Source organism: Podarcis raffonei, chromosome 13, assembly GCF_027172205.1.
Source record: "Podarcis raffonei isolate rPodRaf1 chromosome 13, rPodRaf1.pri, whole genome shotgun sequence".
Classification (NCBI taxonomy): Eukaryota; Metazoa; Chordata; class Lepidosauria; order Squamata; family Lacertidae; genus Podarcis; species Podarcis raffonei.
In genome coordinates, this window is record NC_070614.1 from 2,249,538 (window position 1) to 2,393,716 (window position 144,179).

The 144,179-nt window shown below is 44.3% G+C and overlaps 3 protein-coding genes across 6 annotated transcripts; 2 read left to right on the forward strand and 1 right to left on the reverse strand.

The window, feature by feature from the left end:
• The first annotated feature begins 31,303 nt into the window (after positions 1-31,303).
• Positions 31,304-58,491, forward strand: VWC2 (von Willebrand factor C domain containing 2). Its single transcript, XM_053361504.1, has 4 exons — positions 31,304-31,419; positions 35,749-36,530; positions 49,942-50,071; positions 57,990-58,491. The coding sequence occupies exons 2-4, from the start codon at positions 35,814-35,816 to the stop codon at positions 58,139-58,141; spliced, it is 999 nt and encodes a 332-aa protein (XP_053217479.1). The 5' UTR covers positions 31,304-31,419; positions 35,749-35,813; the 3' UTR covers positions 58,142-58,491.
• A 6,640-nt stretch (positions 58,492-65,131) lies between these two features.
• Positions 65,132-101,986, reverse strand: ZPBP (zona pellucida binding protein). 4 transcript variants are annotated; one of them, XM_053361223.1, is made up of 8 exons: positions 101,741-101,986; positions 93,804-93,866; positions 92,603-92,728; positions 88,336-88,485; positions 86,417-86,599; positions 83,251-83,327; positions 74,058-74,235; positions 65,132-65,317 (listed from the first exon to the last, which is right to left on the reverse strand). In XM_053361223.1, exons 1-8 carry the CDS (start codon positions 101,841-101,843, stop codon positions 65,226-65,228), a joined length of 972 nt encoding a protein of 323 aa, XP_053217198.1. In that variant the 5' UTR covers positions 101,844-101,986; the 3' UTR covers positions 65,132-65,225. The 4 variants fall into 4 exon arrangements, with proteins under 4 accessions (XP_053217198.1, XP_053217197.1, XP_053217200.1 ...); XM_053361222.1 differs by having other exon boundaries at positions 86,417-86,635; positions 101,741-101,981; XM_053361225.1 differs by lacking the exon at positions 88,336-88,485.
• Positions 101,987-105,793: 3,807 nt separating this feature from the next.
• Positions 105,794-141,119, forward strand: SPATA48 (spermatogenesis associated 48). Its single transcript, XM_053361889.1, has 9 exons — positions 105,794-107,011; positions 113,168-113,265; positions 113,822-113,895; positions 116,884-117,022; positions 118,574-118,641; positions 121,013-121,054; positions 124,267-124,374; positions 134,268-134,375; positions 140,534-141,119. The coding sequence occupies exons 1-9, from the start codon at positions 106,528-106,530 to the stop codon at positions 140,655-140,657; spliced, it is 1,245 nt and encodes a 414-aa protein (XP_053217864.1). The 5' UTR covers positions 105,794-106,527; the 3' UTR covers positions 140,658-141,119.
• Positions 141,120-144,179: the final 3,060 nt, after the last annotated feature.

A 144,179-nucleotide genomic window follows, 5' to 3' on the forward strand; every position in this document is an offset into this window, starting at 1 on the left:
CAACACCATAGATTTAGTGGACAGTAGATGGCACAGGTAGCTGCAGAGACCCAGATGTCGTTTATATCATACATTGCGAAGGGGTCAGTAAGACTGGTCCCTCAATACACCCAAACCTACTTTGTTGCCTGATAATCAGTGCTCTTTGATCAACAAAATGGCTATACTGGCACAAGTTGTCAAATGGTTTAATTCTTTTGTACATTACAAATTATTTGTGATATGAATGGCTTGTGTATCACCTATATGCTAATTAATCGCCTAGGATCCTCGCCTAGGATTGCCAAATCAGGAGCATCGCAGAGCCTGAGATTTCAGGGCCCCAATCTGGGTCCTAGGGCAGACCCTCATGGCATCATCAAGCACAACACATGAAGCTTCCACCTGCCGCCTGGAAAGTGGACTGCCCTGGAAGCAGAAGGGGGGAGGTACTGGAATTGGATTAGGAACTTCCCAACCCAGCATTTTCTTTTCTTCGCCCCCCCCGCCTCACCCACTTCCTCCTGAAATGAGCCACCTAGTCTCCACTCCTAATGAAAGAAATATTTCCTCCAGTCCAGAGTCTCCAGTCACCACGCCTGTCTCTCAGCTCCCCAGTGTCAAAAGGCCATTGAGGAGAACTGGCGGAGGAAGGGGCAGGTGGGGGGAGTCCATCGCCCCCGGCAGCGTGATCCTGGTGGGGTGCCATTGCGGCTCCCCCCCCCCCCGCACTGGGTGCCATGCCCCTACAGGTGGCACACCATGCCCCTGGGATGCGTGCAGTCCCGCCCCCGCCTGCTCTCTGCCCTGCCCCCCCCCCGGTGCCGGAACATGAAGCTCTGCCACTGTTGAGGAGTTGCTGTGGGCAGAGGGGGCAGAAGGGTTTGGCTCCTGCTGCTCTTCACATGCTTCTCTCACTTTTGCAGCCCTACATGTCACACGCTCTTAACCCCCCCTCCTCCTCTTCAGCCCAGCCCAACTCCTGGAGTGTCTATGTACTAATCTGCAGCCAGTTCCTGCTGGGCTGAAGCTTGCAAGCTGCATGCACAGTTTTCTTAAGTGGTGGGGGTGAGTTTTAAAGTCCTCCACCTGGGAGTGGCTAGGCAAAACTGGAGGCTCCAAGGTCAGCCCTGGGGCTATTTCACTCGGTGTCAGTTACTTGGGCTCATAACCTGTTGAGCCCTATCCTGATTCCCCTTTTGTGTGTGATAGCCAGTGCTTTTTTCTGGGGGGACGCAGGGGTACACATACCCCTAAACATTTTGTGAATCTAAGTTTGGCCTCATTGAGGGGCAGTATTTCAATATGAGTAGGAAAATGTGAGTACCCCTAAACATTTTTTTAGGAAAAAAGCACTGGCGCTAGCTGTGTCCAAGTAGGAATGGATCACCTCTGAATTCTTTTAAAACTGATATAAGGGATCATGACAGCTTTTCTGTATGATGTCAAGAAGATGGGCAAATCTATACATTTCAGTGTCTCTTTTTTCCGATCTTCAGTTCTGGAATGTCCAAAGAGGAATCTCACAATTCTACCCTGATGTGATCTCTATACAGTGGTACCTTGATTCTCAAACTTAATCCATTCTGGAAGTCCATTCCAAAACCAAAGCGTTTCAAAACCAAGGCACACTTTCCCATAGAAAGTAATGCAAAATGGATTAATCCATTCCAGACTTTTAATAATAACCCCCCAAACAGCAATTTAACATGAATTTTACTATCTAACAAGACCACTGATCTATAAAATGAAAGCAATAAACAATGTACTGCAGTCACACAATCAGTCAGTATCTGAACTGGGTTCTACACAGTCACACACACAAAAAAAAGAGCCACAAAAACACATAACACTCCAAACGGAAGTATAACTCTCAAATTGTCAGTGTAACACTCCAAATGGCACTCAAAACAGAAGTGCGGCACTCAAATCAGAAGCATAACACTCAAAATGGAGCATGTTCAGCTTCCGAAAAAAGTTTGCAAACCTTCACACTTACTTCCGGGTTTGCAGTGTTTGGTTTTCAAGGCGTTTGGGAACCAAGGTACCATTGTACTTGGCTAAAGCCCAGGCAACTTGCCACATTCAACATGAGAAGGAAGCACAGAGTGAGTGTATATGGGACTTGTTAAGAGTGTTGTTGTTTTTAATTACATTTGAAGGGATGCGCAGAGTACATAAGCAGATGCACATCTATAACACATAGCATATTTAGTGAAGTATTAATAGAGGATAATAGGCTTAGAGCTTATGCACAGTTTTCCCCTGTGCTTTCCAGGCCCACACTTTAAAGCTCCATGTCAGAGCACTTTCTTTTCCACCCCAGAGATTTCCCCATGGAAAACCACTCTTTAAAGCTGAAGCACAACAAATGGCCATTTGGGATTTTTGCAGATTGCAATCTTTAAAGTGCAGGCCGTGCCTGGAAAACATGGAGGAAAAGTAAGTGTGGATCAGCCCTTATCCAGGCATAGGGGAACATTGGCATTCTGGCATGAGTTAGGCCTAAGCTGACATGCTACCGTAAAAGGAAGAGAGCAGTAAACATTTCTTTTAGTTGAAGTTACAAATTACAGCTGTGGTCAAAAGAGGGCGTAGCATAGATAGCAACTCCCTGGGACCCAGGGTGCTTGAGCACCCACAAAATTCCCCATGAAGAGGCCAGACACCCACAAATTTTGGTGCCAGGGCCATGCAGGCTGCATGGCACCCACAGCCCCGGGCACCCACGGTCGCAGGACAAAGCTGGCACTCCTGGGGCATAGAGATACTTTTGCTCAAACCACAGAAATCCCAGCTGTCTGATTCAGAACTGGGCAAAACATGCATGATAAAGAACTGTCATTGTCAGGAATTGATCAGAATTATGAAAGGAGGAGACAGAGTTCACCCAATCATTAATGTGGGGTGTTTCAAATTAATGGCTAATAATAGTGAGGGTAATATTGAGTCTGCAAAAAATGAAAACGCATGCCAATGGGGGCCACTCCTGAACCATCCAGGAAGATTCCCTAGCCACTCTTCAGGTATCAAAGCAACGGGGGGGGGGGGGAGCCTCGCATGCGGAAAGATGTCTTACTCTACCTTATTTAAACCTTGTAAGTTTTTAAAGCTCTTGCTGTATGAAAAGGGTGCAGAAGGTCTGTTTCTTTATCTCTTGCTAATTAATAAAAGCATTCAGTTAGCATTTATATTAGTAAAGAAAAAGTGTTTTATATTCATTAAACCACTGTGACACCAGATGGCGCTGTGGAGTTCCATCTTTTGCCAACATGATTTCCCACTTTCAGGTTTACAACTAGTTTTCCTGAAATGCATTTTTGATGTGTATGGATCCAGCCAGTGGCTCTGTATTAGTAGAATATGCATCAGATGTATTCTAGGCAAATTCAAAAGCTAGCCATGAGGTTGCTTTAAAAATAAAAGAAAGCTAAGATCCAGCGGATGTGAACATTGTACCAGTACCAGTTTCTGTGCTCTGCAGATTGAATGATCAAAACCATACAGATGAGAGTACGCCACTTCTTGATCTGTCTCCCTTTAAACCCAGCAGGTGTGTTTCCACTGTTCTTTAGGGAAGATGGGATCATATTCACAAAACTGGCATTTGGTAAGACCAGTGTACAATTTAAGTACGCCATTAAAGAATTTCTATGAACAGCATTCTAATATGGCCCTTGCTTTCTCCAGCTGCTGCCACAGCTGCACAGAACAGCACGTTTCAAATGAATGGTCTCCTTGGTATTCCTGATAACAGAAGGGGCTTCACCCTAATAAAATTCATTGTGCTGTTTTATTGCACTTAGCATCCGAAGTATCTGGTGCACCCTTTTTATTCACACATTATGCAAACAGAGGAGCCTGACATGCAATATGGAAACATTAAACCAATGGAAACCTGGAACAGGAAATACTCTTCAAAGCTCCTTGGTTTTAACCAATAGACAGTAAATTGCCCTGAGAGGAAGCTGCTCTCCAGCATTCAATTTCTTTTGTCATGTGGCAGACAAAACCCCCCTCCCTGCCAGGGTCGCGGTTGTAGTCGTCATACAAGCATGTAATTATGTGACAACACCCTAAGTGCAACCTTTTGCTGTCTTGACACACAGAGTATTGCCCCATCCCATTCACACATCCATACATTCAAAGCACTCTTATATAACTTTGCCCCATCAGCAGTGAACTCTAAATAGGAATAAGGTAAAAAAGATAATGGATTCCCTGCAATATCTTTTGCTAGGTTGTCTGCATGTGGAAGTGTTTGTGGCTTGTTTGTGCAACCTCACTGAAAAAAAGAGCAATAAAGTTTGATCTTGGTAGAGCAATCAATGCGTAATTAAAGACTTGAATAACAAAAGGAAATGGCAGCAGCACAAAGAAAAAATGGAACGGTGCCTTAAAGGAGGAGGGGAAGTTAAAGCAGCATTGCAAAGTCTGTGAGCCCAGTTTCAGCGCATCTTGTTGCGCTACAGCAGAGCAACATCCAAAGGACAGAGCAAATTGCCTCTCAGGAGAAGAGCTATAAACTGGGGCTGCTGCTGCTGCTGCTGAAGAAAGACACGCAGGGCCCCCCCTCACTTTCTTGAAAGTTGGAAAGAACAGAATCACAAAAGGAGGTGAGGAAATGAGGATGCCCAGAAGAAAAAGTGCATATAAAAATGAAACCAGCACAGCACAGCATCCCCTCAAAGGACCCAAATAAATGTCCAATGTATTGGAAATGGAAAATTTATGGTGGAGCTCTGCTCTCAAATAATAAAAAAAAAGTGACTGCAAATGGCAAAAGCATCTCAGCAGGAGGGGAAAACCCAAAAGACATTCATAAAGGGGAATGGAAAGAGGAACAAGGCAGTATAAAGGGAAGAACCTGCTGAACACTTTGATTTACATTGTGGGGGGAGAACAAGGAGTGTTAGGGGAGGCAACTGGAAGATACAGCTGCTAGGCAGAAGATGAAATGGGGAAATTACTGGTGATCCCCTCCCCCCCCCCAGCAAACATAAGAAGGGGATCAGGTGAAAGAATTCCTACACATGATATCCCCAATGTCATCTTGGATAAAATTTTGTAAGATATTTCTGGATTTTTGGCATATCCTTGAAATTGGGCAGGAGACAAAAAGTGCATGCCAGCTGTAGACATCATTAGTGCTAGGAATTGGTAAGAAGATATATTAATTATCTAGAGGCCCACATGTGAGGGTTAACAACAAAGAAAAATGGCTGCAAGCCTATATTCCAAAGTGTGGGGCAAGTGTAGTAGAAAACCCTCATCCTTAGGCAGATTAATGAAGCACAGAACTAGGATATTAAACCTTGTTTATTCAGTGCAACTGTGTGAAGCAGCTGACCCCTTTTTACCCCTCCTGCAATGAAATAGACTACACACTGCAATATGTTTAAAATGCTTTACTTATTTATTTGAGGTCACAGCCATGCATTGTCCTGTGCAGCAACTATAAGAAACTATAAGGTAAAAATGTTATTGGGTAGGATTGGCAGCAAGATATCTGAAGCTGAAATACGCATCTGATGTCAGGAGCTATCGAGAAGCAATAATGCATCACTAACTCCCGAACCAGGGGTGAGGGGCCATGACCTAACTGAGCCTACTCTAGCAATTAAAACCTTTAATAACCCTTTCATATACTGACTAGCAAAATAGGCATATTAGTTATGTTTGACTGCAAAAAAAAATCCCCCACAATTAGGATATTGGAAAAATAGCAATGGCACATCAAGCTCACATGGCAGATTTCAGGTACATGTGAATGGGCCTTCTAGCAGTCCTGGCTTCCCCCTAAGAATCCTGGGAACTGTTGGTTGTTAAGAGTGCTGACAGTTGTTAGGAGACCTGACACAGAGCTACAATTTCCAGCCATGGGCTCTGTGGGCTCTGTGAGGGAGCCTTCCCAGACCCACTGAAAGAGGCGGTCATTAAACTGCTTCTTTAAAAAAATATATTTTTTGGACCCAGCATATATGGCCAACTATCGCCCAGGCTTCCATTCTTGGGCAAGGTGATTGAGCAGGTGGTTGCTGAACAACGCCAGGCACACCTGGAGGATGCGGACCATTTGGATCCCTTCCAATCGGGATTCAGGCCTCACCATGGGACTGAAACTGCCTTGGTTGATGACCTCTGGCGGGCTAGGGACAAAGTTGAGAGCTGTTTCCTAGTTCTGCTGGATCTCTCAGCAGCCTTTGATGCCATCGACCACAACATCCTTCTGGACCATCTAGAGGGGCTTGGGGGCATTGTCATAAAGTGGTTCCGCTCCTTCCTCCTGGGCCATGTCCAGAAAGTGGTGGTGGGGGATGAGTCTTCAGACCCCTGGGCTCTCACTTGTGGGGTGCCTCATGGTTCTGTCCTCTCCCCCATGCTTTTTAATATCTACATGAAGCAGCTGGGAGTGATCATCAGGGGGTTTGGGCTGGGTGTCCATCAGTATGTGGATGATACCCAGCTCTACCTCTCCTTTAAATCAGAACCAGTGAAGGCAGTGAAGGTCCTGTGTGAGTGTCTGGAGGCGGTTGGAGGATGGATGGCGGCTAACAGATTGAGATTGAATCCTGACAAGGCAGAAGTACTATCTGGGGGGACAGGAGGCGGGCCGGTGTGGGGGACTCCCTGGTCCTGAATGGGGTAACTGTGCCCCTGAAGGACCAGGTGCGCAGCCTGGGAGTCATTTTGGACTCACAGCTGTCCATGGAGGCGCAGGTCAATTCTGTGTCTGGGGCAGCTGTTTACCAGCTCCATCTGGTACTCAGGCTGAGACCCTACCTGCCCACAGACTGTCTCGCCAGAGTCATGCCCTGGTTATCTCCCGCTTGGACTACTGCAATGCGCTCTACGTGGGGCTACCTTTGAAGGTGTCCTGGAAACCACTGGTGGACTAAGGTGGGGGTGGAGGGAGCAGCCCAGCCCAGATACCACCCCGTGGGATGACTTCATGGCTGCCCCCACCCCCCGGGACGCTTGGCGCTCACCACGCTCCTCCAGGACGCTTGGCGCTCACCGCGTACCCTGGGATGCTCGGTGCTCCCTGCACATACCCCAGGATGCTCGCCACCCACCCCCTGATGTGCGCCACGCCCCCTGGGATGCACGCCAGCCATGCCCCCAGATGTACGCCTGGTGCTGGAGCAGATAGCTTCGCCACTGCCGGAAACTACAACTAATCCAGAATGCAGCAGCTAGACTGGTGACTGGGTGCGGCCACCGAGACCACATAACACCGGTCTTGAAAGATCCACATTGGCTCCCAGTATGTTTCCGAGCACATTTCAAAGTGTTGGTGCTGACCTTGAAAGTCCTAAACGGCCTCGGCCCAATATACCTGAAGGAGCGTCTCCACCCCCATCGTTCTGCCTGGACACTGAGGTCCAATGCCGAGGGCCTTCTGGCGGTTCTTTCCCTGCGAGAAGTGAGGTTACACGGAACCAGGCAGAGGGCCTCCTTGGTAGTGGCACCTGCCTTGTGGAATGCCCTCCCATCAGATGTCAAGGAAATAAGCAACTATCTTACTTTTAGAAGACATCTGAAGGTGTTTTTAATGTTTTTAATGTTTAATGCTGTATCATGTTTTTAATATTCAGTTGGGAGCCGCCCAGAGTGGCTGGGGAAACCCAGCCAGATGGGCGGGGTATAAATAATATATGTTAATAATAATAATAATAAGAAGAAGAAGAAGAAGAAGAAGACACTGGTGATCTTTGCTTCTTCCAGTACACTGACACTAGTTTGCCTGTCTTCCCAAGTGATGTCTAAAATGTTTTGGAGACACAGTTGATGGGATCTTTCGAGGAGCTGGAGATGGTGTTTCTAAGTGGTCCATGTTTCACAAGCATACAGTAAGGTTGGTAATACAATGTGCCACACTAGTGCTGTGTAAGGGAGACCCCTGTTTAAACTCAGAATGAGACTATCTAGCTAATTGCTAGTAATTCCTGCCACCTCCTAAAGCATGAGCAGAAGAAAAAGTGAGATAATTCATTGCAAATGGAGAAGTCTTTCACTAGGGAATAGAGCCATTTTGAAAATGCAGGGTGGCATTTGCCAAGTTGTCATCTAATTATAGGGAATGGCCTAATAAAATTTAACACAGCATTTCACAGCATGGTCTTTAAAAATTAATAAAGGAACTTCCCTTCCACTCTGACTTACGCGGCTCGTGGCAGAGAACATCAGTCCATGAAAGACTGAGCCAGACCACTCACACTCCACAACTGCCATCTTGCTGGCCAATAGACACTTTCAATTTTCTCTAGAAACAACAGAAGTCTAACCAATCACCTTTTATTCTGGAGATTTTGCTGCAAACCTTTCTGGGGGAAGCCATGATCATTCAGGAGGTATCAGAGTGCTTTAATGATGTCTGTACAAATGTGCCTTTAGTGAGATTTGAACTGGGGTCTTGCCAGTTCTTTTCGCCTAACTGTGACCTGTACCCTGTTGAGTCTTTGGGACATTGGATGAGAGCTTTCCAGTTGTAAATATGGATCACTCATCTCCGTTTCCTGAATTCACTTGGTTGACATTTAGAAGACATTTTCTTAAGGTTTGCATAGCATAATTGAGTCATGAAAACATAATTCTTAGTACATTTTCATATACTAAAATCAAGCAGGATTCTAAAATGGGGCATTTCAACATTCTTGTGTGTGACACGGTGTGTAAATCAAGGATAGGTCACATGTGTGCACTAGACAGCTAGGAATATTTATCTTCTGGTGTAAAATCCAGGTATGATTTTAAAAGAATGTTTGTGGATTGATACTGTTTCTAGAGGACAATTCTGATCCAGGATAATCAAAACCCTTTTATTGTTTTAATATGCTCTTAATGCTTTTAATTCTGTAATCTGCTCTGGGATCTTACAATGAAGGGTGGGCAATAAGTAAACTAATTAATTAATTAATTAATCTTGAAAAACCTATTGACTGGTAAATGTTCCAATAACACTTTTGAGCCAGCTGCTTGAATATTTGAGGCAGGAAATTTGGGGGTGAAATGTTTAAACTAATTCCATCCCAATTAATGACTGTATATTTTAATTGTGCTTATTATTCCACATCTAATTTAGGTTTTTTCCTGCCCTAAAGAGATTTCATCGCTCACACTGTGTATGTCAAGTTGGAAGAAACATGTCTTGTTCAAGTTGTATTATTTTCAATTGCTTTCCCCTTCTCAAGTTGCAAATGAAATTTCCACAACAAAAATGGTGCTGAAATAACAAGGAATTATGAAGAGCAAAGGTTATTTATTATATTAAAAAAGCAGCCTCTGTTTTCTTTTTACAAGCATCTCATTTACATTTTTGATAAGCTCCAACACAAGCAAGCTTTTAATGACTTTGTTTCAAGTAATAAAAAAGTAGTGTAAGAAAACCAGAAATATTATCTGCATTTGATACAGTTTTTGCTTCATGTACATTGCAACACAAAAGACGAGACAAATTCATTGATAGCTCCAGTCCCCCCCTCATAGGAGGGGAGGATGCTCTTGTGCTTTTCCCATCAGGTGGGGGGCACTGTGAGAACAGGATCCTGGACCAGATAGATCAGGGGTCAACAAACTTTTTCAGCGGGGGGCTGGTCCACTGTCCCTCAGACCTTGTGGGGGGCCGGACTATTTTTTTGGGGGGAAATAAATGAATTCCCCCCACAAATAACCCAGAGATGCATTTTAAATAAAAGAACACATTCTACTCATATAAAAACACGCTGATTCCTGGACCATCCGCGGGCCAGATTTAGAAGGCAATTGGGCCGGATCCGGACCCCAGGCCTCAGTTTGCCTACACATGAGATAGACCATTGGCCTGATGCAACAAACACTTCTGATGTCCTCCCTCCACCTGTTGTAAAATGAGTTTGGCCTCCAAATGGAAAACTCTGTGATTCATGTTTCACTGTGCAAGCTCAGCCTCTGTGTCAGAGTTTGCCATGCGTTCACACCCTCACAGTGGTGGGGACATGGGTGCCAACTCCTAGGGACCGAGGTCCCTTCGGACTCCCCAATAAAATAGTTGAGGGGGCTTCCCCCCCAGTTGATGGGCATTGTCATTCAGGTGTGCGGTGTCTTGTGGTTGATAATGTGGGGCAGGGCTTATCTGTGCCCCCCAATATTTTATTCAACTTGGCACCCCGGGTGGGGACATTTCCCAGGCTTCACACATGAAGGGCACCATTCTGGCCTTGAGAAACTGTGTCTTTCCAGTCAGCTAATTTCCTATCCAGTGCACATGTCCATGTAAATCAGTCTTCAGCTTTACTGATAAGTTGAACACAACCTGAACAGTGAACAAATGCAGGTGATAAAACACTTGGCTGCAGAAGAAGGTTGAATCTAATGGAGATAAAAGAGATGATAAGGATGGGATGAAAGATTACATATTCTACACAAGAACAATCAATCAGTGCATGATGGTAGATACTAAGGTTTGATCAGTTGCTAATAGTTAAACAACAGGAAAATTAAAGCAGCTATAAATATGGAGACCATGAATAAACAGGACCAGTGATCAGGGATGATGGGAATTGTAGTCCAAAACATCTGGAGGGCCAAAGGTTGGGGTTGCTGGTCTTAACCCCTTTGTGTATTCCTTAGACTTAAGCATGTTGGTTATATGAGGCTGGTTATCCCACACTTGTCACCAACCAGTCAACCCAGGTGAGCAATCAAATAGCCTCTTCAGGGATGGCAAGGACCACTCCTTCTTGCAAGGGTGCATTGACCACACTGTGGGTGCACCTGGTCACACCCCTTCAAACCTTTCCTATGCTAACATTCTTTTTAAAAATCAACTTGTTATGAGAATTTACGTGAATTGATGGAAAGCAAACTCTAGTGGAGTGTTCAGATTCACTTTGCACCTGGGAAGCTGCACCTTGGCTGAGGTCTATATATTTCACAACTTTTATGAAATGATGTAAACATTAATCTGAATTGAGTAAAAAGATTGCCTGAGAGATAAAGGTGTCCTTTAATTTAAGCTATTTATAAATGCTTCATTAAGTGCCATGTTGGTTCACTGACACTATTAATGAACATCCTGCCTATCCTGTAGTTATTAATAATTTGTGTTTGGAAAGTAATCTTTTTGGCTGTGATGAATTTGTTGATGTGCTAAGTACATCACTGTTAAGTATAATTGTTTAATTGCACATTGAAATAAAAATGGGTGTGTATGTGTATTACTAAAAGGACCACTGGAGAAATTCCACTGAAGCGAATAAGGGCTCTCTAAATGCCACCAGGCTGATAATTAACTGTAGATGTATCTCTGCTCTGCTTCCACATGTGGTGTTTTAACTTTAGATCACATGAGTAAGGCATTTAGTTGCAAATCACCATTTTGAGGGAGTCCATTGTTCTCAAGCCACCAAAGACAGAAATGTACAAATGAGTCTCTCCTCCAGGAAAACAGCCTCCAGGCTAATGGAGTCTGTGGAAGAGACAGAGTTCTGCTTCTTAGCTCTGATTATAAATAGTATTTCATATTTGTTAGAAGCTGAACCTCTGCTTGGACAAGCCCATGATTTTATGCAACTATTTGGATGTATCACTACTGTTTTGTGTCTGTTATGAAGAAAGTTTCTGTTAGTAAAGCTTTCGAACCGTATTTTGGTCAGGACAACTTTTTATTCCAAGAGGAGTCAGCTGTACAATATTAATATCTGCAGTAGTCACTCCCAATTTGAGCTGGGTCTTTAATACAATAATACTGAAATAGTGTTTTGGTTTAAATCCAATTTTTATAGATCTGGGGTGAGGGGAGAAACAACTCTTGAGGATAAATTACTTAGATTTTATGATAATCACCTTAAAATTCCAATATAATTTTGGAAAAGGTCTAGCTTGATTGTCCTTTGTTTCCTTTGCCTATGAATATAGGTGAATTCTTTAAGGCTGCTACTGCTGCTACATTCCTGTGGAAGTCTGAGATGCACATAGAGATTTCCAATTATATTAATCCACTATTCAAAGGGGTAACCATATGTATTAAAACTCTTGAGAAAAACTGCAATGTTAGTAGACAATTTGAATCTTCAAGAAATACAGAACAATAAATATGGAGGTGTGGTAGCAATGTCTGAGACCAGTGATGATGGACCAGATGATGGCTAATTGAGTGGAAGCTCAATCCAGATATGATTGATCATGCCTTGGTAGTGATTTGGCTGACCATGGAGGTGGCGTTCTACCTATTTTAAGTAAGCGTGCACACCCCCTATTCTCTGTTTGGGGGAACATGGCACGTGATTACTTGTGCACACAAACGTGAAACCAGAATTAGACACTCTTTGTAAAAAATTGCTTCCATCGGTTAAGCCATGTGCTTTAAATTCTGCTGCAAGAGCATACTTTCAATTCTAGAAGAAATGGGCTGGGAATTATATCTTCTGAAAAGCAGAGCATGGGGGAAAAAACACCCTTAAATAACAGATGTTGCTGCTAATGAACTACCCACAGAACCTATAGGGCATACATTAGGTAATGGTGCTTTGCAATGATTGCAAAGTGAGCCAAAGCAAGTTCGCTGAAAGTATCTTTTGCAATAGGTCATTTGTGTGTTGCACTTCAGAATACCAATACAATTATACAAGTGTAGCTAATGATGTGTCAGAGCCAGACCCTAAAGAACATTGATTCATTGGCAAACAAAACAAATGCAGAGGCTTCACAACAGATGAGTATTCCTTGTGTAATTTTTAAACTTGTCAGCTGCAAATGTGCATCTTAAATCATCATGGTACCTAATAAATCCTGCCAAGCAAATCCCTATACTGTTGAGTCTTCACATAAAATTGAAGTAGGCTGGGTTGGTTGGCATCGCTGCTCACCTGGTTTTGTCAGCCCCTGCCCTGTAAATCCTTAAAGGAGCTTGTGACATGTTGCAAAAGCAATTGAATAAACTGGGCAAGTGAGCGTACAAAACCCAGGCAGCCTGGCCTGTCACTCAGCAGGGTGCAGTAGTCTACCCCGGTGGCAGGATTTGGAGTACCATTAAATGGCAGCAGTTTGTTTTTTACTTTCATTCCTACATTTTTACTGTCAGAGAGGAGGCATTGTAGGTGTTAATATAATGGGTTCTCTCTGATCACTAATGGGGGGGGGGGAGAGAGAATGGCCTGGGTGGCCATTGTTGTTTCTTGGCTAGTTGCCAATGTCCTTTCTACCCTGTCAGGAAATTTGGCCTTGTTGCCGGAGTATCTTAATTGAAAGAAAAGCTGGATTTTTTGTCTTAAAACAGCCATAGAGTTTTCACTGTCCAGCCTAAGCATGGGCATCAAGGTGTTAGGTCACTGAGCACAGTCAAAACACAACTTCTCATATCGAATGCATGAGAATAGTTTCTCTGTGTCTGCTCTCCATGGGCTCTGTAGAGCTGAAGGAGATGGGGCAGGGGAGAGAACACAAAATAGTGGTACAACAGTGAAACCTAGGCAAACTCTGCTTGCACCAGCTTCCACACATGGTACAACAAGCCACGAGAGAGAAATAGAAAACATTTGACATTAGCTCTTCACTTGACCATCCTCTGGGTACCAGCTAAGGTTGCCAGACCTGCAGGGCTGACATGAAGTCTCCGGGTTTGCCTGCCCTGCTCCAGGTAGCAGGTAGTGGGCTTGGCAACCTTGTTTTGAAGATGAAGGTTCTATTCTATTCTATTCCTTGAACCCCACTTTAAGCAATAGTTTTTACAATATCACTAGTTGCTAAACCCAGGTAAAGAATTCAATAGACAAGAGTATTTGGACAAACTGAGACTAATTGTGTTTTGATGAATCTTAGATCTTGTAGCCCACAAGTGCAAAAAATGTGAAGGAAAAAAAGCAGACAAGAGCCAGCAATGCAATTGGGCTGAGAGAATTAAAAAACCAACCAGTTGCTGAAAAATCTATTTAAACAAGAAAATTTACAAGCACTCATCGTGCTTCCTTGTTCCAAGAAGAAATAAGCAAGAAAGATCACAAACACCAAAGTGCTGTGCTACAAAACAGTTGATCTGCTTTTATGGTACTAAGGGAAAGAAAACAGCCTGGAGCAGACCCAGACATGAGATGGTGCATCAAGGTATTTGAAAGACAGATGGGATGGGATGGACGCGAAGAGACTACAGGAGTCAGATTAAAGACAACCGTGGAAAGAACAAAAAACGGGAGAGATGCCCAGAAATCAACTGGACAGATGGGGTGTCATTGGCAGGGAGAAATCTTTGCTGGAAATACCACATTGCCTTGTAGTAGAAAAAGAAGGCTAGAACTAACTTCAAGAACACCCTGAACAAAGTCCCCCATGATATTCTTGCAGAGCAGGTGGTAAAATGTGGACTGGTTCCTCATCATCCCGGGAAAAAGTGACCAGTGGGGTGCCTCAGGGTTCTGCCCTGGGCCCGCTGTTATTCAGCGTCTTTATAAATGACTTGGATGAAGAAATGGAAGGGATGCTCATCCAATCTTCAGGTGACGCCAAACTGGGAGGAGTAGCTAATGCTGCAGAAGACAGAATCAGAATTCAAAATGACCTTAACAGATTGGAGAACTGGGCACAGAAATGAATTTCATTAGGGCCAAATGTAAGATTCAGCACTTAAGAACCAGATGCACAAATATATGATGGGAAACACCTGGCTTACTAGCAGTACGTGTGAAAAGGATCTGGGGGTCTTCGCAGACCACAAGCTTAACATGAATCTACAGTGTGATGCAGAGGCAAAAAAACCTTTAAAATTCAAAAAGAATCTAGGCTACATCAACAGAAGTCTAGTGTCCCACTCTAGGGAAGTAATAGTCCCACTATATGCTGCCTTGACTATACCTGGAGTTCTGTGTCCAGTTCTGGGTTACACAATTGAAGAAGGATATTTACAAACAGAGGTGTGCAGAAGAGGGCAACCAAGGTGACCATGGTCTGGAAAGTAAGCCTTATGAGAAACAATTGAGGGAGTTGGGTATGTTTAGCCTGGAAAAGAGGAGATATGGACTGAGAGGAGATATGACAGCCATCTTCAAATATCCAAAGAGCTGACACATGGAACAAGCTTGTTTTCTTCTGCCGTGGATGGTAGGACCTGAACCAATGGCTTCAAGTTACAAGAAATTATATTCTGACTAATCAAGAAGAACTTTCTGACAGTAAGAGCTGTTTGAGAGTGTAACAGTCTCCCTCGGAGGTGATGGACTCTCCATCCTTGGAGGTTTCTAAGCAGAGGCTGGATGGCCGTCTGTCATGGATGCTTGAGCTGAGATTCCTGCATTGAAGGGGCTTGGACTAGATGATCCCTTCCAACTCTTCAATCCCTTCCAACTCTTCAATTGAAGACAGGAGTGCCTGGCATGCTCTGGTCCATGGGGTCACAAAGAGTTGGACACGACTAAACGACTAAACAACAACAAACTCTTCAATTCTATTATTCTACATCCAAATATAATTTCTGCCAGACCATTTTGTACTTTTGTGCAACCTTGCACAATCTTTTCTTCACAAATCACAATTTTTGTACAAATAATAAAATGTAGATATAATGTCTAAGTGCAATACAAAAAAAAGACAACAAATAATTTTGGCTCCTTAGATAAGCAGAATCATTTCTGATAACCGTCAGCTCTTGATTTGAAGCACTGGCAGTAGAAAAGGGCAGGGAGCCAAAGATGCCTACCTCATTGCAACCTGGATAGGGGTGCTAAAGGGAGGGCAATGCATTAGCAGCTATCTAAAATAACATTTGATTATGTAAAATTTTGTTTTCAAGCAGAGATAATTAAACATGGCAGATGAAAAGTCAGGTTTTAGTTTGCTCAGTGTGTCAATGAAGGCAGATTTTCATTGCGCCTGCAATACAATACAGCAAAGCCTTTAAATAAATCTATACCATCCTTCATCGAAACAGATTTCAGGGTGATTTACAACATAGTTAGATAAAAATACAATAGCTGGGGATAGAGGAGAGGAAATCACACATATTTAAGTCTCAGATTATAACGAAGTCCCTCACATTGTTCAGCCCTGAGAAACAGGCTTGCAGGGAGGAAAGTGTAAAACTGGCCATAGGAATGGCTGCCTGTGTTGGGGCTATTACTGGAGGGTGGAGAGGAAAAGGGCACAAACACCAGGAAGCAGTGGCGTAGCGTGGGGGGTGCAGGGGGGGCTGGCCGCACCGGGCGCAACATCTGGGGGGGCGCGCTCGCCGCCTCCGGAGTCGCCGAAGAGCCTCGGGCGCAGGCTATAGCAGAGCCCCATGTCTCGTGAAGGAGGAAGCCCCGGCCATGGGTGCTGCCCCCAGGTGGTGCAGCAGGAGCCAGGCGGCGAAGGGGAGCCCGGGGAGCGGAGGCGTCGCGGGGACGCGGCTCGGGAGCTGCCGCTGAGGAGCCAGACCATCGTCCCCGGGAGGAGAGGAGGAGCGGTGGCGGCGGCGGCTGCTACTGCAAAGCAGGGAGAGAAGGAGGAGGCGGCAGCGGGGAGCCGGGCAGGGAAGTTGCTGCTGGGGATGAAGAGGCGGCGGTGGCGGGAGGCGGACTTCTTTCCCTCTCTGGTGCTGCTGCTGTGAGGCGCTTGCCAGCCCACCGGCCCCTCCTGAGCAGGATATGGGTGGGCGGACGGGGTGGGTGGGGGAGAGGCGCTGGGCCCGCCTCGTGCCCTGACAGGAGCCGCCGCTGCGCCCGCGGGCGCCCTTGACGCGGCGCCCCTCATGCCGCCTCGAAAGGCGTTGGGGGGCAGCGAGACTCCGCCAGGCCCCGCCCCTCACTCCGCGCTCAGCTTCAGGGCTGTCTTGCGAGGGGGCGGCGGGAAAAAGCTCTGAGGAGAACCTCGCTCGCTGTCCCGCGTCGCTTTTCCTCACGTCGTTTTCCCTTTCCCTTGAGGGGACGGGGAGGTGAAGGGAGCCCGCCTTCCTCCTCGCACGTGGCGAGTCGTCGGTGGAGGTAGAGAAACCACGCACATTAGATATTCATAATAATAATAATAATAATAATAATAATGGTTTGAAATTTAAGACTCCCCCCCCCCAAGGAAAAGGCACTTTCTTGCCCTGCCCGTGGACCTGGAGGTCATGGCGGGCGAGGCCTTCAGCAGCGGGGCCCTTATTTGCGCTGCCAGCCTGACCTTCACCCTCTTACATATAGAGAGGAAAGGAAAGGAGACGCGGAGATGCAAAGGCTTGCAGAGCAGAAGTAAGGCCCGCTGAGTTCATCAGGGGTGCCAACGTGAATACAGTATGATATTGGGGGGGGGGAGGCAAGTAAACCCCGCCCTGCATAGTTGATCACATTGGCAATGCCCATCAACTGGGGGACTGGCCCCCTCAAATGTTTTATTGGGGGGCCTGAAGCAGTGGCGTAGCGTGGGGGTGCAGGGGGGCCAGGCACAACATCTTGGGGGGGGGCGCGCTCGCACTCGAGTGCTAAAATCCATGGGTTAGGGGGCGCAAATTACTTGCCTTGCCCCGGGTGCTGACAACCCACGCTACGCCACTGCCAGGAAGGTAATATTTTTCTTGTAGTCATGAGCAATTACTGGATAATAAGCTCCATTAAATGCAATGGATTACAATACAAACCACCTTCAACTGGCTCAGAAGGTAGCTAAGCAATGAGAGTCAAATTTGAAAAAAATCAAACTACACTTTATATCATTCTTTACCAACCAACCTCCCCCTCAGAAACACACAGACATGCTTTCATTACTCGAAGATGTCATTCTAGCTAAAGATCTCCCATAATTAAAGAGCAAACTTATGCAACTAATTAGAGGCTTTCTCTTGCCCCAAGCATTGCCTGTGGCATAAAAACACAGAGAACTGCACAGAAGTGTAAACATGTGGATTATTTTTTTAGAAAAATGTTATTCTCTCTTTTCATCTTCTGTGGCATGAAACTATCAGCAGATCACAAACAACAATGGGAAACAAGGTAAACAAATGGGTTAAGAAACCAACACAAACAACAGCGTTCGGATAGCGTATAACAATATCCCAGATGTTGCCTCAAGAAGTCACCAACAGGACATCTGCCATTCACCCTCAGTTCTGTATATGCATGATTTGTTGCCAATAGTGACTCAGAAGAAGATAAACAGGGGCAAAAAAGATGTACTGGAATGTTTAAAGAGCTGGTCTGAAGTGAGAATGCAGAAAGTTGCCAGAAGTGTTTTATACTTCCATGCTATCTCTAATTACTTGCAGCTTGGCAAGCACCTCCTTCCATTAGCTCACATGCAGGTTTCCAGTTTGAAAGTTTTCTTATTCTGCCACATCGTCTTCTCAGAGCTAGGGATGGGGAAGAAAGCTGTGTGCTTCACATTTTAATGCAAACCAACTGGTTTGACATTCGGCAGGACAACAGCTGCCATCAAGGACCACCAAGGAACCTGTGACTGTTCCCACTTCCCATCTGCTGTGAGTGACAGCTCTACTTGGACTGACAGTGACAAACTGTGGGTTTTACAATTTCAGCAGCAACCTGTGTGATGTGAAAATTCATTGTGTCCCCGCCTCTTGCCATGCATTGTTCATCATTGTTGCAGTGCTTCCTGTCTGGGTGCTGTCAGCAGCTCACGGCTGGTTGCCCAGGAAAGTATAAAGACAAGGCAAAGTTTCTTACAGTTCTTTTTTATTTCAATATTTACAGAGAGAGACTATAGAACCCAGCCTCTTGGATAAGGGCCTTGTCCTGAGTGAATCTCCACCCCCTTCTCTCCCACTTCCTCATTCGTCATTCTCATCCTCTCCTCTAGGGGTGCTGCTCCGTGCCCTCTGTCTTTGAGCTCTTTGCTCTCCTACTTTTAAGGCTTGCCCAGTTCCGGGAGATGGAGGGTCTGGAATGCTTTCTAACGACAACACATCAGCCAGGTGTTGCTCTGGCTCTCCCATGATTTCCCAACTTTCCCCCTCGTCTGCCTCTGAGCTGCAACCTCCCTCAAACCCCTGCTGTAAATCTATACTGTCTTCCTCTTCCTCCTCCCTGGAAGGTCAGGATGGGGAGGCAGTCTCCACCACTCCTCCTCCTCCTCTGCCCAGCCCTTGGCAGGTGCCCTCTCAGCTCACTACCTAGTGTGGGCAAACTCGATTCAAGAATGCTAGGGTTATCTGAGGCAGGTACCCTACAAACACTTTTCCATGAACCCTGCCCCCCTCACTAGGTAAAAAAAGAAGCAGAAGGGAGAAATAAGTCTACTCATTACATTGCTAGATTTCTACTGGAAGGGGACACACATGTAGAAAACACTTGAAAACATAACTTCTCACTGACAGGCTGGAGAGATATGACTCCTTCTGCTGTTTCCGCCAGTTCAAGACTCACCAGCCTCCTTCTGCTGCATGTGCCCACCATGGCGGAGCCAGAGAACTTTGCAGGCTGCTTGCAGTAGGGATGCTGTCCCTTCCCATCTGCATTAAAGAAAGGTATTTCTCCCAGTTTTGCTGCTCTTTGTTTTCTGCAAAACAAATCACAATATGATTCACTTTCCCCCCAATGGCAGGTCTTTACTTACTTAAAGTAATTAATGTTGTCATGTTTTCCTCTCCTATTGGCTCTAGAGGCAGATGCGCCTGATCCCCTCAGGGCCTCTATGGAGGGGAGCCTCCATCTGCCGGATGCTGAAGCAGGGAGCAAATTCTAGGCACTTTTGAAAAAACTGCATCTACAGTGCAAGTTGATATAAATGTCTACTCTGAATGGCACTTACTCCCAGGTACATAATTATAGGATTGTAGCAGTTATTTAACAGTTTTATTAATAAAGCCATAAGGTTTGAGGGTTTATTATTTTATTTTTTATAACCAAGCAATAGGTAAATTTTATTAAATAAGTAGGCTTCTTTGTAGCTGCCATAAACTGACAAACCTTCCCCCCAAATCTTCCATAAGTGTAGTAATTGGTAATTATAGAGTTAAATATTGTATCCAGTTGTTATGGGTTAGAGCTAAGACTCCACCCTTCAGCGTATTCTTGGGGTTCCTTTTGTGAATAAATGTGTGTCAATCTGAGCTTATTCCATGGCTTATTACTGTAGATCATGCATAAGTATAAAGGCTGATGAACTTTTCTGACCCTGGTACCCATCTGATCTCAAAAACGTATCTTGGAAGGCATTTAGAAACATCCCAAGCTCCTCACACCTTGTTTAAGGATCAGTACTTAACTCTAGCCCCCATTAAAATCTAAACACCCCCACCTGGGTGGGGAAGAGAGAGTCTTAAGACCACAGGCTCCTAAATGTGTCTGTTCCCTAGATGTTTTTAATTATTTTTACCTGCTTTTATAACTCGTGCAGAAGTGGTTTCATTGGAGTGTTGCTTTACTGTTCTGCTGCATTTTAGCCCACCCTGGGGTCATACAAAACCATGGGCCAAGTGGGGCCCTTCTAGCCCAGCATCCTCTTCTCACAGTGTCCAACCAGGTGCCTCTTCTGGGAAACCCGCAAGCGGGATCTGAGCACAAGAGCCCTGACTCCCCTCCTGCCGTTTCCAGCAGCTGGCATTCAGAAGCACCTCTCCCTCTGACTGTGGAGGCTGAGCACAGCCATCTTGCCTAGGAGCCCATCGACAGCCCTCTCCTCCTCCATGAATTGGGCTAATTCTTTTTTAAAGCCATCTATGTTAGTGGCCATCTCCTCCGGTGGAAAGCAAGTGGGATTGATGAACGGCAGATATATATATATGGGGGGGGGGGGTTAGATCAATATGGCCACCTCTCTCTTCCTTTAAACCTCTCCTCTTCAAAACTCACCTTATTGTGAAGCATATTTCTGAATTGTTGAATAAAACTTGTGGCTAACGAGTTACATTTTCAAGCACATCAGCTTTATTCCTTTACATCATTTCAGGGTCACTTGTATTCTAAAGCCTTTAAATAGTTCTGCTTTTATGTGGGATATGTGGCAAACCTAATCCCTCAGGCCTTTCCTCTTGTCAGAACATATTAGCTTTTATCATCCAAATTACCATGTCTGCTTTTCTGCAGAAGATTTTAGTACTGATTCACTCAAATTTAGCATGAAGGGAATGTTGTAACCATGATGGCAATGATTTTTAGAGCAATGGTAGCAACTGTAGTTTCTTTGATTTATCTCTATTTGTACTTGAAAATTAATGACATTTAATGACAAAAATGGCTGAGAACACTTGCAAATGAAGAAAGCTAAGTTTCAAAAAAACCCACACAGACACCAGATCTCACTCTTAGAATATAAATTAGAGATGGACAACTTCTGCTCCTCCCCAAGGCAACTTTTGTTATTGTCCCTTGAAATTCTGAGAATTGCAGCTTTTATTGTTAAAATCTAGTTCTAGACCCTGGGGGACCCGCATGGTCCCTTCCAGATGTTGCTTCACTACAGTTTTGAGCATCCCTGACCACTGGCTGTGCTGACTGGCACCGAAGGGGCTCAGAGCCCAATAACATGGAAGGGGTATGGCAGTAAAAGCCAGGACAGATATAAAACTGACAAGCTGGTATGAAATGTCAGTGAAGGCCTAGGGAAATAATACCAGGTCATGAAATGAGGAGAGGTAATTCCACAAAAAGAAGAACCTCCCCCTGGTTGCTACAAGATGAACCTCTACAGGTTGTGGCGCAAAAAGGTGGGCCTCATCCACAGAACTTAGTAGCCAAGCAGGTCCACAGGGCTGGGCGATATCTGGTTTTCAATATCGCAATATATCACCAGCTAAACATTGTGATTTATTGACATATCACAATGTCTGAAATACGGACAGTGATTTTGCAGCACTGAGGTCAATATCTCTGAGCTTTCAATGCACACACACAGTGCTCAGGGCCTTTATTTTTATTTATTTGAAAAAATGTTTAAACATCATTAGCATTACTGGCCACAGGTGGGTGGAGAAAAGCCTTGGTAGTATATTTTATAATTTTATCTGTCCTGATGGAAAAGTGTTGATAGTATCCTGTTCGTTGGCTGGTTTCCCAACTGCGTGTTGCTCTGGTTTTATTACGGAGTGCTGTCACTTTAATCTGATCCTTTCCTCGTGGTGCATGGCTCTCTCATTTCAAGTGTGCATTCATTTGGGCAGAGACATCTCACACTTCAAATGAATCTGCTGCTTTCAACATTACCCCAATTGTGTTTTGTTTACCTTTGGGTTAAAGGAAAGATAAAATTGATCTCCCTTAAAATAACAGTAGAGATTGCTTTAGGATGAAATGTTCCCAGCATTAAAAATGTAGCTTTCTGAAGTAACCCACGGATAAACTTTATTTATTTATTAACATATTGGTTTGGTTTTTTAAAAAATAAAATAGAAAAGCCTCTTTAGTTCCCACCATTACATTTTATTTTGGCATCGTATTGTGAATCATTGATCACATTTAGACACTGTGGTGCTGAGTCCGCTGGGAGAGGCGGCAGGTCTCTCTTCCCATCTAAGTATTCAGCTCCTCCTTCCCTCCACAGCCTTATTGCAGAGGACAGAGAAATACATTTTCAAACTCGACAAAGGTTCTAGCCACACAGTTTCTGATATTAGCTTACATGTCAGATGCAGTTCCTATACATTCATGTTGAGAAGTGAAAGGCTTGCTGTGCTTCTAGCTGCCAACTTTTCTAAACCAAGGAAATGCGGTCTGAGGTCAGAGGGGTCCCTGTCTGATGACTCATTACAGGGGTGGATCTGAGGGCAGAAGTGCTTCATCTTAGTCATCATCTCAATCAATCAATCAATCATTTTATCTGTATGCCACCTTTCCAAAGTTAAAACTGTGCTCAAGCTGGCTTATGTTCCACCCTCTGCTCTGAAACTGAAATATTTTCTGTGCCATTGGAACAGTCAGTCATTTCCAAAAAAACTACCTGATTGGGCTTTGTATCAAATGAAAAATAGAAATGGGGTTCATTCATTTCATGGCTGATGTTAAAGGAACTAATGCCAGGGTCATGAAAGTAGCATGTGTAGCATTTGAAATATTACAAATGATCCACAGAGACGGGATTAAACAGAAGCAGAATGCTGTTTCCAGGCTACAATATATACAAAAGTCAAACTAGTTTGAACTTCTTAGCTGCCTTTCTCTGCTAGTGTCACCCAGAACTTGATCCCAGCCCCTGCCCATTTCTGAATCACTTTAGTTCCTGCTCACATTACACAATAACTAAAACCCAACTGGCCATTTGTTACTGATTTGAAACTTGCTTATTTCCCTCTAGCAGCCAGTCAGAATAGGTTGTGTTACAGGGAAAGTAGAGAGAGAGAAGGAAAAGAGAGTTGGACAGATTGGTCTTTATCTTAAGCACATTCTAGCAAAGGTGCCTAACATCCTGAAGTTACATTCCTGCACAGAAAGTGTGTGCACCATAGCAGAGGAAAATGAAGATTCCCCCCACTCCGTGTAGGATGTTTTTCCTTCAAGACTGAACATTTGCACATTCCTCTGCTGACATGTTCTCTGTCTTCATGCAAAACAGCTCCCAATTGGAAACCTCTTAAGATTTCTTTAAGCCTTTTCAATCCATTGCATGCTGTGTTTCTCTACCTTTTGCATTCCCTTGTGCTTTGTTAATTGTAGCTGGTAATTTAGAGAGATGTTAGTTAATAGTCTGATCTTTGTCAGTTTGTGTGCCTGGCATATTCTTGATTCATTAATGTTTATAGTAAGTCTGGATGAATACCTGAAAATATTGTTAAGGGTTTGTCGGGTGCAAGACACCCTAAATTCCTGGGTCTAATAAAAGTTAGAATTAATCAAGGTTTGGGGAGTTAAACCGTGCCAAGCCAGTTAAAAATACAAGCCAGGCCTGCCTGGTGATCCCTCACTGAGTGTGGGTCTTCGGGAGAATAGAGCTTGAGAATGGCACAATCGTTACGCAAACCAAGGGGCAGTTTAGCGAAGCAGTTACTCTGCGCTGAACAGCAGAAGGGTATGAGCCCCTCCTTCCTTGAGAGACAAAGACAAAATGCCAGAGTTACTTTCTAGAATTTCAGTGGCCTGATGTAAGCTTATGACTTTTTTTTACTGATTAGCAAGTTTGCTATGTGTAGAACTTGTTCTTTTTCCATGTGGGAGCATTTCAAGCAAGAAAAATTTCTCCGCCTGGAGGCCACAGTGACAACACTTCCTAAGGAAAGCTGCATCTCGCAATTCTTCCACACTTGCAGCCTTACTTTTGAGAATTTGGCTGCACATTCCTCTCATCCAGATGTGAATGAGGATCTGATCTGAGAATTCTGAGGGCTCTTCGCATGGGCTGAAAAAGCTAGAGGGCATGGCAAAATTATTCTTTACTTCTGTTTATCTTATCTATCTTTAGCAGCTAATTAAGATCAGGTATTCAGAGAGGAGGGACACGGGTGGTGCTGTGGTCTAAACCACAGAGCCTCTTGGGCTTGCCGATCAGAAGGTCGGCAGTTTGAATCCCCGCGACGGGGTGAGCTCCCGTTATTCGGTCCCTGCTCCTGCCAACCTAGCAGTTTGAAAGCACATCAAAGTGCAAGTAGATAAATAGGTACCGCTCCAGGTGGGAAGGTCATCGGCGTTTCTGTGCACTGCTCTGGTTTCGCCAGAAGCGGCTTAGTCATGCTGGCCACATGACCCGGAAAAACTGTCTACGGACAAATGTCGGCTCCCTCAGCCAGTAAAGGGAGATGAGCGCCGCAACCCCAGAGTCGTCCGTGACTGGACCTAACGGTCAGGGGTACCTTTACATTTTATTCAGAGAGGATGGTGCAGGAACACAAAAATATCTGCCAGTGCTACTTAGTCAGCTGTTCTGAACCATGAACTGAATCGCAACTCCAGTGGCAGAGCTTCATGCTCTGGCACTGGGGGGGGGGGGACAGAGAGCAGGTTTGGGAGGGGCTGGTGTGCGTCCTGGGGGCGTGGCGTGCCGCCTGCGGGGGCGTGGTGCCCAGCGCGGGTGGGGAGCAGCCATGATGGCACCCCACCGGGATCGTGCTGCCGGGGGCAGTGCGCTCCCCCCGCACTCCTCTTCCTCCGCCAGTGCGCAACCCCTCATCCAATCGGCCCATTTCTAAAAGCCTATGTCACTGCATGCTCCGAGCCCCACAAAGCAAATGGCATTTGAACTTTGCCCTTGTTCAGTTGCTGAGGGCTGTATCAAGTTAGTCACTATTTGATTTTTTAAAAAATTACCTTAAGCGGTGACTTCCCCGAGCTGTCTTATAGGACAATAAAATTTCCAAATGTTGTATTTTTCCCCAAATGAGATTGCCAGATATGAAAGAGTAGGAAGTTGTTTAAAATGGATACTTCGCCATTTTAACTCTGCATTTCAAATTAGACTGAAAAGTGTGTGTGTGCATGTGTGTGTGTGCTCATGAACAGCTTTTGCCTTCTTCTTTGCCCAGTCAATTGTTGCTGGTAGCTTCGAGAACACTGTCCCACCATCTCGTCCTCCATCATCACCTTCTCCTTGTGTGCCCTCCATCTTTCCCAACATCAGGGTCTTTCCCAGGGAGTCTTCTCTTCTCCTGAGGTGGCCAAAGTATTGGAGCCTCAGCTTCAGGATCTGTCCTTCCAGTGAGCACTCAGGGCTGATTTCCTTAGGGCTCAGGATTTGGGCCATGCTTTCTGGCCAATGTGGAGAGAATGGCTCAGTTGCACAGCACATGCTCTGCCTGCTGAAGGATCCCAGGTTCAACTCTTGACATTTCCAGGTCAGCCTGTTTTTCTTTTTTCTATTCAGTTGCTCATTTCTTTCAACAGAAGGCCGGCACACTGCCGCTTGTAGCATTTCCCCATCTAATTAACATGATATTGTTACATGCCTCCACAATGTCCAAGTGGTGCAAAATTCCAGGGATACCAAGGGTCTGTTTCCTTTTGAACAATGAGGCACAGGGGAAACTGTGGTGTCTTTATGATAGATAGTTTAATTACACACATATACAACTTAGGATTGTAGAGTTGGAAGCGACCGTGAGGATCAAGTCCAGCTTCCTGCAATGCAAGAATTTATTGCACAACGTGGGGCTTGAACCCTCAACCCTGAGATTAAGATTCTCATGCTCTACCCACTGAGCTATCCTGAGTTCCTTGGATGGGAGGGAGATTCCAGCTTTGCACTCCAGGGAGGTCCCATCTCTCCCATGGCTGCCATGTTGGATTCAAACTGTCAGACCACATTCTGCCGTGACCCCCTGGACTGAAGTCTCTCCCCCCTTTTTTTAAACCCTGGACATAGAGAATTAGTATGCCAGGGAGAATGCTGATTGTTCCTGACATGCTAGTTTCCCATGTGCAGAAGCCCCATCTGCTGTCTGAAATGGTACAAGCAACAGGAATGAAGATGTTTCACTAATAAGGACCGAATCTTCAAAGTAGTTTGGCAGTGTGTCCTATTCTACAGCAGACAGTCCTCTGTTTGAAGGGCTGTGTAATCCAAGGCTGGTTTAAATGTAAATAACTCTAAGATGGAAGTGCAGGGACCTTGAAGTTGCCCAGTGGCATTTAGCACCCGGAGAGCAAACGGAACAGGCACACCGGTCACCTGGTTACAGTCTTCCCCACTATGAGTACTAGGCACTGTATTTTTATTTAAATTATAGTAATTATTTCTAAATTTACATATATCTACACATGTAAATTAAAATATTCAAATTGTATGCAAATCATTGTCCTCCTTTGACCTCTTTCTTGGTCATACACTAACTCTTTTTTGACAATTTATAAATGTTCACACTAGTCATAAAGCTGAAACAGAAGCTGCAAAACCGTTTCATGAACTCCAAGGATTTGCTGCCTAAATACCAGCCAGCTTGCACTTTGCTTGCCTCCAGGTAAAAGCAGTTTATTAGGCGCCTCCACACTCACTTAACATGCTGATCCATGTCAGCAGAGAAGCAAAGCAGCTTGCCCAGAGCTAGTACAGCACCTATTCACCAGTTTTCATGTTGAAATGGCCTAAGGAATAAATTTAAGAAGATGTATCCGTATCCCTCCTAGCTGAAAAATAATAATCTTTTAACTGTAATCAGTTCCAGTAATTAGAGATAAAAGAGAGAATACCAGGAGAATATGCAGAACATGACATTTTCAATAGCCTACAAATCACACTTTATGCTCTTTAAAAAAATGCAAATTATCTAATGCATGGGTACGAATTTAAATGCTTCACTTGATTTTAAATGGCAGGACACCTTAGAAGTATAGCCTTAAGGTTGAGATGGAGTTCTTGATGGGAGTCTAGGATGAAACACACACCAACCCCCAGCCCCATGTGTGTGTTAATATAGACACCAGGTTTTCAGGCCTGTGAACTGCCTCATTCATTTCAATGGAGGGAAAACATTCGCTCACAAAAGAACCTCCACTCAGAAAAAAATGTGAGCAGGCTTCCAAACGTGGAATGAATGAGCTCCTGCCTGCAGAGCTTTGCCTCTGCACTGGTGCTCCCATATACCCAGAAAGAAATACAGGGCTGGGGAAATGGTCTATATCTTTCCGATTCTACCTGTCCAGTATGGAAGTTCTTTCTTTCTTGCTATCTTTACAGATGCCTGATGAGCATTAACTGGAAGTGATTGATTTTACTGATAGCATTGTGTTTTGCTTAATTGTAATACTGTTTATTCTGATCTGTGGAAACTGGCGAGAGAACTTCAAATCCTGGATCCTGAAGAAGACATCCGTGAGGGTGGAGGGAGAGACAGTGGGGCAGTGGTGCTTTGTTTCAGCTGCTCAGCCTTCCCGACCACCAGCTGACGTGTGCAGTTGGGCAGCAGCTGTTTCCTGCATGTCCTCCAGTCTCCTGCCAACCCCAAAGCTTCAACTCCAGATGTTTTGGTCTGAATTGGTCTGGATTGTAACCAAGGGTCATAATGAAAGCCTCAGATGCATAACCCTTGCATCCAATCTATGCAGTTCAGCACATTATTTCTCTGACATTTCTTATATGGTTAAATGTCAAAAAGTACATGCTCGAGGATGAAATGTCCTGCATTTTAATGACTCATCAGGGAACTGCATTTGTTCCAACCCATTCTTCCTGGTTAGCTCATGATTTTCCCTAACAAAACACCTGCTTTGAACTGAAAGAAGCTATAATGTGCCGTTTCTATTTAACATTTAGAAATATAAAGTTCCCATTTTGCCCCCCTCCAAAATATGGACTATGAACTTATACTTTTTTCCAAACAATTTCAAAGTATTTTTACAATTTAAAATGCAACATTTAAAAGCAACTAACTGAATGAAAATACAGTTATGAACAGCAGTACAATATAGAAGCAATTGAGGAGCAGGATAAAAGTGATTCAAACAAATGATTGAAAAATATAACAGGCCCACTATTCCCCATTATTATCAAATCTTGTCTTAGGCAGATCAAGTTTAAATTTATTCACTCTCACCCAGTCCAAAACAGATTGCAGACACGCATTCAGGGACCCTCTCCGCAGGGGCATACGAAGTGGGGGGGCAGGGGGGCCGCCCTGGGTGGCACTCTGGGTTTTCCCCCCTCACAAGATGGCCCCGGCCTCCCTCCAGCTGTAGAGTGGCTGAGGGCACGCGCAGTCAGCACACGGCACCTGTACAGGCTGCTGCACGCGCCGTCCATACGGGCCACCTTGTGCACGGTGACCGTACGGGCTGCCGCCCGTGCGCACTCTGAATGGGATGCCGCTTGTGCGGCAGCCCGTACGGTCGCTGTGCAAGTGGCAGCCCATACGGAGGGTGAATGCATGGCAGCCCGTATGGTCGTCGCATGTGCACACTCCGTATGGGATGCCACCCATGCACAGTCCATACGGGATGCCACACATGCGCACTCTGTATGGGGATGCCGCATGTGTGGCAGCCCGTATGGTCGCCGTGTGTGCGCACTCTGTACGGGATGCCGCACATGCACAGTCCGTACGGACATTGCGCGTGCGTCATCAGGCGATTTGCCCCACCTCTCGGCATCCTGCCCCGGGTGCCGGAGGGGGTTCCTCCGCCACTGCCTCTCCCAGATTCTATGAAAATGAGAAACAGAGTTGGGTGTCATCAGTATATTATGACACAATACCACAGACAACTGCCTGCCCAGTGGTTTTGTGTAGATGTTAGACAGCACAGGGAGAAACACCCAACTTACCATTCAAAAAGAGCCAAGCCCCATATGAGGAGCAAACCACGAATATCGGCTCCAGTGTAAAGCACTGCCTTGCTCCACCCCCAATCCAGGAAAGAGAAAGAGGTGGTTAAAGGGATTTCAAGGGAATCGACAAGGTTCCACTCTTATCTCTCTTTCCTAGTGTAGGTTGTGATCAATGTGATATCAGTGACAAAACTAGGCCTGATATCAGGCTGAAATATTACCAGATAATCAGCTTCATGCAAGAGACTGGAGTTATCCAGCCACCATCTGCTAAAACATCTTGCTAAATAAATAAATATGAAACTGATTTGCAAGTGCCCAAGATGGGAGCACTCGAAGGCGGCTTCTTCAACAAGGGTGCATTTACCGCTCTGTTTACTTCTTCCATGACCCCCAGCTAGTTATTTAATGGGAGAGGCCCCCTGCAGCACCCATATCAACATCCTTGAAATTTCAGTGCTTTTGACATCTCTAAATGCACCAACATTTCAACAATCACAAGTTAAAATCACATGAACATCTGCCTTCACAAATCCCAAACTTCAAAACTAAGCTTCTCAAGATTTACCAAATTATTATCAGTCAATATGGCTATCAATACAAAGTTTCACATACCAATGAATTCAACTTATACATTCTGAAAATGTTTCAGGGTTTCTTTATTATACTGGAGATTTTTTGTGATTTTTTTTTAATTGGATTTTATAAACAAGAATGTTATACTAACAAGTATACCAAGTTTTCTCATGTCATTTGTATATGACCAAAATAGCATAATAAATTTGGAAAAATATCTACAACATGTTTCATTATTAGTGGTCAATGTATATGGTCTTGGCTTATGAATTGGTTTAAACAATTAGGAAGAAGAAGAAAAGAAAAGAAAGAGGGAAGGGGTGAGTGGCGTTGGGTTGGGTGGTTATGCTTCTGTTATTCCGCGTGTGTGAGAGGAGTTGTGTCAGCATTACTTGTATGGGTTCTCTTACTATTCACTTTCCACTGGAGATTGGAAATGATTTTCTTTTTTGTCAGCTTCCTCTCAAGCTTTATATGCTCCTTGAGGAGCATAAAGTTTTTTTGGTTTTTCATGTGGGGTTTTTCATTCAGAAGTGCTGACCAGTTGACCTCTTTGGGTTTTTATGGGATCGGCTTTGACTGCATGGCTAGACCAGGTGAGGGTGGCTGGTGGGTCTTAATGATCCCTTGGTGAGTTAAGGACTTCCTCTGCGTGCCAAGACAGGCGAAGGAGACCAAGAGCGGGTCCAGTGGTCAAGAAGGCAGTTTCTGCATGTGGGGGGGGGGGCAAGATGGGGCTCGTCCACCTGGGAAGGAAGCCCACCTAGAAGAAGGGGAACCCTGATCCTAAGTCTCTGCTGGCTTCCAGGATCTCTTCAGGAGAAGAAAAGGCTCAGGAGCAAACCCTCCACAAATCTGGAGTGAGTCCTAAGGCAGCTGGATGGCACCTTGTACGCCTCCTTCTGGCAACTCCTGCAGCCAAGCTGGTGCCAAACGCCTTGCCCTGCTTTCCTGTGGAACCCCTCGGCGAGGTTGTCATCTGGCAGCCCAGGACCTCCGTGCCCCCCGCCCAGGCTTCACCCCGGAGGCACACGCCATTATCTCGTGAGACGGACGGATGCCACCAAGCAACCGATATTAAGAACACTGTATGTTTGTAATAGATCTTCTAATATACAAAGAGTCTTTTTTTCTATTAATGTTGAATGGTTTTCAAATTCTTGGTTCCCCTCCTTCCCCTTGGGCGCTTTGAGCTGCTCTTCTTCCCTCTTCCCCCTTCCTTGAGCCCCGGCAGCAGAAACAAGCAGGGGCAAATGAAGGGAGAGCCAGAGGGATCCTGTGCGGCGTCGCGCTGTCTCTTCGAAGGGTGGTCCTCCTGCGGGGCGCGACCGAGCCGGAGCTGCTGCCCGCCCAGCCGCCGCTGCCGACTCGGGAGCCCGGCTCGGCGCGCCCCGCAGGAAGAGCCGCCCCCGGGATCCCGACGGGGCCCTTCCCTCGCCCTTCTGGGCGGGGAGCCGAGCGGGGCTTCGCCTCAGGCGCCCTCCCGCCTCACGACCCGCTCGCCGCCCCGCCGTCTCCCTCAGCCTCCCCGCGCGGGCGGCTCAGCTCGGCGCCCTCGGCCGCGGCTCGCCTTGCGCGACACCAGCGCCCCCGCCCCGCCCGCGTCAGCCGCTCGCTGCGCGTCTGAGGCGGAGGCAGCAGCGCCAAGGACGGCGGCTGAGGGAGCGGCCGGAGCCGGGCAAGCGAGGAGAGGCCAGGGCGGCGGCGGCGGCGGCGGCGGAGCCCAGGATGGCGGGCAGACCCCAGGAGAGCCGCCGCTGACGGGAGGCCGAGGGCAGCTGCTGGGCTCGGGCTATGCGCGCAAAGGTAACCGCCGGCGGGCGGGCGGGCGCGGGGCGGGCGGGCGAGGGGTCCTCCGCCTCCTCCTCGCGAAGGGGAACTTTTGCCTGTTTGGGGATCGGGAAGTTGCGGGTCGTGTGTCGCGGCGTCGGCAGCCCCGATCAGCCTCTGCAGCCGAGAGCCCCGCGGCCCCTTTCCAGGCAGCGCCACGGAGCCGCCAGCCTCTTGCGGCAGCCGCCGCCGCCGCCGCCGCCCCCGGAGCAGCCGGCTCCCGCCCGGGCTGGATCCTGCAGCTGCAGCCCCGCCGGGTCCCCGTCCCCCCGGCGCCGCCCGCCCGCCCGCCCGCTGCCCCTCGGCCGCTCTCCCCGCCCCGCCTCCCTCGCTGCCCGAATGCGGCTCCGGGAAGTCGCGGCTTGCTCGGCTCGTTCCCGACATGCCCACCTGGAATGGGCTCGAAGATGGAGATGCGAGCTGCATTTGCTTTCCCCGGAAGGAGCGGGGTTGTCTTCCAAGAAGGCCGTTACAGTCTCAGAGGGTTTGTCCGTCTGCCTGTCTGTGTGTTTCTCTTGCAAACCATCGCCTTTAGAGCACATATTTTCCTCCGAAGAATCTTGGGAACTGTAGTTCACCCTTCCAAGAGCTGCCACCCCAACCGGCCCCTGTGAGGCTTTTCCTCCAATGTGTGCTGGTGTGCAGCCTCCCTGAACCCTGAGGCGTTCTCTTCATTTTATTATTGTCACTGTGTTGTCATTTTCTTTGGGACTTTGTGAAACATGAAATGTTCCTTACAGTCTTCATTCTCCTGACATTCCCCAGGGGATTATTTCTCATTCTCAGAGAGCCCATTACTCTGGGGCTGCATTCACATCATATGTGTTACACCTGCCTGCCCCAAATCCTGGGAATTGTAGTGCACCCCTCACAGAGCTACAATTCCCAGCACTCTTCACAAACTACAGTTAAGGTGTATATGCAGTCTTTATTTCTGGGTTGTTTTTTTAATGTATTGGAATGTTTTGCCTTGTTTTTCAACTCAGAGGTTTTAGCAGTTCCCAAGTGTCTGAACCCTGAACTTTTGAAACATGAAACGTGCTTTACAGTCTTCATACTCCTCACCAACCTGGGGTATTATTTCTCAGATAGGGAAACTGAGGCTGAAGGTGAGTTGAGGTGTAAGATGCTAACTAAATTAAAGGCAGGAGACAACAGCAGTGCTAGAATTAGAAGTGGGTTGGGAGCAGTGCTGGTTTTCTAGGAAGAGAGGGACTCAGCAGGAGCATCTCCCTCGTTCTCTTACAAAAAAGCCCTGGTTGGGAGAGTGATCTCCATGGTCTACAGTTGCACATATTGTTTTTTTGCCATTCTTTAAGGGGCCTTTTGCACGCTTTGATCACCAGAAGAGAATGTGAAAAGATGGAGCAGACCCTTCATAATGGTGTCTGTTTCCAAGCATCTGAACAGATTAAGTAGGAGAGCTCAGGACACTCTAGTCTTTAAGGTAAGCAAATGTAACTGACTTGTTCAAGTGAACTTGAATGTAAAGGTAAAGGGACACCTGACCATTAGGTCCAGTTGCGGATGACTCTAGGGTTGCGGCGCTCATCTCACTCTATAGGCCGAGGGAGCCGGCGTACAGCTTCTGAGTCATGTGGCCAGCAGGACTAAGCCGCTTCTGGTAAAGCAGAGCAGCGCACGGAAATGCCGTTTACCTTCCCGCCGGAGCGGTACCTATTTATCTACTTGCACTTTGACGTGCTTTCGAACTGCTAGGTTGGCAGGAGCAGGGATTGAGCTCACCCCGTCGTGGGGATTCGAACCACCGACCTGATCGGCAAGTCCTAGGCTCTGTGGTTTAGACCACAGCGCCACTGGCGTCCCTTGAACTAAGGAGTCTCAAATCCAGCACTATCCATTACACCACGATGGTTCTTCATTTTATTTTTCATTCCTTTCCTTCTTCTCAACATCTGTGGATAGGGATATATGAGTTTGCATTCTCCCCAAGATCATTTTAGTCCTTGGACTTAATGATCTTGCAGGCCCTCCCCACAGTCATCTGTGAGGCACCTAGTAAACATTCCTCCCCACTCCATCCTTTACAATTGCTTCTGCATTCCTGATGTTGGGTGGGGGTTGATGAACAAAAAGCAGTATACAAACCCAGACAAAAATAAAACAAAGTTCTGAGCATGGTGATTTTCACATTTTATACTCTCTTAAATCATAGCACTATAATAATTACAGGAATAAAATGGAACTTGCCTCTGCTGCCCTGATGTGAATTTACTTGAATTATAAGCATTTTCTTGTGGAAAAGGATAATATGTTTAAAAATAATAAAACGAGCTTCTGTAGCCAGGTATACACTGTTTGTGTCTGCATATATGAGAATGAAGCGATGCTGTAGCAAGTGGCATCAGCCCTGGAGGGCCCTTGCATGCCCATGGAGACTCAGCTGCTGACACGAAACCTTTCTGCTGTGAGCTTGGAAGGTGAGATCAGGTGTATTTACATTTAAAAATAGAGGACCTGAGTGGAAATGGTGGGAGTATTAATTTATAACCAATCTTTAACCAATTGATTGATTGATTTATAGATAGGAACATACAGTCATACCTCGTGTTGTGTTAGCTTCATGTTGCGTCTTTTCAGCTTGCAAACGCAGCAAACCCGGAAGTGTACACTTCCGGGTTTTGCCACACGCGCAGAAACGTTCTGCGCACTTTGCACATGCGCAGAAGCACTCTATCATGCTCTGCACTTGTGTAGAAGCGCCACTTTAGTTGCAGACTTTTTGGGGTGCGAACGGCACCCCGGAACGGATCGTGTCCACAACTAGAGGTACCATTGTATGTATGAATCAAGCTAAAGACCCATCTAGTCCAACGTCCTGTTCTCATAGTGATCAGCCATGGGCCTGTGGAAAGCCTATATTGTAATTTTACCTTACAAACCGCCCTTAGATCTACAGATGAAGGGTGGTATACAGATTTAACAAATAATAAGAACAGTACATGGGGGACCTGAATGCAAGAGCGCTCTTCCCTCTGGTGATTCCCATCTGCTGGTACTCGGAGACATCAGAGAACAAAGCCATGTGACAAGTAGCCACCTTTTCCTCCTCCATGAATTTGCCTGATCCTCTTTTAAAGCCATACAGGTTGGTGGCCCCCACTATATTTTGTGGGAGCAAGTTCAGTTGTTTTACTATCAGTTGTGTGAAGAAGTATTTTCTTTTCATTGGCAAGCAGCAGAAGAGGTTGCATGTTTTACATGCTGATTAATGTGGAGGGTAATTGATGACACATCTAGATTCACCTTTCTTTAATCCAGGGAATTTATTATTCGAGACTGCTGTTTCTAACTTATTTTAAATTATACACCACAGTTCTCTAACGAGAAGCATTCTGTATATGAGAAAGAAAAGTTAGGAAATTTTGTTGGGCAGAATTCACATGGAAGTTTGGTTTTAGTTTGTTGAACTTAGCTTGTTGGACTGTGAGATTTTTCTCTGTGTAGGCTTTTTTCCTGTGTGTGTGTGTGTGTGTGTGTGTGTAGTCTTTTCCCCCATAAACCTAGATTATAATTTTATTCCCTGGTATGCAACTCTTCTACCCAGACTGAATGAAAAATTAGTGAAAATGCTGGCACATGAAGTCAGAATATGGAAATATTTTGACAGATGCTTGTTATGTAGTGTGTTGTGATTTGAGGAGGTTCATTTCCTTTCATGGACATCCAGTTTAAACAAAGCCATCTGTGAAGTTTGTTCCCTCTTCAGAGTGTAAAAAAGAAAGGAAGATGGTTTAAAGCTATGCAAAGCTTATCTTATTTGGAGCTCTTCGTTGTACTAAAATACAGTAATACTTCCCTCTCCAGTCTTCAGCATCTGCCCCTCTTAGTGTAATCTTTTTATAAATAGCATTTATTTTTGTATGACTATATATTTATCCAGATGTTTTGGATTCTCATACGCATTATATTGATTTATCCTTTCTAGTGATTAACGGTGAGCCCATGGCGCAATGGGTCAGTGCGTTATTCAGAAGGTGGTGGTTTGAGCCCACCCAGGGGTAGCTGTGGGCAGGATTCCTGCATTGCAGGGGGTAGACTAGATGACCCTCAGGGTTCCTTCCCTGATCCTATGATAGGATACCAAATCTCTGACCTATCTTTTAAAAATAAATAAATATGCTAACTGCGCAGGTCTTTTTTCAAGAACGCCAGACAAACCCATGGCTGTGTTGCAATTCAAAATCCTTGACTTTCTATACATGACAGATAAAGGTGTATATATTCTGTTTGCAATGAACAAAAAATGCATGCTGAAAACTGAGGCCTCTCCTCTCTTTCCAGGGACTGTGGCCTGATAGAGTGGATGTGAATGAAGCGTGCGCTGCCCTTCTGGGATGCCTTAGGTGATGCCACGCTCTTCTGCGATGGCAATTGGGGCTCTCTCTGGCTCTCTCCTTGTGACTTGCTGCTTGATGGCTGCTCTCTGCAGTTCCACTGCATCTTTCCCAAAACTGGCAAAAGTTCAAGACAAGCAGGAGATAAGACCAAGCCAAGAAAAGCGGGATCACACATCAGCCCGGGAGAGCCAGAATCAGACAAGACCTGGGAAAATGAACGAAATGGGCAGGAGTGGGAGGGAGGAGGGCACCAGAGACTGGAAAAGCAAGGGCAGCAGAAATTATTCCAATAAGGAATCTTGGACTAAGCAAAAGCAAGCTTTGAGTAGCCAGGCAACAAGTGGCAAGTTTGGGAGTCTCCAAGCCCAAGGGCAAATGGAAGTTGTTCAGGAGGAGTTTCCAGCTGCTGAAGAGTCTTCCTTTTTGGATGTTGCTGGTGGTACCCCTGAGCCTCCAGAGGAATATGCTTATCCAGATTACCGTGGGAAAGGCTGTGTGGACGAGAGCGGCTTTGTTTATGCGATTGGGGAGAAGTTTACTCCAGGTCCCTCTGCATGCCCGTGCCTTTGCACTGAAGAGGGCCCTCTGTGCATTCAGCCCGAGTGCCCTGGACTCCACCCTCGCTGTATTCATGTGGACACCAGCCAGTGTTGCCCGCAGTGCAAAGAGAGGAAAAATTACTGCGACTTCCGGGGCAAAACCTACCAAACACTGGAAGAATTCGCGGTAAGGAGAAAGGGGCGCTGGGGGTGAGCAGAAAGGTGCTTGTTCTCGTGACGTTGCCCTCCTGTTGGCTTTCGGGTTCACAGAATGGTTTCTTTGACATTTCTTTCCCATCCTTTCTTGCACTTTATAGTCCTCCAAAAATACAAGCTTTTACATTAGACAAAAGCACAATATTTTAACAAGGAGGTTTGGGTCATTCTTCAATTCTTTTGTTATATAATTTTCTAAAAACATCTGTAAAGCTCATAATCACAGTTAAGTAATTTAATAATAGCTGGGATGTCCTGTGGATGCCCATTGTATTTTAAGAATAATAATTTTATTGTTCCTGTCTTTCATTAGCATTAAGGGGTTTTGTGGGGGAAGGTGGAGGAATATTATTTGTGGTTAAGAACACAGTATTTCTGATTTGGCTTTGCACATTTTCTCCTGCTTTTGCCTCTTCAAATGAGGATGTCAGAGTTATATAATCTTTCTGTCAGGTCTGTTAGTCTGCAGTCTAACACTAAGAGCATATTTCAGGGAGCATGATATGGCTAGTTTAATCAGGGTTGGCATTTCTATCTGGTAAAACACTCTAATGAGGCAATATTTTCATTAACTTGGGAAATGTAATTAATGTTTGACAGAACACTGAAACAATTTGTACTTTAGGCTCAGTGACATGGTTGATTTCAGGGGAACTTTTTTTTTAAATACTGGGCGATGTGCTGCCTTCTTCTTGTTTGCAAGAGTTCTTATCTATCAGTATGTAGAGAACTGCACTTTATTGACATGCCACTTGGAAAGCATGTTTCTAGGGCTGGAATTATATGTGACATACATGGAGGCGGCGTTTCTCCCAATTTTTCCTTTTAAAAACAAACAAACCACAAGCTGCCATGGGAGAGTTCAGTCTTCAGCGGAGGACCAATGGGGGAGGAACTGCTTAACTCTTCTTCTTTTTAGCAGAAAACCTCTGAAGGTGGAAAGAGTTGAAGTAACCTTTTTGGTCAGCAGAACAAACCAGTTAACTATGCTTAAAGTTGACTTCTGAATTTTGACTTGCTTAGAAGCCGTTAACCATAGTTCTTGGTTCAAGCAAGGCTGGATTACCAGTGGTACAATTGCACCAGGGGGCAGGGCTGCAAGGGGCACAGATTCTGAGCTTCCTTTTCAAAAAGTAGAAGATGTGCCTCTTCTGCTCCGCTTCCTCCTCCACTGCTACTACTTGCTGTTCTGATTCCCCATGAACTTGCTCTCATTTCCTAACTCCTCAAAACCTCTCTCCTGGTTACTTCTTAACTTATTTGAAATATGTCTCATATAATTGGCAAGCATTAAACAATCCCCAAATAACTGAATTTTAAACGTTAGCAGTCCTTACAAAAAGTCATACACCTTACTTGATTGTTTTAGTGGCCTGTCAGATTTAAAACATTCATCTTCCCAAATGCACAAACACTTCACTGGGAGGCTTTCTAGAAATGTCACAGCTCCTTCTTTGCTAAGCAGCCTCTTGACAGCACATGTTGGTGTGGCAGTCGGTTGTTCTGGCAAGGTTTAAAGATTTTTCTGCAATCGTGAAAAAGTTTTACCTGTTGCTTATGTCACACACAGAATATGCTTTCTCCTTCTAAAACTGGCTTTTGTCCCAGGTGCAGTTGTGGTCAGGAGTTGTGTTCCAGGGCACTCTATGCAAGTGAGGCCACCCAAGCTTTCAAAGGCAGAAATAAACTATATTGAGACCCATGTTAATCTCACCTAATATATTTTAGAACTACATAAAATGTTCCAAAATACAATATGTATTGAAGAAAAAGATTGAGACACTCCTTTGTGTTCTTCTGTCTATGGTATTAAGTCTGGCCGATGGTCGATAAGTGTTTCCAAGGCAACTGCAGAAAGAAAATTACCTAAATTTTAATGGAACACGAACAATTAGGGATTCCACTGAGTCTTCCACAAAGACCCTAGACATTCGCAAAACCAGCCTCTGCCTTTTAAGTACAAACCCTCCCATGAGATGATTAACCTCAAAAGAAAGAATATTCAAAGTATTTGCATGGAAAGTGGGGATGGGTGCAGGTGTTACATAAATTTAGGGGTCCACAGATCAACAACTCTGACATTAAATTTTGTTGGTTTCAGCTTCAAAGCCCTCAACCTTTAAATCAATGTGGTTTGACTTGAAAGCCCTAAAACTTTAGACACATGACACTCTCTCTCTCTCTCTTTCTCTTTCGCACTTGGCAGTTAAGAGAAAGCTCACAGAAAGCTATAAACTAGAGCTAGAAGTTTTATACTGCCTGTCTCCACATTTTGCGAATAGCTTGCAAACACTCAGGTGTACTCAGAAAGGACCGGATTCTTTTGCAGAGAGTCAGTATATGCATCCACTACGAAAACGTGATTACCCTTCACCTTATGCTCAATAAAGGAATACACCAAAGGAATAGAGAAAGATTGGTTTATTACATGAAACTGAAAGAGACAGAGTATATAGATGTTGCTTCAGGGAGCAGAATTTGCGGGCAATAAATACAGTCACTAAGCATTTATACACCTTAATTATAGAGCGCAAAGAGAGTCTCTAAGTACCTAAGCCTGAAGAGTGAGTGCAACAATGTGCCACAGACTCACATTAAAAGAGAAGATAGGGAGGGATCCAGATCTAGAAGCAGGCCCAGCGGAAAGCCAAGGATCAGAGATCTGTACCTCCTGTGAGAGTTAGGCGCCCCCTTCAGAATCCTATGCCAGGAAAGCAACAGGTTTCTCACCTGTTCCTTTGCTTATGATCCATCAAAGCGTAAGGTTGGTCCTTGAGAATGTAGAGCAAAAAGAGGATACCAGTGGAGATTGTGAGCAACCCAAGCTTTGAAAATCTGGGGTTTAAGTACAGTTTGGGGCCAACTGTACTCTATGGAGAAGAAGGTTTCCTTAGTGAGTTCTTTCAACCATTGGTTATATGTGCTAGTTTACTATTCTGTTTACTAATGTATTTTGAAGCTGAGGGGACGTGGTCTTTAATTTGGGAATATCATATGACCATACAGTTCCTGAATAAGAATGGCATCTTGAAAGGAACTTCATTGTCTGTACAAAGTCTGTTTCCTACTTACATAAGGGTGTTAATTAAGTTTCCCAGTCAACACCAGATTATTATGCTGATCCTTTCTGTAAGCATTAAGGGTCAAGATGGTTGCTTGTACCTTCCAAGCTAGGTCTTAGATAGGCGCTTGTACCTGGGTCACAGATAACTGATGAAATGTATTTTTGTATTAAACTCATTCTAACTGCTCTGATGGGATGATTCATAGAAATAAACGGTGCCAAAAGCAGACAAGCACACATCATTACAAAAGCCAAAAGAGTAAGCAGTGCGTCGTGTTCTTTGGAAGGAAGTAGTATGCCATATGTTTTCATTTCAGGTGTTATCCAACAGACAGTTTCTGTGGGTGTTTGCAGTCCCCCAAAATAGATCTTTTCTGTCCTACCAAGTTATAGTGGCCAAATCTAATGTTACTGCTGTCCCTTACATAGGTATCTTACACAACTTCCAGTACAGCTGCTGTTTTCTCCATATGTTTCTATTCACAAATCAATGACCCATCTAATTGCCTGTTAGGTAGCCATCTGCCTTCAGGGTTGTGGGCTGTCTAGGACAGGGGTTTTCATTCAGTGTGCCGTGGCACCCAGGGTGCCTTGAATGATGGTCAGGCATGGGCGTAGCCAGGGAAGCAGAGGCCAGGTGCCCCCCATAAAAAAAAATCAATACAAATATGAGGTTCTGCTGCCCCAACGAAAGCTTGCCCCTGGCTATGCCCTTGTGGTCAGGGGAGCCATGGCCAACACTAGCCTGAATCCCTCTTTCCTTCCACCCCTCCTCTGATGCCCCCTCGTGTCTCTGCCTCCCCAAGACATGCATGGCTGTTTGTTGCAGCAGCCCTAGCTACAAGCTCCACATTCGAATGGTGCCTCTGGGTCTGGCCAGGAGGTGCCAGTTGGCAGGAACTGAGGCGGCCTTGGAGTAAGCAGGTAAGCAGGTGAGGGAGCCCAGATGGTCAGTCCACCAGCCCTTGCTGTTGGGAACGGACAGACAAGTGGGAGGCTGGGCAGGCAGGCAGGTGCTGCACTGGCCTTTTTTTTTTTTTTTTGCTTGCTGTGTGCAATGCCTGCCTGGGAGCTGAGTGCCCAGTACTGAAGGGGAGCCTTTCTGCCATGCAGGTCCAGTGGGTGCCCACTGCTGCCACTGGTGCCTCCCAAGGTGAGTAAGGTGCTGGCCTGACGTTCACCTTTGGCCAGTCTCTGTCGGGCCGTGCAGGCTGGGGCATCCTCTTCCCAGGCCCCTGGGGGGCAGTGTGAGGAGGTTCCTCTGTTTGGGGTGGGCAGGCGCAGCTCAGAGAGCAGGGGCAGCTGTGGTGGTTGCCTGGAGGACTCCCAAGGAGAGGGGAGAAGAGGCTGAGGGAACACTCCACAAGGGAGGGTGTTCGAAAAGGGGTGGGGGCTGCTGGCTCTGCATTCAAGGGCTGTGCTTCTGAGGCTCAGAGCACATTTCCCTGTAGGGGAGCCACAGAAAGAATGTAGTTGGTCAAGGAAGGCATGGGCTTAAAAAGGTTGAAAGCCTCAGGTGTAGGACGTGAATGATGAAAGAATACAAACATGGCTGTGCTCCTCACCCCACTCCCCCACGCCGTGATGATGGAGATATGTTGAGGCTTGCTCATCTGAACGGTATTATTTTTAAGTATATTGCAATGGTTGAACCTCATAAGTTTGAGGTGATGCCAAAAAGGGCACGTGGAAAATTTACTCCAGCTTTATTATTGTGCACAGCAGCACCCTGGTGAATGGTTTTGTACTGTTTTTGTGATTTTCCTAAATATATTGTTCAATGTTTGAATTGCAGCCACCAACACCTGGTTCACAAACAACCCTGGGAGGTTGTGTGGCAGGCTTCAGTTTTTAAACCATCACAAGGTCACACAGCGAGCTTCATGATTGCATGTTTTTTATGCTGATGTCAAAGGACATAGTCTTTACGAAAGACTGGTTATGGTTCCAAAGCATATCTTGTTTGGGAGTTTGTTAAATGAAGTAATTATACCTAGAGCTGTCCCCCCCCCCACAGGTTTTTGTATGTGTTGTGAACAGTAATAAAAGGGGTGGGTGGGTGGAATTGGACTGCAACCCTGTGTAGGCTCACCTGGGAGTAAATCCAGCTGAACACAATTACTTCTGAGTAAACATGTACATGATTGCATGCTCTTATAATTCTGGTTAGTAGGTCCTATGCACTTACCTCCTGTTTTATTTTGTATTTTAATTATGAATATTTGTATTTTAGTATTTGTATAGTTGGTTTTCATGCTGAACCACTAGAAGCCTATTTGGGCATTGAACAGTATATAAACAATAATAATGATTCCTAAAACCTCAAGAAATCTATACTGCAGCTGGATGCAGCACCGGTGAATCTTTCATTCACCTTAATGTTCCAGCTTCGCTCATTACAATTATGGTTGGAGCCCTGCACACATTCAGTGTGTTCTGAGTTTTTGCTTCAGGCATCAGACTTCTAACCAACATTATTCTTGTCATTCCATTGACTGAATTTGCCACAGTACCAGTGTGACAAACACCCAGAGAAGTTAGCATAAATGGAATAAAATAAAACCAATGTTGAAAGTGATCTTTTTCTGTTAATGATGTTGTAAAGGCACTTTGTGCTCACATGGCAGCAGAACTTCTGTTTGAGCTTTGGACTGGAACAGATTTCTCCCCCGTCCCTAGTCTTTGGTGCATACACACTCTCTTATTTGGATAATACTCATGGTGAACTAGTAACAAATTTGAATTGGGAAAGTTGCCCAGAGCATCTTAACGACACATAATTTCAGGAACATGAGTTAATTATGTAGCTTACTGGTGAAACAAATAGGTTGAGAAGCAATTAGTGCAACCCAAATGCAAAATCCACCAGGATTTCCCAGCTGAGTTGTGGCGATGCCGGCATAAATCCTTCACCCCAGTTCAGCCAGTGGAACCTGTGCCCACTTAAGTCCCTCCAAGGGGGGCTCTGGGGGAGTGGCAGGAGGAGGATGGGGCAAGGAGAGTCTTGCACCTATTCTGAATCCTGCTCAGCTGCTCAATCCTCTAAACTCAGGCCGACACTCACCTGCCCACTCAGCCAGCACTAGCCCCCTCCCAGGGGCTTCTCAACAGAGTTTAGGATAGGAGCAGCTTACCGTCAGGTAAGTTGCACCAGTTTCCTTTAGTCAGGATTTCTCTGTCTGAAATAGCAAGGATCATAGTGGGGTTTCATTAGTATTTGCAGTATTACTTTTAAAAAAGTATCCTCTTCATGCTAACATTAAATTGCTTTATACAATAGATAATTTCTATATACTGTATTGGCCTGAATATAAGCCTCACTTTTTTTCCAAATTCCAACCGTGAAAAGTTTAAGTGTGGCTTAAATTTGCGACCTGACAAAAATTGCTTTTTACGACATCACTGCTGAAACAGTAAAACAGAAAGGGGGTGAGTGCCTGCGGAATTTTAAGGGAGCAGCTTATATTTATGTATTGTCTTTTTTATATTTTCCCCTTGAATTTTAAAGGTGCAACTTATATTCAAGTGCAGCTTATATTTGGGCCGATATGGTATTATGTAGCTAAGGCAAGGCGAATCACAAGTAGCCTACTGCCATTTCCCTCCTTCTATTAGCTGATGTGGAGCAAGCAGAGAACTCTGTCATTTGCAACAGCTAAATTGGCATCCTATACAAGAAAGTGGAGCAAAGTTATAAAACCTGTCTAAACCCTTGTTATACTTTTTTTTTGCCAGCATTACATTGGGCTGCTGGACAGAAGTACTTGGACTGTCCTTAGGATGCTCCTGCATGTGTGTTTCCCCCTCACGTTACTACTAAAAGCCATTCTTAAAGGTGGGGCTGGCTCTGGGGACAGAGCAGTAACGCTTGAGTCCAGTGTTAGAAACTAGGATAGGAGAGCTTTCTGTCGCACGGCTCCTGGAACCTACATTATGGGCGCAAAAACAGAAAGTCTAGTTGCCATTTTGTCCTTTTCACAAGAGTTACTCCTGTTGCATTGGGGGAAGTGGCATTTCCCACAGAAGCCGCAGTGATCTCTCCTACTGTGGAGGTGGGTATGGGGGCATTTCTCCTCCCGTGCCGTCAGTGCCAGCAGCGGCAAATTTATTCTTGAGTCTCAGTTGCCATACATGGTGACAAGATTTCTCAAAATGCTCGCATTCTGACAGTCCCGTTGCAAAATGCGCCTGGTGCCTGACTAATTTCAAATGCTGCTTGACCCTGTGCAGTGTTGCTATTTCATTCCTAAGCATAGTTTAGAAATTATGTTCTATTCAGTTCTAGTCAGCAATACTTATTTTCAAGCCAAAGTGTCCATGACTGAGGTATAGAACTGTAGTCCTCAGCTTCTGTTCCTCACTAAATTGTTCTATTCTTAGTTGGAACACTTTGGATATGAACTCTTGAGAGATTATCTCCTAGACATCTCCTAGACACCTATTTTCAGCCTTCCTACAAGCAAAACTTGTTCAGAAGGCCATTAGAAAATGGTTATGATGACCAGAAGTGCTGAGCTTTTTGCAGTGTTGATAAAGCAGCAGGACAGCAGTGCCTTCACTTTTTGAAACCTGCCATTCTGTTCCCTGCAGGCGATACACATGTGCATAAAAGAGTTTGGTTCCTTTCCCTTTTTTAATTTCAATATTTTTTTTTTTTGGTTTTCCATAAAGCCAAGATACACAGAGTCAAGCACAAAACATTTTGTTTCATTTAACAAAACAGAACAGAAAATTTAAACTGGTTTCCGAGAGGACATGGTAATATTGACAATTTTGGCAATACAGAAAGGTAGGTTATACCGGTTAAACAGAGAAGTAATACTTGGTTGTTACCAATAACAATTACATTTGTGCATTTTTAGTTATATCCGTTAGTTACAGACCCCTTACATCTGTTTTCCAATATAAAATAAAGAACATATGGGAAAAACAAGAAAGCAGAGAAGAATTAACCACCTATAGACTCCACCATATTATAAACTGTAGGTATCTCTCTTCCATGTGCTTCAACATTTGTGTCATCAATAAAATCAAACGACATAAAAACATCTTCTATTATTTAGCATGAGAAAATGAACTGATTCTTTTTCCCTGTAGCTTTTAGGGGAAAGAAGAAATTCACTGGCATTTGGTCAAGGAACACTCATGTAAGATGGCCTTAGGTAGTCCTCAAGGGGCAGAGTTAATGTTGCTTTAGCATCGCTTTACCTTCAGTTACAAATTATTCCCCAAAAGTGTTACTGTCAAGAACTGTTTGAAAAGTGATGAAAATCTAGGCCACGTATGACTAGACTGTGTGGCGTATTTATGAACATTTATGCAAGAAGGCCTTTTTGTTCATGTAAAGCTGTAACCATGTCTTTATTAATTAGTGCCAGCATTCTGTTATCCTTCTAAGCCATGCTCCCTCACATGGGTCCTTTATGCATCGCAGTGCATTTGCTCTGCAGTTGTCAAGAGTGAACTGTGCAGGGGAAACTCCTGGCCATTGCACCTCCATATCAGGGTGTTTATTCACACAATTTGAGCTACTGCTAGCTCACTTTTCCTGCAGTTCTAATACAGAGCCACAAAGGATTTAAAATCAGGTTTAATGTGAGAAAGAGCTGGAAGATTATTGAGAGCAAATAATTCCGTTAACTCCCTAGGAGATACACAACTAGACACCATAAGACAACAGGGCAACCCTTAATATTCATTTTTCAACAAACACAAAGATAATCTTTAGAACCAATTTTCCAGATCATGGACTCCAGTTTATCATAGTTAATCCGCACCCCCATCCTGCCAGCCCCTTAAACTTCAATCTCTTGATGAAGGGCAGGCAGAGTGTGGAGAAAGAATGGGTCAAAATCCACTTCTACCAGTGTGGGGCTATATAATCTAGATATAACACATACCAAGGCCATCTCCAAAGTGGTATTTGTGAAGAAAAGTATAGAAAAAGGCCACTCGATGCAGTCAAAGGCCTTTAAGGGTACAAACCAGGGGATTTCTGTTTTGTCAGCTGTGGCGTATATTTAATACCCTCTGGATGGAGGAAACCATCTTTCTACTTGAAATAAACCCTACTTGGTCCAGATGAAATGCATGCCACAAGTACAGCTGTGAATATTTTCTCTTCCTGCTGAAGGAGGGAGATGGGGCCATAAGACTCCAGCAAGGGAGGGCTCTCCCAGGTTTAAGTATCAGAATCATCCACTTCCCCAACTAGGACTCAGGAATGGCATCTCCTTGCATAATGTTATTAACAAGAACAGACAACTGCAAGACAAAAGACATCCTTCAAACACTTGTTTGGATCACACAGAAGTCCCATCTGGGCCTTTTGACTTGCGACTTTTAAGCTTCTAATAATGGCCTGTTTTCTTCTTAGAAATTATTTGAGGAAGAGCTTCCCTGAAGAGATTGAAAGGTACAAAATAGGGACAGAGTGAGTCCAAAAAGATGTTGTAATTTGTGCAACATCTGGATTGGTGGGGAAGTATATATCTACATAATACTTCAGATTTGTTGGTGCTCACCTTTAAAGCACTAAATGGCCTTGGCCCTGTATACCTGATGGAGTATCTCCACCCCAATCGTCCAGCCCAGACACTGAGGTTTTGCTCTGAGGGCCTTGTAGCAGTTCCCTCAGAGGCTACAGGGAACCAGGCAGAGGGCCTTCTTGGTGGTGATGCCCACCCTGTAGAACGCCCTCCTATGTTAAGGAGATGTTAAGGAGATGAGTACCTATATAACTTATAGATGACATTTAAGGGAAGCTTAGATGGGGAAGCTTTTTAATGTGTGATGCTTTATTATATTTTTATATATATTGGAAGCTGCCACCCAGAGTGGCTGGGACAACCCAGTCAGATGGGCGGGGTACAAACAATAAAACAACAACAACAACAGCAACAATTCACAAATACTTTCCTAAACCTGAGATCCAGAAAGATCATTCATTGATAAGATCTTGCGTGTAGCTCTGCCTTTTAAACACATTAGTCAATAATTTGGAATTCTTGTTTCTAAAATTTGTAGTATTTTTTATTAACATAAATAAAATACTTAGCAATCATTGAATTCTAAAGCTTCAAGTATGCACTGCTTAGATTAACGATATTTGAGGTCCCTTGGAGAACCGGTGTGCTTGTGTTTCCATTCCAATCTCAGGACATCGGTGGTTAATTGGGTTTTGATACAGGATGAGTTTTTTTTATTTAATAGATTTGCCTGTAGGGGCTCCACAAAGGACCACCGTCATGGCATCCTAAACTATTGGGTATGCCAGACCAATGTCCACATTTAATTGAAAATATTGTGAGAGAGAATCGCTAATGGTTACAGAGTGGTATTTTAAGTGAGCAAGGTGGAATTAAAGTACCATGTTGGAGAACACACAGCAGAACTATTATAAGGTGCTTGTCTCCCAAAGTCCCTTTGAGAAAAAAGTATCAGTACTTTGATACTATGAATCATAGTATCCTTCTGGATATGTTGTCCAGGCTAAGTGGCTGAAATTCCCCTCCTACTTAGGATGGATGTTTCCAGAAAGTGGGCAGGAAGATTACTGCTTGACCATTGGCAGTAATTTTGGGGGAGCTCCACAGATATCTAATCTTTTTCTTGTGTTGTTGAACATTCACCCAGAAATTTGGCCCAGGGTTTAGCTAGTATTTACTGTAGTATATGACATCAGGCTTTAGCTCTATTTTTTCATTAGGCTGTGCTTGTCCTTGACCAGTGATGGCCTGGATGAGATGGAAACAGTGGAGGGAGTTGGGTACATTTAGCCTGGTAAAGAGGAGACTGACAGAAGACATGATAGGCCTGTCACATGGAGGATGGAGCAAGCTTCTTTTCTCCTGCTCCAGAGGGTGGGACCAATGGATACAAGTTACAAGAAAGGAGATTCTGACTAAACACCAGGGAGAACTTTCTGACAATAAGAACTGTTTGGCAGTGGAATGGACTCCCTCAGAAGGGACAGATTGATGACCACCTGTCAGGTGTGCTTTAGTTGAGATGATTCTGTTCTTGCATTGCAGGGGGTTGGACTAGATGACCCTTGGGGTCCCTTCCAACTCTGCCATTCTATGATTCTATGCATAAATGGAGTCTTAGCCCAGACAAGATGGAGGTACTGCTGATTGTTGATTCATCCACTCAGGTGAATATTCTGGACGGGACTGCACTTCCTCCAAACCAGGTCCCCAGTCTGGGCATGCTTATTGATCCAGCACTGTTTTTTGAGGCTCAGCTGACTCTGTGGTCAAAGCACCTTTATAGAGCTTCAGCTGGTTCACCAGCTTTGCCCTTCCTTGAATGGAGACAGCTGGACTTAGAAATGTATTTATTATTAGCCAAACATGCTCACAGGGCAGTTTACAGGAATATAAGGTGACCTAAAATGTAATATGCAAGAGCATCAAAAACAATGCTTATTAAATACACTTATTAGATAACTAGAAGCTTTATAAACATAGCAAAAAAGTGAGCATCTATAAAAAATACCAAAGCTGGTGCTAGACAGACACCCTTCAGTGGATTGGTCATTCCACAGACATGGAGCCACTACTGAAAAGGCCCTTCCATGGGACCCCACATCTTGTATCGCATCAGGGAGCCCTAATCTGCTGATCTTAATGCATGGGCAGGTTGGCATGGGAGAATGAGATCTTAACATATTGCAATGTGTTATGTGTGGTGTTTTCTTTAAAAAACAGTCTGGAAACTGCCACAAGATGATTAATTGCAATGAACAGCTTGACCATATTAAGTCTGCACTTTTTAATCTGCACTGGTTCCCAGTCTATTTCCAGGTCTTGCCCTCCTTCTTTGAAGTCTCACATACGAGAGCCAAAGCCAGTTGGTGAGTCTTAGTTTGCAACTTGTGAGTTTCTTAAATATGTGATTATTTTTAATTCTGGAAGTGCTGTTCCAATCACTGTTTTTATTTCTTACATAATTGTTCTGCTCAGGTTTCTGTTACTATATTAGGCTACTTATAGGGACTTCTCTGTTGAAATGCGTTTGTCTTATGTTGTCATATATGGTTATGATTTGGCCTCTTGCGGGTATTTTATTGTCATTGTTTATTCATTTGTGTAGCTGAAGCCAAAACAAGAAACACACAAACAAAATATGTTGTGCAGTTAAAATAACAATTTAAAATAGGCATTCTGCCAAATAGAAATTTGCACCACTGAAGAATTTAACTTAGCACCCTCACAAACGTTTCTCCTTAAAATTGCTGCTCTGAAGGCGAAACAACCTGCCTTTCAGAAATGTCAGAGAACGGGTCTCCTAATAGAAAGTTAACCAAGCACTCAATTGATCTGTCAGCTGAGATATTTAAGTCTTTGAACAAGACTGCTCTTAAGGCCTTATAAATGGGGCAAACAAGTAAGCACTGGGATCAATCGTCAGGCACATTGCCCCACCTGGATGCGCTCGCCTCCTGCAGAATCCACCAGTGGCGTCCTTCAGCTAGAGCAGAGAGCAGAGACTGGAATTGCAGAGCTGTAAACTCACTTTTCCTATTTAACATTTGTAATGCTGGTAAGGAGTCTGAAGGAGTAATTTTATTGTACTGTCATGCTTCCCCCCCTCCTTTTTTGCACATGTTTATCCTTAACTCTGTTTGTGGTTGTTCAAATTCATTTACAGCACAATCTGAACTGAGATGAGATGAGAGTTTGGATTTGGCAGATCTAAGGATTTTATGGCTGATCTAGGGATTTTTCAGGGGGGCACCTGGCACCAGCATGTTCACATGAGCTCATGCTATCTCCTTGTTCAAATTACTATGAAGAGGAATTTACAACATGAAATCAAATGCTTAGAGCCTAACCTGCTGAAATATACTGACTAAAACAAGGGTATGCGAAGATAGATGAGGATCTATTGGTGTATGTCGGATGGTCTGAAGTAGATTGGCCAGGACTTTACAGTTCAATACTGGTTAACAGCAACACCAAAAAGTTTCCCCTGCATGAAATTTGGCTGTTTGAACCCTGATCAATAGTAATCAGATGTCTTTTTTCTCTTTGTAATTCTTGTTTTGTATTTTGTGAATGTACCACCCTCCAATCCATATCTAACACCCATCTATAACATGGGCACATTCATAGAAGCTGGTAATAAGCCAAGTGGGGCTCTGTCCCCTGAGCTACCATTTTGCATGTAGCTCAATAGCATCCCTCCTTCCCCAAGGAACTGCTTTGTACCTGTCTCTGCTTGGTGGCAATTTGGATTCTAGTAAAAACAAAGTAGACCTCAAACTTGAAATCTGACAGCCCCCAAGCTAAAACATAGTTTGTTTTGTTTTCAGGTTTCGCCTTGTGAAAAATGCCGCTGTGAAGCCAATGGCGAAGTAGTGTGTACAGTGTCTGCATGTCCTCAGACGGACTGCGTGGATCCCGTATATGAGCCAGATCAGTGCTGTCCTATCTGCAAAAATGGTAAGCAACAAATTCAAGCGACAGTTGGCTTAAAGCTTCAGCTATTTAAAAAACTATCCCTACAACATTAACAAAAGTGCAGTTTCAACAAGTATGTGCCTTTCTTGCAGGGAATGGTATTTGTTACCTGATGGCCAAATAAAGAGCCCAGCACCCAGAGTTGTATGAACTAGGACTACTTTACTTAAGTTTAAATCAGTAAAAAACAGATGCAGAGGGTAACAACTATCGGCGCAGGAGCTAACTGTAACATAAGGCGAAACCGCAGCCGCTTGTGTGATGGAGCTCATGCCTTTGGCAAATGGAAGTAGAACTGCCTTTCCCCAGGCCACACCATGAAGGGAGAGTAGATAGGCCTTGCTGCATCCCCCCCCCCCGGGCAGATGAGGCAGGTGGGCCTCAAAGGGGGCTCATATCCCACTCCAAGGCCCCATAACCTAGAGAACAAGCCTCGAGGCCAGGCCATCACCAGGAAAGGTGCCTCAGGCTAAAACTTAACTCTTTTCCTTCTCGTACCTAACCCCCAGAAAAGAGACAGAAATCTTTTTAGTCACCCTTTTCTCCAGTCGAGAACAGTCTATCTTGTGCAGGCCCATCTGAAGGTTTGTCAAAAATTTGTTGTTGCCAACATCTGTGAGGCGAATTGCATCTGGCCTATGCAGTTCAGTGTTACTGGGCATGATATCGGGGGAGCGAATTAGTGACCCCCCCTGTTTATGCACTGCCAACCTCAGCTTCTGCATTAAGTTTTGAATGGGCCCTGTTAATCACACTAGGGTCCCCTTCACAATAGGCAGATAGTTGTACATGTGACAGACACTGGGAAGTCCCCACTCTCCGGCTGGCACACTATGTGCGTAATTGTCCATGTAGCTTACTGAGTTTCTGCATAGAGAGCTTGGGTTTCCTTTAGGACATGGAAAGGAGGGGCACAATGGTGTTCCCTGGCCTCTTTGCCCTGCTGCTGAACATGCCTCTCTGCTGAACTCGCTTTGATCTTTGTGAGCTGGGGCTTCCTGGAGCTCATGAAGCAGACTCCCTTCACTAGCTTGCTCTGGCCAGCATGTGTCTTATGAACACTGCAATTTCCATGTGGCACTGGTCTGTCACCTCTCCCTGAAATAGGACCCCATGGACTAGTCCCACAAGTGCTGGCTGCTCCTATCCCCACAGCTTCCACCAGTGCCCACTGGTAGGAATGGCTCTGTGCTACTGCCCTCTGTAGCTGCACCAACACACTTTCTCTGGCTGCCTGACATAGGAAGGACACCACCATCCTGCTGAGAGTGAGGTCTGATGGCAATGTGCCATAGGGAACCAAGAGCTCCATCAGACGCTGGCACCAGACAGATCTAAACAGAATGAAACTGTTTAATGCCCATGTGTCTGGTGACTTGTCTTGGTGCTTGTCAGGCTTCGGGGAAGCGGCTCCCTCCCTCCCTTCGGCTGTGCATAAGCAGAACAAAGCGAAAATAGTCTCTTACCAGTTAAAGAGTATTTAATGTTCACAGCGAAAGAACAAAGACTCCATCTCGGAGGAAAGGTGCTCCCAATTAAGGTTTCCACCCACTTCCCCCCCGAAACACCCTTGTCACTTACTTGTCTGGAAACCTGATCTCGCAACCATTTGGCCTTCTGTGTAGCTACCTTTTCTGCTCTCCTTGACCTTGGACTGAGCGCTTGGACACTTTCCAGTGAAAGGGAATCTGTTCATTCTCTCTCTCCCTGTTCTTCTTCTCCTAGCTGTTCCCCACTCAGTTCTGCCCAGCTGTTGTCTTCCAAACTATATCCATCTGTAAGCCGCTGCTCCAAATCTATACTGCTCCACTGCTCCTGGGCAGCTTCAGGATCCTGTTCAGGGGCAGGGGGCAGGGGAGGCCTCCACCATTCCTTGTCAGAATAGCTCTCCTCAGCCTGGTCTCTGACAGTGCTGCAAATGGCCGTCTCATGTTCCCATGGTGCCCCCACTGTTCTAATCAAGTATCTAAAAGAAAATCTGTTTCAGGCTAAAAACAGACATAACACATAAAAACATAAGACCATTAATTCCTTGTTTCTTTCTTTTTGAACCAATGTCAGTGCTTTCTGTTTTCAAAGATTATTAAGGCAAAAACTCATGGGAGGGCACCTCAAACTATACATTTCAATAGTTCTTGCCAAGCACAGATGTGTTAACCTCATTGACAAAAGCATAAAGAACCCACCCTTTTTCTTGGCATCCATGAGATATAGATCACCTCTTAGAAACCTCAAAACAGGACTGTTTCATGTGAAATCTACTTCCCTCTTTTTATATACTGAGTATAGTAGTGCTATATATTTTTTAGAGTGAAAGATTACCTCAGACATAGACATTAAAATATATTGCACTAGATACTGAGGTGCAAGGCTGAAGAAGTCTGGAATTCCATCAACAAACAGAGAGATTAAAGTGTAATAAATGCTTAGCGGCAGAAAGCCACTCCAGGATCATCTTCCATCTTCTGTGCAAATTTAGCTAATCTTTAGGTTATTGACACAAATAGAAGTTGATATATAGGTTTATGTTAACCTAGCTTTATGAAATAAATTCTTTTTATTAGCATTCACGATATTACCTTTCATTTGAGCTGAAATTTTTATTTGCTGAAATTCTGGCCTCCAGCAAAACTAGGTTCAGAATGTCAAATCCATCTTTGCCTCACTTGTAAAATATAATTTCAAAACAAATAGAGATAAATATAGGGCAGAATGGGAAATAGGGAGTGGAATGAAACAGGAAATTGAATGACCATTAAAATGGAAAGTCAATTTTAATAATAGTTCAGCATTTGATAACTTGGAAATTTACATCACACAGAATTTAAAATGATCTTAAAATTAAAATTAATTAAAATGATCTTAAAATGATCTTGTTATGGGTTTTGAATTAATGATTCCAGCTTTCAAACACAGTAAAACCTCATGGAAATTAACAAGGCCTCGCTCTGTAAGTTATATTGACAAAGAGTCCTTTAATCAATTTTCAGCCTGATTAATATTTATAAATTAGACTTTTGGATACCTGTGAGGTATTCCCCCCCCCCCTTCTTTGCATTTTAATGTGTCATATTACTGTATTCAGCTACCACCTTGAGGACAAAGCTTTGAAGTGTTCTAAATTACTAATACTTTAATTTCACTATTTTAAGAAGTCGAAAAGTTTGGTTAAAAAACAAACAAACATTGAGTGGTAGTTCTAAAGTAAAATAGTTTGAGGTCCAATTGATTTCAGATTTAACAAGACATTTTACTTTTGCACTGAAGAAAATGCTATTTTGGCTCAACTGGAAGGTTCTGTTGAATAGTGGGGTGCTATTTGTATTAACTTCTAAGTGCATTGACCATGACTTGCCCAAGACATATGGGCATCTGAGGCGAACCACAGTATGGTGCCCCCTCCCCACCAGGGAAGAAGGGGTGAGTGAAGTTCTGCATCAGGAGCGAGGGGAGAATAAAGATCTCCATTGGGATCTGCTGCCCCTATAGCTGCTGCCGCCTGAGGTGGTTGCCTCACCTTGCCTCACGGGTGGGCCAGCCCTGCATATTTAAGCTGTTGGGAGCTTTTTCTAGTGTTCCCTTCTGAAACAGGTAGCATGCAAGGTCTCCCATTCATATTGTGGATTTATTAGAAATACAAATGCTGTAGGATTCGACTTTATGGGAGATCTCTAGAAATAAATGGAAGTATCAGAGAGGAATAATCCTGGTGATTGTGGAGATGACTCTTGCCTCTGAAGAAATTACCCAATGCAATCTGGAGGGGAGTGCAGACTGGGGAATAATATGCAGCGAGCTATTGTTCCTTCCTATGCTAGGAACCTATGATGTAACTGCTGGTTAAATCTCTTCTTTGGAAGTGTCATTGAGCTTAAATTATTGCTGCAGTTTTTATCACATAGGCAACTCATATGCCATGAGCATGCATCACAGAGCTTTTTCCTGCAGAGGCGTAGGTAGGCAAGCAAGCAGTTTTCTGAAGACTCCGGACTCAGCTATACAGCTGCAAATAAAATGTTCTAAGTGTGCTTTAAGTGCAACATATAATGTGACACTAGACAGCGATAGTGAGCCTTAAGGAAAATTCAGTGTATTTTTAGAAATGCTTTTAAAAAAGCATTTTCAGAACTTTTTTTATATTGTGTGTAGATTTCACCTCCATGAGCTGGCAACAATAGTGGAAGAACGAGAGAGGCGTTGCCGTGCTAGGCCAGAAGAGGGTATCTCTTATAGATCGTTTGATTTCATAAAATTTATATACCACTTGACTGTAAAAAAAAAGAAAACCACCTCAAAGTGATTTATAAGAAGATAAAACTATAAAATCTGGAAAAACTTACAATGCATTAAAATATACAAGAAGTTAAAATGCTAAAATACTCCTGCCTTTGGGATTACTACCTACTCCCCTTCAAAAATCAGAAAATTTTCTCCTGTGAGTTTTGCCTTAATCATTCCAGAATTCTCTTATGGCCAATGTAACTTGATGCTTGCAGGTAAGACATTCTGCACTTAGGTTTTTGTTTTCCTTTCCCTCGCCTCTCTCTGTTCTGCCTGCTTTCTTCCAGTTTGTGGTTGCAGAGAGGTGTTGCAATATCATGGGCCCCTGCTCTTCCCAGTCCTTCTCTGTGGCCTTTTCTCCTTCTGCACAGTTATGTGAGAGCAGATCAGCTGCAGGGATGTCTTTCCAGGCTTGTATGTTATTTTTGAATTTGTTTCTTTCTTAACCTCTTCCACTGTGAGAGGCCCATGGGCCAATTCCACTGTCATTAGGATTTTTATTAGTTCAGTGACAATACTGGCTTTGAAGGAGCCCAAATGTTGGCACCTGTTCTTTTAGCAGAGAATGTTCCTCCTATGCTGAGTGATTGTCTGCCATAGTCCTTTGCTCCAGGTGGTATCAGTGTAAGATGGCGGGCTGGATGCTGTGCACTTACCCTCCTGTGATCAGTTTTAAATTTTACGGGTATACTTTCTGAACCTTTGAGGTTTCACCCTTAAAGCCTTGAATAGTAGCCCGAAACAGTGTTGAGCCACTACTGCCTGATTTCTTTTAGCATCTTCTAATATTAGTTTATTGTTATTATTTATTAAATTAATGCCTAAAGCTTAGCAGCAGAATGGGGCTATCAGAGATCAGTGGAAGGATTGTTCAGCCCCTTTCTCTCTCATGGGGCCAGCCTTCAATCCTTTCCAATATCTTACACATTTCGCCCCTCCCTTCTCCTCTTCCCAGCCCCTCTTGGGGCTAAATCAGCCAAACGCAAAATAGCACTTGCCTGTGAGGGGCTCCTGAGTGGCAGATGTCACACTAGAAAAGGTGGGATTCTGCTGTCTCTGTCAGCCAGAGCAAACATTCTGTTCTATTTTAAGGTTTTGCCTCTTTCCTGACAGTTGGTGTCTGTATTCAGTCACAATCTGCCAACACAGTTTTATTTAGTATGAATAAATAGGTCATAATTAGTCAAAAATGAGTCTTGTAATTACAGGTATAGGGTGGTTTTATTTTCTGAGGCTTGATGCCTCAGGGAAAATGCCTCACTACGCCACGGATGTTTAAAACCTGAAATCTACATTTATCAATATGATTATTTAGCTGATTAGAGCTTTCAGATTTTCATAGAATTGAAGAGTTGGAAGGGATCCCAAGGGTCATCTAGTCCAACCCCCTGCAATGCAGCAATCTCAACTGGATCCTCCCTGACAGATGCCCACCCATCCCCCGCTTGAAAACCTCTTAAGGAAGACGAGTCCATCACCTCCAGAGAGAGAACATTCCAAAGATGAACAGCTCTTACTGTCAGAAAGTTCTTCCTGATTCCATAGAATATTCTAGTGTTCATAACTTTTCCTGTCACCTCCCACCCAGTTACCCTGCCATCCTTCCAACCCCCCAGTCTCTGTTCACACCTCGGGGCAAGGGGGAGGACAGCTCTCTTGCATTGCATGGCCCTCTCTTGTTTCTTAATGGCCCTAGCTTGGCCAGGTTGTTTTGCCTAGGCTAACCCAGGAATTCCTTGCAGCTTGTATTTCTCCCTTCACATGACCAAATAATGAAATTCTTACCATTTATTAATTTCTAGGGTTTAGGGGGTCCCCCATCCAAATCTATAATACTGGGTGTTCTGGGAAGAAGGGAGACTGGCATCCATCTTGGGCAGGCTGGCTGCAGAGATGACTGGGAGAAATGCCTTGGACTGCAGGGTTGTGCTGCTGGGGGGACAAGCCTCTCTAAAAAAGACCATGCTGTAAGATCTGGACTCCCTCCATGCAGACCGAAGGTGTAAATAGGTGAATAAACTATATTTCTTAAAGCTAAGACAGTCTCTGCTGTGTCTCAATTCTCCAAAGGAACACAGATGCTGGCTGAGTGACTGGAACCCTCTGGGATCTTGCTCTCGCTTGACGGAGTGGGGTGTGGCACCCAACTTTTGTAATCCTGGTGTTAGAAGTGGGATCTGTGTTTCCTGGAGAGGCCTAGGAGCAGCGTTCTCCTGAAATTGAAAATGGAGGGAGGAATAGCAGGACTCCTTGATGGAGAAGAGGATGGTGGAGCAAGAGCAGCCTGTGGAGCAGCCCCACCAGCAGTAGATGCAGTGGCTCAGAGATAAGGATGCACAGGTCTCATTCTCTGAACGCACTGCGTCCTCAAAAAATCATTTGTTAGCTGGGTGCTCACATAACTAGTCAATGATTTCTATTAATTCCCATGGGGAAATTTCTAATGTGTTCCCGACCATGGAATTTTGACCCCCAAAGTGATGGGGAAAACCCAGGAAAATCCACGGAAACTTTGCAAAAAGGAAACAAGGAAGGGGAAAATGCTCATTTGTCTGATATCTCCCATTTTCTCCCCGCCTCCCACCATGGTTTCTGGTGAAATGGCTGCCGTGAACCAGCAAAACACAAAAAGGAATGGCTTGTTTAAGGCTGCTTATTTGTTTAAAGCACCACATGCAGGTCCAGCTGTTTGGGTATCTGAATCTGCAGTGTGTATAGTGAGGTTTGGGCACAGATTCCTCATGTTTGGATAAGTGAATTCTCAAACAATGGGTGTTTAGATAGCGGGATATGAGTGCACATCCTTACCTGTTGGTAAAGGGAGGGGAGGGCCTGCCCATTGGTTGCTGCTCAAGACCAGCACCCCCCTCACTTCTTAGGCCCTTAAAACTTTAATGTTGTTTTAGCAAGGATACTTAAGTCTCCACCGTCTTCATGTACTCTTGGTGAAGCATTTGATTGCGCCACAAAAGCTTGGGACCACTTTGATTGGCAGAATTGGCACTACTGCAGGTGCCACACAATACCTATTTCACATTTGTAAGAACACGATTGTTTAGTGTGGCAGCGCATGCACTTTGGAACTCCCTGTCTACTGACATCAGGCAGGAACCTTCACTGTACTCTTTTGAGCACCTGCTAAAAACAGTATTGTTTAGACAAGCCTACCCAGATGCTTAGAAAGATGAGGTAATTTTAATCTGCTTTAGTATTGTAACTTTTCTGTGTTTTAAAGTATGATTGTGATTTTTTTCTTGATATTTTTTCTTTCGTAAATCACTTTGAGGTTGTTTTTTTAAAACAATCAAGGGGAGTATACATTTTAGGAAAATAATAAATAAAATAAACTCTGCTTCAGAATGCATTTGGCGATTCCCTAAGAGTCATTACTAAAAATAACTGCAATAACACTTTGGAATACACTAAAAGCTTTGCCATTCTTACCATACTGACGTATGACGTGTTTGTGGGCTTTAAGGCTGTGATTTGCTTGAGTCCACATTGTGAGTCAGAGAGAGGATTTCAGGCTGTCTCCATTTCCAACCTGTGTTTTGTCCACCTGGCACAACCTGCACCATGTGAAACAGCTGCACTCAGTGCCCCCCTCCTTCTGTTCCAGGGCCCAACTGCTTTGCAGAGACCACAGTCATCCCTGCAGGTCGAGAGGTGAAGACTGACGACTGCACTATATGCCACTGTACCTATGAAGAAGTGACTTGGCGAATTGAACGACAGGCGATGTGTACCAGACATGACTGCAAGCAAATCTAGATCCACAAGCCCAATGCCTCGAGATGTTTTTATAAAAATACTTCCATGCTCCAAACAATATTTGAGTGAACCGAGAAACATCTTCAAAAGAACTATTGTTTTGCTTGAGGACAAAGGACCCTGCTGGTATTTTCTTTTTCCACAGAACAGTATTTGAGCAAAAGAAGGTTTGGACTTGATTGTTCACATCTTATTAAATGTGTTATATTTCCAAGGTGAGTACTGTAAATTACATTAAAAGATTATATTATTTCTATAGTTGAGAGATTAAATAAATGTTGGGAGAGATAAATGATTGTCTTCTTGCATACCTGGTCTCGACTAAAAGAAAACATGACTTTGCGATAGAAGCTGTTTTTGTGGGGGAAGTACAAAAAGGCAGGGAAATGATAAATCTGAAAATGATAAGAACTTGACGGAGGTCTACTCTGAAAAGTTTACAATAGGTTCGGTCCTAGCCTCTGGGGTTTTTGTTGCTGACTTCAGTGAGTTTATGAGTGTATGTGTGTGTAAAATGTGAGCCAGGTCTTCTTTTCTTGGATGTGGGACAATATTGATTACACTAACAGTAATATATTCTGGCTGGCCAAAATTGGGTTACTCTTGTGACCTGGCTCTTGACAAATTCTACCGATATTAGTCTTTACACACTTTCTTGAGAGTAAACCCACACGAAAATAGGACTTACTAGACATGTACAGAATTCTACTGTTAGCCTTTACCAAAAATGTTCATGGTAATATACAAATAATTACATCAGTGTAAAAAACTAATTAGAGGATTGTCTTTATATATTTCTAGACCTCCAGAAGGAATTTTAATACACAAAATTCCTTTTTGAAAAAACCATGCTCTGATAGTGAGCATAGGAAGCATATTATATTTTTGTAGCTATCACTGCCCAATTGTCCCCAGGGAATGTGTTACACCTCAAATCTCTTCATGGCCCCCCCATATCCAAGTAACAGAAATGTGAATAAATTTGTTGAAATGTGTAGCAATAGCAGTCTATGCCAACATTGTTTTACAATACTTTCGGAAAACATGCTAGATCTTCATGTAGGAATCTGCACTCTCGAGCGCAAATAATGAAGTATTTATTTGCCACAAATAAAACCGTATCACCAAAGCTAATGGGGGTAAGTTTGCTATTTGGAAGTATCATATATTATCCCTAACTTTAGACTATAGCATGTTTTTTTTTAAAAAAATACTCTCTTGCAATTATGTTTTTGAAAAAGAATTGGGGTGCAGAGCTGTAATATATTGTAAGATATTTGTTGTCAGCCATTTAAGCTGCCATCTTGTACCTGCTTATATGTATCTTATGTTGCAGTCCTATGCAGTTACCTGGGTCTAAGTTCCATTAAACTCAAAACTTAGTTTTGAGTAGGAATGCCTAGGGTGACACTACTGTCCCACTGACGTTAATGAAGCCTTTGAAATGCAACAGAGGTTTGCATTTTTAGACATCAATTTTAAAATGTGTAGTAGGCCAAAACAAGCATTTAATAGGTAAATAAAAATTTTATCCTTCAAATCATTGAGTGCAGAGTATAGCAAAAGCATCATAGTGGCACAAGATAAGCTTGCTATGTTGAGCACACAATTTGGGGCACACGAGAGCATTGTAGGGCAAGTCATGGTGTTCCATGGAAAAAATGTACATTCAATAGAACTTCATGTGGAAGTGTGAGAGTTCACTGGATTGAGCAGTCAGCTAGTCTTACATGCACGTGTTGCAGAATATCTGCTAAAACATGTTAATATGTGAACATACCCCCTTTTCCTAACACTGCTGTGGCAATGACCTCTGTAGGCTGTTCTTTTTAAAATTATAAATTAGAAAGCTTTTCACGTCACGGTGCTGAAGATAAAATGTTTTTATTGAACTCTAGCTTTTTATAGAGAATTTCCTCTTACCCACACTTAGATCTTTGCATGACCATCGCTGCAATGTGGAGCAAGGATGCCCTTCTGCTTTTTGATGTGGTTACATCACACTAGCAGCAATGACAAGATGTCTCAGGGGATTCATAATGGGCATTGAAGTCTTTCACATCTAGGTCACTGGACACAATTCTGGCCTCCATTGTAGCTAGCAAGAGACCATAACATTTGATGGCTGTTCAGTGTGAAATTAGCTGACAGACTAAAGAATATCCGTAGTAGGCAGACTTCAGCAAAACAAACAACTCCAGGCAGCAACTGAACTGGCAATGCCAACAGCAAGGCAAAAGCCTAGAAGGAACATAGAAACTGAAAATGCCCAAAGGTGATTTTGGTGTCAGAATGAAAAAAGTGAGTGCAACAAAAAACATTTTTATCCGCTCTCCATGAACAGCCATTTCCCAGTGGCCTTTTCAACATAAGGGAAAGCTTCTGAGCTAGGAATGGTTTAATGGGGCATTTGCTGTTTGAAGACAAGTTGGTGTGCTGTTTCTTTGTGTGAATCAGAAAATCAGACAATGTATAAGAGCACAAGGAAGCAGAATATTTTTTTCAAATGGCACAGAGAAGTTAAAGCCATAAGCTCATGAAATATATTTCAGATTTAGCCTAGAATTATTATTATTTTATAATACCAAAACATACCCATCAGTGAAGAACTTATCACTCAGAAATGTTCATTATATAAAACATTTGAATTACTTGGAGGTAAAAAACAGAAGAAATCGCACAGGTTTCATAATCAGAGAGGTTCCAAAAGGGGCAGCCATGCCTCTGTGCAGGGGACCAATGCCTCTGCGAAGAGATTGCTGCATTTGGGGCTTTTTAGTTTAGAAAAAAAGAAAGTACAGCACAACATAATAGAGAGCAATAAAATTATGCATTCAGATAGGCATGGTGCAGGTACATTTTTTCTCTCTGATTCTAGAGCCCAGGACTGTTCAATAAAGCAAAATGTTGGCAGATTCAGAAAGACAAAATGAAGTACTTCACACAGTGCAATTGAACTATGAAATTTCCTCCCCAAAGAAAATCATGGCAGCCAACTTCGATGGCTAGACAAATGTATAGAGGGTAAGCCTTTCAATGGCTGCCAGTCGTGGTAGTTACGTACTATCTCCGCTGGAAGGGACAGTCTGCCTCTGGGAATTGTAAGAGAAGACAGCGCTGTTGCACTCAGGTCCTGCTGGATTATGATGGACCAGGGACCTGACCCAGGAGGGCTCTTCTTATCTAGAAACTGATAACAGCTTGCAGTTGTTGCTGAAGGAACCAAGGAAGAAGATAAGGGGAGCATGTTTCCCAGACCGCACAGGAAATATTTACTTAACCTGAGAGATGGGAGTCCATCCATATGAGAAAGGTACAAACAGCAGCAAAATATGGATGATTTAAGATGGCTTTCAGATAGTTTCCCTTTTCAAGTGACATACCTGCCATGCAATGGCAAGTTCACTATGCTCTCATTCATCTCAAGAGCTCATGTTTCAGATGGTTTAGTACAAAGGTACCCAGTGAGATGCCCGTTTAGATGTTGCTGAGACTTCAGCTCCCACCATCCCTGATCATTGGCCATGCTGGGTGGGGCTTCTCATTTTCTCCACCCTTGCCTTTAAGTATTTTCTTCTTTCACTTTTTCAATTTCCTTTTTAAAATTTACTGGGAAATCTTCCATCATCACTACCAGAGTTCGTAGGGAATTTGCTGGTACCAGTTTTCCTTTATATTTTGCCCATATCTCAATGATGTTTCTTAATAAGGTATTTTCAATATTCTGTCACCATTGCCTATTTGGTTTGATAAAAAAATATCCTCAACTTAACCTTCATTTCTTGTGTACCACTCTCTAACCATTCTAACTCACCTTGTTCTGTTATCCCATCTATGATATATTTTAACTATATAACTGTGTGTGTGTGTGTGTGTGTGTGTATATATATATATATATATATATATATATATATATATATATATAAAACTATATATTTGCTATATAACTTGATGTTGTTGAACTACCAGTCCACTCCTTTTCTGGAGTTTAAACCATCTTCTAATTCTAGGTTTCTTAGCCCCATTACAAAATTTATTAATCATACTTTACCAACCCTTTATCTCTGTCTCCGATAGCTTAATTGGTAACAATCTAAAAAAAAAAATTGTTCAAGACAAAAAATTCATTTTAATTATAACTATTCTTCCAAACCATAAAAGCCTAATTTTCTTGTATTCCTCCAGCTTTTCCTTAATTTCCCTTTTTAAGATTCCCTTGGTCTAAATTTTCTGAATTTCTTGATACATTTATTCCCAATTAATTTATTACATTTCTTAATTGTATCTATTTTTATTTCCTTCAAAAATGTTCATTTTTCATCTTCATCAGTTAAATATCTTCTCTGATTTCAACCAATTAATTCACAACCCTGTTATTTCTCCAAAAATAATTCAAATGTGTCTCTTATTACCTGCATATTTTCCCATGGATTTTTGATAGTTAGCAAGGTGCCATCTGCAAATAAACTTATTTTCTATTTTCCATTACTGCTTATGCCTTTTATATTTCCATCTTCTCTAATTACATTGGCCAGAGTTTCAATGACCAATACAAATAAAATTGGGGAAAAGGGGCATCCTTGTTTTGTACCTCAGGCTAGAGTTATTTGTTGTGTTATCCCATCATTCACTACAACAAATGCCTTGTTCCTCAAATACAATTGATTTATTAATCCCTTAAATCGTTCTCCAAATCCTAAGCTTTCTATAATCATTTTTAATGCTGGCCATTCTACACAGTCAAAAGCCTTAAAAATATCCAATGCTACTATATCAGCTTTCAATTTATTTCTTCTTATATCTACTTTATTCAGCACTGTTCTTATTAAACTAGACATCTGTCTTCCTGCTACAAAGCCACATTGGTTTTTATTTATATATTTATACATAAAATTATTCATCCATTTTGAGAGCTTCAGTTCTCAGAGCAGGAGTGGCTAACCTTTTATTGGCCTGAGGTTCATATTCAAAGCTGACCAGCTCTCCAAGAGCCACATGCTAGTAATCAGCACAGCCAAAGGACCTACTTGCACACATGCATAGAGGGGGATGGAGATTCAAACTGCCCGGTCACAGCACAGATTTAAGCCTCTTCTCAGTCTTAGCACTGTGATGAGGAAGAGAACCCAGTGCTTACCTTGAAAAGGCACCTCTTGTCCCTCTTGCATGGTGCCATTGTTAGGAGATCTTGGTAGCCCTTCCTAGCTGCTAGCAACTCCTAGCAAGGTCATCTTGTCACAGGAAGTAGCAGCTTTTGAATGTGAAGAGACATTTGATTTTGCCTGGGGCTGGTGGATGACATGAAGTGGCTAGATGAGGGCTGGATTTGGCGCATAGGTCGCAGCTCCACCATCCCACCTTAGAATCATCACTGATTCACAAGCAGCACAGATCTTTGACCTCGCCAGCCGTAAAGGACTCTTCACATTGCTCAGCAAGATCAGAGGCCCATCAGCCTGATGAAGACCAACATCCTGGGTCAGGACATCATCAGCACTCCACACACCAGCATTGGTGACCACACACTTGAGGCAATAGATGATTTTGTCTACCTGGGCTCCACCATGACCAGCAAACCTCTCCCTCAAGGCTGAACTGCAGAGGTGTATTGGCAAAGCACCTATGGCAATCACTCACCTCTCCAAAAGGCATGGGAGAATGTGATGCTAACGTCCAATACCAAAATATAGGTCTACCAGGCTTGGGTGTTGAGCACGCTGCTTTATGGAGGTCATGGGCTACTTACAACCATCAGAAGTGATGGCTCAATGCCTTCCACATGTGCTGCATCAGGGTATCAGATGGCAGGACAGTGTTACAAACGAAGATGTGCTCTCCCAAGCCCACAATTCCAGCATGTTCGCATCCCTGTCTCAGTGACGTCTACGCTGGCTTGGTCATGTCCGCAGAATGGAGGGTGGCAGGAACCCCAAGGACGTGCACTAGGCTGTTGACAGACCAGGTCTGCGTTAACCACCCAAGTTTGACCTCACCCCCAAAGGCACACTCCTCCACTGTCTTCTATGCCAGCAACACAGATCAGTAACAATCTTTGGGTCTAACTAGCTTTCACAAAACTGCTTCCGATAGAGATCTCTGTGTTCACTGTTTTTTTGCATGTACAAGAATCTCTATTTCAATGGAAGGAGCCTATAATTTCCACATGAATTTATTTAGTGACCTTTAACAGAATTTGCAAAAGCCATTTCATATTATGACTTAAATAGCGGGATGAACCAGCTCACTTCAGAGCCCTATAGCCCAGAATACATTGATTGTGGCGAACAGATGAATTGTATTGTTCAACAATTACGTTAAGCTAATTTCAGGAGGGTTGCTAACTTTCTCTTTCATAATTTTAGTACATAGCAAGAGTTTCACAACATGAAAAATAGCCTTGGCTCCATATCCAAAAATATCACTTACTTGCCACATCTGCACCCTATTTATATCCCTCCAAAAGAACTTAGGGAACGTGCATTGCTAGCATATTTCCCCCTCATATTTATTTCTTTATGGACAGCATTTAGATCAGGTACAGGCAAACTCAGCCCTCCCGATGTTTTTGGCCTACAACTCCCATGATCCCTAGCTAACAGGACCAGTGGTCAGGGGTGATGGGAATTGTAGTCCCAAAAATATCTGGAGGGCCAAGTTTGCCTATGCCTGATTCAGATCCTGCCTTTTTGTAACTCTCAAGCTCATCAGGGTGAGTGCTAGTGAATGGCCCAAGGTAAGCATAAGGGTTGAGCAGATCCAGTTCTGTTCAGTCCATATGGATGCACTCAGTTGGATCATCTACTACATCAGACACAGGTCTGATAAAGGCCTTAAGATAAGAGAACTTGGTAAAAATAACATATCCCTTTGCCCTTAAGAATATGTGAAATATGTGAAACAACCAGAGGCATCAAAACAGGTTGTAGTTTTTCTGGCAGCAATCTCATACCATTCTTCATTCAACCAAATGCAAATTTAATACCAATTAAATTTTTAAAAATCATTTTATTTGCATTACAAAGATATTATAAATCAAGTACATCAGTGCTACTAAATATAGCACAAGGTCTATGCTGGTATTCTGTTAACAATGTGTTGCTCCATATTCCAAACTTTTGTTGCATGGAAGGCAGTGAGTTCCTTCACGAGGGTTATAGGATCCTGGACTGCAAACCACTGTAAACAAACACATTGAACAATCATTTTTAAAAAATCATTTATAGAGAATTTGTTAGGATTTTTAAACTCTGAAATTCATTCTGCTTTAATTCTTCATATAAATTTCAAATTCTGCCATGTCTAGAAATGATCTCCAGTAACAAGGCTGGGAAAGAGATGCTGCCAGTTGGAATAAATTATCCTGGTCAAAATGGTCACCAAGTTAACTCCTTGTATCGGGGGTGAGTGAGGAGGCTCCAGCTTGTGGCTCAATTGTGGCTTGGCAGGGGTCCCAACTGAGCCTTCCAGTTTGTTTTCCAAAAGCAGGCCCACTTGACATCATATGGGATAATCAGTGTGTGGCAGACAGACATATCTGGACCAACTGTGTGACTGAGCTCTTCATGAGGAAATCAACTGAGCACCCAATCCTTACAGAAAGCAAGTATAAAGTCATAGTCCAACAGCTGATGGGCCATGACTTCAAACCTGCTGATCAGCAGTGCTCCAAAGCGCTATGCAGGGATCTTTGCTTTAAGTCCTTACAATCATCACCTGATGCCATTGTGACATCAAGCAATTGACAACTGGATGGCCTCACCCACCCGCCAAATGTGGTGTATGAGAGCGGCCATGTCAGGCTCCCCATCCCTGCCTTATATTCTGAATTACTTTTAGGCAAACAATTTAATTTTTAAGAAGCTGCAGTGATAGCTTCATGACTGGAAAACTGAATTGATTTGTGTAAACCAGTTTCCATATACAGATTTTCTGAAGGCATGAACACATGCTATAGAGAGATAATGAAGGCCAAATTCCATGAATTACTCTTGGAACCATATAGCCCCAATGGATGCTATGAGTTCTCTTCATTCTGGTTTCTATTATTCTCATGGATTTCTCAATATGCTGAAACAGCAATGTCTATAAAAGACAAGCAAGAACCTGTGTGTTATGTATTCAATATTGTGGCATTTCCTCCTATTGATCAGTTGTCCCAAAAAGTGAACAGCAGGTCACAAAGATTTACTAGTTTCATTCATGCCAACAAAAACACATTACCTGTATGTGTTCCATATTCAGTGTATGTGATTTTTAGGACATGAGAACACAACCAGAGTTTGCAAACTAACACCTGTGCAGACATAATGCTGGATGCTGGTATGGAAATAACTCCTAGGAAATGGACAATGTTACATTACATACACTATCCATATTTACTTGTAGGTTCCACTGGACTTACTGAGATTTAAGAAAAGAGCATAAGAGCCTGGCTGGATCACAACAAAGGCCCATCTAAATGCAGTACCCTGTCCTCACAGGGACCAACCAGATACTAATGGGAAGCCTGCAAGCTGGAGCCGAGGGGAAAAGCACTCTCTCCACGAGATTCCCAGGCTGTTATTTGAAGTATTCAGAGGAATACACTGCCTTATCCTCTTGCTTTTCATATTGTAGATTTTTATTAAATAGCATTAGCTCCACCTAGTGATCAAAATATTGCAGGCCAGTTAGAACTAAGCATTGCCAAACAGTATTTGAATGGTATTTTAATGAAAATTTAATATTATATCAATCAATTGAATTGAACTATGGTATAAGCATTTGTTTTCATTAAGTAATAACTGCCCTGGAATCACCTGTCAGTGAAAGGGTGGGTAGATTAGAAATTAAGTAAATAAATATCACTACTACTATTTTTTTGCAAGAACATTTGCCTGTTAGCTTATTTGGCATAGAGTCAAATAAATAGGCATTCATCATGGGCTACTTCAGTTTTAAGAAGTATAACATTTGTGGGGTCCATGTCCTCCTTTAAGCATAATATAATCAACAGTTGCTCTAAATAAATTGGTCACCAGGGGATGGATTTGCTCAGCATCCACTATATGAATTTCTTCAAACAGCATCTGCATAATGAAGTATTTAGAGTATCCACAGCAGGGCTCCCCCAGCCATAATAGGAGGGGGGTTAGTTTCACCCTGTCTTGACCCTTGTAGCTCTTGTTTAAACCCTAGTTACACAATGTTTAATACCACTTTTAATTGCCAAGGCCCTTCCACCAGGAGACTGTTCAAGCAGTTTAACAGTCAAACTAGATGTGGCAACAGACCCCCTAGGCTGCTGTCTAAACTAACAATCCTTTAAATTGGTTTAACAGTTATAGCTCTATGAAGCTATACAGTATATTCAGAAGGGCAGGGTTTAAGATTAAAAAGAAGGGACAGGAAAGCAAGAAGCAGGTTCAGCTCCCGCACTGACACAACACCCCCATCAGCACCCAAGGCAGACTCGGGTTCAGGCAAACTAGTGTGCTTGTGGAATCTGTTGTGTGGCTTTAGTGAGTCATACGAGCTAACACACTAAACACGAACAAAGAATTCTCCGATTCTATGATTTACCGTATTTTTCGCTCTATAGGACGCACCGGACCATAGGAGGGGGAGAACAGGAAAAAAAATTCTCCCCCTCTCTGCTCAGCGCCCCTTCAGCGAAGCGGTAGGAGAAACAGAGCCCCTTCCATTTCTCCTCCCGCTTGGCTGAAGGGGCGCTGCGCAGCTCTCCCTCTCTGCGCAACGCCCCTTCAGTGAAGCGAAGCCTGGAGAGCAAGAGGGATCGGTGTGCACCGACCCCTCTCGCTCTCCAGGCTTCAGGCAGCTATCCGCAAGCCTTCAGTGTGTGGCGGGAACTCCTGCTGCGCTCCGAAGGCCTGCGGATAGCTGCCTGAAGCCCCCAGAGCACAGCAGGAGTTCCCTGCGCTCCGGCGGCTTCAGTGAAAGCAATGCGAAGCCTTCGGAGCGCGGGGGGAGCTCTCCCTCTGCGCTTTGGAGGCTTCGCGTTGCTATCGCTGAAGCCAAGGAGCCTGCATTCGCTCCATAGGACGCACACACATTTCCCCTTCATTTTTGGAGGGGAAAAAGTGAGTCCTATAGAGAGAAAAATACAGTAGTTGCCTGAATATTTCTGCTCCATACAGTGCCAAGGATGGTATGGAAGAGGAGAACCTTTCAAATGTTTAAGATGACATGAGAACTGGAGAGGTTTCTCTTCCTTTTGTCTAGTCTCATTCAGACTTCCTTCCGTGCTGCGTTTCTAGGCACAGGCCTACGCTTTAAAGCTCCATGTTCCCCGTGGAAAACCTGAATTGCTGTTTGTTCCAATTCAGCGGTAAAGAAGCAGGTTCTAATTCCTGGGGGAAATGGTGGGACAAAGGAAAAGGAAAAAAAGAAGATCTTGGGCATGGAACTTTAAAGCATAGATCAGTGCCTAGAAAGTCTAGGGCAAAGGTAAGTGTGGCTAAGCCCTGAATCTTGGAGCCCAGCCCAGAGCTGTGAAAAGACCTTCAGTGTTTGTTTCAAGGCTTCAGTGTACAGTCCATGTACAACCACACAGGGCACAGCTCAAAAAAGTTCCTCAATCAATTGAACAAAAACTTCAACAGTGTCCCTTTTACATATAACAACATGCTTTAAGTGCTTTTCAACAGCAACAACAAAACTCAAAAGCAAAACATAAATGCTATTTTGGTACAACTAAAGTTGCAATACTTTAGAATAACACACCAAAGCATACACTAGGAATCTAGTACAGTGGCACCTCGGTTTACGAACTTAATCTATTCAGAAAGTCTGTTCTTAAACCACAACCATTCTTAACCATTCTTTCCCTGATGAGGCCTCCCACCGGTGCCCTTCCACTGTTCGGATTCTGTTAGAATCATAGAATCATAGAGTTGGAAGAGACCACAAGGGCCATCGAGTCCAACCCCCTGCCAAGCAGGAAACACCATCAGAGCACTCCTGACATATGGTTGTCAAGCCTCTGCTTAAAGACCTCCAAAGAAGGAGACTCCACCACACTCCTTGGCAGCAAATTCCACTGTCAAACAGCTCTTACTGTCAGGAAGTTCTTCCTAATGTTTAGGTGGAATCTTCTTTCTTGTAGTTTGGAACCATTGCTCCGTGTCCGCTTCTCTGGAGCAGCAGAAAACAACCTTTCTCCCTCCTCTATGTGACATCCTTTTATATATTTGAACATGGCTATCATATCACCCCTTAACCTCCTCTTCTCCAGGCTAAACATGCCCAGCTCCCTTAGCCGTTCCTCATAAGGCATCGTTTCCAGGCCTTTGACCATTTTGGTTGCCCTCCTCTGGACACGTTCCAGTTTGTCAGTGTCCTTCTTGAACTGTGGTGCCCAGAACTGGACACAGTACTCCAGGTGAGGTCTGACCAGAGCAGAATACAGTGGCACTATTACTTCACTTGATCTAGATGCTATACTCCTATTGATGCAGCCCAGAATTGCATTGGCTTTCTTAGCTGCCGCGTCACACTGTTGGCTCATGTCAAGTTTGTGGTCAACCAAGACTCCTAGATCCTTTTCACATGTAGTGCTCTCAAGCCAGGTGTCACCCATCTTGTATTTGTGCCTCTCATTTTTTTTGCCCAAGTGCAATACTTTACATTTCTCCCTGTTAAAATTCATCTTGTTTGTTTTGGCCCAGTTCTCTAATCTGTCAAGGTCGTTTTGAAGTGTGATCCTGTCCTCTGGGGTGTTAGCCACCCCTCCCAGTTTGGTGTCATCTGCAAATTTGATCAGGATGCCCTTGAGTCCACCATCCAAGTCGTTGATAAAGATGTTGAATAAGACCGGGCCCAAGACAGAACCCTGTGGCACCCCACTAGTCACTCTTCTCCAGGATGAAGAGGAACCATTGATGAGCACCCTTTGGGTTCGGTCAGTCAGCCAGTTACAAATCCACTGAGTGGTAGCATAGTCAAGACCGCATTTTACCAGCTTCTTTACAAGAATATCATGGGGCACCTTGTCAAATGCCTTGCTGAAATCAAGGTAGGCTACATCCACTGTGTTCCCTTCATCTACCAGGCTTGTAATTCTGTCAAAAAACAAGATCAGACTGACTGGGCGGTAATTATTTGGGTCCTCTCTTTTCCCCTTTTTGAAAATAGGGACAACATTTGCCCTCCTCCAGTCTGCCGGGACTTCGCCTGTTCTCCAGGAATTCTGGAGTCAAATGACTGCCAGTGGTTCTGAAATCACATCTGCCAGTTCTCTTAATACTCTTGGATGCAGTTCATCTGGCCCTGGAGACTTGAATACATCTAGACTAGCCAAGTATTCTTGTACTATCTCCTTAGTTATTCTGGGCTGTGTTTCCTCTGCTGAATCCTTTGCTCCAAATTCTTCAGGTCGGGCATTGTTTTGTTTATCGGAGAAGACTGAGGCAAAGAAGGCATTGAGGAGTTCAGCCCTTTCTGTGTCCCCTGTTTGCATTTCACCATCTTCTCCTCTGAGTGACCCCACGGTTTCTTTGTTCTTCCTTTTGCTACGAACATACCCATAAAAGCCTTTTTTGTTGCTTTCTACCTCTCTAGCAAGCCTGAGTTCATTCTGTGCTTTAGCTTTTCTGAATTTGTGTCTACACGTGCTGGCTATTTGTTTGAATTCCTCTTTGGTGGTTTCCCCCCTTTTCCATTTTTTGTACACATCCTTTTTTAATCTTAACTCAGTTAAAAGTTCTTTAGATAGCCACCCTGGCTTCTTTAGGCACCTTCCATGTTTCCGTCTCATTGGTATTGCCTGAAGTTGTGCTTTTACTATCTCCCTCTTAACAAACTCCCAGCCATCATGAACTCCCTTTCCTTTTAGTATTACTGTCCATGGGATCTCACCCAGCACTTCCCTAAGTTTTATGAAGTCGGCTTTCTTAAAGTCGAGAAATTGAGTCCTAGTATGCTTGGCTGCTCCTTTCCGCTGTATAGTAAACTTCAGAAGAGCATGATCACTCGCGCCTAATGATCCTTCCACTTCTACCCCACTAACCAGGTCATCAACATTGGTTAGGACCAGATCTAAAATGGCGGTTCCTCTTGTTGCTTCTCCCACTTTCTGGACGATGAAGTTGTCTGCAAGGCCAGTGAGGAATCTGTTTGACCTTATGCTCTTGGCTGAGTTTGACATCCAACAAATATCCGGGTAATTGAAGTCCCCCATTACTACTATCTCCCTTCCTTTTGCATGCTTGGCCATCTGTTCCAGGAAGGCATCATCTATGTCCTCCGTTTGGCTTGGGGATCTATAGTAAACTCCCACAATGAGGTCACTGTTATTCTTCTCTCCCTTAATTTTGACCCAAATGCTCTCACTTTGGCTTTGAGGTTCTAAATCTTGGATCTCTTCACAGGTATACACATCCCTGACATATAACGCCACTCCTCCTCCTTTCTTGTCTGGTCTGTTTCTCTGAAATAGATTGTATCCCTCCATTATTACATTCCAATCGTGGGACTTATCCCACCAGGTTTCAGTGATTCCTATTATGTCATAGTTTGCTGTACCAAGAGCTCAAGCTCATCTTGTTTATTTCCCATGCTTTGCGCATTAGTGTACAGACATTGAAGTCCATTAATCATTCCCCCGTGTCTCTTATTTAAGGATTTTTTCCTCCCACCACTAGGTCTGCGTGCTGTTTGCTCCATTCGGTCTATGACATTTGGATGATCATCTTCATCAATTGATAGACTCCTACCTTCAGGAGCACTGTCTCCCTCCCCCACATTAGTCCTGATGAGGTTTCTGAGATTTTTTGCAAAAACATTCCTCCCAACCGTTGTGAGGTGCAGCCCATCGCTTGCCAGAAGTCCATCTTCAAGTAACTGCATTCCGTGATCTAAGAATCCAAACCGTTCCTGTTTACACCATTTGCGAAGCCAGTTGTTCACTTCCACTATTTTCCCCTCTCTCCCTGGGCCACGTCGTTCAACTGGGAGGACAGATGAGATGACAATTTGTGTTCTTAGACCGAGGTAAAGTTCTCAAACCAAGACACTATTTCCGGTTTTGCGGAAATCATTCTTAAACCGGACTGTTCTTAAACAGAGGTACCACTGTAATACACTCAAGGACAGATCCAAATGGAAGTAATACAGTTCAGTAATACAATACTGATGACATAACTCATAGTCTTAAATAATTTCAAGTTGTTTTTTTAATGGAGGAAATAATCTTTTAATATGTCAGAGCAAACTTAGCATTATATCAACCAGTAAGATTAACTTCTACTCTCTACTCCTTAATAGCAAGGGTTGTTTCAGACATAAGACTCAGCTTAAATAAAGCCAAGAACTAGTATTGTGGTTTCTTCACAGGCTAGAATTGAAGACTTCTAGGGTTTGTTAATTTCTACTTACATTAATACGGGAAAGGGGTTTAACTGCAATGCAAGAAGGAGCACAAAGGTACAATGATCACTCTCTGCTTCATGAACTTCATTTATTAAGCCAAGATTGTTATTTCCTAACTGGCCCCAAGAGTTCACATAAGATTTCATAAGATTCTTAAGCAAAATCAATGGGAGAAAGATCTAGATCTGCAAGGACTTGCATTTTTGAACACAGCATAATTTCTGTCTCTTAGAAGGCAAGCAAGGGGAACTTGAATGGGTGATCTGGCACTTATTTAGATCACTGCTGATAAAGTAAATAGCATTTATCTACACAATAAATAAGCTACACCTAAGTTGTCTTTAGGGGACATCAGCTTCCATGGTGCTGTTTCAACCCGACAAGTATATTCTACTTGATTTATTTTATGGCCTATTGTGCTGTTTCACACCTTACAAATATTTTAGTGCACTGAACATGTTAAATTGTTCTAAGTGACATTTTCTATTTGATTTATAGCAAATACAATGCAGATTACATTACACACTATATTATACAGAGTCCTAGCACAGTGGCAAGACATATGCTTTGCATGCAAAAGGTCCCAGATTCAATCCTTGGTATATCCAGGTAGGGCTAGAAAAGACTCTTGCATGAAACCCTGCAGAGCTCTTGGGGTGCAAACAACACTGAGCTAGATAGACAAATAGCTGAACTTGGTAGTTAAACATATGTTCCCCTTTGAAATAATCTCCCTTTTCCCTGTGAAATTATACTACTCCGAAGCATATTTCAAAGGCTCTTTCATAATAAAAGATCATGCTTCAGTCCACAGACTTAGATCTGGATGACTGCACCTTCAGCCTAAAAGTCTGTCTATACTGGCTAAAATGTGACAGAAATGCACCCATACCGCAGACCTCCAACAGAACATGAGACACTCAAGGGCAGATTCAGATGGAATTCACCACAATACTGATGACATAACTCAAAGCCTTATATCAAGGCTTAAAATAAAATAAAATAAAATAAAATAAGCACAACACAATCACTGCTGTATTTTTAAATTTGCACTTCAAATACCATCTATCAGCACAATGGTTTATTTTAGGTCTCCTAGCCAAACTTGCATTCAGTTACAATGAATTTTGCATAATGCAAGATCCCTTGGCAGAGACAGGCAATCTCTTCAGCATCAAGCATCATTCTAACACTACTCAAAAGGGTATGAATGTAGCAAGTTAAATGGCTACATCTATACATCTCACTTGAGGTTGAAGTTTGCACACTCATTCATGTATTTATTCCATGTATTTGTATGTACTTTGTAGACAGGCCAGCAATTGCAGACACATCTTAAGTGGCTATTAACATTCTAATGCACCATATTAACCAATTAGTAATTAACATATATTTGCAATTAATTGGTATTTTTCAATACCTCCAGCATATGCCCATGAACTAAATTACCTGAAATGATGAAAGGATAATTGCTAATTCCATTGAAATAAAAAGTATTTCTTAAAAATTAAGATTTATAACCTGTGAGATTGTTATACTTTCTACCTACCACAACAGTTAGGACAATCTGGATGTAGTAGAGGATTTATTCCATAACCTGGAGTACAACGATTAACCCACACCATTTGCAGAGTGCCTTCAATATAGTAGATCTCAGGCAGCGGTGCTGTCCGTTTCCCAAGAACTTCAACTTGCTGGCTAAAAAATTTCTCTATTAGGTCTTTTGCCTGAAGTAAACAGAAATGGTTTTCTTGGGGAGGGAGAAAATAAAAAGCAATACTTTTCTTATCTAACTAGATAAGAATACAGAATACATTGATATTCTGTACAGTACGGATATTCTGGCAAGTTATCATATTCAGTGCAATGGATTCCTATAGTCTGAGATAATACATAATTTGTTAAAGGTAAAGTTACAGTGGTTTCAGTCTTCCTCTGAATCACATAAGGGGTAGCAATAAATAACCTTCTAACTGTAACTAAATTTTATCTGAAATTTATCCTTCCTGTTTTTATGTATTAATTTCACACATGGAAAAATAAATGTGTTATATGACTAATTGAAACAATATTGATTTTAGTTATGGGCAGCTCTACAGTTTGACATTGCATAAACAAGTCCAAGGCTCATCCACTCCTTTCCACCCTTGTGCACTCATGATTCCCCAGAGGCTCCTGGAGGACAGCCTTTACACTGGGACGGCTCCTCTCCTCGGTCTGGACAGGCAGGCGGGGTCTCAGGAAGATCCTTGCTGGGGGAGGAGTCATCCCACGGTCCCCAGACTGGCCCTGCCTTTCGAGATGGGCAGAGGGGTTTTTTTCTCCAGTGCTGAACAAATTCAGTGACCCTAAAAACTTCCTTTCTTCTTTGCTTGGATTTAATTTTGCCTTTCTATGGAGTTACTTATTTTTCCTTTTGGGGGGTTTTCTTTGGATTCTACCTGAATTTAATTTACTTTTACAGTCCTCCTGCTCCTCCAAGGCTTTGTTCCTTTAGCTTCCCTTTTCCACCTGCCTCAATTCAATGCCGCAGAGATGGCACTAGAGCAGACTCAAGGGAATTTTGGAACGCTCCCCTTTTCCATGCCTCAGACTGCCTGCAAGAGCAAGGGAGAGCTCTACCTCTCTCTGAGTAGCAGAAGCGTTGTGGGTCAAGAGGGACTGAGCAAAGTACGACAGAGCGATCAGGAGAGACGCACACCAGCTCCACTGAAAATGTGTTTCCCACCTCTCAGCTGTTTTGTTTAGCACAGGGAGCTCCCGTGTGCATGTTTAGCCTGCGCCGTAGTCTCTATCATTGACAAAACCAAAGGACTGCTTTTTAACCTGAGAGTCTTCTTCCGCCTGCAAGCCAACTGCAGATCTGGAGGCTAGCAAGGGGCAGGAGGGCAGTGTGGCCCATGTCCATCGCCTTATTGGCTAACACAGCTGCAGGCACCATCTTGGGCCTACCTTGCCCACAAGGACCCAACTCAATGCACTTCCCTCCTCACCACAGGCCAGAGAACAGGGTAAGAGGCATTGCCCAGCACCCAATCTCCACCATCAGAGGGTGCCCTCTCAGAGGAGGCTGGTGGATATAGCAGTGGAGAGCAGGAGACAGGATCCAGCTGCTACCAAGGCCACTCAAACAGGTACCAGGCACCACTGACACAGCCATCAGAAGGGGAATGTTCCCTAGGACCCAATGGGGCAGCATCCACATGGCCAGGGGAGAAGCTTCCTAGATTCATATCCTGGGTAAGAGGAATAATGACGCAGGGGGCTCAGCGGATAGCAGTGGCTCAACTGGCATCAGCTACCCAAACCTCTACTCCAGCACAGGCAAACTCACCACCCCTCCCCAACTAATTCCCACCCCAAACCAGCAGGAGAGAAGGGGACAGGGAAGAAAGGGCACAAGGAAAACCCATAGCTCAAGAAGGAGGCAACAGAGGGCATCTCCTTTCAGCCCATACTCATCTCTTTCGCCATTACTATCACCAACCTGCTCACTATCAAGGGAGTCCCTCTCATCCTCAGTCCCAGTACCGGAAGAAGGTCGCACAGGAACAAGCAGCCTAGGCAGATAAACTGCAGGTCTTGCAGTGACAAAGCCATAGTAAAAAGCAGCTTGAGTAGCAGGTGGATGGCTAATGCATTAGGCTTGGTCTCATCAGATGATCTGGATCATACCTCAGAGGAGGAGGGAGAGCTTTCAGAGGAGGAAGTGGAAGTCACTCCCTACCCAAGGGTAGGCTTTTCACCTCAGAATACTTTTGATCCATGGTAGCCAAGGCGAAGAGGATTTTGGAACTACCCAAAGAGAAGCTGAAGGAGACAGGGGGGACCAGCACCTGAGGAGGCGGAGCTAAGAATGCCTTCCCAGACGGCCAGCCACACATCTTGGTGCTACCTCTCCCAAATTAGTTTCTACAAAGGTGACTCAGAATGGGACACTCCTAGCAGAGTTCAGAGATGACCAGAGCGACCATGCTTTGGACAGATCAACTTCCCCTTGGCACTGCCAAGGGAAAGGGAAGTGGAGTTCTAACTCCTTCCGCTCACATTGGGACAGATCAGGCACTCCAAGACACGATCAGGCAGGGGGAACAGTGCCTCAGCAAGCCAAGAAAGGGGCAATGCTCAGTGACACCATGCAACAAATAATGGAGCCCCCTATAGGATGCAGACTCCTGCACTTTGCCCACAAGTGAGCAAGGACAACACTGGACTGATGGATGAACTGTATGATTTCCTCAGGATACCCTTTGCAGTTTTCAAGAAGAGAGAAGTTTGTGGGCAACTCTTGCTCCCAGAAAGCAGAGAAGCACAAGGCATACATGAAAGCAAAAGAACACCTAATGAATGTACAAGCAATCAAGCACGTCCTATGTAGGGAGAGGGGTGGGGGTGTCTTCAATTTTTTTCTGGTGCCGAAGATCCTAGATCTCAAATGGCTCAACAAGCACATCCAGTATGAACACTTCAAGATGGAGACACTGAACTCCATTTCAGAGGCAATAGAGTGGGAGGACTGGATGGCCTCCATAGCTCTATCAGAGACAGACCCACACACCGCATACACAAGAGCTAAAGGAAACACCTCAGATTCTGCTACAGAAATCTACCTCTGCAATACCGGGCATTATCTTTTGGCCTCATGTCCATGCCAAGAGTATTCAGCAAGGTCTTGGCGGCATTAGGGGCTTACCTCCATACCTATACAACATTCTGATCTGGGCCCTGACAAGAGACAGATGTCAGAGGGATATTGAGAGTACGCTGGACACACTCGGAAGACACAGCTTCATGCTAAACATGGAGAAGAGCTCGTCGAATCCCCCACAAAACATAATTCACCTGGGAGTACAGATAGCCTCCAAAAAAAAAAAAAAAAATGCCGTCTTCACCTCAGAGGAACAAATCTTGAAGCTCAGATCTTTAAGCCAACAGAAACGAGAGGCAGAAGAGGCAGACATCATGCTCCTGGCTCAACTTCAAGGCATGATGGTCTCATGCAAAGGATTGGTGGATTGGGCATGCTTCCACAAACACCCTCTTCTTCAGATCCTTCTACCATTTCAGGACCACATCACATCAGCACACCATTTGCAGATAGCAATTCCAAAGTCTATGTGTGAAGAACTGAAATGGTAGCTGGCCCCAAACTAATGAAGGGAGTCAGCCTACAGAATGCCCAATGGAAAGTCATAAGCACCAACGCCAGCAAATCAGGCTGGTGAGCTCACATGCAATGCCACACAGCTCAGGAACTTGATCCAGAGCAGAAGTGAACATGAGCGTAAATTGGCTGGCCCTGAGAGAAGTACACTTGGCAATACTGCAGTTCGGAACTATGATCAGGGGATGCTGATACACTTGCTGATACATTCAGACAATATTTCCGCCAAGGCATATTTGAACTATTGGGGGGATCTGATGGAAGAGGCCAAAAGACTGGTCAAATAGGCAGAAGGGAACATCCTTTCTCTGAAGGCAAAACATGTCACTGGGGTGGAAAACAAAGGCTGACTCAACCACCAAACCATCAGAAACAGACTGACACACCCTCAGGTATTCCAGCAGCTAGCACACCTCTTTGGATAACCAGTCATGGACAAAACGCTCAGACAGCAATGTTTATGTCACATTACAATGTTCAGGGAACACATGGCATGGACACTGGTGACAGAGCAGCCAATGGGTCTCCTATATGCATTCCCACCATTCAGTCTCCTGCCAAGAATGATCCAGAAGATCAAGCAGCAGAGATGATCCTCATCACCCAACACTGGTCAAGGAGGCCATGGTTCCCAGAACTCTTGCATCTCTCCAGACCAGCTCTGTGGTAACTACCAAACAGGAGACATGTACTCAGGCAAGGACTACTCCATTCCAACCCAGAGCCTTTCCACCTAACTGCTTGAAGACTAAGAGCCCGGGAGGGTCCTAGAAACACATGGCTTCACACATGGCCTCGACTTACAGAACATATAGCTCTATGTGGAAGGTCTACCTAGAGTGGCATGGTCAGAGTAAAAAGGACTCTACAGCTAAGGATGTCATTGACATCCTAGAATTACTCCAGGTGAGAGTACCAATACTGTGAAGAGGCAAGCAGCAGCCCTGAGCAGCATCCTGGGATGCAAAGGGGAGTTTTCTGTCTTCACACCCACCCTCTGCTCCGTAGGTTTCTAAAGGGGGTGAACCAGAAAAACCCACCAGTAGTGCATAGACTCCCCTATTAGAATTTGAACTGGGTGCTAACAGCCTTAACAGGCTCACCCTTCGAGCCCCTGGCAACAACAGATACCTGTCTACTAACCCTAAAGACGGTGTTTCTGGTTGTGATCACATCAGTGAGGAGTTTCAGATAGGAGCCCAATCCTCGGACACCCAGTTATGCATCTTCCACCAGGACAAGGTGGTCTTACAGCTAGACCCTTCTTTCCTAAGGTTAATTCCCTATTCCACAGGGCAAAGAGGTAGTACTGTTAGGATAGTTCCGTTCCACCTTAAAAGAGTCAAGAATGATTGTTGTGTATCACATGCCTATTTACGTCCAGCACTGTCTGCTGGGAACTTTCTCTTTTGCTCTGGCTGTTTTCCTGGACACAGAGGCAATCAGTCATGTTTTTCCTTTGTTCTGAACTACGTTAAATAAAGCTGTAAATATGCTCTCTCGTCTGAATCTTTCATTGTGGAGACACTGTTGAAAGGGTGTGCATGCGTCTTGGAATGTCTCTGAGGCTCGTGTCGCTAATTGACTGATGCTGTTCCACGGGAGACCAGTGATCGTCCGGAGACAACTGGGGGCCTGCTTGATGCCTCCGTCTCCCTGGCAATATCTCAACAAGTACCACAAAAGGCAGTCTTTAGAAATCTGAATCCCTATTGGTCTCATTCAAGTGTGGAGATAATCAGGGGTGTAAAGTTTTCACCTCCTCAATCTCCAGATAGCTCCAGGAAGCCATCTCAGTGTTGACCGGACAGTGGGAAAAACACCCCTGGGAGGGCTGACAGCACATTCCAAGGCGGCGGCGGCGGCGGCGGGGGGGGGGCATCAACAGCATTCAATGGGGCCATGGATGTTTCCGGCTGACATCACAATTTATGATGATCGTGCTCTGCTGCCCTCCGGGGCAGTGGAGCTGTTTGGGCAGGGGAAAGACAGGATTTATGAGGTAAATTCCTGGCAAGGCTCCTCAGGAGGTTCTGGGGAGTTTACTGCATCCTGCAGTGTCACTTAAGCCCATATCTGTCACCTTGAAAGGCAGAATGGGTGCGACCTGGGAAGTGTGTCCCTGCCATGGACCAACCTCTGTCTCCGGAATGATCTGTTATCAGTTCCTCACTAATTTGGAATATTGGTGTTAATTATGAGGCGCTCCTGAAACGGCATATAATAATGGGCTGCAATCAATCAGCTGCTACACACACACACACACACACACACACAGTCTTTTTCCATGTATAAGACCCTCTATGTATAAGATGACCCCTATTATTTTTAACCCAAAATTAAGAAATTAAGTTGTTTAGCTTTTTGGGGTCAGGGAGGTCATTTCCACCAATCGCTCACCCACTTGCCTGCCACTGCTGATTGCACACCTCGCCGCAGCCACCAATTGTCTGCCCACTCGCTGCCAAACAGCCCACCTGCCCACTTGCCGCAGCCATCAATCGCCTGCCCGCCTTGCCACAGCCACTCGCCAGCAGGCCTTGCTGCAGCCACCAATTACCCGCCCAATTGCCGCTGCCAATCTCCTGCTTGCCGCTGCCATTAATCACATGTCCTCCCTCTGCATTCACCATCCGTGTTTAAGAAGACACATTCATTCATTCATTCATTCATTCATTCATTAGCAAAAAGCATTGTCTTATACACGGAAAAATATGGTATTGGGCCTTGGACATATGCAGAGCACTAGACACTACAAACTGGACAAATGAGCATCCACTGACGCAGCCTTCAGTAGGAAGGTGCTGCAAAGGGTGGTACAGCCATAATGCCTCTAGTTAGCGAAGCTCAGGTAGTCCCAGAATAAAGGCTGTCCTCCAGGAGCCTCTGGGGAATGAAAGGAAATTCTTACCATTCATTTCTATTCCCAGAGACTCCTGGAGGACAGCACCCACCACTCTGGGAGAGTCACACATGGCTGGGGATACAACCAAACTCTTGAACTTGAGGTGGACATGAACGTCACGAAAGATGCCAACCAAAGTGGGGGACAGCAAATAAAGTACCTGCAATGTGGCAATGTATGGGGAGGGGTTCTTTCCTGCTTGATCAGCTGGTCTGGGGACCATGGAATGACTCCTCCCCCAGCAAGGATCTTTATGTGACCCTGCCTGTCCAGTCAGAGGAGAGGAGCCATCCCAGCATAAAGGCTGCCCCTCCAGGAGTCTCTGGGAATAGAAATTCACGGTAAGAATTTCCTTTCGTTCCCTCTTCCATGGTAAACCCTAAGTCCCATTCAGGCATTATTAGAACTAGTCTATAGGCCACAAGAGGTTGTTGGTACCATTCTGAATGCTAAATGAGACAGTTTGCTCAATAGCCTACAAGTACACTGACAAAATGTTTAGCCATTTTTATTGAGTTTCCACTGAAAAATACCAAACATCTTACTTGCATAAAAAATAGCCTAAAATACATAATATACATTTCACACATTTTGTCCATAAAGATTCCAAGGGCACCAATTGATCAGAAGAGATCCAGAATATATTGATATCATTTGAGAGGTATCACTGATATTTTGAAGATAGTAAGTGATTGGGGGGGGGGAATCTTTTTTGCATTTAAAAATGGTCATGGAGGCACAGCTTTAGTCTGTCCTCTGCATATATTACACCAAAACTATCTATATCTAAATATGGTTATTTAAATTGGGCATTTAAACAAAGTACTTTATTTCTTAAAAAGCCTATAACCTTAGTAAAATTTTTAGCCATGACTGACATGGATAATGAGTAGCGTGCGTACGTACACACACACACACACACACACACACACACACACTCGTGTAAAACTCAAGGCAACAAAATAATTTAATGTAGCACTGGTGTTCAGTTTGGTTAATCATGTAAAGTTGGACTCAGTCCAGCAAATTTACCTTCTCCACACAAAGGAAGTGGGGATGGTCTTGAATAGCTGGGATTGAACAATTCTTGTCTACGTTTCTGTGCGATCACACACAGAGCAACCTTTTGAGAAAACCATAGCTTACGGGAAGAGTTTAGTTCATAGCCCAGCACCTAATTGAAGCTTATTTATACATGGGCCCTGTTTAGCGATCCTAATGCACAGCTGTAGGTGCCACTCTTGCATTCCGCATGAAGGGTGGGGGCTGGGTGCCATTTGCAACGCCTGCAACTCTTCTCTTCCCTCCAGCCACAGCCCCACAACAGGCAACCAGCAGTGGGAGACAGCGCTAATCACCTGTGTGAAAATGTAGCTATAACTGTAGGAGTGATATGTTTCCACCCACTAGTGCTCAATACAGAGTTCCTTATGGGTAGGCTCACATTGGGAAGACTGATCTGCAGATGGAAGCCCTTTTCAAGATAAGAATTGCTGTTTGGAGTACAGAAAACCTGCAAGTTCACAAATTTCTCTTTTTGAAATGCAAAGTACTATGTGAGAGATGACTTTTGCCTTCCCCTAAGTAAGAAGGAAAACCACTGGTCAGAGTCTTCTTGATCATAGCCATTGTGTGTGACTGCACAGAGACCAAAGAATAAGTTCAATTTATCTTATTCTTTGTTTAATTAATCTGTGGATGTGGATACAGCTTCTGGGTTTCCAATGTTTTTCTAATACTCTCAAGTTAATATTAGAAAATATCATGAAAAAATACCTCATTAGTAGCAATAGCCAGTAATATTACTACAAATTCTAAATAGTGAGAAGTCCATCATTATGACCGGCAGGATATTTGTGGAAAGACTGTATGCTGGGGAACCTCTGCCAGATAAAATTGTAGTGATGGATAGCTTTTGCTATGCTGTTTCTTATTCAGTGCTTTGTATTTCTCCATATGGATGAATGGTGGTCATTCACCTTTATGGGAAAAAGCAAAGGATTTCAGTCAGAACCACCATTTCATTGGAGCAAAATCTGACATCCTGTAGTCTTTTCAGCTTGAAGCAAATTCTGCCCTCTCTTAGCTTTGTAGTTCATAGAGTTTACCCACTATTGCACAATAAAAGCCATGGAGAACTCAACATGCTGCAAGCAATTTCTTCCTCCTTCCACGAACATGCTTCCATTATGCATTCAAATCCATTGTGTGATGCTACTGTATAATGTGTGTCAACAACTGGCTTCTAAAACTATTTTTTGAGGGTGCAAGGACTTATTAGGAAATTTGGAACCATCTTCTCATAACCTTACAATGCAACAGCACAGCTAGATCAGACCAACATCTATCCAACATCCAGCACCCTGTTTTTTTACAGTGCCTGACTAGGTACCTTGGGAAATCTTATAAACAGAACACAAAGACTAAACACCACAGTTCCCAGAAACTTGTATTCAGAGGTCTACTGCCTTTTAACCCAGAGGCTCCACATAGCTAACAGTTGTTGACAGCTATCCTCCATGAATGCATCCCATCCCCCTTTGAAGTCATCAAAGCCAGGGGTCATCATTATTACCTTTTTAAACATTCCAATCCCTTTTTAAATGATGAAGAGTTAGAAACAATGGTAAACTTCTGCTGACTTTTATTTCCTTTAAGGTGGATCTACACTACCTTTCGTAATCTTCTTGTGACGTCACATGCGCTTTTCTGACACACACTTTTGCCTTTCTCTGTATCTAAAGAAGCAACTGTAAAATAATGTTCTGCTTTACAAGGGAAGCAACACACATTGCACAACATAAAGCATTCATGTTTTCCAAGGTCATTAACTGCGTCCATTTAAATGCAAACCTTTAAGCCACATTTCTTAATAAATCTCAGGAATTTTAAAAGTTAAAAAATCTTTGTTGTTTATTTATTTATTTATATACCACTTGATTGTTTTTTAAAAATCCCTATTTCTTATTCAAGGGTCACCAACTGTTAGGAATTTTACAATTATATTCTTATACCCATACAACTGAAAAAGGATGTTGCTTTTTCAGGAGTGGAGAAATGTTTGGGCCCGACAGGCGAGTTCTTTCTCTCTCCCACCCTAGTGGGCCAACTATGACAGGTGAGTGAGACCACCCACCTGTCAATCATCTGGCACCATATTACCACCAGGTAATTGAGAGGTGGGTATTCTTGCCCACCTACCAAAGTTGGAGGTGGGGAGGATACTGCTCAAACTGGACTGATGTGCAAGCCTATTTTCTGCAGCCACCAGGTATGGGGCCACCAGGTATGGGGCTTGAGAAAGCAGCCTGGAGGGCCGGCCATGTATGACCCACAGGGTGGTTTCCCATGCCTGCTGGAAAACATTTTGCACAAAAGTTAACACCTTAACTTACAACTTCAATGTGTTTTTGCACATTTCTAAGTCCCTTAACTCTCATCTTCATTGTTTTTAAGAAATACATATACATAGTCATACATTTCCTTCCACATACTTTTGATTAGGACTAAGCCCATTCTGATGTTAAATAGGTTAACTCTGCTCTAGCCCAGACATAGAGCTTAGAATGTTAAAAGCAGTGATAATGCAAAACTGTGGAGATGGATCTTGCTACGAAATTAAGACAGTACTATCGTAAAAAATAAATCAATTGAAAGCCACACACCAATCCTGCAATGGCTTAAAAATGTGAAAAAACTGTGGGTGATATCCAACAGTCATACTCAGAATAGACCCACTGAAATCAATGCATTTAGTGCACTGATACCACCACGCTGTGTTATTGCTACTAAGAACTAAAATGCTGCCATACAATAAAAACGGCATACTAACATTACTCTTCAGTATCATGTCAGTAACATCATTCTCTGTTTCTCTGACCTTCAGCAACAACTCAATTTGCAACTCTATTTGTACCTTATTTGAGTGAAAGATTTCCGGTATACAGTGGTGCCTGGCAAGACGAAATCAATTCGTTCCGCAAGTTTTTTCTTCTTGCGAGTTTTTCGTCTTGCGAAGCACGGTTTCCCATAGGAATGCATTGAAAAGCAATCAATGCGTTCCTATGGAAACCGCCTTCAGACCAGGTCCGGGGACAGTCTGTCCCCCGACCTCTTCTGAAGGCTGGGGGGGGGGGGAACAAGGGCTTTTCTTCCAACCCCCAGCCTTCAGAAGGCTGTTCTGAAGGCTGGCGGTGGGAAGAAAAGCCCTTCTCCCCACCTCCCGCCCCGCAAGCTCCGGGGACAGGAGGGCTTTGCTGCCGACCGCCAGCATTTTAAAAGCCCCCGGGACAGCGGAGACTTCTCCGCTGTCCCGTGGCAATCTTAAAATGCTGGCGGGCAGCAGCGAAGCCTTCGCTGCCGACCCCCAGCATTTTAAGATCGCCCCGGGACAGCGGAGAAGCCTTCGCTGCCGACCCCCAGCATTTTAAAAGCCCCCAGGACAGCGGAGGTCTTCTGAAGGCAGGCGGTGGGCGAAAGTCTTTGCTCCCCCCGCCTGCCTTCAAAAGCCGTCCGGGATAGCGGAGAAACGCACTGCGCTTCTCCGCTATCCCGGGAAGGCAGGTGGGGGGGGGAGCAAAGACTTTTGCCCCCCGCCGGCCTTCAGAAGAGGTCCAGGACGTCTTCTGAAGGCCGGCGGTGGGTGAAAGTCTTTGCTCCCAATGGCCAGCATTTTAAAAGCAGTCCGGGATAGCGGGAAAGCGCTTCACTGCTATCCTGGACCGCTTTTAAAATGCTGGCGGTGGGGAGCAAAGCCTTTCGGCCCCCGCCGGACTTCCTGGACCTCTTCTGAAGGCCGGGGGGGGGCGAAAGGCTTTGCTCCCCACCACCAGCATTTAAAAGAGGTCCCTGGAGATTTCCTTATGGGCTTTCTTCTTGCGAAGCAAGCCCATAGGGAAATTCGTCTTGCGGAACGACTCAAAAACGGAAAACTCTTTCGTCTTGCGAGTTTTTCGTTTTGCGAGGCGTTCGTCTTGCGAGGCACCACTGTATTCGGAAAATTGAAAGAGCACCCAACTATTTTCAGTGACAACACAGAGACATTTTTTTAAAGTTTGAGTCTTGGAATAGTTTCAAGATTGGCATCCATTATGGTCTGTGATACAAACTGCAATATTTTGCTACTAAAAAGTCTACATTTTGAAGGGCAACTAGATCACTATTATTTTAGTAGCCAAAGATTTAGTTTGGTTCACCCTAACCAACCTTAGCTAAGCCCTGGTTGAGCAAAACGTGTGTAGGCTCCTGGAGAGGAATTTGCAGCTGTTCTGCTCATCCCTGGTTCTTTTTCTTGCGCTCTTTCCTTGCTAAACACAAGCTGTAACCAGGAACAAACCTTGATTATAGCTCATGGTTAGTGAGAAGAGAACTTACCTATGAGCCCCAAATCAGAAAACAGTTCCATGTGGTGTAACAACAATTAGGACTGAGGAGCAATATGGCTGCAAGCTCCTTTCTGGGTATGTGTGGACACACTAAGCCACTGTTTGGAATAGTTTGGCTTGAGAAGCAGGCCATTATGGGTCAATAAATGAGAAAGTGGTTTTTTAAAAGCTGATTTAAAAATTTGTTCCAAAGAAACAACTGAAATCTCAAACAGTATGTTCTGATTCACAAAATATTTTAAAATAATCCAATGAATTAACAAAACGGGAAAGTTACCAAAAACGCAGTATCAACTGTGCATTCAAATAAGTTACTTATTATATACACTTTTTCAGACAGCATTTGTACAAATAGTGCCTTTCCATGTATCTGGCTGATGGCAGTAAAACATTTTTAATACATGTATCACAACATTTTTTATTCAAGCAATTCTTCAAAAGGCAACAAATTATACCTGTAAAAGTGAAGAAGATTTCATTTTGCATTCCAGCTCTCTGCATTTTTACGTGATGGCATTCTGATTTGCGTAATGCAACCTCACAGGATAGCTCAACGACAAGCTTGGTCAGTATCTGAAGCAACTTCTTCTCAAATGAAGTGTTATAGATACTGTTGCAGGGAGCTGCATGATATCGTGCTGTAAACTCATAGTAAAAGTTAGGGTCAGAGTAAGCTGCAGAAGAAAAACACAAGATTAACATTTCAGCTTCCCCCTTCTATTGATGGCATTATAAAATTATTTGACTTACATTTTGAACTGTTGATTAACGAACACATGCTTTTATTATACACCTTTTGGTTTTCACGGAGGCTTGGAAAATGCCATCCAAGCAAAAGATTACACCAAAGATCCAAACTACAACAGGCACAACCAAGAGGTTATAGGCCGTGTGGGTTATTATTTTTCTTATGAACAGTATATCTTACATCAAATTGCTTTTGAAACTTCCCCTAGTTTCAAAAGAAGTTTAGCAGAAAGCATAAAGGCTGCTCTTCAGGAAACACAAATCCAAAGATTTCTTCATCATCCAGGGTTCATGCAGTTCTTCCGATCCAGGCCTACATTACAACTCAATCTCCCAATCTGTTTTGATAAGTCAAGAGAGTTTGAGACTAGAAGTGGAAAGCCGAAATCCCTGTTCAATTACAAAGGACACTGGATGACCGAGAGTCAGTTATGACCTGTCAACCTATCCTCCCTCACAGGGTTGTTGGGGGAAGGACCAGGAAAGACCATGTATGCCACTTCGATTCCCTTGGTGGAAGGGGAGGATCTAAATGTAATGATATTTGCAGGGAAATGGTACATAAGAATATCTCAGAGACAACTTGTTTTAAAAACGAAGAGAATACAAAAGAATGATTGGTTTCACAAAACAAAAAAGAGTGAGACAGAAGCAGTCAGATGCATCTGTTTAGAATGTTTTATGGGAACTGTAATTGTAATTTTAACAACCTTTTGAAAACACCTCTGTACTGAGCAGTCCAACAGACACAGTGCAATGGATATAATGCCTGGCTCAGCATGCCCATGATTACAGTGGCTGGTTCTAAGCTGTGTTTCTCATGAGCACAGCAGATCAGAAATGTTCCACTGTGCTCAGATTTCTGCTGACAGGTGGCATCTACACCTATGCAAGCTCTGGGTCAGATGCCAATTGCACCACAGGGCTGCTCGGCTGCTATAGAGAGCCACAATAATATAAGATCTGCCCAATTCAATTCCTTTCACTCCAATTCCTAGAAAAGTATGAAATAATAAGTTTAGAAGGAAGCAGCAGCAGCAAAACTTTAATTCAAGAAAATAACCAGATCTCTAGGAAGTGCTGACTACAGCAGGGATGGGGACCCCTACAGAACTCCCGTCATCCCTGATCAATGGCTAAGTTGGCTTGCGCAAATGGGAGCTGCGAGTCCACAGCAAAGGAAAAAAGCCCCCCCCCCCGGTGCATTCCTAATCAATAAAACATGAACTTTATTTCAGTTGCTTAAAAGTTAGGAAAACTAGGAATCTGGAATATGCTCCCTGTCAACTCAAAAGTCAGAGAGTGCTTCCTGGGGACACCAACAAAGGCCTTTGCAGACACCATGACGCCCATGGGCACCAGGTTGGTAACCCCCAGTCTAGAACTTCTGATTGAGAAGACTAAAGAAAATCTGTTTGGGATATACCACGTGTTGTCCATCAGTGAGAATCAAATGTAAATGGTTTTGATTTTGCTCATTAAGGGTGAAATGCAGAAGACAATGAAGCACATCACCAAACTCAACTCAGATTTTTAACTATGCACTGATTTTCCCTCATAATTCCAACAAATCCACCAATATTTTTAAAAGGAAAAAATGGTTCAGAAATGAAGGTGAATTTCTTACCATAAATGATATATTTGATTAAATAGCTTTTTTCATCTTGTTCAATGGTTGGCTTAAAAACAAGAGAACATGTGTAGACTCCACTGAACTCATTTTTGAAGTGTCGGAATAGCAAAGTTCCTGTTGGTGTTATTTTCACAGTCTGATTTTCTATTTCAAAAAATGTAACAAAGTTAGTTTTACTGAAAAAGAAATTACCACCACCCAACTGTTGCTTCATACTGCAACCTTTCCATATTTATTCCAAGGCTAACTACATCTCAGTACCTCATGGATAGTAAAATTATGCACGAACAAGTGATTACACTTTAAGGTCCCAATATCTTACAAATATGTATAGATTTCTGTGAATATTGCTTTTTCTATGGGACTCATTAGTTTTCAAGAATAAAGATTAAACTGGCCACACACATTCCTAACTCAGTGAGGCTATACCTCATACCCACCCAAAAAGGTATTTCCACAACAGCTTAACACACATACACCATTTTTCTAGGGATACCCAGAAAACGCACCGAGAATATTGTTGAAGAAAATGCAATTACAAATTAAGGAAGGTGGATTTGGAATTCTAAATTTGGAATTATACCATCATGCTTATTTATTGACAAGTATCAAACACTGGAGACCTGCTGACGGTTGTAATCTCCTAAGTTGGGCAAGGTTGGAGTATAAATATATAACACCTTTAGTTGGGTGGACAATATTACAATCAAAATATTTGAAAGTTCCAACAAATCTTGAAACAATTAAGCCAGTTAGAAAGATATGGAATATATTCGCTAATAAAAATAAATTTGATTCATTTGCACATGCTAAACCTACTCTGTGAGAAAATCCTATTTTAATAATTGGAAAAAAGATGGTAATGTGGAAAAACTGGATGATAGCAGGTGTATTGACCCTGGACCAACTGATAGATGAGGAAGACGAATTTTGTACGTACGATGCTCTGAGAGAAAAACACCATCAGCCAGAGGTGGCCCAATGGCAATACTTGCAGCTACAACATCTTTTAGTAACTTTGTTTGGTCCAGCAGCCTTCACAGCATCTGAGACACCTGAATTTTTGGTGCAAATGGATAATTCATTTGAAACTAAAAAGTCAGTGATTACTTTTTAGAGATATTAATTATCAACAAATATGTTTCATACGCAGAGCTTAAGAAATGATTGAAATTAAGAATTGGAATGTTCACTATTACCTAGACAATGGGAAAATGTCTTGGCTTTGGTATCAGATGTATCAGTGGGTCTTAATTAAGATTTACTCAACATAAACTACTACATAGAATCTATTGAACACCCTGACACTTGTATAAGAAAGGCCTATCAAATGTTTCTTTGAAACGTATGCTTTTACTATGTCCCACACTTACTAAGTTTTGGGAGAAAGTGCTGGACTATATAAACAAGACACTATGGGAAAATGTAAGATTTTCAGAGGTGCTCTTATATACCCATTGTATCGAAATTGACATCAGAACAGCAAAAATGGATCCTACGCACCCTAATGGTGGCCAAGAGACTGGTACTGATGAAATGAAAGAATATGATTCCCCTTAATCAATGACTTGACAACATTGGCAACATATGAACAGGCAGCTTATAGACACAGACTTTCTTTGGATAAATACAATGATATCTGGAATGAGTTTACACAGAATATATTAGGTTACTGACAATTATATGTACATTAGGATAATAAGAATATACACATCTGAATATTAATGTATGGTAATGTAAGAGTATTATTTCTTTTTTTTCATTCTCACTTTTTTCTTTCTTTTTTCTCACTCTATCTTTTTATAATTGAAATTATCTTAATAAAATGTTAAATAAAAAATAAAGATAAAAAAATGAATTGCTGGGGACACAATAGGTAGACAGTAAGTTACCATGTTCAAATAAACACAATAGAGCTAATAGACATCCTTTCACTCATGACATTCTCCCAGGATGCCTCTCCAAGAACACTGAGCTGAGATTTCTGCCCAGAAAGTATCATTGTTCCGAATTATTGGACAATCCTATATTATTAGAACATTGATAACCCCTCTCAAGGAAGTGTAGGTTCAAACTGTCCTGTATCCCACTGGATGAAGAACTGAAAGAACTCAAACTCAGATTACAATTTCTACTAAAACCTTCAATATTCAAATTGGTACAATACATAGGCAAAGTAGAATTTGAAGGTCCAGCACATACAACCCATGGCTAAGCAAGCAGAGATGTTGATCCAACAAGAGTCACAGCCACTTTAATCCCATTATATGGGACTGGGGTGGGCACAACTTAGCATGGAAATCAAAACATTCTGACATGACCATTTAATTCCTATGAGGAATCTAAGTCAGTACTATGCAGCTGCAGATTGCAATGAACATTTGAGCACAGGTCTTTCAGGAGGAAGTATGGGACAAAGGACAACAAACAAACAAACAAACAAGCTATTTTAGTTGCAAAACTTTTAGTAATAATTATTGGAATATCAAGAAGGTTCTGTTCGGCCTAAAGGGAGAGCAGAAAATAAGTTCAAGGGCAAGCTTAAAGAAAGATCAGTCAAAACTATTGTACAATAATTATTTTTTTAATCCATGTGAATACAGTCATGATCTCAGACACATTAAGATTGCCTTCGTCTCTTGGGAGAAGGAAAATCCAAGAATAAGCAAAGCCTCCGCCTTGAAATTCCAGATGCAACTAAAGCATATTTAAAAATTGCTTTTGCAATTCCACCATTAGAAATCATTAGGATTGCACATATTCTGTACAATAAAGGCTTTTGAGAGTCCAAATTACTAAATGAAACTTTTTGTACACCAATTCACTGCCATTATTGGCTACTGGGTTTTTTTATTTTCAAATAAATCTCAAGCAAATGAAACTGTCATGTTGTTGGCATCCATCTGTCTGGGGAGGAGTGCACCATTGCAGGTGAGGTCAAGCTGTTGGGAGATTGCAGCACCTGCTGTGGCTGTAGAGACTGATGCAGGAGAGACATGTTTTGCTGCAGCTGGGGTAGAGGAAGGCATCCAGTTCTTCTCTCTATGCTCCACCAGTGGTCATTTCTCCTCTGGTCACTGCTATGGATAACAACTTGACCGTCTACGGGTACTGCAGTCCTCTGCAAGGGATTTCCACATGGCAGGACTGATGTTGCCAGCCTTCATGCCAAGTTTGCAGACATCCCTGTAACTCAGAGTTGGTTTGCCAATGGGCCTGGGGCCAGCTCACCAAAAGCATGTCCTTGGGGGATCCTGCCATCTTCCATCCTGTGGACATGACCAAGCCAGCGTAGATGTCACTGAGACAGGAGTGTAAACATGCTCGGAATTTGGGTTTGGGAAAGCACATCTTTGTTTGGAATTCTGTCCTGCCTTGTGACACCCAAAATCCTCCTGACGCAGCGCATCACTCTTGAAAGTTTTAAGTTGTCCACAACTCACTTCCATAAAGCAATGGGCTCAACGCCTTGATAAAGCCTGGTAGACCTTCATGTTGGTATTGAACATTAGCACCACATTTTCCCATACCCTTTTGGAGAAGCGAGCCACTGCTATAGCTGCCTTGCCAATCCAGCTCAGCCAATACAATTCACTTATGCAACTCCATTTCTAAGGGCAGAAAAATCCAATTCACAGTCTTCACTCTGAAGTAGGTCAGTTCAAGTTTATTAATAGTCTGCAGACCTTCAAATTCCAAAACATTGTATTTGATTCCATACAATGGAAAAATGCAAAGAATAATTCACTTTTCATTGGTAAGAATGTACACAAGATGAAAAAAAACCAACTAGCACCCCCCATCAATTGTGTAAAAGCTGCTAGCCAGATGTCAAGCCTTGCCTAGAACAAGCAGCTAAAGGTGTGTGCTTGGGAGCAGCAAACCTTTCAAGCAAAAACAAAAAATTGACAGAACCACCTCAAGTTTAGAATCTACCCCTAAAATTCACCTTTAGACCCCAGACAAAAGCTATGCCATGGATTTAACAACAAAGTCTTTAAGGGCAGGGCAAAACTGGCTCATATATGTAAGAAAACATTTTAACCAGAATTTATCTCTTTTCGGGGGGGGGGGGGTGTCACTGAAACACTGAGTTCTTTTTCCGAGCAGAGGGTGGGTGGGGGTGGTGTCATTTTACCTCAATTCTAAGCAATTAGAGAGGTTTGGATACAGAGTAGCATGGCTCAGTCACATCTCACTAAACTGTTTAGTACAACATCCAAATGCAGCCACCTGGACTTAAAAGAGTAAGAAATCTTACCTGTAACCAGGTCACCTCCAGGTCCATGCCACTGAAATATTGGATCGATCAATTCTGAATTTCTCAGACGCTTTGTTACACATAGAATACGTGGACTGTTATGATTCAACCTGACGTATACTTTGACTGAAAATACAGTATAATTTAATCATCAATTGTAGGCAAAGCAAAGTACATCAAAAGTTCAATGGAATTCTACTAATAAAAACAAGGCTATGCTTTAAACAGAAAGTATTTTGATTGCAAGATTAGTTCTCAAGCCATACGTTGCATCTTCACCTTTTCTTGTGCATTCTGCTCCATATTTAGAAGGTGCCAACCCTGGTGTCCTTTTTTTTTTTTTGCCAGGTCCCCAGGATCCTCAGAACCTCAAACAGTCTCTTGACCTCAGAGACTGCCTGGTGAAACCCTTACTCCAAGGGCTAGGAGATGACTTTTTCTCACATGAACCCATTTTTGTTTTTATTTCCTAGGTGTATGGCTTTTCTCCATGCACCCACATCTAAATGTCCATAGCATAGTAGTTCCATTCACCAGCCCATGCTATTCTGCAATATTCCCTTACTCCCAGAATCAGTCTCTTTCCTTTCTGGTTCTAACTGCAGCCTGTCTATTTTATTTCTACCTTCCTGGTCTTGTCCTTTCCCCTCTTCTAGCATCTGTTCCCTTCCACTCATGGCTCCTCTAAACCATACTAGACACAAGTAGCAGGAAAAAAATGTGTACACGTTAAAGGGGAAACGGGAAATCTGGTAATTGATCTGTCAAAATACGAAGTCACGTGTACAACTTCAAACAACTTTTTATATCATTCCATATTGCTTTGGCCACCTATCAAATGAAAGCAGCACTGTTCAGGAATATGTTTTTGACGCTCCCTCATTCTAAGTTTTAATGTAGTTAAATACTATTTTTAAAAATTTAGAATTATTTTTGGCAAGTATATTATTCTGCAATAGTCAATACCACTCTAACATGGCAATCTTATGCATGTCTACTCAGACCTGAGTCCCACTGAGTTCAATGGGCTTCCTCCCAAGTTAGATGTTTAAGATTGCAGTCTTAGTGTCACACAATAATCATATAAATAGTATAACTGACCTTAAAGAAAACAGTATTTTAAAATCCAGCCATAACATTTTCATTGTTCAAAAGACTTCAAAAGATTAACATGAATGAATTTAAAATATTTACTTTATACCTGGTAAATTGGTTGATCCTACAACTTTCAATGTACTAGAATCTGTACTGGCTGAAGTATGAACTGTCAAAATAGAATTTTTAAAAGTTAGCATAAAAATTCAAGCTTCTTAGGAATAAAAAAAAATGACTATTGATCATAACAAAATCAATGAACTTGAGCAAGTATAATTAGGCAGTGATTGTAACAAGTGACATGATAATAAATCATAGCTTATGAAGCAGTGGTCAAGGACCATGGTGGCCCATCCCCCTCCCACCCCACCTGTCACTTGCTGGCTTTGGAGAAGAACCTACCTTGAATTATGCCAGAGCTACCCATCACATCAAAACTCCAACACAGCCTCAGTGCAGTGCTGTGGATAGAATTTCAGGTGTGGGTGCTACTGCTGGGATCAAATTCACACGCTTTTGGGGTAACTCATTCACTTTCAGACTAAGTAACCTTACAGAATGCAATGTAATGATTCCCATGAAAAGCCCTTTGAGCTCCTTGGAAGGGCAGCATACAAGAACAATTTTTAAAAGTCTGAGAGATTTACTAGAAGAGCTGCTGTAGATGGCAAACACATAACAATGATAAAGATAAAATATCATTCTATGGTAACCTCCCTTTTACTCCTTTCTTTATCTGCATTTGGAAACAGGATGGATCTTCTTTAAGAAAGTACAGTTGCACCTTGGTTGTCGAACGCCTTGCGACTCAAATGTTTTGGCTCCCAAACGCCACAAACCCGGAAGTGAGTGTTCCAGTTTGTGAATGTTCTTTGGAACCCGAACATCCAACACAGCTTCCACTTGAGTGCAGGAAGCTCCTGCAGCCAATCAGAAGCTGCACCTTAGTTTTTGAACATTTTCAGAAGTTGGACGGATTTCCCAAACAGATTCCATTTGAAAACCAAGGTACAACTGTACTTTAAATATATTCTATATTTAGTAAATAAATTTCCTATTGCAAAGTGCAAGATGCTCTCAGCAAAACTACCAAAGCTCCTGATTTTACAAGCGTCAAACATGAAGAGATCTGATCTAGCTAAAGAAAAGGTTTGCAGTTATGGATAAACTCTGAAATTAACAGGAAATCCCGTATGGCCTTTGGCACAATAGGCTTGTGTGCTTAACTATGTGTTAACCCCAGACTAATCAATGGTTTGTCATGGTTTATCTACTAGTTAATATATTAATGTGAAAGATACTGCTTTATTTCTTTTTTCTTAAACTCTGCTATGTTTATATTAAAATAGATCTTTGATACTGAATATTCAACACATTTAAAATTTCACAGCACTTACTGAATCACAATTCCGTATTACTGAGACAGCAAACTTTAATAAATGGATTAATAAAAAAGACCCTTGTATTAATGTTTCTGGAATAGAAATTTTAAATCTAATTAATATAATTATTTGTATATTTCCTTGGGTGTTATTTACAGTAGAGAATTATAGCAGTGATATAAATATTTAACAAGCAACTAGTTACATGGGAATAAGCCAACTGAGCTTAATAGGACTTATGAGTAGATGTGTTTATAGGGACTGCACCATAAAGGGCAGGGGGCTAAACAAGTAAAACATCAAAACACTTTTAGAACTCTTATCATTTGAGTAGTGATTTCTTCTAAGCCTAGTACCACAAAACTTCAACAAGTTCTTACATCTTGGAAGTTTTAATCTAATTGCTTCTAGAGGCAATGTGATCCCATCTGATAAAATTAACTTAAGGTAAAGGGACCCCTGACCATTAGGTCCTATCATGGCCAACTCTGGGGTTGCGGCCCTCATCTCGCTTTATTGGCCGAGGGAGCCGGCGTGCAGCTTCCGGGTCATGTGGCCAGAATAACTAAGCAAACCAGAGCAGCACACGGAAACACCGTTTACCTACCAGCCGGAGCGGTACCTATTTATCTACTTGCACTTTGATGTGCTTTCAAACTGCTAGGTTGGCAGGAGCAGGGACCGAGCAACGGGAGCTCACCCCGTCGCGGGGATTCGAACCGCCAACCTTCTGATTGGCAAGTCCTAGGCTCACTGGTTTAACCCACAGTGCCATCCGCGTCCCTAAAATTAACTTAATTTGTCCTTAAAACTTCTGGATCCATTGTATATAAAATTGAGTGTTTGTTAAACAACAAATAACATCAGTCCAAATATGAAAAGTGGTTTTGGGGTTTTTATTTTGAGCAACATACCTGTGCTTTTCCAGCATCCTGAGCTTGATCTATTATTCAAGCTACTTTCATCCCATCTGTTCAATACTTCTAAGTTTTTAGTTTCAGATTTTCCCGGAAGAGAAAAAACATGCAGTAGCTAGAGCCACAAGATGGAGCACTTTAACTGCTAATACAAAATACTAGTAGTATAAATAAAACTGATTTATAAAGTATACATCAAACTACTTTGAGCATGTTTTCAGCACACATGGTCTATTTATTTATAAATGTACTGATAAAAAAGCTCAGTAGTGCACCAACATTATGCATATGTTTCTTTTTAAACGTTTTGTTAGTTTATAAAATCTACAAAAAGCTTTTTTAAAAAATCATCAAATCAAAGTTCAGAAACAGTATAAAAGACTGAAAACCAAAACAAAACAAGTTCTTTAAAATTTGGAACATTTTCCTTGAGAAAAGAAATATAATTAGAAAGTTCTTATGACAATAGTCAAGGAAAAATATATTAGAAAAGTGTTGTAATGTAAGTGTTTTTGAAACCACTTTGAATATACAGAGATTTTGAATAGATCTTACACTTTCTCTCTAGAAATACCAATATGCTTTTTATATTTATTCACGGTCCACAGTATGCTACTTACTGACCTGGCTCACATGTAATGCTAAGATAAACCATGGTTTACAACTAGTGGCTTCTCTGGAGGAGATAAATGATGAGCCTGGGTTCACATGATAGGTAAGGCAAACCATGACTTACCTGACAGCAATACAGCATGACTAGTGGAACACATTGGCTGCAATCTGTTCTCTAGGAACCTGTACATCTGTGGGAAGTCATGGTTTGGCTTAGTTTATGTGTGAAGGCCACAGTACAGTATAGCACATGATATAAAGCAGTAATTGTCAGAGGGGTTTCAAACCTGATGCATGATTTTAAACTAAACTTAAAACAATCCAGGTGAACGTGTGTAAGAAAGTATTTCTTATAAGCTTTTGTTTATTTGAGTGTATATAGCAATATAAGGTAGAGGAAAACAAGGACTGACTGATTTGATTTGGGTAGTTTGGGAAGGGAAGCAGCTATAGCTCCATGTTTCCCAGTTACATTGTAACATCTGCAAAAGGTTTCTGTAAACTCAATTACTTAGAAGAAAAGTAGAGAGTTAATGTGGCAGGGAATTGTTATAACTGACATAAAGATATATTGAATGTATATGTTGTTCATGAAGGTGTCAGTCAGGATATTTATAAATTTACTTAAATTTGTGTACAACTCTTCAACTGAAGATCACAGATGGTTCATAAATTAAAAAACAAAATGTGAACACAAAAGACACAATAAAACAAAAGCCAATCAATAACCCACTTCCCATGGCCGTAGGATGTTATTCAGCCAAAGGCCTGGTTATAGAGAAACATTTTCACATGGCTTCTAGAGATACTGGTATGTAATGAAGGCCTACCAGTCAAGCCACCCATTTACAATTCCATTATTTGATTATGCAGGGATTTCCAAACTATGGGGACAAATGGGCACATTTTACATTTTAAGTAAGTGTCATGACACCAGTCCCAACATTAGAAAGAGTGCAACAGCCCACTGCTAACAGAAGTCAGCTATGTCCTGCTGGTTCTGATTGTAGAGATCACTCCTTATAATAGGAAGGGAAAATATACCTAGTGGCCACACCATGCTTTCTTGTACATATGTGAACAGTACATACACAGACAATACACACACATACTTCTCTTTTTTGCTCTGCCCAAGAGAGAACAACATCCCCTTCAGAAAAGTCCATCAAAAGAGTAAAGGAACTACCTGCCAAAAGCTCCACATGGCTAGTGGGCAACAATGCTGAGCAAGTAAGGCTATCCCTATTAGTCTTTTATATTGCCCCCCAGTGGAAAATAGGCCCTTTGTGGGGAAGAGGAAGTGCCTGCCAGAAGCTCCACATGGCTGGTGGGCAACAACAGCTGAGTGATTATAGATGTCCCCCAGTTGCCCTGAAAGGCTCCCGCCATGGCAGCCGCAGGCACTGGTTTGGGACTTCCAGTTTAGGCCAATTGAGAGTCTCTTTGAAGTCTTTGGATGATATAAATGTAAAACAAAAATAAACCCACTATGTCCCTTGTCCGTCTATTCAGCAGGAAGAACCTTGTGGACATAGCTGAAACCCATTGCCGGCACATAAGGACGTTTGACTTAGGACCTGGTACAGTTTTATTTACTAGTATAAAGTTTTACCCCACATAACATGTAGGACTTTCTGGGTTGTGAGCTCTATGAGTGCAGCGGCACAGGCATGACCAGTGTTTGTAGGCAGGAAAATTTGCCCTACATGTAGGGCAAGAGGAATTAACTGGCAGTCCTCCAGATGTTGTTGGGCTCCCAATACCCACTAGCCTCAGCCAGCATGACCAATGGGCAGGGCAAAGGGAGCTATACTATAGCCCAACAGCACCTGGAAGGCCACAGGTTCATCAGCCACTGACAGAAATACCGTTTTTTCCCGTGTGTAAGACAATGCTTTTTGCTTAAAAAAATTAGGCAAAAATTGGGTGTCATCTTATACACAAACAGTGAATGCAGAGGGAGGGATGTGCGATTAATGGCAGCATCAAGCTGGAGATTGGCAGCGGCAATTGGCAGCTGCGGCCAGGCCTGCTGGCAATTGGCTGTGGCAATTGGGCAGGTGATTGGCAGCTGTGGCGAGGTGGGCAGGTGATTGGCAGCTGCGGCAAGTGGGCTGTTGGTGGCGGCAAGCGGGCAATTGATTGCTGCGACGAGGTGTGCAATTGGGAGTGGCAAGCGATTAGCAGTGGCAGGCAGGCAGGTGAGCGATTGGCAGAAGTGACCTCCCCCACCCCCCCAAAAGCTAAACAACTTAATTTCGGGTTAAAAAAAATAAGGGTCATCTTATACACAGAAAAATACGGTATGTGGGGGGATAAGCTCTTAGGCAACTATTTACAAAAAGGCAGCAGTCTACTTGTCCTGATAACCATAAACCAGGAAAGGAAATCACAGAATTAATGAGTTGGGAGTCACCTACTAGTCCAACCTGCTATCAGTGCAGGATATGCAATCCAAGATTGCATTACTATTATTATTTTACTTGTCCATATGACAGGGTTGCCGAAGCCTGGCAGATGCCTGTTGAATCTCTGTTCAAATATTTTAAAACTTTCAGGAGAGGTAACCACCTCATGCAGCAGTTTCACTGTCAAGCAGCTCTTACCTTTAAGTTCCTTCTAATCTTTAGCCAAAATCTACTTCCCTGCAATTTCCACTTATTCTATTCTATTCCTATGCAAAAGCCTTTGACTGTGTCGACCACAGCAAACTATGGCAAGTTCTTAAAGAAATGGGAGTGCCTGATCACCTCCTCTGTCTCCTGAGAAATCTCTATGTGGGACAAGAAGCTACAGTTAGAACTGGATATGGAACAACTGATTGGTTCAAAATTGGGAAAGGAGTACGGCAAGGCTGTATGTTGTCTGCCTGCTTATTTAACTTATATACAGAATTCATCATGCGAAAGGCTGGGCTGGATGAATCCCAAACCGGAATTAAGATCGCCAGAAGAAATATCAACAACCTCAGATATGCAGATGACACAACCTTGATGGCAGAAAGTGAGGAGGAATTAAAGAACCTTTTAATGAGGGTGAAAGAGGAGAGCGCAAAATATGGTCTGAAGCTCAACATCAAAAAAACGAAGATCATGGCCACTGAGCCCATCACCTCCTGGCAAATAGAAGGGGAAGAAATGGAGGCAGTGAGAGATTTTACTTTCTTGGGCTCCATGATCACTGCAGATGGTGACAGCAGTCATGAAATTAAAAGACACCTGCTTCTTGGGAGAAAAGCAATGACAAACCTAGACAGCATCTTAAAAAGCAGACACATCACCTTGCCAACAAAGGTCCGTATAGGTAAAGCTATGGTTTTCCCAGTAGTGATGTATGGAAGTGAGAGCTGGACCATAAAGAAGGCTGATCGCCAAAGAATTGATCCTTTTGAATTATGGTGCTGGAGGAGACTCTTGAGAGTCCCATGGACTGCAAGAAGATCAAACCTATCCATTCTGAAGGAAATCAGCCCTGAGTGCTCACTGGAAGGACAGATCGTGAAGCTGAGGCTCCAATACTTTGGCCACCTCATGAGAAGTGAAGACTCCCTGGAAAAGACCCTGATGTTGGGAAAGATGGAGGGTCAAGGAGAAGGGGACGACAGAGGATGAGATGGTTGGACAGTGTTCTTGAAGCTGCCAGCACGAGTTTGACCAAACTGCGGGTGGCAGTGGAAGACAGGAGTGCCTGTCATGCTCTGGTGCATGGGGTCATGAAGATTCGGACACGACTAAACAATAACATTATGTTCCTGTCCTTTCAAGCAACTGAAAACAAATATTTTCAATCTTCTGTTGTAACAGCCCTTGAGAGATCTGAGGACTGCTATCATGTTCCTCCTTAAATTTCTCTTGTCCATGCTAAACATGTCAGCTGTTTCTCATAGGACTTGGTTTCCAGCCCCCCACCCCCATCCTGATCACCCTTCTCTGGACCAGCTCCAGTTGGGTAAATGTCCTTAAAATGTGGCATCCAAGACTAGACACAGTACTCCAGAAGCAACCAGACTAGCATAAATGGAGTGCAACTATCATGATTTGGCCACAATGTGCCCATTAATGCAGTATAAGTTTTTCAAGTTACAGGTAGGTAGCCGTGTTGGTCTGCCATAGTCGAAACAAAATAAAAAAATTGCTTCCAGTAGCACCTTAGAGACCAACTACGGTAAGTTTGTTATTGGTATGAGCTTCCGTGTGCATGCACACTTCTTCAGATACCAAGTTTTTCAAGTCATGCTTTAGCTTATGATTAGCTAAGACACACACTGTCTTCATTTACATAATGCTAAATCAAGGTGTGATATGTTTAAACACAAGCTCTAGCATTCCTCTATTTGTCCACCCAAGAGCAACACAACCATGACCTTGGCTTAGCCCGATACCTGAATCAGTGTTTGTGGTTTGTTTCTCTTCAAACCACAATGTAAAGCCAAGGTTTGTTCTTGGGTTTCTGAGACCTGCGGCTATAGGGTGGTATAAAAATTTAATAAATCACCTTCCTTTCTTGTTATTGCTCCAAATACAGTATAGTGCTTTCTTAGCATTTCTAACAAGAATCAGGTCTTGGTAGGCTTATTGTACCCATTCTTTGTTATCTGGCCTGCCACTTTCAATTATATACTGCTCTGAGATTTTCAGATGAAGGGTGGTATATTAATTTAATAAATCAATAATATACTGTATTGCTCTTTTTTAAGCCTTGACTGCTTGAGAGATCCTTCTCTCTTTTGAAATAGTTTGCACCCACACTTCCACCATTTCACTGTCCAGAATCCCCAAGTCCCCGTTTTCTCTCTCATGGCATCCTCCATACCATCATGAAGAACTGCGGGAGTATTTTTGGGAGGAAGTTGGGGAAATACATATGGGAGCAGTTACGTTTTGCACTAAACAAACGCGAGTAAATGCCTGCGCGCTCGCCTCCTATAGTTATAAATGCCAGAAACCTTAATTCAAAAACAAAAAAGGTTGGCAATCTCAGGATCGGGGCGCACTGGGCGCACTTTCTGCACATTTTGAGGAGAACCTGATACGCAAGGATGCGCGTCAATAGGGGGGCTGGCTTCGCCTGAAGCCCCTCTGGGCCAGACGGAAGCGCCTCCCCAGCTCCAGGCCCCCCGCCGCCCCCCTCACCTGAGGCGAGGCCCTGCAGCACCGAGAGCACCACGACCAGCAGCGGCGCGCAGAGGAAGGTGCGAGGCGGCAGCGCGAGCCTCCTTCGCCGCAGGCGCCGCATTTCCCCCGCCGGAGAAGGCGCCTCCTGCTGCCGCTCGCGCGCTTTCCCCAGCCAGGTCGTTAACCGCCCGCCTTCGACTCCCCTCGTCACAAAGGCCGCGGGAGGCGCCGCCGCCCGAGAAGAACCACCGCTTCGCGCCTCGGGGTTCTGCGCAGCCGCAGAGCATTGGCGGGCTTTTCGCCTCGCGCCCCGCCCTCTTTCTCGCCCTTCATAGCGCCGCTGTGTTGCACGCGCTCGCCTTGGATTGGTCGGTTTGGCCTTTTGACGCGGCCCCGGGGGGGGGGAGAGGGAGGGCGGCAGAGGCGCCCCAGAAGGGTCCGCTCTGGCCTCAGGCGGCTGCGCCCGAAGCAAAGGCCCTGCGGTCTTCCATGAAGGGCGGCATGCAAACTGAACGGAGGAGGAGGAGGATATTGGGAGGGGGCGGCGGCTCCTGGATCCAGCAAGTGTTAAAATATAAGCCAGGTGATGGCCTGGGTGATGGGCCGTTAAGGGAAGAAAGGAAGGGGCTCTTTGCAGATGCCCTCCCTCAACCGTTAGTTAAAAAAGACAAAAAGAAGAAGAGGGCAGAGGAGAGTGATGTGAACTAGAAGCTAGAAGTGGGAAACAGCAGGCCGGGAAACCGAAGAGCAAGAAGTGAGGGAGCCACGACGGCTGTCTGCTGGAATCCCAGGCTGCAGCTATGGGGGAAGCAAGACTCTTTGGGAGTGTTAATGCTGTCAGCCCCTCCATCATAGACTCAGGTTGTATACAGTGGACATTTGGGTTGCGAACGTGATCCATGCGGGAGGCACGTTTGTAACCTGCAGCGCCACTTCTGCGCACGTGCAGGTTGCGATTCAGTGCTTCTGTGCACCCGCAAAGCGCGATTTAGCACTTCTGCTCATGCACGAGTGCCGAAACCCGAAAGTAACCTGTTCTGGTACTTCTGGGTTTGGCACGGTGCATAACCCGAAAACACGCAACCTGAAGCGTCTGTAACCCGAGGTATGACTGTATATGCCTAAATAAGCCCCATGTCATAAAGACACCACCGTGTCTGCTGTACAAAAGGAACCCTGGATGAGTGCCTGGAACCTCGCACTGCTCAGAGATTTGGAGTGGCGTGCAACACACAGGGGTTAGAAGTGGGGTCCATGTTTTCTGGAGGAGGGCCTGTGAGCAAAGTGTGCCTGAATCAAGATGGAGGGAGGAATGGCAACACTCCTTGAGCAGCTTGAGACAATAGAGCAACGGCCGAGCCAGTGGCTTGAGCAAATGACCCTGTGGCAGAACCAGCAGTTTGGTAGAGTGTAGCAGCTGCAAGCAGAGTGTGTGAGAAGCCTTCTTGGAAAGAAAAGTGCAAGGTGAGATTCTACAGGGGTTTGAAAGTGGGATAATAAGCACTTTGTCATTTTCTTCAAACAAAAATAAATTTGTAGGAATTCATTAGCTTTTAAACAATCATCCATGTAACCTTATTTTGCTAAGTGCCTGAGCTTAAAAGCCTGCCTGAAAGTTAAGTCCTCTGTCCTTCAAGACTTTCTCTTTCATCCAGATATGTCAGGGGCAACAGGGCTCACCCACACTTCCACTGGTCCTGTGTTTTCCACCACTTGTGCTGCCACTTTCCCCCAGAAAACCCACTGTTTACTGTTGAAACACAGCAAACATCAGTTGGGTTTCCTGCAGATGATGTTTGCTCCGATTCAGCAGTAAACAGCAGGTTTTCCCAGGGAAACTGATGAAGTGAGCAGTAAACCTCTCAGACCAATGTCTGGAAAGCACAGGGCAAATGGAGGTGTGGGCAAGCAGGAGCAGGGGACTTTGGACCCTTTGGATGATGCTGAGCTGCATCAGCCGTCCGCCTCAGCCTGTGTGGCCAATGACCAGGGATGAGTTGCAGTCCCGCAGTGGGGTGGGTAGGGGACAACAAAAGTTCCCCATACCCAGATACTGCTCTAATGAGGATAGTCGCTGCATTCACTCACCACCTAACAGTTCTGCCATCCAGAATCAGAAACGGAAGGAAATGGAATATTGGTTTAGATACTGAACAATGCCTTACAAACAACTTATCAGTCAAATGTTAATCGCCAGGGTGTTATAAACAGATGTACCTGTCATCTGCTGTCATATTATATTCTTTTTAAATTGTCTTGTCTATATGCTAATTAAATAAAATTTATTATCTTTTTAAAAAGAGAAGGTCCTGCTTGCAGGCTTCCATAGACATTTGGTTGGCCGCTGAAAATAGGATGCTGAACTAGGTGGGCCTTCCGCCTGATCCATTAGATCTCTTATATTATTAAAAAGAGTATACAGTGGTACCTCTGGTTACGTACTTAATTCGTTCTGGAGGTCTGTTCTTAACTTGAAACTGTTCTTAACCTAAAGCACCACTTTAGCTAATGGGGCCTCCCGCTGCTGCCGCGCTGCTGGAGCATGACTTCTGTTCTCATCCTGAAGCAAAGTTCTTAACCCGAGGTATTATTTCTGGGTTAGTGGAGTATGTAACCTGAAGCGTCTGTAACCTGAAGAATATGTAACCCAAGGTACCACTGTACAATATATATTTTTAAGCACACTTGGGGTTTTTTGAGGGGCGGTGCAAGTAATATTAATCTCCTTTTAGCTTTTTTATTAAATCTGTTATCAAACTTGACAGATAAAAGATGTATTTCACAGTAGATTTGGGAGCAGTATAAAGGAATTTGGTCAGCTTTTTTTTTAATTAAAAAAAATTCATTTTAAAAGATTGTGTAGGAAAGTGGAATTGGAGAGGAACAGGTGAATCCAGCAACAGTACTGGATATAGTACTGTGGAATGTTCATGTTCACTCTTCTAATCAGGTCTGCCCTGTCCTCTACTGTAATCCTTTACCCACCTTTTTCCATTTCATACCCCAAGAGTCTGTCACAACATCCTGTGGTCATAGGTCATGGAGTACAATCAGTTATGCCTGGGCTCTTTTGGGGGGATGGAAGGGGGTTCCTCCTTTAGAATATTGTCCTCTAAAGCTTCTTTCGGCTTCTGCAAACCTTGACATTCCCTCCGCTGGTACCTTCCTCTTGTATGAGGATATTGTTGTTTTGGCAATGTAAGCTCGCATCTACAAGATGGACCTGCAATAAAATGTTGTTGTGTAGAGTGCTTCTGTTCAGGAGACTCTTCTCCCTAGTTTTCTGTCCACATAAACACCACACACATTCAGCAGTCCATTCACACTGAACCAAAGTCTCATTGGGCTATTTTGAAGGGGTTCTGTTAGGATTTTTTCTAAAGCTTTTATTTTGTACTTCTGCAAATCTTGGGCTTCCCAAACACCCGTGTGTGTGTGTGTGTGTGTGTTACCATTTTTTTTTTACTACGTAAGGATAGGCACTTGAAAAAATGAGTCTATGAGTCTAGTACTAGCATACTAAATGTGGTGGTGGGTTAGAAAGAGGGAAAGCTTTGCAATTCATTTTTCATTTATCTTCACAGTAATCTTTTGAAAAGAGATAAACAAACATTCCCAAAGCACCAGAGGGCTCTAGTACACTTTCTTTGCTGACCTTATAAAAGGTGACCCCCAAACATTACCACTCAGGAAGATGAGGAAGGCCAAACTATAATATTGTTACAAAAGTCCCTCTTGTTACAAGCCTGCCCCTCTCTCTGCCAAGTGGAGGCAAGAGCCCATGGGGTCTGTGTCCCTTTGGAGAACAGAAGACTCGGCGGAGACCGTCTGGCTTTAAGAAATAGGGTTTATTCAGTCTGCATGGAGGGAGTCCAGATCTGCAGGAAAGAGCTGTTCGACAGTGGAATTTGCTGCCAAGGAGTGTGGTAGAGTCTCCTTCTTTGGAGGTCTTTAAGCAGAGGCTTGACAGCCATATGTCAGGAGTGCTCTGATGGTGTTTCCTGCTTGGCAGGGGGTTGGACTCGATGGCCCTTGTGGTCTCTTCCAACTCTATGATTCTATGATTCTTATGGCATAGTCATTTCAAGAGGTAGCAGCGCAGGTTGCCTGCAGCCAGCCTCCCCCAAAGATGAATCTTTGCTCCTCTTCCCCTTTCTTCCCAGAAACCCCTTGTCCTCCATCAGAGCAGTTACCCTGGCAACCTCCCAAATCCCCAGTCTCTGTTCACACCTGGTGGAAGGAGTTCCCTTGTATTATTCTTGTCCCTCAATTATTCCTTGATCACCGTAGCTCAGGAATTCCTTTGCAGCTTGCATTCTCCCATCATATCACAAACAACCCAAACCCTAGCATTTATTAATTTCTAGGGCTTACCCTAAATCTATAACGCTATATAAGTTGATTATTTTGAACTTTGATGTTTTACAATCTAAATCTTTAATACATTTTAAAACATTGCAGTAGGGAAGAAAAAAAGCATATAATTTGTTTGTGAAGCAGAGAAAACGATTGCTTCATTCATAGATCAGAAAGATCACTGCCTTTTCTCCTGGATCCAAATCCCTATGAAATGCATCACTACAACTTCCATTGTGTGCTCATGTTCTACTGTCACTAAGCAACAAAGAGACTCTTCTCATTTGACAAGAAGTGTTGACTTCTCATTTGACAAGTGTTTTCTTCCATAAGTTGGAAAGGTTTTTGGTTGTGTCGGTGTGCTGTTAGTTTCCATGTGAGTTCCTGGACAGGATTAGAAAACAATCAAGACTCTAATATCTCTACTTGGAAACAATACAAAAATAATTATGACTTCTGGAGTCACTGCAAGGCAGTTCAGCCACTTCAATTCTCACAAGATGCATCAGAAGCAGCATGAAGGTCTCTTAAAGAGAATGTATATGCCTTTTGTGAGAGGACCTGAAGACAGACACTTTTTTACCAGTTTCCACGACAAATGCAGTAATGCTTTTCTCAAATCCAATCCATTCATTCGACCTGAAGATAAATCCTACCTTTTAGCTCCACATCGGGATGATCTGCCAATAATTAACCCTAGTTCAGGATTTGTGAGCCCAGGAGGTGCAGTTGAAGCTAACCAAATCATGTACAGCAAAAACAAGGAACCCCTGGGGAATGGTAAAGATGTGCAGCCTCCACCGTCGGCCCCCTTCCCACATACGACACACCAGCCTGCAAACAGAAGACTCTCGGTATTGGAAGAGATAAAGCAGGACCAGCAGTGGAACTCAAGAGCAGTGCCAGATATTTCTCTCAGGTCCAAACTTGGAGGTACATGGTGCTATCTTTTACTGTTCTCATTGTATTCACTATATTGTCTGATGAAAGGACGCAAGGTGCATAAATGATGTCCCTTAAAGTGCCAAAATGCATGCTATGCAGAGTTTTATTTAACTTTCCCCCTAGTGAATGAAAAAGTTGCAGTGCTGAAGGAGAACAGGTGAGGGGAATGGGTTGTTTAACCTTTTACCTGCTGACCTCTACTTAAGTTCAGTTTGCAGGGCGTTTGCAGGGGCAAAATCTGTTTCCTCCCTGCAGTACTGGGTTTATCAAATGTAGAGGGCAGACAACCCTCGCTCAGACAGGGTTCTGGGTGCACCCTTTTGGTTTCTTCCATGCAGTATGAGTAAATGCTGTCATTCACTTCAAAGGGGGAAAGTGAAGTACTGCATTTGAGGACACTGTTCTATGGAGAGCAAATGCACACATCCCTCTCCTGATCCTGAATAATCTATCCTCCACTGACAGAGACAACAAGTTGTCGCTGCCATATACAGGCACATTTCGCACTTCCCCCTCCATCGTGATAGATTGCTTCTGTTGCTGCAATTTTTATTTCCTGATTTATTTTTATATTGTTTGATATTTTGTGGTTGCAAGCTACCTTGACTTATTTTATAAAGAAAGTAGGTAGAAATCTAAGTTTTTAAAACAAATAAATTTAAATATTGATAGGTGGTTTGTTAGCTATAACATAAGAATATACAAGATGAGATATAGCTTGCCTGTCCAAACAGCTCAGATCATGTAATTGTTTGCTAAAGTATACGTTGTGTTGTTCCAAAGGCTCACTAATCTAAAGCAGAAGAGAGCTGGTGGTTCATTTTAATCTAAGAGGCTAAATTTAATTTCAAGTCCCACCTCTGCCGTGGATTCACTATTTGGCCTTGGGTAAATCACCGCACCCCGGCCTCGGGTCACATCCATACCACACATTGAAAGGACTCTGTCATTGCTTCCCCCAAAGGATCATGGGAACTAGTTTAAGGTTCTAACAAGGCTTAGCACCTGTTACAAACTACAGTTCCCAGGATTCTTTGTGGGAAGCTGAAGGGAGGGTATAAGAGTTCTTTAAATGTGTGGTGTGGATGTAACCTATATCTGTGGGAGGGAAATAAAAAGGAACTATATGTACTTCATGGGAGAGTTTGAAGAACAAACACAGAAAAAACTGTAAAACATCAAATTTAAAATGTTATATAAATTATATTAAAAGGGGGAGCAGCAGTAAAGAAAACGGCACCCTATTGGGCCTGGTAAACATATAAGCAATTGGCTCTCTGGGTCACAACCTCCAGCCTCCTGTCTACTTCCTGACAGCAGCTCACAGTCTCTTTTGTCCAGGGACGAAACTAGGCTTTATTTTAACCGGGCCAAAGACCCAGTTTGGCCCACCCACCCAGGCTGGGAGCCTCAATGGTGCTGCTCTGGAGGCTTCACCCAGGGCAAAAAACCCAGCCCCCCCCCCGTTAAGCCACTGTCTAGCTCTCTAGATCCCAAACAAACTTCCTTCTTAACCCCTTTTTTCTTCAACCCTGCACCCACTGCCCCATTTCCTTGGATCTTTATTCCTTGATGGCTCTTCCCGAACTCTGCCCACCATGTCTTCCTTTGTGTGCCCTGTTACGAAAAAGGAGCAATGCAGCAGCGTGCTCCAGGTGGCTGGATAGCCAAACAGGATGTTGATGTTTTGGGACTGTACCGTGGGAACAAAGGACAGTCTATTCAGTGCACTGAGCACCGGATGTTAGCTCAGAGTGTCACATGACCCTGTACTGGAAGTACATGGGAGGAGTTTTTCTCTCTCTGCTGTTGGTGATGAGAGAGTGCAGTCACGTTTTCTCTGTACTGCTGGAAAGACAGGAATAAAGGCATGTAAATGCATTTCTGTCTGTCTCCTTCCCCTCCCTGGGGATGGTAGGGGAGGAGTGGTGTGTTCTTCTCACGTTGAGAAGGATCGCCGATTGAGATCTCGCCTGATCTTGCCGGGAGTCGCAGACAGGGAGGTCAACGAGGATTCAAACCGGGCACCTGGAGGGTGGCCAATTCCTCTGACTTTTGGCTTGAAACCAACAACTGGTAGCAATAGCCGATGGTTATCTGATCCATGGGAATCAGCATGAGAGGTGAGAGGTAGATGGATTGTTGCCATCCTCTGCACCTAAGAAGATAAGATAACAGCTGGACACCGAGAGGGGGTGTTTTCCAAGCAACGGAGCCCCAAAAGGTATGCTGAATTTCGGGCTAAAAAGTGTGAACGCAGATTGATTTATTCTCTGGTTCACGAGAGCTGCGTTTGGAAAAACAGCTCTGAGAGCAAAGGCTTGCATACCAGGAATTCTTGTGGTTGATAAGATTTCCTGTCCGCAGAAAAGGTATGCTCAGTTGCTAGGCAACGACAGTCAGTAGGCTTGGAAAGTTACTGACTGGCTCAGTGAGAGCGTGAGAAGTCAAAGTTTGTTTTGGCTATCTACGCAGCTGTGCAAGGACTTTAAACAGCGTGCAGTTTGCCTGCCAGTGAAGGCAGTAAACAACAGCCCAATATAGACTTTTGGATTTTACAGGCTTGACAGAGAGAGCAGACACTTGGATTCAGAATGGATGCCAAGAAGGGGGGAGGTTTACCCTATCCACCTCCCCTGACTAATGACAATTATTCATCTTGGTCTATAAAGATGAAGGCCCTGCTGCAGAATCAGAGGATCTTTGAGGTGATTGAGAACCCCATCCCTGCAGCACCAACGCGAGGTTGGGAATCACAGAATCTAAAGGCCAGGACGGCTATAATTCTGTGTGTCTCAGATAGCCAATTGGTGCATATTCAGAATTTAGAGTATGCGCGAGAGATTTGGGAGACGCTGCGTAGAACACATCAGAGGGATGCTGGTTCTTCAGCGTTGCTGTATTTTGAGAAGCTGACCAATCTGAGGCTTGCGCCTGATGGAGATGTTCAAGCGCACCTGACGGAGATGAAATATCTGCGCCAGCAGATGGTGGAACGCAATTTCCGTCTGCAGGAGGAAGTGTTTTGCTTCATGATGATAAACAGCCTAAATCGGACTTACAAAACCGTTGCCAGTCAGCTTGGTTCCCTCCCGGCTCAAGATTTGACCGCGGAGAGGGTGTGTGCCGTTGTTTTGAATGAACAGGACAGGCTTGCTGCACTGGAAGTAAAGGACAGGGGGAGGGAGGAACGGAGTTCTAATTCCCCCGCTTATGTGGCTACTGGAGAGGATGCTGTAGCTTTGAACGTTATCCGATGTTACAATTGTGGACAGGCTGGGTATCTTCAGCGGAACTGTAAGAAGCCACGCCAGCCAAAAGGAGCTAAGGGCCGCTCAGCAAAGCCTGAGGCGTCAGGCAAAAGTCATACCAAGCCTTCGGTGAAACCTGCAAAGGCTTTGATGGCGAAAGGAACCACGCCAGATGTAAACAACTCGTTTGTAATCGACACTGGATGTACGTTTCATATGTCCCCACACAAAGGACTCTTTTCAACGTTTAAGAAGCAAAGCTTCGCTGTGAAACAGGCCAACGGTCAGGAGCTGGAAGCGACCGGGATAGGAACTGTGTATCTTAAGAGTCTGAACTTGACTATAAACAATGTTTACTTGGTTCCTGAATTGAAGTTCAATCTGCTGAGTGTTTCGCAGATTGCAAAGAAAGGACTGAAAATGTCCTATGATGCTGAGAGCTGCAAGATCTTCAAAGATGGAGAGTTGTATCTTTCTGCCAGAGAGAAAGATGGACTGTATTTGTTGACTTATGCACAAAGTGATTACATGGAATGTAATGCATCTGAGTCTAACTTGATTTCTCTTGCAGGTGTGACCAAGAAGGTGACCGGGGTCGACAGAGCGTTTCAGCGAGTGTATGCTGATGTGATTGGTCCTCTAGAACCATCTAGAGGCAAGGCAAGATTTTATCTTGTGTGTGTGGATCATTTCTCTAACTTTGTCTGGATTTATGTGTTGAAGAGGCCACAGGAAGCCGTGGAAAGGTTTCAGGAGTTTTGTGACAAGGTTGAAAATATGCATGATGCTAACATTGGTTGTCTTTTCACAGATGAAAAGCAGATTTTTCTTTTACAGGATTTTCAGGAGTTCCTGCAGAAGAAAGGGATAAGACACAAGGTTGCTGTTTCAGCGAAAGCGTGGAACAGGGGTGTCTGTGTACGGGTGAACAAAGAATTGCAAAAGGGGATGAAAGCGCAATTGCTTAGTTTACATCTGTCACATGAGTACTGGGCGGAGTCTCTAATGTCGTATAATTATACGTGGTTGAGAAAGGTTTCAAAAGAGTTGGGAAGTTCTCCTTTTGAGAAACTGTTCCAGAGAAAACCTTCTGTTGCCCATTTCAAAGTTTTTGGGTCTCATGTGAGAACAGAAGCTCCAGGTGGAGTAAAGAATGCCAGAGGCATTTTTGTGGGATATGAAAAGGGTCTCTACAGAATAATTTTGTCTGAATCTGGTCAGGTGATTCTCACAAAATTTCTAGAGAGTGCTCCTGAACAGGAGAGAGTGATAGAACACACATTTCCCACTGAGGACAATTCAGATGATTATGATGATGATTTTACTGATTACAGTGGTACTGAGAGTGACAGTGATAGCTCGGAGAGCTCAGTTGTCACAGTCATTGAGAGGAAATCTCACACAATGGATAGGCCTTCACAGGTGAAGGATGAACCACTGTTTACTATTGGAACTGGTTCTCCAAAGAGTCCTGAGACTGAACCAGTGAGCAGAGAGGATCAGCACCTCATACGTAGGTCTGAGAGAGTTACAAAGGGTGAACCACCCAAGAGGTACTCAGAAGAGTTTGCTAACTTAGCTGTTGCATGTCTTGCTGTTGTACACAACCGAGGACAGGTTGGAGCTGTGTCTAAGTCAGAGACAAAGACACAACAGAGAGTTGCTAGCCAAGGTAATGCAGATGCACTCGTTCCTTGGAAACCAGACAACCAGAGAGGTACGCTGGGGAAACCAGTGGCGGGGAGTTCCAAGGGTGGAACTGTAACAACAGGGGAGTGTTATGTGTATAACAACTGTTTGTTTTCTTCTCTGGATCACGCTTTGCTCGCCGCAACACGCATTGATTCTTTTGGGGTAGGATGTTACGAAAAAGGAGCAATGCAGCAGCGTGCTCCAGGTGGCTGGATAGCCAAACAGGATGTTGATGTTTTGGGACTGTACCGTGGGAACAAAGGACAGTCTATTCAGTGCACTGAGCACCGGATGTTAGCTCAGAGTGTCACATGACCCTGTACTGGAAGTACATGGGAGGAGTTTTTCTCTCTCTGCTGTTGGTGATGAGAGAGTGCAATCACGTTTTCTCTGTACTGCTGGAAAGACAGGAATAAAGGCATGTAAATACATTTCTGTCTGTCTCCTTCCCCTCCCTGGGGATGGTAGGGGAGGAGTGGTGTGTTCTTCTCACCTTGAGAAGGATCACCGATTGAGATCTCGCCTGATCTTGCCGGGAGTCGCAGACAGGGAGGTCAACAAGGATTCAAGCCGGGCACCTGGAGGGTGGCCAATTCCTCTGACTTTTGGCTTGAAACCAACATGCCCCCCCCCCGTTTCCTGTCATGCAGCCCCTCCTGACATTATGCGTCTCCGCAGCTCACACACATTATTAAGTGCTCATTTGTCAAGCCCTTTGTTTCTCCTCCATCTGCCCTTCCTCTTCAGGTTCTTGCTTCTCAGTTCCTGCTCTGCCCCTTCCTTCAATTACTCTGTCTCCTTGTTACCTGGCTCTTAGGCTCCCTGGCACTTTCTCACTGTGTCTGCTAGCCATTGATTTCACTCTCTCTTTTTGACCTATAATGCTCCTTCAGGGTTTTCTGTGGTATTTTCTCAGCCAAACTCAAAATTCACTTCAACTTCATTGAAGTGGACTGCGGCAACCATTCAGTTGTTGATATCATCCCTCATTAGAAAGTATGTTTGCAAGCATTTCATGGTATAACATTAGTTTGGCAAATTACTGCCATAGACTGCATTGTTTCCACCACAGTAACCACCACAGTCATCATAAAATCATTTAAGTTAGTTAACATAGCAATATAAGAGTTATTTAACTTAGTTGTAATCTTTAATACTGTAGTAGGCTGCATAGCACAAGAAATTCAACATTTTTTTTCAGGATGGACAAGTTCAGTAAAAGTTATACCTGCTCCACCTAAAGTCAAAGAAAATTTTTCACCTCATAGATTTGCATTTCATGTGGACCCAGACATTAAGGTATTTTTGTTTCCCGCTATTGATTTTGTTGTTTGTATAAACCTGGAACATATTTTCAAATTAATACTAGTCCAACAGGCATCTTAAATCTAGGGGGCCGAGGTGTCTTCAGCCCCCTCTCTATGTGTTAGAAAGGGGCTGGGCCTCTGTGTTTAGAGGGTGTGTTGCAGCTTCAGCATCTGGCTCCTCCAGAGTGCTCAGCCTCCTCCAGACGATGTGCGGCTGTCTGTGTGGGGCGTCATTCACATGTGGCACGCGATGGGCCCCCTCAATTGTAGGGGCAACCTGGCACCTCTGTAGTCCAACTACCTGCAATGCAGGAATCTTTAGCGCAGCGTGGGGCTCAAATCCCTGCTCCTGACATTGAGTCTCATGCTCTATTGAATAAGCCACTCTGAACATTTTAGGCTGCTCTAAAGGTGCAGGAGTAGGAAAAGGGGTGGCAATCATATGCTTGTGTGCTTGAGACATTACACAGCTTGGAAAACTATTCAATTAAAGGACTAATCCCTGCATTATCTTTTATGATTTCTCTTCATCATGGTTTCTTACGAAGTCAAGTGATCCTTCCTCTGAAGCCTTCAGAGATGAGAAAGCGCGGAAGTATATGTATACCTCAGTGGCTCAAAGGTGAGCTTCTGTTTCTGGTAAGGAAAGGATTCTTTAAACAGTTGGTGTTCACCTGGATGACAGGATGCTACGTAGGAGCTTTCGGTTGAACCCCTCCTTTAGGTCTCACTTTGTTTCTGTGATTGTAAGTTGTTTTAAACTGTTTTTAATATTACATTTCAATGATATAGCCTGCCCTGGAACATTACAATCAAGTGAGGGTAAATAATAATAATACAAGTTGACATGCTTCTTTTCCAAAGATTAGCCGTCAGGTAGGGGAGAGCTTGTGAAGGGTTTTTTATTTTTAAAAAAATACATGGAAGAACATTCAGTCATATGTATCCCCACTTGTAATCTGAAATGCTACAGCTGAGAAATTTAGGGAAATGCTTCTTCAGCTCCCACTTCCAAGCTCTCCCCTACCTGATATCTCTCAATATCTCAATATATCTCAACTGAACTGAAGAAGGCATCCTGTTTCCCTTCCTTTCCCCCCAGTGTTGTGCCGCACTTTCCTCCCCCCTATTACTTTTCTTGCCACCACTGCCACATTGCCAACAATAGCACTCGTAGTTTCTCCAGTGCCTTAGTAATGCAGGACGGGATCTTTCCTCGGAGCCAACCATTCTGGATGCGGTGGGCAAGGGAAGGCTGTTTAGACTTAGAGGGGTGGAATAAAATAGCCTTTTCTGCTGCAGTAAACTCTGCCAGCACCCACACCCTTCCTCAGAGCAACGTAGGGAGAAGAAGAGAAAGGGGCAGCAGAAACCATTCCTTCCACAGGTAGGGGGGTGAACAGGTGACTGTGCCCGCAGCAGGGAGAGATGGGGGGCCAGGGGGCATGCCAGTTCAGCCTTCCCCTTTGCCCACTGCTTGAGGCAGTTGTCTCATTCCACCTCATGACTGGGCTGAGCCTGCCTGCACATAAGAAATTGGAGGTCAGGGACAATAATTTTTGCCAAAATTTCTTCATGACATGCTAGTTTCCTATGTGGGAGGATTTGGGTTTTGCTTTTGAGTGCCGAGACCTGCAGTCTGGAGTGATGCTTCCCAGACCACCTCAGTGAATATTAGGCCTAAAACAAAGATCTGTTGGGATATTTTAGAGCCATTCAGATACACATGGCCATGTCATTGATCTGAAGGTATAAGATGATGGTTATTTATTAAATTTGTTAGACATAACATTCAAATGTCAGAATGAGAAAAACTTTGGAAAAATGATTTGGAATTTACAGCTTGTTCACTAATTAAATAAAATTATATGAAAATGATGTACAGGTGGTATCTAACACCAGTTAAATTAGCACAAATGTATAAATCAAGAGAATACAAATGTTGGAAATGTAAAGAGCTAGAAGGTATGTTTTATCATATGTGGTGGCAATGTAAAGTTATTTAAAAAATGGGAAATGATATATAATGAACTGGAAAAAAAATGTTTAAAATAACCTTTGTTTAAAAGCCTGAAGCCTTTTTATTAGGAATTACAGGAAAGCAGATACCAAAATATATATATAAATCTTTTTATGTATGTGACTACAGCGGCACAAATATTGATAGCCCAATCTTGGAAAGAGGAAAAGATCCCCACAAAAAAAGACTGGCAAATTAATGGAATATGCAGAAATGGCTAAATTAACAGAGAAACTTAGAAATCAAGACAATAACATTTTGAAATGAATGGGAAATCTTTATTGCATATATATCAAAGCATTGTATATAAGTTGATACATTAGCAGGATTGTAAGAAACATTTGCATTATTATGATAAAAGATAGAACTGGAAACAAATAGATTAATAATATTACATAGACATGCATGAATTGACCATGAAACAATGGAACCATGGGAGGGGGTAGAGGGAAGTCAAGGGATTTGAGAAATCCCACATCTGGATGTTTTATTGAATGTAAAAACAGCATTGTGAATTTTGTTAATGTTTGTTTTAAGTGATGTTTATTATAATGAAAATCAATAAAAATATTATTAAAAAATTGTTAGTCACTTTATCTTGTTCAAGGTGACCCAAAGCCCCCTACTACCAAGTAGATATTCCATCATTCTGTGTGTTAACATTAAGGCAAATAGATACTTAAACACCCATGTAAATGAAACTTGTGTTCAATGAAAACACAGCTCTGTATGCACCGAAAGTATAATATGCACTGAATGTCCCAATGCAATAGGTATTGCAAAATACCTATCAAAATATCAAAATAATATCCACACAAGGTATGTACAGTCACAAAGAACTTGAAAATATACATATGCAGGCATGCAAATTGCTATGCAATATCACTGAGTTCAATAGTTTGACTATGGCGTAAATCTAGATAAGACTGTACACGAGGGACTCCGGTTGACGAGACCTCCTGGGTATGGTCTTTGTTTCGTATGCCTTCAGTTGAGTTGAGATATATTGAGATATATTGATAAACATCAAGTCCGTGCTCATTATTGGGTCAGCTTTTGATGCCTGGGCGCTCAGCTCCTAGTGTTCAATCAGCAAAGATGCATTTACATCCTCCAAGCTGCAGCCCATCCTAAATTATACTTTGGCTGTGAAGAGGCAGCGGAGGAGTCGCTCAGCATTTCATCCATGTGTGGTTTAGCTTGTGATGGAATGGGGACCTTTGTTACGAAGTAAAGTTAATAGTTTTAACTATTAGATGTAAAAAGCCAAGAACTCACATGCTTCTGTCCTGGCTCTCTCCATGTATAATTTTATCATACATTATGGAGTATGCATATTATATTCTGTGCTTCATAATACAACCAGATTCCCCCCCATGAAATAAGCTCTTCCATCTTAGACACTTTTTCTGCGAACGTGTAACATAACCAAACCCCCTCTGCCCCCCCCTTATATGCACAGTCAATGACTCTTATGGAACCAGCATTAAAAAATCTGTCCACCTTTGGGGGGTGGAAATCTGTGTTATTTATTTCACTGTCTAGCCACAACCACTGCTGTAAAACCTCTTTCCCTTCTTTTTAATGAAGAGCAAATGAAGACATTCCCTGGGATAGAATGTTGCCCCCCAAAGTCAAGCCTCCAGATTCGACATTAGAGCCAAGGGCTGATAGAGTCTCGCAGCGTTTTTCAATGAAGCAGTATGAACCAGAAGCAGAAACAAGCCAAGTCAGTGAACTTCATTTTAGCTTGTTTATGGGTTGTTGTTGTTGTTTGTTGTTTAAATCATAGACATAGATCAGTGGTAGAAGACACACTTTTTATACAGGTGCCCCCCATGTTTAATTCCCTGGCTCTCCAGTTAAAAGGATTTCAAGTAGCAGAGCTGGGCAAGCACTCTACTGGAGACCCCCCAGAGCTGCTGCTAGTCAGGAATGAACAGCATGAGGCTAGATGGATGCTCTGACCAGTGGCGTAGCGTGGGGGGTGCAGGGGGGGCGGCCGCACCGGGCGCAACATCTGGGGGTTAGGGTTAGGGTGCGCAAATCCACAGGTTAGGGGGCGCAAATTACTTGCCTTGCCCCGGGTGCTGACAACCCACGCTACGCCACTGGCTCTGACTAAGTATCAGGTAAGTTCACATGTAATATAGGAGAGCAATAGTCCCAACCGTAGATGCTGAGCTGCTCCGCATTTCCCTCCTGCTTGATTGTGAGTTGATGGCTCTGTTTAAATGCTGTCTCTTTTCATTATGTTTTTTGTAAGTATTTAGCTAAGTTGCCTCGGGGCTCATTTTTAGTGCTGAAAAGTGAGGAATGAGTTAACCAGGCAAGAAATTGGGGACTGGGACAGGATTTTTCCATGTGGAATTTTTTGTTTACTCTTTTATTTTTAACAAATTTAACAGAGAACTAAGAAAGGAAAGGAAAGTGTGTGTGTGTGTGTGTGTGTGTGAGAGAGAGAGAGAGAGAGAGAGAGAGAGAGAGAGAGAGAGAGAGAGAGAAGGGAAGTGTGTGAGAGAAAAACCATAAGTTCACATTATAAATACAATAACCATCCCATCCATCCACATTAATTAAAAAACATAAATCCATATGTGCTTCCCAGGCAGGTCTCCACATGAAGCTGACGTTCGTCTGCTCTTAATAGCTGCTCCGTGGGGGAAGCTTTCATGTAGGACTTGGATGAGAGGAGCTATAGTCATTTAAGAAGCCTTTATGTCACAATTAAAGGCATCCTGTCCCATGGCAGATCAAACTACCTCAGTGCCAAAACAAGTTTTGTTCCATTCCTCTCTTCCATCTTATTCCCACCATGCTCACTGGCTACAGCAAAGACCTGCTATGGCATAGTGAAGGTCTTTGCTGTAGAAGTGAAGGTAGGTGTCATAACCTCACCACTCTCCAGAAGCCATCTTGGTATATAAGCAAATATCTAAATGAACAAATAATAATCGTAAGAACTCGTGCCTGTGTTGTCTTTCTGTGACACTGAGCGAGCTTCTTGTGATACTTTCTACTCTTCCTGTGCAGAAATGTGTGCTGAAATTGTGACCCAGGCATGTCCCAATATCCGCATCCCATGTACGTTCTCAATAAACTCCCAGTTCTTCTTGTCTGCCTGAGAGAGAATAACCAGCTACAATGTGCCAGACACTTTTCAGTACAGTACTGAAAATTCCTGTGCAGAATGTGATTATTCTTATTGTTACTGTGATTATTAGCAGTAACGGTGTTATTCGCACAGGTGGTGATCCCAAAAACATTCTTATTGTTCCAGGTTGTGGGAAGCCTCTGGGACAGATTTCAAAGAAGAGCCTTCATATCACCGGACAAGCCAATTAATTTGTGAGCTTCATTGATTTCTATAGTTTGAAAATGTTTGTAGATTTTTAAAAATATCTGTACTTTCTTTTATGGTTTCACATCATGGTAATTTTAAAGTGACACGAAACAAGATTTTTGCTGTACGCATATGTACAGTTGTTTTGGTGGCACTGAATTTGGGCTGGGAGAGAGAGTGCAATTGAGCTAGACGGATCTTTGCTATGACCAGAAGTGCTTTTCTGTGTTTGTAAGCGGGAATAACTTATACTGCAACATTTGCTGCCAGCGACCTTGAAGGCCAAACTATTTTAGGGGTTGTGTTTGGGTTTTTTTTAAAGGGGAATGCAGGGTACAAGGGCCTGATATGCTGGTGGCAGCAGAGGTACTTTCCACTCTGCCTGATTTTGTTATCACCGTTACCCTTCCTCGCAAGAATCCATCTGCTCCCCAGCGCCACCTGGGAAAGGAGAAAATTCTCTCCCAGTACTGCTTCTGCAAAGGGACAGTTCAGATAATTCCAGTTCCAGAGGAGGGCAACCAAAATGGTCAAAGGCCTGGAAACGATGCCTTATGAGGAACGGCTAAGGGAGCTGGGCATGTTTAGCCTGGAGAAGAGGAGGTTAAGGGGTGATATGATAGCCATGTTCAAATATATAAAAGGATGTCACATAGAGGGGGGAGAAAGGTTGTTTTCTGCTGCTCCAGAGAAGCGGACACGGAGCAATGGATCCAAACTACAAGAAAGAAGATTCCACCTAAACATTAGGCAGAACTTCCTGACAGTAAGAGCTGTTCGACAGTGGAATTTGCTGCCAAGGAGAGTGGTGGAGTCTCCTTCTTTGGAGGTCTTTAAGCAGAGGCTTGACAACCATATGTCAGGAGTGCTCTGATGGTGTTTCCTGCTTGGCAGGGGGTTGGACTCGATGGCCCTTGTGGTCTCTTCCAACTCTATGATTCTATGATTCTATTCTATGATTCTATAATACTTGCACATTTGAAGAATGCACGCACACACAGGATTGTGTGGACTAACTCCACCCCAGCTGTCAACTTGCCTAGTACAGGAGATTGGTGAATCTTGCCCATTTCCGCCTCTCTCCGTTTCTCTTTTCTCCTAATCTTAAATTCAGTTCTCTACATTTCTGTAACAGTTTGTTTTTCGTTTCAGAAGGTGCAAATCAGGTTGATTCCCTTTACGTGCAAGCTGAATTAAATCCTCTGTCCCTACTCTAGGCAGCTTAAGTTCCCCCCAGGCAGCATGGGTTCCTTAAACGTCAGCCACAGCTATGACTCTTCTCATTGACTAAGAAGAATGGTATAAAGCCTCAGAGTTCTGTGATGAGGAGGAGGGACAGACTGACAAACAAACAAACAAACAAACAAACAAACAAACACATGGGAGTCAAATAGATGTAACCATGTTTCTTTAGCACATAAACTTAAGAGTGATTAACAATCTCAATGCCCACCCTAACCAGTCCCAAACCCTGCAGGCAGGGGCAGCCTGCCCTGTTTCACCATCTGAGGCGAAATGGCAAATTGCTGCCTCCTTCACTGCCCCCGAAGCTTTACCTACCAGGCTTCTGGCAAGATCTCACAAGAGTTCTGTAATTCATTGCAAGATTTCACCCCCAGCCACTGCTACTGTACAATTCTGCTGCCTGAGGAGCTGCCTCAGTTTGCCTCATGGGTGAGCTGGCCCTGCCCACACGGAACTTGGCAACAGCAAGTTTGTTGAGCAGATGAATAGTGGCAGTTGGCTGCTGCTATAGTCATGTGACAGTCTGTGTCCCTTGTCCTTCTGTCCCAGTCTTTCAGGCCACTAGAGTTTGCTTTCCTCCTTGTTCTCTCCTTTCTTCCTCAGATCTCTGTCTCCAGTTTCTTCAGTCTGCTTCTCTCCTTTACCAACTGCCCTTCCTTAACTGACTCTCCCTCTTTCCTCATTACCTCATTGCCTGACCCTTTGCAGAGCTGCATTCTAAGGAGCAAGCATCACCATGGAAGCTCTTCAAGACTTGCTGTGTGTGTGAGAGAGAGAGCGCACGCACATGCACATTCACATGTACACTTTGAGTGAAGTCTGGTGATCCAGGGCAAGCTGGTGGTGCAAAAGGCACCAGGTGGCAAGGCTAGAATCTGCAAGACCTAGCCGGTCAGGCAATGGTATCACCCTAAGTGTTGGAAACCCAGAATTAAAGTTTTTACTACAGAATTAAAGTTTTTACTACCTACCAAGGCTGAACTAGGACCCTGCATCCACTATGTGCTCTTAAAAATATACATGCCATTGTAAATTGTCTGAAAGTTGTCACATCTGATAACATACCAAATATTGATTGTACATTAGTAGGCAGTAAGTTAACCAATTTAATGTGCCTTTCATCTTTAACAGTGTTAGTCCTTGCTCTCGAACTCAACATCTCCCTTTATACACGTAAGTAAAAGTTGTTATGTGAAGATATATCTTTTCTCTTAAGCAGGGAATTTGTTCGTGCAAAAAGAGACAAAGCCACGCAGTCTGTTTGCATAAGTGCTCCTTGGTCCTATGGATGCCGTTGACTCCTGTCTTCTGATTTACAATGGCATCCATAGATCAAGGAGCACTTAAGCCTAACAGAGAAACAAAGCAAGAGCAGTAGGCCACGGATCACAGAAAGAGATTCCAAAAGTCAGGTGGAGATTCAACAATATGAGGAGTAATGTCATGAATCTGAGCTGGGGAGATAGCAGGACTCTGCACCAGAAGTAAGCCCAGTTGAGCTTGATGGGTCTACTCCCAGGTAAGTGTAGGAGTGCAGTCTTTTATAATGAGAAAATGGATGTTGTGTGAGTTCATAATATTAGAATTCAGAATCACCAGATAAATTAATTGGCAGGAGGACAGAAGAAAAATACATGTATTTATTTAAAGCATTTTTAACCCACTCTACAACCAGAAATAAGGTGGTCAGACACAAAAGAATGCAGGGCTCTTGCACTTTTAATGGCGGTTTAGGGGAGAAAATTTCAGCAGGCATAGCTTGTTATTACATGTATAGCTACTGAAATTTCTTCTACACAAACGTGCATCTTTTGCATCTAGTCACCCTAGCCATAAAATGTTTTCAGAATGGCTTACAAATGTCATTGATAAGAAAACCCTTGTCTTTAGGCTTCCTGTCTCAAAATACATGACAGAAAGAAAAGGGATTGGGAAGGAGGAGGAAAAACCAAAATCAGGACTCATCCAAACTTTCTTTTGCGCTGCACTTCCGAGGCACAGGTCCATGCTTTAAAACTCCATGTCCGAGCAGTTATTGTGTTTTGTTTTTGTTGTGGCACTTTCCCTGGGAAAACCTGCATTTTACAATTGAATCAGAGCAACCAGCAATCTGCAGAAAACCCCATTGGCATTTGCTCTGATTCAGTAGCAAACGTGGGTTTTCCTGAGGAAAGTGCCAGGGCGAAAAGGAAACCACTCAGACACAGAGTTAAAGCCTGGACCTGTGCCTAGAATGCGGCACAAAAGGAAGTCTGGATGAGCCTTGAGCACCATTTCTTAAGTTACAGAATGTAATGACCAGCTGAAATGGAAAGATTTAAAGGAAGAGATAAGCCAAATGTTGATGATCTTCCAGTGGAGTCCATGAGGAAACACAGTACATAATTAGCATATTAAATTCATTGCCACAAAATATACAGTATGTTGTGGCCACTAGATTAGCCTGATATTTAAAGGACTGGACAGATTATAGAGATTTTTTTTTTACTAAATATCAGCCATGACAGTTAAACAGAACTTTCCCATTCAAAGGCAGTGTGCCTATTTATGCTGGAGATAAACAATGTTGACTTCATATGAGCTTCCTATCTAACTGGTCACTTCTAGACTCACTGGATGTTTGGTCAAAATTCATAGAGTTTGGTCAAAATTTGTAGTTTCTTATACTCGTATATGCTTCTTCTCAGTTTATTACCGTTCATGGCAGAAAAATCAACTTTGTACCACCCCTCCACCATTTTAATATACATATTTTCCCTACATTGAGATTATCCCAATGTATAGAATTGATTTTAGAAGATTGTCAGTTGAAATGAACTCACTCTCATGCTTGACTTCATATTAAGAGGGCTGATAAATAGAATAGGCATGCAATTCAGGCTATTACCTGCTGCAAAACCTATCCTATGGCTGTGTGATTTCATAAATCATCTATGAGAAGCTTGGAAACTGACTTGAGAAGTTGCTCTAGCAATTGTGGTCCTTGTGGACAGTTGAACAGCCAGCTGGGACAAGTCAGACCTATGACAAAATGTTGCAGTGAATCCTCACCTTGAAGCACCATATTATAAGGCAGAAGGCATGAGGGGCTCCAGCAGACCACGCCAGCCCACGCTTCTCTCCTTTCTCCTTTTCATTGTTCTTTTCCAAGTAACACTCAACCTGCTATGCCTACTGAGCATACGCAGTTCTCTTTGGGCTATGCAGGAGAGGTCCCCACATCTACCGGTGGTTTTAGTATACTCTATCTACTCCCCTGTTTCTCAGTGTCCCCTTTTGGCTCCAGTCCTGTTGGCACTTGCCACATGAGTTTTGCCATTCTAAGCAAGAGGCAAAAAACAGGAGGTGTTTTTTTTTGGGGGGGGGGAGTTTCACTTGGAGGTGAGGCCAGGCAGTTCTAAATACCAGCACTGAATAGGTTTGAAATGTGCAATAAGGAAGCCCCACTGGAGGATTTAAGAGGGTCTTATTAGCTCCTACATCCCTGGGCAGGGTCCTTGTGTTTAAGAAATCGTGTCTCCAAAGCATAGTGTCGAGTCAGAAGAGGTGCTTGTCAAAAGGGATAGGAACAAGGCACTACAGAAATGGTGATAAGCACCGTTTGTGGACCATTCTGGATATACCAAGGCATTTTGTCTCCAAAATGCAGCAGAAGGTCAGAGATGATACTGTGCTCCTCCTCTACACCCGCTGTCCATGTTAGGATGCAAGAGTGTATTAGGGCTCGGCAAGAAACTCCATCCATGTCTGGTTACTGAGGCCAACTGAAATTTGTGGCCCCTGCATATTTGCCCCAGGCCTGCACAACTTGTGATCCAGCAAGCCAAGCACAGCCCGCCAGCCACATCCATTGCCTTCCCAGTGGCTTGAGAAACCTCCTGTTTTTTGCCACTTGCTTGGAATGGCAAAAGCATGAGGGGGATTATCAAGCATGTAGCATATCACAACATGAGAGTAATGGGCTACATTCAGCATTGTGGGTCAGAAATCATGGCTTCTGAGACATTGCTATTTCCTAGTACTATTACTATGGTTGGTTTTTTGTGTACTGGATATAGAAATATGGAAGAAACTAATGAAACTGTTACAAAAAAATGAGCTATACCAGTTTCTTGGGGCTGAATACAAAAGGCAGTGGAAGCAATGGTGACTCCATTTCTTTCTCACATTATTTACAGTTTCCCCAAATTAGCTTATTCCACCTACAAGCACACTGCCTAGTTTTATGTGTATTTTGGTACGTGACTGCACAAATCTCTCTGTATGTTTTTGTGCACCTTTTAAATAAATAACGAAAAACTTGGAGCTTCGGTGGCCTCAGCCAGCTGTGTTATAAATAATACATATTTGCCTTTTGATTCATTCCCCCCTTTTCATCCAAACAGAGGCTGTGTTGGTGCAGAGAATCCTGATGACCTGGACAATCCCTATGTAGATGTAATTGTTCACAGCAGAGTTCGAAATGCAGAACCACAATATGTGAAATCTTCCTAGTATGTAAACCTCAAGTTTCCTTTCTTGTATAGTAATTACTGATTGAGAACCTGAGAGACTCCATATCATGCTGCCAAGCAGGATTTAAGTTTATTTGGAACCAGAGTATATGCGACTGGATGCGGGTGACTCAACTACAGACTTCTGGGATAGTAAAGGGACCCCTGACCGTCAGGTCCAGCCGTGAACGACTCGGGTTGCGTGCTCATCTTGCTCTATAGGCCGAGGGAGATGGCATTTGTCCGCAGGCAGCTTCCGGGTCATGTGGCCAGCATGACTTAGCCGCTTCTGGCGAACCAGAGCAGTGCAAGGTCTCGACCCCCCCCCCCTTTTGTTGAATAAAGACACAAGACTCAAATAATTAAGGTTAATGGGCTAAAAAAGGCCACAACTTTATTGGTTACAGATGATGAGCGGTATCGGCTTAGGCATCGGATCTAACCAACTATATCTGACTCCAGCCTATCTGCTGGGAGCCCAGAAAGGGTTAACCACCAGTAGGGGGAGTCCTGCTGATGCACATTAACGAGGAGCTCCCCTGGGGGGTCACTAATAGGGGTCGTGCCTTGGGCCCTCACCTCCCTAGGCTTCGGACAGGGCCACACCCCCCCAGAATCCTTTAACGGAATACCCTTCAATATGTGGGGCAGGTGATGGCACTACCTCCCCTCATCTCTTCTCCAGAATTATTCCAATGCCTAACTGCCATACCATAAAAGTTGTGACAATTTGCTACAATTTGCTGCCAATTTGCCAAGTGGAAAAATTTCTACTAGGCCCCTCAATGGCGACTTCACACTGTTGGCAGGGATCACTGGCTGGTATGCTCTCTCATAAGCACATAGACAAGCCTCATATCAGGGGGCCTAGGATAAAATCATCTGCAATCATATGCTAGTTTTCTATGTACACGAAGCATTTTCATAGGTAAGAGCAGTCAGACAGGGAAGGCTTTGACACACATCTGCAATCTGTAATGATATTGTCTGTCAAGAATATGTAAGATATTATTTGTGTGCTCAATATGGTTGTATAGCTCAGTTTTTAGCTGCAGCTAGCCTTTGGGTGCAGCTAGTTTAACTTACTCATTAAGCATCAGGTCTTAAAAGGAGCAGATAGTGACATATCTCAGAATTACTGCAAGGGTAAATAATAATAATAATAATAATAATAATAATAATAATAATAATAATAATAATTTATTTATACCCCGCCCATCTGACTGAGTTTCCCCAGCCACTCTGGGCGGCTTCCAATCAAGTGTTAAAAACAATACAGTGGTGCCCCGCAAGACGAACGCCTTGCAAAACGAAAAACTCGCAAGACGAAAGAGTTTTCCGTTTTGGAGGTGCTTCGCAAAACGAATTTCCCTATGGGCTTGCTTCGCAAGAAGGAAGCCCATAGGGAAATCTCCGCCGGCCTTCAGAATTGGTCCTGGACCTCTTCTGAAGGCCGGCGGGGGGCAAAAGTCTTTGCTCCCCCCCGCCTGCCTTCCCGGGATAGCGGAGAAGCGCAGCGCGTTTCTCCGCTATCCCGATGGCTTTTGAAGGCAGGCGGGGGGGAGCAAAGACTTTGGCCCACCGCCGGCCTTCAGAAGAGGTCCTGGACCTCTTCTGAAGGCCGGCGGGGGGCAAAAGTCTTTGCTCCCCCCGCCTGCCTTCCCGGGACAGCGGAGACTTCTCCGCTGTCCCGGGCGATCTGAAAATGCTGGCGAACGCTGCGCTGCCGCCCGCCAGCATTTTCAGATCGCCCCGGGACAGCGGAGAAGTCCTTGCCCCCCCCCAGCCTTCAGAAGAGGTCGGGGGACAGACTGTCCCTGGACCTGGTCTGAAGGCGGTTTCCCTAGGAACGCATTGATTGATTTTCAATGCATTCCTATGGGAAACCGTGCTTCGCAAGACGAAAAACTCGCAAGAAGAAAAAACTTGCGGAACGAATTAATTTCGTCTTGCGAGGCACCACTGTACAGCATTAAATATTAAAAACTTCCCTGAACAGGGCTGCCTTCAGATGTCTTTTAAAGGTAAGATAGCTGCTTATTTCCTTCATATCTGAAGGGAGGGCGTTCCACAGGGCGGGCGCCACTACCAAGAAGGTCCTCTGTCTGGTTCCCTGTAACCTTACTTCTCGCAATGAGGGAACCGCCAGAAGGCCCTCGGCGCTGGACCTCAGGGTAAAGAGAATAGGGACATCCAGATGCCTTTTCGATACTAAACACAGTATATGAATAGTTCATATAGTCTGACACACTAATAGGGAGCAATTCCATCTTGGTTGTCTTAGTGGCTGCTCCCAGACACCTTTGGAACTCCCTCTGTGGAGAAGCTAGACTGGCTCCCTCCTTGTCTTCCTGCCAGCAGGTGAAGACTTTGGGAGACTGACTGCTTTTAAGGACAGCTGGTGCTGTGCTGTTTCTGTTGTAATTATTTGCTTGTTTTAATTGATAATAGATTGATAGATACACACATATAATCAGGGTGTTTTTTAAGCCGGAACTCAGTTCTGGCACCTCTCAGGCCGTTGCCATTATATGAAAACAAGGGAGGTGTTCATGGTGGGTTGAGGCACCTCTTTTTCTTGAAAAATTGCACTGGTTTTAATTCAACCTATGTTTAATTGTTTAATTATTCCCCCCATGTTTTTAGCAGTTATTTCTGTCTGTAAGCTGCCTTGAGTCCCTGTCAAGGGAAAAAAAGACAGGGTATAAATAATAAGTATGGAGGAATTTCTCTTTATTTCAGTGTTTCAATGGATCTTTCCCAAGCTCCCTGAGGCATGCTTTTTTAAAGACTGAAAATGGAGGCACTCTCCAGCCGTGTACTCACTACCTACTTAAAACTCAGCAAGGTCATTGTTTCCCCACCCCCTGCACTTCTAATTGAATATATGGGATGCAGGTGGGGCTGTGGTCTAAACCACTGAGCCTCTTGGGCTTGCTGATTGCAAGGTCGGCAGTTTGAGTCTGTGTGACGGGGTGAACTCCCATTGCTCTGTCCCAGCTCCTGGCGACCTAGCATGAGTAGATAAATAGGTACCACTGTAGTGGGAAGATAAACAGCATTTCCTTGTGCTTTGGCTTCTGTCACAGTGTCCCGTTGCACCAGAAGTGGTTTAGTTATGCTGGCCACATGACCCGGAAAAATTGTCTGCAGACAAATGCCGGCTCCCTTGGCCTAAAAGCGGAGATGAGTGCCACACCCCATAGTCGATTTTGACTGGACTTAACCATCCAGAGGCCCTTTACCCTCTAATTGCATGTTGCATGTCATTGTACACATCAGTATGCATGGATGCGTTTTCGGTTGCACACTGCCTGTCCCACCAGGGGGTGGAGAGGGGGCATGGAGGTCTTCCAAAGGGTTCTGTTTTCAAATCAGTTCAAAACTGGTTTGAAAATGCAGTGTTTTTCAAACTACAGGATGGATAAGAATTGAGTCTAATATCGTGAGCACACAGCTTCACAAACTATCCATGGGAATCCCCTGGATACAGGGTAAACCAGAGTGTGTACAGAGCCTTCATGATTAAAGTCTTTTTAAAAAAACTTTTAAGGTGTAATGCTTGGATACCTGATGGCTTTAAGAAGGTGAGAGAGTGGGGAGCTCAGCCACATCCGTGGGTCTTGGAAGATGCCACCAGCAGGACATAGGTGCCCATGGAAGAATCCTGATGGAAAACAATGCTGGCAGAATACACACATTTGCCAAGCCTTCACCCCTTCATTTCCCAGCCACTCCCAGGCAGACTGTGGAAATTTACAGCCACCCCAAAGCTGGTGTGAGGAGTTCCACTCCCAATGACTTTGGACTTTGCACAGGAGACTTTGATTGTTTACTATGCATGGTGCACAATGGGAAATCCCAATTTACTGTCTCATTTGAAAGGCAGGTTATATGCGTGTACTGAAATGTAACTAAATATATATTCATTTCAATTATAAAATTGTCAGGAACACTTTCAAAACTAAGAATTTTCCAGAGAAACACAACCCTGTATTTCAGGGGGATGGGCTAGACAGAATACCCTTTGGGTCCCTTCCAACAGTTCTATGATTCTTCATCATTAACAACACAAGAAGAAAACATGGGGTTATTTGAAATATACTCTCTGCCCAAACAAAGTACCTCCATGTACTTTAGGTGTGGAGAGGACATTTGGCCACTAGAGGTCGCCTGAAGATGCTAAAGGTTCACTGCTGTAAAAATGTTGGTTCCTTTAACTTTTCACACAGCTGCTAATTGTGCTTCTGCCGCATGCCATTTCTGAAAAATAGTCTTATATGAACTAGAGAATCTTAGTGGTGGAGCATGCCAAAAGGAACAAAAAAACCAGAAGAGGATATATTGTGCTACTGCCAAATAATCATTTTTAAACCGTGTGGGGAACTCTGCTGTTCCTTGGAAGCCTCTTAGGGATTCCTGAATGAGGAGATCAGTTATGGCTTGCAAGCTTCCCTCTATGACAGCCTGCCATCTGCAGCAGAGTGGAAGGTGGCAAGGACAGGGCTTGCAGGGGGGGCCAACTACACCCACTGCTGGTTGCAAGAGCAGTGGGAGGTGCCAGGGACACCACGGGGCCAGTCCCAGGGCCCAGCTGCTGAAAGGAGCAAGTCTTGCCATAGATAACAGAACACTGTCAGTCAAAGCAACACCAAACATCCTTTGGGGAGATCACAGAATTGTAGAGTTGGAAGGGACACCAAGAGTAACCTAGTCCAACCCCCTGCAATAAGGGGACACACACACACACACACACACGTTGGTTTGGCACAGGGATTGGAGTTGGCTGGGTCTCTGGACACCAGATATCTGTGACTCCTGAGGGGAGAGCCTGGACAGGATTAGAAGAAGAAGAAGAAGAGTTTGGATTTGATATCCCACCTTTCACTCCCTTTAAGGAGGCTCAAAGCGGCTCACATTCTCCTTTCCCTTCTATTAGCTTTGGTGTGGTGGTATATTTCCTGGGTGAGAGATGGGAGGCCACTGGAGGAGGGGACTGCTATACCGAGCACTGGCTGCCTATTGCAGAAAATCTTTGCCCATCCCTTCATGACCATTAAAGCTGATGGTGCTGCAGGGTGGTTTTGTTTTGTTTTGCAGCATCACACTTTAAGTTGGGTGGGGAACCTCTGGCACAGAAGCCAAATACAGCCCTGCAGGCCTCTCTGTCGGACCCTCCAATTTGTCCCCAGGGTTAGCCCATTTTCTCAGTAGCCCTGCTTGGCACCAGTTGTTTCTGCATGGCTTGGATGTGCCTGTTCCTTTCGTTTGAAGCTAGAGAGGGGGGGGTGTCGCTGGACAAAGGCAGTCTTGGTCTGTCACTCCTGTGACCAACCGAGAGGAAAGAGGCAGCCCCCTTGCTCAGGCGAAGGCGAGCGTGCAGGCAGGCAGGCAAGCAGATGGGAGAGCACCTTCTTAGGCTCCCTTGGCTGAGGCTGGGCTGCGGAGGGAGGGAGGGATCAGGCAGGAGCTCCTTCACCTGAGTCAGCAGCAGCCTCCTTCCCTTCCTCCTGGCCGCTTCTCCCTCCCTCCCCAGCCCAGCTGCTTTTTCAGCATTATTTCAGGCATCGTGATATATCACTGTATCGCCATGGTTAGCTGGTGATATATCACAATGTTGAAAAACAGATATTGCCTAGCCCTAAAGGTGAGGTCTCTTGCACTTGGAACATGGTCCTTTTCTGTTATTAGATACTTTTATTTCTTCTATATCTGCACTCCATTGCTGCTTGGCACTTAGGCAGTTTTACACAGGGTTGTTCATTACTGCATTTGTTGACTGTTGCTTGATTGAGAGGAGATGGCGCTGTGTGCCTGGGCTAGGTCCGGGGGTCCGGGGCAGAGGGATTCCATTTTTGTAGTGACAAGCATGGGGCTGGTATGACAGTGGGGTACAGATAAAGGAGTGAGAGAGTTTTTAACCTATCATTCCTTCTGCACTTGTCATGATTTGGTAGAGCGTGCCAACCAATCCCCTTCTGGTGATGCCACTAACCTCCAGCGTGGTCCAAAACAAGTGATCTGTCATTCATGATCTGATCATGGGTGAGTGTGCTGACTTGGCGTGAGGGGCTGTGCTGACTCAGCACTGTCCCCCCAGGTACTTGGTGCAACACCAACCCAGCCCAGTGGGGCAGGGTGCAAGTCACTGTCGCCCATAACATTTCCATTGCTCTCACCAGGAGGCCAGCTTGCTCTGACTGATTTCAAGGGGTTGTTCCCGGTGCTGGGCCCAAGATGATGTTGGTGTATAGCCCACCCAAATGCACCGCAGCGCCCTCAGCTCCACAGCTTAGAGGCGATTTCATGCCTCACATTTGTGCTGTGGTGGCCTAGTCATGGGCTAGCTTGCGATTTCATGGTCTCTGTGACTACCATGGAGCTATCTCACTATGTTACAGGCCTGACTGATACATAGATGTGGCAGGGCAGGTGTTTGGTCTGCAGAGTTGGTTGGCACAGATCCAGTGTTAGGAGGGCTTGAGGAGGCCAGTGTTATGGACAGATCATTCCCCGGTGAGATTTTGGCTGACTGGCAGTGTCCCCCGGCATGGATTGTTATGGATGAATGGAATCTGATGCATTCCTGAATGCTCAGGGAGATTTCCTTGTTGTCATGGCCAGGGCTCCTGCCAAGGCTGTGGTCTTGCTATGGAAGTGCAGGATGGGCAGGGCCAGGGATGCAATGCTTTTCATGTGCCCTTAATGGCTTGTAATAGCAGTTGGGAGATGCTGCCTTTAAGAATAGTCCACATGATGACCTAAATGTCAGAGAAACCCCAAAATATAAATAGCAGTAGAAACCCTTCTTCCCACCTTTGGTGCGGTTTGACGTTTTATGTGGATATAATGCTTATATCTGCTTATGCTGTATATCTCAAAATAGTATTGGTTTCTTGTAGTAAAAGTTCAAAACAAAACATAGGTGCTGCTGTCTACATTTACCCTAGTAGAGTTTCTGGTTTCCCCCCAATTTATTTTCTATTTATATTTTTCCTTAGTTACCGTATATTCTTCCAGTGGGTGATATATCCAGTACTAAGCATACCTGAAGCTACTGAAACCAATGATCTTAATTTATTCAAATCCAGTGCTTTTTACTGGGTCTACCATAATACCCAACTTTTCCTTTAACTTTAAACAGCTGCTGCTCTCTATCTCATGCCTAGTTTTCAAACCAGCAGGGTCTCTTTTTTTAGCTTGATTGGTGCAACTTGTCATGAGCGTGATGAGAAGTTGCATCTGCAAAATTCTCTTTTTACACAACAATTTAAGGCACGGGAACCCTGTCGTCTTCTGCACCTGCGTGCTGCTACCTAGATACCCTAGATCAGATATAGACAAACATGGCCCTCCAGATGTTTTGGGACAACAACTCTATCATCCCTAACTAACAGGACCAGTGGTCAGGGATGATGGGAATTGTAGTCCCAAAACATCTGGAGGGCCGAGTTTGCCTATGCCTGCCCTAGATACTCTCCCAATGAATGGATTTTGTAGAGGAGTTGCTGGACTACGTTCCCATCATCACTGATCAGTGATCAAGTTGGGCTGAGGCTGATGGGTATTGGAGTTCAGAAACATCTGCAAGGCCACACAGTAAACAGAAACCTCTATTGTACAGGAAGTTGTATCTGGTAATCTGAACCCCTCTGTTCCTTATACATTAAACAGAAAAAACATACTATTAATTTTTCATTGGCAAACAACAAATGATTCACACACATAAACATAATTGCACAGACTTGATATTTAGCACATTTCTCGGCTTCATTTAGCTGTATCTTATCCTTTTTTCTGCCCCCCTCCCCACAATGATGCACTGAGGTTACAGCACTCAAGAAACTTTGTTCTGCAGGTGTTCTAAGTCAATGGGGGAGAAACGCCACTAAAGATGGGGTTTTCCTGTGGAACAGTCATGGGAAGGAAGAGGGAGGGCCATGCAATTCTTAGCCAAATGTCATATCAACAACTACAAATTCATTTTCATTACTAGTGTTGCTAACACATCATTGCTTTGTGTGACAATGCTCAGTACTAGCAAATCACAAGGGCCTTGCTCTCTAGGCCTGGTGCATGCATGCATATCATTAAATTTATCTATGTTTCACCGTGGCAGGGCTGGCCCAAGACATTTTGACACCCAAGGCAAACCACAAAATGGCGCCCCCTCTCTGTCAGGGCAGAAGGGGTGAGTGAAGATGTACATCAGGAACAAGGACAAAATAAATATCCCTATTGGGATCTGCTGCCCCAGTGGATCCTGCCTCTGGAGGCAATTGCCTCACCTTGCCTCATGGGTGGGCATGCATTGCATCACAGTACACTTGAGGACCAGCTAAACCTGAAAGTAAATGTTCTTAGAAATACAGGATTGCTACCAAAAACAGCTCCCTGTTTTATATTTCCATGCTGGGGATACACAACAAGTTTCCCAGCCTCTCTCTCATGTGATTGGATGCTGATTATTGAGCAATGTATCACAACAGCAATCAGGAATTTATCACATCATACATTGAGAATTCCTAGATATGGAAAGGGGGGAGAGATACACAAGTCCACTTAGCCTTCCTGGTGTGGCAGCGTTGCAGGTGAGTGATGCCTCCCCAGCCTGGATCCAATGTAGTCTTTGGTTGTTGGGCCTGCCCAGCTGGCGGGTTCCCTGTTGGCTTGTCACCAGCCCAACTTCTGCCACTTGAGCTAGAAAAGGCAACCGTTTATACTACACAGAGCTCTGGGTCTTAATTTGCAAAATTCACTAGCTCTGGCAAACGGGGCTTGCTCACCACTGTAACTTGAACAACAATCTAGTAGTGATTATCAACTTGCTAGGTATTTGCCCGTCAGTTTGGGAGACAGAGATGAATTTGATGTTTCAATTTTAGTGGCAGTTTCCAGTGCTTTTGATGCCATCGAAACAATTATTAATTGTATTTTTATCTATTTCTCATGTATTTATATATTATCTTTCTCCCCACCCCTGTCTCCTGTTGTTGTTTTGATAACTCTCTACTGTATTTTATGCTTATGGCCAAATAAACTGAACCTGAAATTTTTTTTTTGCCCACAGACTAGATAATTTGTATGCACAAATTCATTCTACATGTATGTAGTTCTGTTGCTTGAATCTAATTTGTACATTGGTACATAAGATTCTTTGCTGCTTTATTTTGCAAATGGGCCTTGTGCTGTCATTTTATGCTTTAGAGCTGTATGTGTGAAATTTGGTTTTAGGGCAAAATTCCATATCCATGAAAATACAGCTGCCAAGAGTATGTGGCAGTATCTAATATCTGTTCTTCTAGAATCAGATGGTATTCCATTAGTGCAAAATGTTGCCCATGGAAAAAAGTGAGAAATCTGATATTGGGGTGTAAAATACAAATATGTGGAATTTTGCATCATTCTGTATCTGTGCAGGATAGGGCCTGCCATCTAGCTCCCAGCTGAGGTGGCCTGTTCCCTCCTCCATCTGCCACCAGCAGCTACTTGACCATTTTGCCTTGCATAGAGGAGAGATCTGGCTTTCAAAAAACCCTTCACTCCCCACCCTTGTAGCTTTTCTTGACTTTTTTTGTTTAACTGATATTTAATTGTTTTTATATTTTAGTGTAAATTACTTTGTGAGGTTAGACTGAAAAGTGGTATAAAAGTATATTAAATGTCAACAAGATCCTCATCTAAAATGATTGAGTTTTATGAAGATGAGTGGAATAACAATTTTCATTTAGGAAGTAGCCCGGTATTTTCCTGCTGCATCATCTTTTCTCTCCCCACCCACCTCAGATGCAACAACAAAAGCTTTTGCCTTAATTAGAGCTATCAAGAAGTCATTATTTCAAGCCTGTGCCCATTTAATCAATTCCTTTTCTCCCTTTAACTTTTACCCTTAGCTCTCCAAACACCTCTGGATACACTGGCAAGGTTCATTGGTCAGCCACCCAACCAGCAAATTCTAATCTTCCACCAACATCACCATCAATAATTTCACGAATGTATTGGTAAGTGTGAGGCACATTACTTAATCTGCTCAGATACATTAGAATTCTAATTATGGTTATTTCATTAAAGAACAATTAAATATTAAGCACAACATTTCTTTGGTTTTGAAAAATTTGGAGTCAAAACCCATAAGAAAAGCTTTCAAGATTATTTGACATCTGCTGTAGTTTTCAGATTCCTTTGTATTTCCTTTGAAATTTCTATTCTTTTCCTTTGAAAACAGAGAGAGAGGGGGAAAGAATTCTAAAGCACGGAGGGCAAAACTGGGCTTCTCCAGATGACCTATTTATTGAGCAATCATCCTGCCCTGCTAGCTCAGAGTTTTCACAGAGCTCAGCTTGTATGTGGTCCTCACTGAGCATTCATTCTGATGTGTTTGTGAGCAGTGGGGGTTATACAACAACGAGCAGTCATCTTTATTTGCTTGCAGGCCGTTTATCTGTCTTCCTAGGAATTATTCCTTCATAACACACTTTTCAATGCATTTTCCTATTACTTCCTAACCACAATAAGTTGCGCGTTTTTAAAATGGATTAGTTGGGCTGAAGCAACAAAGCCCTTTAATTCACTTTAATTGCCGAAAACTAAAATTCTGGTATGTACATGAAGTCCTCCCACAATATACTGCCAGTCTGCCTGAAGGAACATCTCCACCCCCATTGTTCAGCCCAGACACTGAGGTCCAGCGCCGAGGGCCTTCTGGCGGTTCCCTCACTGTGAGAAGCAAAGCTACAGGGAACCAGGCAGAGGGCCTTCTCGGTGGTTGCGCCCACCCTCTGGAATGCCCTCCCATCAGATGTCAAAGAAATAAACAACTATCTGACTTTTAGAAGACATCTGAAGGCAGCCCTGATTAGGGAAGTTTTTAATGTTTCATGTTTTATCGTGTTTTTAATATTCTGTTTGGAGCTGCCCAGAGTGAGTGGGGAAACCCGGCCAGATAGGTGGGGTAATAATAATAATAATAATAATAATAATAATAATAATAATAATAACTGTCAGCGCTGCCCAAGGTCCCAGCTCACACAAGACCAACGCTGCTTCTTGCTCAAGTTAAAAGGTCTTTATTGAAGTTCAGTCTCATTTCAAGACGCGCAGCGCGCAACGCTACATCTATCCATCAGACCGTAGAAGTCCCATCTGAATCTCCTCCCCCCTGACACCAGCTTAAGATTCTAGCCTTACTCCACCTCTTCCTCTGTTCCTTCTTTCTCTGGGTCCTTCTGCTAGTCGGAGTCTCAGCCCTCCGAGATTCTTCTGACGCTGATTCTCCCGACTCCTCCCCCCCCCTCTTTCGGGCTTTAGGACCTGGCTCCCAATCCGGGTTTTCTGCTGTCCCGCGCTCCTCCACATTTGAACTTGGCGCGCGCGCGCAGCCTCCCACTTTCCTTCTGACCGTTACACTTGTGTCACTGCTCCCCCTTTCGGGGAGGCTAGCTGGACCTGGCCTTCCCTCCGTCTCCCCACTCCCCGATGGAGGAGAAGCTGGTCCTGACTGACGTGACTCTTCCCCCCCACTGTGCTCTGGTGAGGGAACTGGCCCTACTCCTCCGCTACTCCTTTGGGACTCCCCTCTGGTTCCTTGTTTATGGATCGTCCCCCCTGGGATTCGCCTTGCCCTTACCATAGGCGCCCCCTCCTGGGAATCTTCTGATTCGCTGGAGAAGCTCATGGAATCTCTCGGTCCACTGTCATATTCCCCTACGCTCCCCTCTGATTCCTCTCCTCCGCTCTCTATTTGCTCTCTCCCCTGCTCTTCTGCTCCTGAGCCTCTGACATCCATCCCCCCCTCGAAGCCCCCCCTTCCCCCCTCCCCCTCTTCGGGTGTGGGTTCCAGGTGCTCCAGCGCTGGGGGTGTGAGTGCTGGCTTCTGTTCTCTCCCCCTGGTGTGCAACCGGCCAGCGGGATCAGGTCCCCCCACGATGGGTTCGTCGACGTCGACTTCCTCTGCTTCCATTTCTCTGCTGTCGTGCTCAAAACCAAGATCCTCCCCCCACACGTCCATGTCCACTTCTCCACCCGGTCCCTCGGGTGAGGCTGTGTGCAAGGGCCCCCTCAGCAGTTCCCTGCTCCACCCCACTTCTGGTTGAGTGTCCCACCAATAGGAGCGGTCCGTGGCAAACCCCGAGAGCGACCCCTCCGGGGAGCTCATCCCCGGCGTCGGCTCCTCATCTGAGGAGAAACCTCGGAACGTGCTGGCTGACAGTGTGGGTGTGAAAAGCCAGTCGTCGAAATACTCCGCCGGCATGGGTCTGTGTGGGAAGATCGAATGGAACTCGTCTTTGAGATAGTGCTCCTCCACGGCGTAGCACGGCACCCACTCGTTGGCGCTGGCCGGAGTACCCTCCCTGGCGAGGAGATATTCAACTCCCTCTTCCCCCCATCTGGAGTCCAAAATCTCTGTGACCTCGTTGAGTGGCGTCGCCCTCTGTGGTCCCCCCCCCTGTTGGCGATGGGCTACGTGGAGCTGGTGCGGTCCCTGGCGCCTGAAACCTGTGGGGCGCCTTGTAAGGCGTGAGCACTGACCTGTGAAAGACTGGGTGCATTCTGGAGCCCTCCGGGAGTGTCAACCGGTAGGCCACTGGATTGATTTGTGCCGCGACCTGGTAAGGTCCCAGCTGCTTGTGTCCTAGCTTCCTCTTAGCTAGCGTTCTGGCCGGCACTGCCTGAGCTGCTAACCAGACCCAGTCCCCGACCTGTATGTCTTCCCCAACCCTCCTGTGCCTGTCTGCCTGCATCTTGTAGGCGTGTTTCGCGAGTTCCAAGTGCCTTCGGAGTTGCTCATGGACCTCCTGTAACTCTGCGGCTAAGTGCTCTGCCCCCCGTGGCTCCCCCTCTGCCTCGGTCTCCAACCCCGGGAAGGTTCTGGGGTGGCGCCCATTGTTGGCGAAGAACGGTGTCACCCCTGTAGACCCGTGCTTCGCGTTGTTGTAGGCAAACTCGGCTAGCGGTAGGTAGTCCACCCAGGTCGAGGGCTGTTGATTGGCGTAGCATCGCAGGTACTGCTGCATGATGGCGTTGACCCTCTCCGCTTGTCCGTTGGTCTGCGGGTGTCGTGCCGACGCTAAGTTGATCTTGACGTTCAGGATGCCCAGCAGCTTCTGCCAGAAGTTCGAGATGAATTGGCGACCCCGGTCGGACAAGATGGACCGCGGCAGGCCGTGAGCTTTGAAAACGTGGTCTATGAACAGCTTGGCGGTCTGTTCCGCTGTGGCCACCTTCGCGCACGGAATGAAATGCGCCATCTTGGTGAAGAGGTCTACGACCACGAGTACCGCTGTTTTGCCGCGCGAACTGGGCAGATCTGTAACAAAGTCCAGGGCCACTTTCTCCCATGGTTCGAGCGGCGTCTGCAGCGGTTCCAGCAGACCCGCCGGCTTCCTGTGTACTGGCTTGGCCCTTTGGCAGGTGTCACACCTGGAAACGTAATCCGCAACTTCTCCCCGCACCTTGGGCCACCAAAAGTCCCTGGTGACTAATTCCGCCGTCTTGTCCTTGCCGAAGTGCCCAGCGCTGGGCGCGTCGTGCAGCTGCTGCAAGACTCTCGCGCGAAGGTCGTCTCCCGGTACGTAGAGAGCCCCTTTGCGGAGGAGTAGTCCGTCGCGTATCTGGAACTCGTCGTCCCTCGCTGTGCCGTTTCGCACCTCCTCCATCTTGGATTGCGCAAACGAATCCGCCTCTGCTGTATTTTGGGGTCTCTCTCCCCTCGCCAGCTCATCTTTCACGGCTCCATTCAGCCCCTCCCAGAACAGATCCCTGACGGCAGCTGAGTCCTTCTGCCAGCCCAGCACATTTACTAACCCCAAAAAGCGGGAATGATACTGGCGCACCGTCGCTTTTCCTTGCCGCAATCCATGCATTTCCCTTCTAGCGACATCCACATCCACCGTTGATTTAAAGCAAGCGTCCATGGCTTCAACAAAAGCACTTGAATCTTTGAGGGCGGGGTCATTTTCGCGTAACAAGGTTCGCAGCCACGACTTAGCTTCCCCATGCAGATGAGTGATTATGAAACCCACTTTCTCCTCCTCATCTCTAAAATCTTTCCGAAGCAAATTGAGCGCGAAAACTACTTCTGCTCTGAAGTTAGGGTACTGCTGCAGGTTCCCGTCAAAATGGGTCACAAGGCTCGCCCCCCTTTTCCCGAGGCCAACTCCCTCCGGCTTGGCTCCCAGCTGCCCCTCCTTTCCCCATCTGTCCCACCTGGCTTGCAGATCCTGGCAGAGCGCAGCTGTGTCTTCTTCTTTTTTCTTAGACGCAGCCAATTCTGCGTAGAGCGTTGAGACCACTTCCTGCAATTGCTTGACTCTTTCCTCTGTAGTCATCTTTGCCTATCTTCGTGAGCTTGTGGAGTTTTTCGAGATGGGACTTACTGTCAGCGCTGCCCAAGGTCCCAGCTCACACAAGACCAACGCTGCTTCTTGCTCAAGTTAAAAGGTCTTTATTGAAGTTCAGTCTCATTTCCAGACGCGCAGCGCGCAACGCTACATCTATCCATCAGACCGTAGAAGTCCCATCTGAATCTCCTCCCCCCTGACACCAGCTTAAGATTCTAGCCTTACTCCACCTCTTCCTCTGTTCCTTCTTTCTCTGGGTCCTTCTGCTAGTCGGAGTCTCAGCCCTCCGAGATTCTTCTGACGCTGATTCTCCCGACTCCTCCCCTCCCCTCTTTCGGGCTTTAGGACCTGGCTCCCAATCCGGGTTTTCTGCTGTCCCGCGCTCCTCCACATTTGAACTTGGCGCGCGCGCGCAGCCTCCCACTTTCCTTCTGACCGTTACACTTGTGTCACTGCTCCCCCTTTCGGGGAGGCTAGCTGGACCTGGCCTTCCCTCCGTCTCCCCACTCCCCGATGGAGGAGAAGCTGGTCCTGACTGACGTGACTCTTCCCCCCCACTGTGCTCTGGTGAGGGAACTGGCCCTACTCCTCCGCTACTCCTTTGGGACTCCCCTCTGGTTCCTTGTTTATGGATCGTCCCCCCTGGGATTCGCCTTGCCCTTACCATAGGCGCCCCCTCCTGGGAATCTTCTGATTCGCTGGAGAAGCTCATGGAATCTCTCGGTCCACTGTCATATTCCCCTACGCTCCCCTCTGATTCCTCTCCTCCGCTCTCTATTTGCTCTCTCCCCTGCTCTTCTGCTCCTGAGCCTCTGACAATAATAATAATAATTTATACTCTGGAAGCACCCTATGTGTCATATAGTTTAATGCCATTTGTGTGTGTTTTAAAGTGTAAATTTCTCGATGGCTGCTATCAGGCTTGTGAACATGGCACTTGGAAAGGGTGTTAACTCTTCCCTCCATATCGTGATCCTGAAACTTTTAGGCATCAGAAGTTTACCCCAGAGTGGTGGCAGAGGGACTCGGGAGTGGCAGTGGCGGCTTCACCTGCGCTATTCCACTGGGTGAAGCAGCCACCCCCCTCTGGCCCTCATACCAGTCCTGGGCAATGTATCAATGCAACACCCAAGCCTAGTGTGCACCCGCCTGGCTTGGGTCAGTTGTGTGTGTCTTTTTCACCTGACGGCCTTCCCTTCAAACTAGGCAACACCTGGGGCAGAAAGAGCCACGCCACTGACCCCAAACACGGGTTGCCTCTGTTTATTTGCACGCATGACACAGCAGTGCAAGATCACACCAGGAGGAAGCAGCTCTTACGCCTCTGCCGGAGTGTGAGAGAGAGAAGGGGTCAGAGGGAATTACTGTGATTGCTCATTAAATTTCTCTACGGCCCTTTGTCCAAAGATCACAGGGAGGTTTACCCTATACAGTGGTACCTCTGGTTACGAACGCTTCGGGTTACAAACTCCGCTAACCCATAAGTAGCTGCTCCTGGTTGCGAACTTTGCCCCAGGATATGAAAGGAAATCGTGCACCGGAGGCGCTTGCGCAGCGGGAGGCCCCATTATCGAAAGCACGCCTCAGGATAAGAACGGTTTCAGCTTAAGAACAGAGTTCCGGAATGAATTAAGTTCGTAACCAGAGGTACCACTGTAACTATATAACATACTAACAAAGAAAAACAACAACCCCTTACAGTCTACAATTGTTTGGAATACAAGGAAGTTCTACCCACTGTTTCTTGGTGTCAGTAGTGATTGTGACCTTGAAATTCACATTCAGGTGAGAAAGATGCTTGTCTCCTCTTGTGATTGCAGTTACCTGGCTAAGCATGGGCAACCATCTGAATTTCCGCATCTGGGGCCTCTGTCACAGACCCTTGTTCCCACTGAACCTCAAAATCCTTTCAATAAGAAGGAGAAAAAAAGAATTGAACTTTGAAAGAATATCTGTCTCTGACGGCACAACTCCAAGCTTCAAGAGATAATGGGAAACAAGCAAGGCTGTGGAATGAATGCCTTCTTCAAGAATGGTCAAGAAACAAAACTTCATAAGGGCATGCCTTCTGTATATTCCAAATGACCATTTCAAGCACACACCAATTAATGCATTTCTTTTTTAATGTACTTTCTCTCTTCGTATTCATTAACATTTCCTCATGCCCGGCTGCAGAGGCGTGTCTGAGGTGCTTCGTGCTGTTCAGCCCACACCAATTGTGAGGCCGCTGGCATTGCTTCAACTGCTGGGGCATCAACAGGCCTGCCCAATATGCCACCCATATGCTGCCAGGTGGGAGTCCTGTGTGTGCCCTCAAATAATGTTAAACTGATCTTATACTGCAATCATTACTTTGGGTCCTGTGGAATGTTTTGATTGACTTAAATAAAGAGATATTTTTACGAATGTAGCCTCATGTGGAGCATTTTTGCCTTTACCATGTCTGCTCAACTAATTGTGCCTGAATTTAGCCTGCCAGCCCTGCAAGAGCCTGTTTCTTCAGCCTCCTTGGAGGAGGCTGGCCACAGTGCATGCAGGTGGAAAGCATTGGACTTGACAGGTCAGAACTTGTGCAGCAGTCTCTCTAGTCCGTACAAAACGGCATGCTTTGTTCCAGGAGCTTCTCAGAAGGTCCCTAATCCTAGTTTTACAATCCCCTATTACTGCCGTCTTTTCCATATGTACGTTGAATTTATGAAAGTTTACCCATTCTCCACCTTGTTCCTTGTTATTACAATCGGAACAATTACAATGGGGAACCCCTCCAACACTTCAAAAGAATTAAGCTGAATTTGCACATTCACCACAGAATCTCACCCCACTTTAGGTCACTGTTGTTCTACGTATGTGCTTTCATTTTCTTTCTCTCATTATTATCTCTGGTCCGGCAGGTCTTGTATGTTATAGATTACTGACGTGCAGCCCTGTGCCTGTATTTCAGTGGTGGTGACACACCAGGAGCAAGACCTTGGGGTTATAGCGTTAGGATATTTCCGTTCCACCTTAAAAGGGAGCAGGATGTTTGTATAACAGCCTGCGTAATTTCCTGTCTCACAGGATGTTTCTGTTGTATGTTCCTTTCGTTTTCGGCTGTTTTGCCTGAGCAGTCGGAGCAGACGGTCATGCCTTCTTTGTTCTGACCAACGCCTAATAAACTGTAAATATGCATGTTCTGCTCTCATGCTGTGCAACTTCTGTTGTGTGAATTCTGCTGATAGAGTGTGCACAAGTCCAAGAATGTGGCTATCTTTTCTTGAGGCTTCGTGTCGCTAAATTGCTGGTACTGCGTGACTACGGGAGGTCGATGGATCGTCCGGCACCGAGCTTGGGGGCTCAGATGGACTTTATCTCCCTGGCAGTATCCCAACAACAGGTTTCGGGCCCAGATTCACGGCACTTGCAGAAGAGTAAGACAGCGACAGACTGCTGAGAGGTATGTGCTGGGAAAGTGAAAGCAGGGGCTTTTCTGGGTGCCGCGGAAAAGGCCTTTGATGTCCGGCAAAACTAATTGGCCTGGGAGCCGAGCCAGAGGCATCGTGATTTATGAGCTGCCGAGATAAGAAGTCTTAGAAGGCAATAAAGGCTCACGGCTAAAGCAAAAAGCTGGAATGGAGTTTTTCCAAGCTTCGGAGGCCACTGAGTGCCCTAAGTTAAATCGGCACAATTATCAGACCTGGGCAAAATGGTGTGAGAGTTTGCTGCGTCAGTTTGGAGTCTGGCATACTGTATCTCAAGCCACTCCAGTTCCTCGGACAGAGAAATGGCAGGGCCAGAATTTGAAGGCCGTGGATATTATAGTCTTATCCGTCTCTCTGGAGGAAATAAAGACGCTTGCTGGAAATCTCACGGCACGCGACATGTGGGATGCTTTGAAAAAGGCCCACCAGCCAATAATCCCAGCCCAGTGTTTGAATGCATCGGAGGTCCTGGCTGTTTCCCAGAATGCTAGTGAATGCAGGGATGCTGAGGGCACCAGTTGCAAGCTGCAGGGGGAGAAGACTGCCACGTCATCCCAGGCAGCATTCCAGCCTCCAGGGGGAGCCAAGGAGTCGGCAGCTGAGAGCTCTGTTTCTCGTGAGAACCAAGGTCAGAGCCTTTGCAGAGGCCGGAAGACCAGATGTAAACAGAGCAAGATGCTTGCAGGTGGCCAGGAGCGGGGGGGGGGGCAAGTTGCAAAAGCCCATGCCAGTGGAAAACAAGGCTATGTTTGCTGGCACAGCTCCACCAAAGGCTAAAGGCACGTCTGATGGCCAGGAGCAGGGGGGCAAGTTGCAAAAGCCCACGCCAGTGGAAAACAAGGCTATGTTTGCTGGCACAGCTCTACCAAAGGCTAAAGGCATGTCTGATGGCCAGGAGCAGGGGGGCAAGTTGCAAAAGCCCTCGCCAGTGGAAAACAAGGCTATGTTTGCTGGCACAGCTTCACCAAAGGCTAAAGGCAAGCTGCAAAAGCCCACGCTGGTGGAAAACAAGGTTTTGTTTGCCAGCAAATCTGCTTCGAAGGGGAAGGCCAGGTTTATAGTCGACTCAGCTTGCACGCGCCATCTCACCAAAGACCGCCATCTGTTCATATCCTTCACACCTCAAGATGGAGAGGTCCAGCTGGCTGATGGAAGGACTTTGCAAGCTGCAGGAGTTGGGACTGTGAAACTTGCAAGTCTGAATACTACCATCAAAGGTGTACTTTTTGTTCCAGGAGCTGCGGACAATTTGCTTAGTGTACCACAGCTGAATGGGCGTGGTTTTGAGGTTTCCTTCAAGAGGACTGTCTGTGTCATCAGAAAAGGCAAAGAGGACATTTTGCATGCAAAGTTGATGGATGGTTTGTTCTGTCTAACTTATGATGACAATGGTGTTGCTATGTCTAATGCTGATACTTGTTGTGTTGCACAAACTAACAAGGTTCTTCATGCAGGATGCATTCATGATGCACATCGCAGATTTTGTCACCTCTCTTGGCAAGCGCTAGCCAAGATGCCTGAGTTGGTTGAAGGTTTGGACATCAAACCTTGTAAATTTCACATGAAATGTGTATTTTGTGCAGAGAACAAGGTGAAGGTTGCTCCAAAAGGCAAGGAGTCTAGCAGGCAGGCTTCCAAACCCTACCAGCTAGTTCACGCAGACCTGGTAGGTCCTCTAGCGCCCTCTTTGGGAAGAGCAAGGTACTTCATGGTTCTAATTGATTCTTTTTCCAGGTACATTCATGTGTTTATGCTCGAGCAGAAATCGCAAGCATTTCCTAGGTTCAAGGCATTCTGTGCTTGGTTGGAGAATGCTCACGGTAAACGTATTGGTTGTCTGTTTACTGATCGGGGCGGGGAGTTCACTTCTCAGCAGTTTGAAGCTTTCCTGACTGAGAAGGGAATCCAGCATGATTTGTCAACGCCTAGATCGCCATGGATGAATGGGCTTGCGGAGAGAGCAAATCAAACGTTGCTGCAAGGGATAAAAACCTTGTTGCATGATGCC

Bases quoted from the DNA above. Each gene is read 5' to 3' on its own strand.
- VWC2 (XM_053361504.1), top strand. From the start codon at position 35,814: ATGCCACGCTCTTCTGCGATGGCAATTGGGGCTCTCTCTGGCTCTCTC. The intron at 36,531-49,941 runs GTAAGGAGAAAG...TTTTGTTTTCAG, and splicing joins AAACACTGGAAGAATTCGCG to GTTTCGCCTTGTGAAAAATG. The intron at 50,072-57,989 runs GTAAGCAACAAA...CTTCTGTTCCAG, and splicing joins CTGTCCTATCTGCAAAAATG to GGCCCAACTGCTTTGCAGAG.
- ZPBP (XM_053361222.1), bottom strand. From the start codon at position 101,843: ATGCGGCGCCTGCGGCGAAGGAGGCTCGCGCTGCCGCCTCGCACCTTC. The intron at 86,636-88,335 runs GTAAGAAATTCA...TTTCTTCTGCAG, and splicing joins AATCAAATATATCATTTATG to CTTACTCTGACCCTAACTTT. The intron at 74,236-83,250 runs GTAGTGTAGATC...TGTTTACTTCAG, and splicing joins TCACAAGAAGATTACGAAAG to GCAAAAGACCTAATAGAGAA.
- SPATA48 (XM_053361889.1), top strand. From the start codon at position 106,528: ATGACTTCTGGAGTCACTGCAAGGCAGTTCAGCCACTTCAATTCTCAC. The intron at 113,896-116,883 runs GTGAGCTTCTGT...TTTTTAATGAAG, and splicing joins TATACCTCAGTGGCTCAAAG to AGCAAATGAAGACATTCCCT. The intron at 118,642-121,012 runs GTGAGCTTCATT...CATCTTTAACAG, and splicing joins CCGGACAAGCCAATTAATTT to TGTTAGTCCTTGCTCTCGAA.